Here is a 144,179-nt window from a genome sequence, read left to right as displayed (position 1 = left end):
ATAACATCACCATCAAGTTCCGTTACCCCCTTCCTCTCGTCCCAGCTGCCCTGGAACATCTCCGTGGTGCCACTGTGTTCATGAAGTTGGACCTCCGCAGCGCTTACAACCTCATCCGGATACGTGAGGGGGACGAGTGGAAGACCGCCTTTGTCACGCCCACTGGTCACTATGAGTACTTAGTGATGCCCTATGGACTCGCCAACGCCCCCTCCGTATTCCAGGACTTCATCCACGAGGTGCTCCGGGAGTGTCTCCACAGGTTCGTGCTAGTATATATAGATGACATCTTGATCTACTCCCGGAGCATGGCCGACCATCGCCGTCACGTTGCGGAGGTCCTACAACGCCTGAGGAACTACCAGATCTACCTCAAGGCCGAGAAGTGCTCATTCCACCAGCCCATTGTGCAGTTCCTCGGGTACAACATAGATCACAGTGGCATCCGGATGGATGAGAGGAAGGTGGAAGCCATCCGGTCTTGGCCAACTCCCACCTCCGTGAAGGAACTACAACGCTTCCTGGGTTTCGCAAACTTCTATCGACGCTTCATACAAAACTACAGCTCCATCACCAGTCCCCTCACCAGCCTGCTCCGCAACAAGCCCAAGTCTCTGTCCTGGACCCCATCCGCCACCCAAGCCTTCCAGACCCTAAAGGACACCTTCACGACAGCTCCCCTCCTGGTCCATCCTGATCCCGAGCTTCCCTTCGTCGTGGAGGTGGACGCCTCTACCACCGGGGTGGGTGGGGTCCTTTCTCAGCAGCAGGGGAACCCCAGCCGTCTCCATCCATGTGCCTTCTTCTCCCGCAAGCTCAGCCCGGCGGAGGTTAACTATGACATCGGCAACCGAGAGCTCCTTGCCATCAAGCTCGCACTGGAGGAGTGGAGGCACTGGCTAGAGGGTTCAAAACATCCGTTCCTGGTCCTGACTGACCATAAGAACCTGGGGTATCTCCGAGAGGCAAGACGACTCAAACCCCGACAGGCTCGCTGGGCACTCTTCTTCACGAGGTTTGACTTCCACATTTCCTACCGGCCAGGGGCCAAGAACATCAAGGCGGATGCCCTTTCCTGCATCCACGGCCCAGAGGAACGTTCCGAGGAAGAAGAGGAACCCATTCTCCCCACGAAGCTCCTCCTCAGTCCCATCACATGGTCAGAAGAGACCCTGCCCTCTACCAATGCCTCCACCAACGTGCCGCCGGGCTGTCCTCCGGGCTTGCAATACATCACTCGAGCACAACGCATCCCTCTGATTCACTCCTCACATACATCACTGGGCACTGGTCACCCTGGGGTCTCGCTGTCGCTGCTACGCCAGCACTTCTGGTGGCCACACATGCCAGCTGATGTCAGAAGGTACGTGAGGGGATGCCGGGAATGCGCCATGGCCAAAAGCCCTCGACACCTGCCAGCTGGGAAACTCCTGCCTCTGCCCGTTCCCAACCGTCCGTGGTCACACCTAGGGGTGGATTTCATCACAGACCTGCCCAATTCAGAGAACTGTACATGTATCCTCGTAGTGGTCGATCGCTTCTCGAAGTCCTGCCGGCTGCTCCCACTTCGAGGACTTCCCACAGCCCTAGAGACCGCGGAAGCCATGTTTAACCACGTCTTCCAGTATTATAGCATTCCCGAAGATATCGTATCTGACAGAGGTCCTCAATTCATTTCTAAGGTATGGAAGGCCTTCTTTGCACTCCTAGGTGTGACCGTCAGCCTCACGTCCGGATACCATCCTCAGACGAACGGGCAGACGGAAAGAAAGATCCAGGAGATTGGCCGTTTCCTCCGTACCTTCTGTCACGGCCACCAGGACTCCTGGAACCAGTTCCTAGGATGGGCCGAGTACGCACAGAACTCACTTCGACAATCCACCACCGGCCTGACACCTTTCCAGTGCGTACTCGGCTATGAACCGCCCCTCTTCCCAGGGTCTGGGACTCAGCCCATCACCAACTTCAACGGGCACTCTGCAGACCGATCCGACGCTCCGACATTCCAGGTGGGGCAGAAGGTCTGGCTGTCCACCCGGGACATCAGACTGCGTCTGCAGTGCAAGAAGTTGAGTCCCAGGTTCATTGGCCCCTTCGAGATCCTGCAGCAGATCAATCCGGTGACGTATAGACTCCAACTACCACCTCAGTACCGGATTCACCCCACTTTCCACGTGTCTCTCCTGAAACCTCACTACCCCTCTGTTTCTGTTTCCCCAGAGCCTGGCGATACTCCGGAGCCTCCCCCTCCACTTCTAGTTGATGACGGCGCAGCATATCAGGTCCAGGACATCTTGGACTCCCGGCGTCGTGGTGGTCAACTACAGTACCTGGTAGACTGGGAGGGGTACGGCCCTGAAGAAAGATCGTGGGTACCCAGGCATGACATCCTCGATCCGAATCTACTAGAGACATTCCACGCTACCCGCCCTGATTGACCGGCACCACGGCGTCGGGGTCCTCGGCCCTCAGGAGATGGCCGTGGAGGGGGGGGGGGTAATGTTACATGCACGCCAGGCTCCACCTCCTCACTACCACAACGATCCCTGTCACCTGAATACTGAGCACACACACCTGCACGTCATCATCACTGCAATCACCACCCTGCACTTAAGCACCACGCTCACACTCAGTCACTGTCCGGTATCGTTTGCACATGACCCTACATGCTTGCTTCCTCGGACTCACCTGACTACTTACCTGATCCCCAACGAACCCTGAGTGTCTCCTCGTTTCGTCCTGTCTCCTGGTCCTCGTCTCCTTCGATCCATTGTTCCTGTGTTCAAGATCCCAAGACGTATTGTATTACCAACCATTCCAGCATCACCAAATACTCTCACTCAGACTCTCACCGCACCTGCTCACTTCCTGGTTCCGAAATAAACTCTGCTTCCACCTGCCTCTGTTATCCGTGTCTACTCTGTTTGTAACAATATTATTATAATGTAAAACATCTGTTTTATATGTGAATATAGTAAAGTGTGATTTATTCCTGTGATCAAAGCTGAATTTATTATCATTACTCCAGTCTTCAGTGTCACATGATCCTTCAGAATTCATTTTGATATGAGGATTTGATGCTCAAGAAACATTTATGATTATTATCAATGGTGAAAACAGTTGTGTACAATATTTGTTTGATTTTTTGAAAGCTTTCTATTTCAGAGAAATGCTGTTCTTTTGAACCTCCTATTCATCAAAGAATCCAGGGGAAAAGTGAGCATATTCAGCATAAGAGTCTACTATTTTTTATTTAAGTACATATCCCAGTCTGAACTGTAGTACAGTAAGGCTTTGAATATTAACACCTGACCACTCCTGTGGGTTTGCTACTGTTACAATTAAAAACCGTATAAGGGTAAAACCATTACAGCCAGACATGATGAAAGCAACACAGCTACAACTACTAAAATTGATACTGGATGTGCGAATTATCAAGAATTGACAATAGTCAATCATATTGGTGGCACCGAGGGGCCCCCAAATAAAATTCTGCTTAGGGCCCCATGGGGGCTTGGGCCGGCCCTGTCTGGAAGCATCTCTTTTAGTAGCTTAATCGGTATAGGGTTGACTTGATGATTTAACAAGTTTAAATGATTGTCGTACACCTTCCTCTTGAATCCAAGCTGTGTCAACAAGCAGTTATTTAGTAGTGGTGCTCAATCATGCCAGTCAGGGAGTGTTCGGTTACAGTAATTGTAAAAGTTATCAATAATTAAAGAGTAATTGATTGGTTGGTTGTTTGACTTCCCTTACTGGTAGTTCTGAGGAAAATGCATTATAGTGCTGAAATCATCATGTGACTTATCAGATGACCAAGAAGGAAATTAGTGCTTTCCATGCTGCTATTCTATTCATGGGTCATGTAACAGTAAATCAGTATCAATCTTCCATGTCTGTGATGTTATATGATGTTTAATAATAGAATTTCAGTTTTTTCAGTTTTCAGAAAAACTGCTGTTTTAACTTCATTTTCAAGCCCAAACCTCTTACCCAAACTACTGCAAGAGGCAGTTTGTAAAAAGTTAGCAATAATAAACATACTTTGCAGACATTTTTAAAAGTACTTACTCTGCTCAGTTATACAGTTCAATAAGTACAAATAAGCACAAGTCAACCTGCAATACCAAACAAGACCAAAGGGAGATGCCAAAGGACTGCATATAACTATATATATACACATTAAGAATTAATACACACACCAAAATACAAATGAAAAAAAAAAAAAAATTTAATGTGTGGAAATTTAGCGATCTGAAGGTGGGTCGATGTCATCAGTGAGCAGTTCCTGTCAGAACAAGTAGTCATGTCTATGTTTGGAGCTTCTGATATTCATGTGTACATAAACACCACTGATCCTCATAAACTTCTCCAAAACCCTTCTTCGGCAAGCATCCATTATAAAACACTCCCAGTACATTCATTTTGACAGCAAAATGCAGTCCAATGGCATGACGGAACGGCGGGTGACGTCATCAACCAGGAAACTATAAAGCACCCCTGAACCAAACAGTTAGCTTCTGTGTCTTCAGCAAGCTCTCTATGTGAATCATTTTCAGTTTGGTGTTTTTTGTCTGTCTTTAGTTTCTGCTAGGCAGGAGTTTTCACCACACACACACAAAAAGTACACAAAGAAATGGTGAGCAGATAACTGTTCAGAAAGTGTGTTCATCCCTGCCCTCGTTTTATTATGGGTAGAGATACACTCTCTATGTGCATTGTTTGTATGGGAGTGCAGCACGCTCAGGCAGCTTTCGAGCTTGTGAGCATTGTGAGCGTTTACTGATGAGAACGCTCTTCGTCCTCGCCACTCGGGTCCCGCTTCTGCCGAGGCAGAGCGATGGCTTCAGTCGTGGGGATCCCAAATGGATTTGCCTTCACCTGCGGGGTCCAGTGCCTCTATCCGGGGTTTGGAAGCACATATGGCTAGTTCTGAGGAATTAGATGTTGTTAGTGTCGCTCCAGGAGATATTAAACACTTGCCACTTCAATCTTCTGCAAGTGAGTAGCTTTTGGGGGTTTTAACTTTTAACTTTAACTTTTGTTTCCATGTTAAGTCTAGATTGGCCTAGTCAAAGAAAAAGTCAATTAGACGAACACTTCCTGCCTGCCAGAAATACACAACCTCCATGTTGGGGCTTGCCGTTTTTAAAAAAACGGTCTTATACAGAATTTTCAGCCCTCAAACATCTATATATAGCAATGTAGTAGGGCAGAAAAAGTATCAGAGGAGGGTACTCATAACACTGCAGGAGGGGTTTAAAACAGTCAAGCCTGCCGGTTCCTGCCGGTTCGCTGTTTCAGGGCACTGGGCTTGCTATTCAAAATACACCAGAGGCCAGTCTCGAGAGAATGGTACTCTCAGTAGATTTTCTGGCTGAGTGGAAACGAAATATATACCAAATATATTGGGTCCTGCAGACAGTAGAAAAGGGGTATGCCATTTAGTTCAGGTCTCGTCCACCCCGATTCAGTAGGGTCCTGCCCACAGTGGTTGGCCCAGAGCAGGCTCTGGTCATTTCACAAAAAGTAATAATGAGTGGTCGCTCGGCTCGAGGTCTATGGCAGGACCATTAGCTCTCTTGGCACATCAATTGCCTAGAAATGATGGCGGTGTTTCTGTCTCTGAAACACTTCCTCCCAGACCTCAGGGGCCATCATGTGCTTGTTCGGACCGACAACTGCTTTCAATCAGGGCAGATTATATCCCAGGGCACCTGAATCAGGAAGCAGACATCCTGTCGAGGCAGGGGCCGAGGGGAGAACTTCAGCAGAGCGGAAGTAGATCTCTTCGCTTCTCTTGAAACATCTCATTGTCGTCTGTAGTTCTCACTAACTTATCCAGCTCCTCTGAGACTGGAAGAGGCTACCCCTGTACGCCTTTCCTCTGATTGCTCTGCTTGCGGGAGTTCTGGAGAGAGTTCCCTGGGATGGGGCCTGTCTGTTGTTAGTAGTGACGGTTATTGAGACCATCCTCCACTCCAGAGCTCCCTCCACAAGGAAGCAGAGATTATTCACTTCAAGGAGTGGGAATCACCAGTTGGACCCAGTTAACTGCCCGGTGGGTGCAGTGCTGGACTTCCTGCAGGAAAGATTATCCGCAGGGTTATCCTCTCCACAATAAAGGTGTATGGGGTGTCCTTAGCTGCTTACCACACTCCTTTGCGTGGTGTATCATTGGGGAGACACCCTCTGGTTACTCGTTTCCTTCGTGGCACTTTGAGGTTAAGACCTGAAGCTCACACGAGGGTGCCGGCCTGGGACTTGGCCATTGTGTTACAATTCTTTTTGGAGGCTCCCTTCGAACCTATTGAAGAAGTTCCTGAGAAAATTATTTCTGCTTGCTATCTCGTCTCTCAAAATAATTTTTGAGACATTCAAGCTTTCTCGGTTTGACCCTTGTGCTTGGAATTTGCACCTGGCATGGTTAAGGCCTTCATTCACCCTGGGCCGGGTTATATTCCTAAGGTTCCTACTAATGTTGTAAGACCAATTGTACTGCAAGCCTTCTGTCCTTCTCCCTTTCAGACGTCAGACCAGGAGAAACTGAATCTGCTCTGCCCTGTAAGGGTCTTAGATGCTTATTTCCACAAAGCTGTCCTGTGGAGAAAGTCTGAACAAATGTTAATTTGCTTTAGGTCACCTAGGAAAGGGTACCATGCATCTAAGTGGGTGGTCGCGGCCATCTCACTTGCTTACGAGTCGGCCGGTCAGCCTTCACCTTTGGCTGTACGAGCCCATTTGACTAGGAGTATGTCTGCTTGAAAAGCGTTACTGTCAGGAGTTTCTCTCCAAGGGGTTTGTGATGCAGCAGGCTGGTCTTCGCCGCATACTTTTGTGAGGTTCAATGAACTTGACCTCAGCTCCATGCCAGGGGCACAGGTGCTCGCTTCCTAGTGTGTGCTATGTTTCACACGGACGGGCATTTGCTTCTATGGTGACGTGGATATAGCATTCCCACAGCGGTGATGCATCGCGAGTTCCCTTGAAAGGGAACGTCTCGGTTACGTATGTAACCTTATTTCCCTGAAGTAGGAACAAGACGCTGCGTCGCTCTGCCATGCTCCCAGCATGCCCGTGATTGACTTGCTTCAGGCTTTTCAGAAGCTAACTGTTTTTTCAGGGGTGCTTTATAGTTTCCTGGTCGATGATGTCACCCGCCTATGGCATTCCGTCACGCCATTGGACTGATTAGATATGTGCTTCACAATGCAAGTGACTCAGTGTTGTGACTCTTCAGGGAACTAAGGTTACGTACGTAACCAAGACGTTTTCTTTATCCAATTGAAAGATGTAGTTTGCTTATCCTGTGTCCATGAAGCGGTTGGGTGTTTTGAACTAAACGTCTTGAGCTGCCGCTACGAGAGCGGTGTTTTTTTGTTTTAGTTTATTTTTTTATTGATATAATTTATATTTTATTATTTAACGTATTAATAATAAAATGAATAAATTATATTAATATATTTAAATTAATTTTAAGTTATCTCGCGCCCCCCCACCCCCTTTTTTATTTCAATCCTGCTACCAATTCTGACATTTTATAAATGTTGTCTATCTTGATGATCAGTGCTAGAAAATAATAAAATAATTTAGTGTTTTAACGTTTTAAACTGTATTTGTATGTTCATTTTAGAAGCAGAGTTAAAAATGGCAAACCTCAGAAAATAGTGGGGTTTATTAGTTCAGCTGTGTAATAATTAATTATGACATTATTGTGTTTAAATGTTCAGCTCTGTTTGAGATAGTTTGCCCGGTGTTGTCAGTTCATGTATGTGTTGTATGCTACACGGTTCTTGTATTATCGACTGTTATTATTTTTATCAATTTACCTCAATGTGTAGGGCACTCTTTTAAATTCAGATATGCCGAGCTGAATCAGTTAAAGGTACACTATGTAATCTTCCAAACTGTGTTTTTGTATTATCCCAAATCACTACGGTATTTACGTAATACCTGATTCTGTTCTTTAGACAAAGCTGAAGCTGAAGGAATGGGGGATGGATAAGGAAACAAGAGTGTCATGGAGAGTTCAGCCAAATGGAAATGTGTTTTCACGTGTTTGAAAACAAAATATGAGTTATACAATTGTAAGTTGATTTATCAATTTATTGGGATTTGCAAGAAATTATGGACTTTCTTCTCTCTTCAGATTTTCATTTTTAAATTCACTTGGTTTGAGGGTGCAACAGAGTTCTGGTTTAATTTTTTTTTATAATTCTATAAATTCAACAGTATGCATAAAAAGTATATTGGTGTATGATTATGATATATTGTAAACTCTTTCAACAATCTTAAAATATGACTTAATCCCTTTTTTTATTATTATTATAAATAAGTTTTAATAAGTATTATATATAAGTTTTATTTCGGTACAGCTTTGATTTAATTTCATTGTGGGGTGTCATTCTGTTTTCTAATAAAAGTCACTTTGATTTTCTTGTAACAAATCAAACTTTTAAGTTAGAAAATGTACTGTATAGATATATTAATAAAGATTAAGAACATTTGTTTAATACATTTTTTTCTTTAATATCTGTTCTAATAAAATGACTTCTAATGAGTAACATTTCCTGTATGTATAATCACTACAGCACCTTTAATACCAAGTCCCTTTGTAGATATGCATGCATACCACACACATAGAAACACATACAGCTGCAATCAAAATTATTTAACCCCCTGGAGACTGTAATCATTTACAAATGTTAGCTTTTCTAAAGATAAAGAGTCTTTAGAAAAATGTAATCTGTAACAATTTATTGGTAAATTAAAAGTGCTAATGTCGGTGCTAAGGAGGTGCTGTCGCGAGGAGGATCAGTTCCGGGAACCAGGTCCAGTTGGACCAATATGGCAGAACTAACAAGTGGTCGCCGAGCTGTCCGTACAGGGGCAGAGGCATCCGTGAAAACCACAGCATGCCTGGACACTTGTTCTAAGGGAATTCCAGCCTGTAAAAACGAAGGGTCCGACCACCGGCTGAAGGTTTGGCGACAGTGCGGGGTAATGTGTAGAAATGCCGCTCTGCCACAGCCATCTCGGGACTCCTCCATAAAGCCAGTGTTGAAGCGCTCTCATATGGAGCAGCCCAAGCGGCGTTACTGTGGCTGCCATATGCCCCAGGAGCCTCTGAAAGAGTTTCAGTGGGGCCGCTGTCCTGCCTCTGAACAAATGCAGGCAGTTCAACACCGACTGGACGCACTCCTCCGTGAGGCTCCGTCTGGCTGAGGTGCCTGGACACCATGTCCCTGTGTTCACACAACTGCTCTCGCTTATATCAGCCAGTCGTCAAGGTAATTGAGGATGCGTCTTCATATCGGCTGGAGAGACCAGCTCGATCGCGTCCTTCGCTAATAGGACTTCGATCTCTTTCTGCAAGATAGGTGCATCGCAGCTCCGCACAGAAGTTAACATTCACAGTTAACATCCCCGTATACACACTCCATGTTTTATAAAAATTCAATTTACAATGCCAATTTTTTTTCCCTACCGTCTTGAAGAGAAAGTTGTGGAACTTTCATGTAGAGAACATGCTAATGACATGTAAGGCATGTAATGAGAGAAGCCTTTCACTGTGTAAAGAGTTGCAAAAACAAAGCCTTGACGTTCACATAAGAGTTCACACTGGAGAGAAGCCTTTCACCTGCCCTGAGTGTGGGAGGTGTAAGTGTAAGAGTTTCACTCTTAAAGAAGACCTTAACATTCACATAAGGCTTCACAATGGAGAGAAGCCTTTCACGTGTCTTCAGTATGAAAATAATTTTTACGTATAAAGGAGAGCTGAAACATCATTTGCAAACTCATTCTGGAATTTTTTTTAATGTTCTTCAGTGTTTCAAGAGGTTTACAAAATAGAGAAGTTTAAATAATCACTTGCACATTAATTGAGGAAGACGATTACATTTTGAACATTGACTTACTGATGCACCTAAAAAGGTATGCAGATGTGAGACCATGTTTGTGTTCAATGCGTGCAAAGAGTTTTAACCCTCTGGAGTCTGAGATGTTTTGGGGCCCTTCAGAAGTTTTGACATGCTCTGACATTTGTGCTTTTTTCAGTTGCTTATATACATATAAATGGAAAGTGTAATTACACTGTATTCAGCACAAACTGGGCTACCATAATATGTGAGCAACATGTATGTACATGCTTGTATTTTTGAGAAAATAATGTTTATGCATGGTTTTTGAAATCAACCTAAACATTTTTGTTTTAAAATTAAGGCCTCAAAACACAATAGATATGTGTCCACAATACTTTCGACTAATAGGTGTTGTTGCCTTGAGTTTTTGCTTCAAACTGATGTGAGAATCATTGAGCCTACTCATTCACATAAAACAATATATTAATTTACATTTTGTAAGACACTTTTTCATAACAAAGGCGTGAACGATAATGAATAATGCTGGGTATCACACCTGAGAGACAAAAGACCCGCATAATGACCAGCACAATGAATGAACTTCAGGTATGTGACTGAGAGAGCAACAGGACAAAGGAAATATATTTTGTTGTAGTTTATTTAGAATGTAGTCAACAAAGGCACATTACAAAGTCCTATTATATTTTAAATTATCAAAAGATTTGACTACACTGCAAAAATGCTCTTCTTATTTAGTATTTTTTCTTGTTTCCAGTCCAAATATCTAAAAATCCTTAAATCAAGATTAATATACTAAATAAGTAAAATTTTCTGGGGGGGGGGGGGGGGGGGGTCAAAATGAAGTGAGTTTTTGCTTAAAACAAGCTAAATTATCTGCCAATGGGGTAAGAAAACCAGAAACAAGAAACAAGATTTCAATCAGAAACAAGATTATTTTTCTCACCCCATTGGCATATCATTTTGCTTGTTTTAAGCAAAAACTCACTTCATTTTGATTTTATTTTCAGCAAAACAAGAAAAAATATCTTATGTCATTTTACTTATCTAGTAAATGCATCTTGATTTAAGAATGTTTAGATATTTAGACTAGAAACAATTCAAAAATACTAATGCTGTCATCACACCAAATGCGAATAGAGCGTCAAATCACGTGTACCGCGTCTAGTTGGACGCTTGAACATTTTGAATCCATTCGTGCGTCCACAGCGAATTGGACGCGCGTATAAATCGAGCGTTTGAAGTGAAATAGATGCGCATTCAAGGCGCTCCAGGAGAAATGTCATAAAACACCACTCTGCCTCTTTTCATTTTCATTAATAGCCACACAAATGTGGTCCAGGCAACTCCTACATTATCTTCACTGCATGTAAAATAATAAAGTTATGAAACCTCTCTTTGCCCTCAGTCAAAATGGTTTATTTATAAATAAACCACAGATTTGAGCTTTAAACAACTACATTCTCACCTGAAAAAGTCTAAAAACTACATTTTGTGACACAATAGTAGTATTTTTAAATTATGCAGGGTTTCTCATCACGTCACTTTACCACGTGACAGCAGCAAGCAGGCTCCTGAATGGCTAAAGCGGCGCAAATTGACGACAAAGATAAAAAAAATTAAACTCAGGCGTCAGACGCGAATCCGCTTCAAAGGCGTGAATGCACTAAAAGCACCATTCGCGCGTATCGCGCAGGACGCTCAATTGGCGTCATTCGCGCGAAACGCGTCCATCGCCTTTCCATTGACTTAACACTGAAATCACTCGCTCGACGCTCTATTCGCGTTTGGTGTGAACGCAGCATTAGAAGAGCATTTTTTGCAGTGTACTAGTTTTATTTTTTTGAAAGAAGACACTGAACACAATTCAGTATTCAGTAAATACAAATAACTGAATAATTAGTAATTATGAATGTTATAAGTAAAATATTTAGGATTTAAAACAACATAATGCAATGCAATTATGATTTCAAAGAGTGTAAGGTGAATTCAGGTTGATTGGGACACTTTTTTCCCAGTCATTTCAGTGGCAAAAAATTTCTCATTTGATTTTGTAAACGATCAGATATACACAATACTCAAATATCATTTCGAGTTTCGGTTCATTTATGAGACATGCGTACAATGCATGATCGTGCCAGCACTAAGGCTATTGTCTGCTATATTTGATTCTTATTAAATAAGAAGCAAATATATTAAAAACATTGATTAAAATTAAGATACAATTTATACAAAATGAAATTCACTTTAAAGAAAGGCTTTCTACAAAACAAAACTCCAAAATCATTTCTGACAAACTCCATGTCTTCTGATACATTGTGCATCAAATGATGTGTCCTTTATTATTTGTGGTGTTCACATTTGCTAATACTGTAAAAGGTTTGGTTCCGGTGGCGCTGCTCTGCTGGCTACACGGACTCTGTAGCGTGCACTTTGACTTTCCTGATACTGATTTAATTGTTTGTGGTTGTGTGGTTGAATGGACTTTTAAGCACGTTACTACTTTTTAAAGTTCTAAGCTCCTGGAAATGGTGAAACGCAAGGTAGATCAAAGACTATTGCTCATTTGGATCCTGGTTCTGGTCTTGGCAACCATCATCTGCCACACTCTTCCGACCATGCCATGTGATGGCGGACGCCAATCACTTACACCAGGAACGCTCTCCTGCTGCTTCGGCCCTCTGTACCATCTATGGCCTCGGACCTGCTTGGTTTACCACCTGACGTGAGAAGATAGTCGGCCAAACGACGGCAGAGGAGAAGAGGACAAAGAGGCGGCATCCGATTGCGTCTTCGGCGTCGTGGAAATAGACCTCCTTTGCCTGGTATAATTATGAGCAACGTAAGATCCTTACAGAACAAAATTGAGGAACTGCGGTTAAATTCCAAAGTCTGCTTTGAGTACAGAGAAGCAGGTCTGATTGTGCTCTCAGAAACATGGCTGCATCCAGAACTGCTTTGTTTAAGCTTAAGGCCGTTCTATCTACCCAGAGAGTTTGGTAATATCATCCTATGTGGGGTTTATGTTCCACCCTCTGGCAACGCAGTAAGAGCAGCGGAGCATGTTAATGATTGTGTTCAACAACAACTTTTACGCTCACCCAATGCACCTGTGTTCATATTAGGTGACTTCAACCATTGTAAATTGGAACTGTCACTACCTGGATTTGAACAATATGTTAAGTGTGGCACAAGAGATAACAAAATCCTATAATAAATGATAAATGTTATGGGAATATTAAAAAGGCTTATACTGCTAAACCAAGGCCCCCATTAGCGAGCTCTGACCACAATACAGTGTATTTAGTTTTAAAAAGTTTGAAACCAGTCACCAAAGAGGTTCTTGTGTGGTCTGAAAATAATATTGAATCCCTGAAGGGTTGTTTTTCTATGCACTGTTTGGGATGTTTTTAATAGCACTGACCTTGATGAAACAACTAAAGAAATAACCAATTATGTAAACCTTTGTACGGACAATGTAGTTACTAAAAAGCAAGTTGTCATCTATCCAAATAATAAAGTTTATATTACTAAAGAGATAAAGCATTGTATTAATAGGAAAAAAGCTGCGTTTAGAAATGGTGACCGTGTTGAATTAAAATCCGTGCAGAAAGAACTGAATCAGTTACTAAGAGCCGCTAGGAAAAAACAAAAAAAATATTCTAGAAGAGAATTTCAATCAACCTAACACTAAAAGGATGTGGAATTTGATAAAAAACATAACCAATATGCATCCGGCGCGGAAAATGTTCCTCTCGAGTGATGACACACAAAAAGCAGATGATTTGAACGGTTTCTTCTTAAGATTTGATCCTCAAAATTACGATCAAGAATGTAGTAAGGAACTGAGTTCTATATCGACCACTGATTTAGGGGATAACAGGTTGTTGATTGATGGTGGTTACGTTAAATCGCTATTTAAACAAATATGCCCAAAGAAATCCGTTGGACCTGATGGCATTTCGTCCTTTTTATTAAAAGTCTGTGCAGGGGAATTATCTCCAGTATGGTGCCCGAAATTTCAAAGATCGATTGATTCCGGGGTAGTCCCGGAAATCTGGAAAAAGTCCATTATAATTCCTGTGCCAAAAATAGCCCGTCCTGTCGAGAATAATGATTTTAGACCAATTGCCCTTACGTCAGTGGTGATGAAATGTCTTGAGAAATGTATGGTGTCAATGTTAAGAGAAAATGTTCATAGTCACCTAGATTCACTTCAATTTGCTTATAAGAAAGGAAAAGGAACAGGTGATGCTATTAACAGTTTGATGCATTTGGTTTTAAATCACCTAGAGGATTCAGATGCTTATGCACGAGTGCTTTTTATCGATTTTAGTTCAGCTTTTAATACTATACAACCACATGTCTTAATTAAAAAGTTAAAGCAGTTAGATGTAAATCCCACGATTATACAGTGGTATCACTCCTTTTTAACAAATAGAACTCAGAGAGTAAAAGTATATACAAGTTTATCACAAGTAAAATACAGTAGCACTGGTGTTCGTCAGGGCTGTGTTAGTTCACCAGTTCTTTTTACATTATACACTAATGAGTGCTCAAGTAAGCACCCACAGAACTATATTCTAAAGTAATTTTAAGCGTGTTGAAAAAACAAGACTCTTGTTCTACCTATTATTCTGAGATTAATTATTTTGTTGATTGGTGTGACGCAACTTTTAAAAAAAAAATTAACACTAAGAAAACAGAGGAAATTATTTTTGATCCTAAGGGAATCGGGGAATATATGCCTGTATCTGTTCATAATCATGAAATCAATCAAGTGCAATCTTACAAGTATTTAGGTGTGTACATAGACAAATCTCTTATGTGGGACACGCATGTTGACTGGGTGTGTAAAAGACTTCACCAAAGATTGTATTTTTTACGAAGACTGCGTTTTTATGGTGTCGATAAGAAAATCATGTTTCTCTTTTACCAGTCTGTATTAGAAAGTGTTATCAGATATGGCTTGTCTTCTTGGTTTGGTAATCTCTCTGTAAAATCTAAATCAAAGATAATGTATATCGTTCGAACTGTGATGAAAGTGATTGGACTGAAAGACTATCCCAGTATTCAGTCCAACATTATCCATCTGCAATACCGGAGGCTGCACTTTCAGGACCGCATTTCTAGGACCGCATTTCCAGGACCCTATTTTTTTGTGACAGCACCACCTACTGAATCGGAGAACCGCAATCCCAGGAACGCATTTCCAGGACCCTAGTTTTGGAGATCCGAAACAAGTGCCACCATGGCAGTATTTTAACCCTTTTTTTTTTTTTTTTTTTTTTTTTTTTTTAGGTTTTTAAAGGTTTATTACACCCAAATACTGCTTTATTTATTGCAATTAAATCTGGTTTCTAGGAATGTTGAGTAATTATTGAGTCCAAGTTGTATAATTTAATAACTCATCAAGTAAAATAAACAAGGAATGGTATAGCCTTTTCAGTCAATCACATTTTCAAGTACAGAGTACACAAGGATGACTCTAGGGGTAGATTTATGATTGTATATATTTTATAAAATAATATATTGCAACAGTTGAATTTGAACACACACAAAAACAAATTTGTTCATGACGTGAACCATATAGGAAGAACTTCATGGACAACGTCTTCGCTGACTCCTAAGAGAGAGAAAGATAGAGAAGTTAATGAAATAAGGAACTTGTTCAACTCTCTAATTTTTAATTTCAAATTTTAAAGATCTTAGTCACCACAGAGCACACACATTATATACAATACAAAATTATATCAATCTTCATTCCAAATAATGTTCATATTACTGTTATTGCATACTGTTCAAAGATTTGGGTGAACAGGTTCTTGAAACATTCATGTCAATACAGCTGATGCTGATGCTCCCCCCTCTTTTCAACAAGTTCATTTTATATAAATAAATAGACATCAATTAGGGCTAAGTCTAGGACTTCTACTTCTGCCTGCCCTGAGCTGTGTCCTTGAAAGCACGTCATATAGAGTACAGTACACAGTACATGACACAATCTAACACGTGGTATTTTAACAGTCAATTATTATGATGGCCTCTGTTATGCCTGACTACAAAAACGTCATATGTCTCAATCAACATAAAACCATGTCAAAATGAAGAGACATACTCATAACATGTCATGTATTGTGTGGTAACGTTAAACAGGCTGACTGTGAGCACGTGACTGCTAAAACATTATGATTATTTTAACTTACTTAAAATGAAGAAAAAACAATCAACGAGTAACTAACAAGGTTTCACAACGAACGTAATACAGTTGTCTTAAGACACAATTGTGCTGTCACTAGGTCAACACAAGCTTTCATGCAAGTTTAGTTAAACGGATGTGCTAACAATTCATTTACAGCACTATCTAATATACGTATGATAGCTATGCATTCAAGACTATTTAGCAAATCACGATCACTACGGCTATGTTAACTTTACAATGAAATGCATCACGATTGTTTTTAATGTTAAAATAAAAACTGATTCACATGTGATACTCACAATCTGATCATCATCCATCTTTGCTTGTCCTCTAATTCGCTAGGTGGCGTTGTCAATAAAAACCTAGGGTCCTAGAAATGCGGTCCTAGGACTGCGTTCCTGAAAATGCAGCCTCCGGTTGTGCAGGCAGATGCTACTCATTCAGTCTCTGTACCAGCAATGCACTCTAAATGAGGCAAAAAAGATTTTAAGTGATCCATTACATATACTTCATCCCTGTTATGATCTCTTACCCTCTGGAAGAAGGTATAGAGTTCTCCGCTATAAACGGAACAGGTTTAAAAATTATTTTGTGCCCGTATCAATTAGATTGTTGAATATGGATAAGTGATGCTCTAGCTATTTTTCATGTGTATGGTATGTATTGTGTGAATGAATTATGGTGTACAATTTTTATAATGTATCATGAATGTTTTTTATAATGAATGTCTATGGTGTAAAATCTTATAATGTATCAGGTTCAACTCAATGCTGGCTATGAAGTCCATCTCAAATTTCCCTTCATTGGACAATAAAGTATATTTCATATTTCATTTCAAAAGCTTTATTGATGTGACTCTAGGCTATTTTACAATAGCCTAAACACATCATAATCTGTCCAAAACAGGCCAAATAAATCTTGTCTAAACAGTATTGCGTGTATGACATTTTATGTTGCAGCAGGATTTATATTTAAACGGTCTTTACAATCAGCTTCTGAATCCGTTGCTCTTAGAAATGAACAGCTGAGCAAATGAACAAATGAGGTAAATCATTCCAGGATCAACACGTCTCAAAACGATGTAGCAGAAGTATAGCACTACTTGATGTGTTTATTTGAATTGATGTGTGAGCGTTGACGCATGGATAGTCAGTATTTGAATCTCTAAAGAACGTGCGCTCCGTGTGTTTGGTCGTCTTTGACAGAGAGGCTGCAGATCGCGCATCGTGTTTGTTTTCTTTATTTTGCAAAAAGCACAACAATTAGTTTTTTTTGTGACTGTACACAAAAAAACTTAACAGATTATAATGATGTATAACACTTGCCTGAATTATAAAAAATGACTGATAAGAAAAAAGCGAGTCGATCGCGCTGGCGCGACGGCCGGCTCGAGGGGGTTAAATTGCTTGGCGATTTAGAATGGCACCAGAAAGTATGTCTTTGTGAGTAATTTTGTAAGTAATTTTGCATGTATAGAGGCATAACTCATATATTTGATTCAGTTTAGTACATCCTAATCAACTTAATGCCTGTTGAATGCTTGAATCTGATTGGTTAACAAACATTATAAGGTGTGCAATTATTTTCAAGGAAAAGCACAGCTAAAGAAGCTCTACCAGAAAGACTCGGGAGTAGAGACCTGCACCCGCGGGACCCAGCACAACGGAGTGCGGCGCGGGACAATATTTGATGGGTGAATGCGGATACGGGCGGCAAGATAATATTGTGTGCGGGTTGTGGGAAAATAAAATTATTTGCGGGACTCCCACAAAGTGGAAATATCTAACAAAATAAAATAACTAGAAACAAATAAACCTTTATTTATAATAAAATAAAATAAAAACGATTTACAGGCGCATAGTCGGAAGCTAACTCTCGCATGGTTCATAGGCACGGAACAGCCCAGCCTACCACACAGCGGCAAAATGTCTGCACCGCATGACTCAGGTGAATCGCTTAGTGCTACGGATATTAGTAAGTTATTAAAGAAAGGAACATGCAAAACTACAAAACCAAACAAAGGTGATTTTTGAAAATGTTTTTCAGTTGTATGCGACAGCGATGGAAAGCACCTTCCTTTTGCAAGCTGTGACAAATGCAGCAAAATACTCACAGACAGCAGGCACAAGTCTGGAACTTCAGGTCTGAAGCGTCATGTGTGCACCGTTTTGAAAGGCCAAACTTCCCTGACATTTATGGCAAGTCAGTCGAAAGTGTCAAGTGCACTAAAAGATGTAACAACAGAAGATGTTGACTTTGTTTGTACTGACATAAGACCTTATGACACCGTCTTTGGCCAGGGATTCATTAAACTAGCACAGCACCTCGTTGACACAGCAGCCAAGATTGGAAAGTTCGATGTGAAGGAAATGTTGCCTCATCCGACATTGTCACAAAATCTGAGTGGAAGGGCACAAACACTAAGGAGAGCTGTTGTTGATGACATGACAGATACAATTGCGAAATATGGTTGCGCAGTGACTACTGACATCTGGACCGAAAACTATCGGAAAACCTTGTCTATTTGGTCTATTTTGTTATTGAGGAATAAGGATATTTTTTTGTTTAATGTTTGAAGGAATTGCTAAAAGCAAAAAAAGCAGTATTAGGCCCTAGGCTACTTTTCCTTTGAACATGAAATAAATCCAGGTTTATTATTATTATATAATTTATTAGGCTATACTATAGCCTAATTAGTATAGGTATATATTTTTTTATTAACATTTCTTACTCTTTTTTTTTTTACTGTATTTCTATGTTCTAAGTTCCTTGTTCGTGTTCATCCATTTAATCAAACGCAAATAAAACGAAACATTTGTTTAGTTTTCTTTTTTTTTATTTATATTTAACAGGGGAGCAAGTGAAAAAATAACAGAGTAGCAGGCAGAATATGCAATGTATTTAAAAAAAATAATACTTATACGTTTACCCACAGGATTTTGCGGGCGGGAGCGGGACGAAACTTGATTGTTTGCGGGCGGGAGCGGGAGAAAATAATATATATTTTTGCGGAGGGTGGGAGGGGGACAAAATCTTGCGGGAAAAATCCATCCAGCGCAGGTCTCTACTCGGGAGGTCAAATTAAGTCAATGAAGTAACAAATTTATTAACAGACCGGCAAGTATTGTATTTAGAGTTTCTTTGGCGTAGGCCCCGTCTGTAGCTCTCGTCTCGAGGGTAACGGACTCTGCATTATCCAGCCTGGAGATGAGGGCAGGGGCATATCCGACCCCCTGGGAGGTATAGGCGGGGACCAACCTGGTGGGGAGGATGGAGGTAAATGTTGGTGTCAGCATCTGCGAACTCAGACATGTGTAAGTACCGATCTTTTATACTCCGAGCATTTAGGGCATGATTGGTTAGGTCTGATTGTAATAAGCATTGAATCTTCCTGGCAGATCTTACGCTAGAGCTTTCATTTCCAGGCAGGTCTTGACCGCATTACAGTTCTCCACGACTTACCTCCTATTGGGTATAGCCTTCGCTCCAACCCTTGCTGCAGGAAGAAGCACGGTCCTGATCGAGCAAGTCCAGTGGTCTTATCGGTGAGAAGAACACCACTCAACAAACAGGTTCCATTTCAAGGCCTAAGTGTGTCTTGTATATTCCATACCTCCTGGGGTACAATGAAGTAGGGGCTGTGAACCTTGCGTTCACAGGGCTCGAAATTAACTTTTTTACTTGGTAACACTGGTGCTCCCAACTTCAAAAAGTTAGAAGCACCACAACTAAAATATGTATATATTATATTATATAATGTTAAATGTGTGTGTGTGTGTGTGTGTGTGTGTGTGTGTGTGTGTGTGTGTGTCATGGGCAAATAAATTGGTCAGTCAATTGTCAGAATAAAAAAGTTGCTTGTCTGGAAAAAATAGTATGTTTGTGTTATAAATATAATTTATTCTGAAGCAATATTCTTACCAGTGTTCTATCATAGCCTATTTAAATCTGCATATTTGTGATATTTACCCTGAGGGCTTTTTTTACCTTTTAAAGGTCCCATGGCATGGCATTTTTCTATTATTTTAAAATGTTTCCTGAGGTGTACTTATATTGTAATATGATTTTTACATCATAAAATGTCATAATTTAGAAATAAAAGGCATTTTTTCTATACTGCTGTTTGCCCTGTGACTGAATGCCCTGTTTCAAGAGGCGTGTCTGCTGTGAGACTTCAGTAAAAACGCTCACTGTTGTGATTGGCTGACATCTTTGCATTTGAAATGAGCGGAGGGGGCGTGGTTTAACGAGGTCTACAAGGCACGAGCTGCTGCCAGGGAAACGGATGGACCTGAGTTTACTTCACATCAGTTCTCAGCACATCTCAGTTCAGTGAACTGTTGTAGTTACTAAAATATACTTCAGGTTATTAGTTTATTTCTAGTCGGAGGGGCTGTCACTCATGTCAGAAAGTTAGTAACTTTAGTAAATTATGGATCAGCGCTGACTCGAGACCCGAACCGTTTAGAACGATTCAGTCCGATTTGGTGAACTGGTTCGGTTCACTAAAAAGAACCGATTCAAAAGAATGATTCGTTCGCGAACCGGACATCACGGAGACGGAGCAATTGCTAACAAAGTTATTTATAGTAGCTACTGATTTGTGAGAGCGCTGTCTGTCAGCGCGAGTTTATTGTGTTTGTATCTGAGAGTTCTGAATAAACACAAGTCCCAGTCACGCCGAGTCCGTCTTCATCATTATTCTACCAACTTTGTAACACATGCAATGTACCATTACAGCGAGATGAACGAGTTAGTAAGTGTTGATTATAGCATTATTTTTAGATATGTTCCAATCATATGAAAAGCGTCAGTGACGCGCATTGAGTATACAGCGCAAACAAAGACACAACAGCAGTAATCGAATGTAATCCAGTTTATTGTGGGGATAGCTGGCTAGCCTAGCCCAGATACGCTCACGCTTACCCCCCTTCTGCTTAATCTCGCGCCGCGTTTGGTGCCTCCGCTGTGGGCCAGATGCAGTACTGGGGGTCGGTGATGTTGAAGGCCGACCAGTCAGTGCAGCCCGAGCTTCGGCGTGAGTGAGGTTTATCTCTAAAGATGTGACTCTGCGTGAGTGAGGTTTATCTCTAAAGATGTGACTCTGCTGATGTTGAGCAGAAACTCACGACTGTATGTAGAACAGATAGACGCGACGAGGACGTACAAAAACACTGACTCACAAAATAGTAAACACCGTTCTGTCGGGAGAGAGAGAAGCCGCAGTGTGTGCACAAATAATAAATAATTAGCTACACATAAGAAATCACTGATCACAGATCAGAAGGAACTGAAAAAAGACTTCTGTTTTCATTTGTACATCCAAACACTGAGAAACTGCCAGCATTCACTCGTTCACAAGCCATGATCTCTCGAGCGTTTGCATGGGCGTGCCAAATTCTCTGGGCGGAGGAAAGGGAGGTAACCGTTCCTGTGTGGACGTCAAAACAGGAGACTTCAGGATTGGCTAGTATGGCCTGTCATTTTCTCGAAGGCAGAGAAAGACAGCCAGAACTCGGTTTTACACCGATCAACATTTCTATCCACTTGGGGACAATATTCAGGCTAGAGGAACTCATATTAATGTTGAAATACCTCATAAAATCAAAATTTCATGCCATGGGACCTTTAAAAAGGGCATTTTTCCCCTAATCTTATTAAATGTATGCTTCATCTTTCATTTTAAATTAGATCAATAAATTAAATTAGAATAATAATACACTATAGGTCTTTTGCCAATCAAATTAAATAATTTACACTGAAAAATTACAATTGCATCGAATAACGTTATGAGATTGTTTTAAATGTATTTTTAAAATACAAATAAGAAATGTTTAAAACAATAATACTTTAAACATGAAACTAAACCGTCTTAATGAGTAAGTCATTCATTAATGGAACAGTGTTTCTGTGTCCTCTCCGTGGTCTGTTCTTGCTCAACGTCATAAATCAATGCAGATTTTGTTAAAAAAATTGAAGTTAATTTATTAATTTCAATTACAAAACCAGTTCTCATGAACAACTCAATAGCACGAGCACGGAAGTCCAACTAACGAATATATTACAATTATGACACGATAAGAGGGTTATATCGATCACTAAAAGAGGAACCAAAGGAAACAAACATATATTAGGAATTTATTATCTTTCTTTTCGGACACACTGCGAGCTGACACTTGAATGGGGGTTTATAGGATGTGGAAATGAATGGGTCTTTATCATAGCTGAAGTGAACGACGATTCGATTGCAAATAGACAAACAAGCAAGCATATATTAGTTCTGTGAAACAAAACCAAACCAATGTTACTCGCCTATAGAGAAGAAATAAAGCAACCTCGGTGTCCGATTGCAGGCCTTGATATTTACACGGGTCCTACTTCTTGCCTGATCATAAGCCTTCTTTTGTTCCACAGACATTTTCCACTTTTGTTTTTTATCTGCCATCTCCCGTCACTCGGCTAATGTGTGCCCGTCCTGTGTGTCGTGTCTTTTGAATAATGACGTGCACTGAGCAATCACTTCTCCCCATCATTAGTAGACACGCCCCTTACTGCTGATTGGCTACAAGTTTGTTTTGGTATTTGGCCCGAGACACTTTTCTAAAGCATTTTTGAAATAAAGCTTTCCCCACCTTTAAGTATTCTACAAATACTCTATGTATTTAAAAAAGTACAAAAGTACTCTTCAGGTGGTCACGGAACAGCATCTGATGTCACTGTTTTTGTCATGGACATTTAAAGATAGATGAGTGACCTCCCCAAATGAGGTTACTGGGAGTGCCCCATTTGGTGAGCTCCTCTCCTCTTGTCTGCATTTTTATCCACTGCCACATACTTAACACTTAATAATTATAAAGTTGCTCTAATACATGTTCTCTTCTCTACTTTGAGCATAAATACGTAGGCCTTATCAAATAAGTAATAAAATGTAGAGTGATATATGATTTAACTACTTCTGCACACACATATATAACTCTGCAACGCTCTAACACTCACAGTACTACTGAGTAAATACTACAAAACATCATACAAATGTTGTATTCATTGCATTATAATCAAAATACATATGTAGCGGTTACATCAATGCCCATATAAGGCCTTTCCAGGAAATAAACAAAATAATAAAGCATTATACTGTAGCAAATTAGCTAAAGGGGGAAATATTAATAATGAATCATAACTCTTTACAATTATTCATAAATATTTGGATCAGTTAATCAAATTAACGATGCAGCAGAATTAATATTACAATATATTAACCTGTTCATCCAGTGACACAAGTTTTGGCTAGTTATTTTTCATTGTCACAGAAAAAAAATTCTTTCTTAGCATGTACAGCGTTTAGAGTGTGTAGCAAGATCAGGAATCGATCAGGTGATATTAATCTACATGCAGAATCAGAACCAGGGAACTCGTATGTATTGTACCCACATTTTTGTTAACTAAATCACGTTAATTAAAACACATAACTAATCTAACCAAACACATACACACAAATCACACATACATGGGAAATGGAAAAGTGAAAGTGATGTAACCAGAACAGGACAGAGTAATGAAGTTATGAATAGATATGAAGTTATAAAGTTATGAATCATTTAACCACATGAAATAACGTCTCGGTTACGTATGGTAACCCTCGTTCCCTGAAGGAGGGAATGGAGACGTACGTCGAACGTACCGACGAATTGGGATCACTTCTGGGAGCCCCTATCAGCTTCGAGCTATATAGAACCGGCCAATGAACAATTGGCGTGCGAGATTTGCATCTTGCGCTCCACCCCGCACCGCGGGTATAAACAGGAATCGAGAGCGAATGCACGCTGTTTTTCACTGAGGAGCCGAACTTGGTGACTCGGCCCTGCAGTGATGGTACAGAAACTGTGGTGACGGGACGTACGTCTCCGTTCCCTCCTTCAGGGAACGAGGGTTACCATACGTAACCGAGACGTTCCCTTTCAGTCGGTACGTCGAACGTACCGACGAATTGGGATCCCTTTGGAAAACACCATAGTTGCTACCACTTCCAGCGCCCAGCGATGAGCCCCTCAGACCCCGATCTGATGCGGGCGGGGAAATTCACACAGGGAGAGTCAAAGCTGCTGTTCCGCAAGACCCACTCAGCTGACTGTATTGGATAACGCTGGGAAAGCGTGCCTGTGAAGGCCGCTGTGGAAGCCACATCATGCCCGGAGGGAGTTACCATGTGGAGAATACACGTATGGGCTGGCCATGGGCAGCACAACATACGGAAGTCCCAGGGGTGGCCCCGGCCATTCAGAGGCGGGGGAACAACACCTTAGTGCGACGGCAGAGAGTACTCTGCCAAGGGAAAGACACGGGCTCGCCGTAGGGAGCCGTACCGTGGAAGAATACACATATGGGACCGCCGTGGGGGTCACAACATATGGAACCCAGCCTAACACAAGTTCCACCAATGCATACGAGTGTTAGACCTGGCGTCGAACGCTCCGCCACGTCCGACTGCCGCGGGTTGCGGAGGACTCAACAGGGTTCGCCGTTCTGGGGAACTCGACTGGAGCAGATAAGCGCACGTATCCGTACCATGAGGGAGGGAATGGCGCAGCAAGCCGACACTAGAACCGGCACTTCTGTGTTACTGACTATGGGAAGTGAGCACACAGGAAGATACCGGCTCTACACGGAGGCTATAAAATCTAGCGAACGTGTTAGGTGTCGCCCAGCCCGCAGCTCTACAAATATCTGTCAGCGAGGCGCCACGAGCCAGCGCCCAGGAAGAAGCAACACCCCTAGTGGAGTGGGCTCTTAACCCGAGCAGGCAGGGCATGTCTTGGGACTCATAAGCCAAGACGATGGCACCACTATCCAGTGGGCCATCCTCTGCTTGGAGACAGCCTTTCCCTTCTGCTGTCCTCCGTAACAGACGAAGAGCTGCTCTGAGGTCCTGAAGCTTTGCGTTCTGTCCACGTAAGTCCGGAGACCACGGACTGGGCTGGGTCTGCCTCCTCCGAAGGCAGCGCTTGCAGGCTCACCACTTGGTCCCAGAAGGGAGTAGTGGGAACCTTGGGCACGTATCCAGGCCGGGGTCTCATGATCACATGAGAGTTACCAGGCCCAAATTCCAGGCACGATTCGTCGACCGAAATTCCCCTACCCTCTTAATGGAGGCCAACGCAGTCAGGAGTATTGTCTTTAACGACAAGATTTTCAACTCAGCTGACTGCAAAGGCTCAAAGGGTGCTCTCTGTAGTGCAGTTAGCACCAGAGTTAAGTGTTGAGGGTGGAGGGAGACAGCCTTCGCTCCAACCCATCTTGTAGAAAGGAAAGCACAGACCTGATCGAACATCTTCGGGGGTCTTCTCGGCGAGAAGAGCACCAATCGACGAACAGGTTCCACTTCAACACATAGAGGCGCCTCGTAGAGGGGGCTCTAGCGGAAGTGATGTTGTCAACTACCGCTTGTGGTAGGTCACCTAGAACCTCCGCGTCCCGTCCAGGGACCAGACATGGAGTTTCCAGAGGTCTGGACGCGGGTTCCATAGGGTGCCCCGTCTCTGAGTCAGGAGGTCCTTCCTCAGAGGAATGGGCCAAGGAGGTGCTGTCGCTAGGAGCACTAGTTCCGGGAACCAAGTCCGGTTGGGCCAATACGGAGCGACCAACAGGACCTGCTCCTCGTCCTCCCTGACCTTGCACAGTGTTTGCGCAAGAAGGTTCACTGGGGGAAACGCATATTTGCGTTGGCCCCGGGGCCAGCTGTGAGCCAGGGCATCCGACCCGAGGGTCCCCTCGGTCAAGGAATAAAACCAGTGACAGTGGGTCGTCTCTGGGGAGGCAAACAGGTCTACCTGTGCGGCCCCGAAACGACTCCAGATCAGCTGGACCACCTGGGGATGGAGTCAGCACTCTCCCGGAAGCACCGGCTGACGTGACAGCTCGTCAGCTGCACGATTGAGCAGGCCCGGAATGTGAATGGCACGAAGCGACCTCAGATGCTTCTGACTCCAGAAAAGGAGATGGCGGGCGAGTTGTGACATGCGACGGGAGCGTAGACCACCCTGTTTGTTGATGTACGCTACGGCCGCAGTGTTGTCCGTACGGACCAGAACGTGCTTGCCTCTGAGCGGAACTTTGAAGCGGCTGAGTGCAAGACGAACTGCTAACAACTCGAGGCAATTGATATGGCATTGCAGTTGAGGCCCCGTCCACAGACCCGAAACTGCAAGCCCGTTGTACGTGGCACCCCAGCCTGTGGATGAGGCATCCGTGGAGACAACGGAGTGCCTGGACACTTGTTCTAGGGGAACTCCCGCCCGTAGAAACGAAGGGTCCGACCAGGGGCTGAAGGTTTGGCGGCACCTCGGAGTCACTTGGACGCGGACGGTTCCGCTGTGCTACGCCCATCTCGGGACTCGGTCGTGTAGCCAGCGTTGAAGCGGTCTCATATGAAGCAATCCCAGCGGCGTTGCGGATGCCATATGCCCCAGGAGCCTCTGAAAATGTTTCAGTGGTGCCGCTGTCCTGCCTCTGAACGAATTCAGGCAGTTCAACACTGACTGGACGTGCTCCTCGGTGAGGTGCGCTGTCATGGCGACCGAGTCTATCTCCATACCGAGAAAAGAGATCCTGTGTGTTGGACAGAGTTTGCTCTTCTCCCAGTTGACCCGAAGTCCCAACTGGCTGAGGTGACTGAGCACCTTGTCCCTGTGTTCGCTCAACTGCTCTCGCGACTGGGCAAGGATCAGCCAGTCGTCGAGGTAGTTGAGAATGCGAACACCCTGCTCTCTCATGGGAGCAATGGCCGCCTCCGTAACCTTCGTAAAGACGCGGGGCGACAGGGACAGGCCGAAGGGTAATACGCGGTACTGATATGCCCGTCCCTCGAACGCGAAGCGCAGAAAGGGCCGGTGTTGAGGGAGAATCGAGACATGAAAGTACACATCCTTCAGGTCGATCGCTGCAAACCAATCTTGGGGACGGATGCACCTGAAGATGCGCTTCTGCGTTAGCATCCTGAACGGCAGCCTGTGAAGGGACCGGTTCAGGAATCGCAGGTCCAAGATCGGTCGTAACCCGCCGCCTTTCTTGGGTACAATGAAGTACGGGCTGTAGAACCCGGACCTCATATCGGCTGGAGGGACCGGCTCTATCGCGTCCTTCGCCAATAGGACTGCGATCTCCGCCCTGAGCACGGGGGCGTTCGCCTCCACTACTGTCGTGAAGTGAACGCCCCTGAACTTGGGGGGACGCCGGGCAAACTGAATCGCATAGCCGGATCGGATGGTACGGAGGAGCCACCGAGACGGGCTGGGAAGCGCTAGCCAGGCTCCCAGACTCCGAACTAGGGGGACCAACGGCACCACCGACGTACCCTCAGCGGGGCAGCGAGGCGGAACGCAGGGATCCGGCTCGGATGGCATGGGAGCGGCCCGAAGCGGGATCTGAGTGTGCTGTGCAACACTTACCTGCATCCGCGGAGGGGACGTGCGAGTGTGGGGAGGCCGCTTGAGTGCGTCCCCACACCCGGCGTCCCCTGCTGGCAAAGGGAGAGGCACCTGAGGGTGGCGAGGCATGGAAGCGTCGACCACCGCCAAGCGCGCTCTCTTGGCACCTAGAGATATTGGAAACTGCTCTTTTATTGAAGTTTTGGGTGCCGCTGGCGCTGGGGCCAGCGGCGGAACAGAAATCAAACAAAAGATTCTCCCCTGGCCCTCCTCCGGGGGAGGGAGTGGTGCTGCAGCCATCTCCCGTAGAGCAGTTTCCTCCATCTCTGGGCGGCCCGTCTCAGGGTCGCTTACAACGACGCTTGCCACCTGGCTTGGCAGCGGCCTGAGCGGGCTGGACATCCTTCCCACGGCCGGGGCAGGATATGCTTGATGGCCTCCGTCTGCTTCTGGGCGGCCGAGAACTGCTGGGCAAAGCTTTCGACCGAGTCGCCGAACAACCCGGCCGACGAGATGGGGGAGTCCAGGAACCGATACTTGTCGGTCTCCCTCATGTCAGCCAGGTTGAGCCAGAGATGACGCTCCTGGACCACAAGCGTGGACATCGCCTGACCGATGGAACGGGCAGTGACTTTCGTCGCCCGGAGGGCGAGGTCCGTCGCCGTTCGGAGCTCCCGTTCGGAGCTCTGGATCAGGTCTACAATCGTGCATGTCAAGGAGTGCCTAGGCCTGGTGGACCTGAAGCAATGCCATGGCATGCAGGGCGGACGGCAGCCTGTCCGCAAGCCTTGTAAGCCTTCCCAGTCAGACTGGAGGAGAACTTACAGGCTCGGGACGGGAGACGCGGGTCACCACGCCAGTTAGAGGCGGTCGCCGGATCCACTGGCGGGATCCCCGCGTACCCCTTGGCTGGTCCGCCGTCGAGGGTAGTGAGGGGGGAGGAGTCACTCGACCGGTTTCTGGCAGAAAAAGGTGCCGTCCACGACCTTGTGAGCTCCTCATGCACCTCCGGGAAGAATGGTGTCGGGGCGGGACGCTGAGAACCAGCGCGAGCCGCCCCGAGGAACCAATCATCCAGCCTAGAGGGTTCGGGACACGGTGGAGGGTTCCACATGAGCCCTACCCTTTCGGCGGCCCGGGCAAGCATAGCAGTCATCTCGGGGTCTGGTGCAGCCGTTGCCACTCTCCCAGAGGGAGGCAGTACGGCTGAACCTTCATCCTCCGAGGAATGAAACTCCCCCTCCGATGCAGCGATCGACATCTGCTCGTCTGTCGGAGCTCCAAAAGTCACCACTGGCCGCCTGTGGGAGGGGCCAGCGGTTTCTCTCGGAAGCTCTACCGGTTGCGGAACCGAGGGAATAGGGGCCTGCGGAGTTTCTCTCGGCGGGTTTGCCCTAAACGTGATCCTCAGATCACCCTGGCCATCCAAAGAAGTAGCACTAGATCGTGGGATGGGTAAGGAGACTCCGCCTCCCCGAAGGTAGGAGAGTCTCGATCTTAGTTCCGCAGTGGGAACACAAACTATCCACAAACGCCGCCTCAGCGTGCTGTTTGCCCAAACATGTAAGACAGCGATTGTGACCGTCAGTATGCTTCAGCATACCAAGACATTTTGGACAATTTCATGCTCCCAACTTTGTGGGAACAGTTTGGGGATGGCCCCTTCCTGTTCCAACATGATTGTGCACCAGTGCACAAAGCAAGGTCCATGAAGACATGGATGAGCGAGTTTGGTGTGGAGGAACTTGAACTAGGTGGGCCAACTCCATATTAAATCTTACGGATTAAGAATAGGATGTCATTAAAATTCATGTTTTGTCAAAAAAAATTGACAATATAGGGTATAATAATCACAATCATTTAGAGCATCAAAATACAAATTCGTAGATGCCAAACATGGTATAGGTGAGGTTACATTAACTGTTGGTTCTATCATAAAGCATGCATAAAACAAAATACAATGCAAGAGACACTATACAAGATAATAATCATACACACAATGTCCTGGGATGCAAGTTCCTTCATAGAAGGTTTCCTATTAATGAATGTGGAAGAGTCCCTTTTATGGGTATTATGTGTGTTTCAATAGAGGAATTAAAGTGAGAAATGACTCTTTCACATTCTTTTTGGTCGTAAAACCATGGTAACCAGAGACTTGGTTCTATTATTTTGGGGGGTTGTCACAGGCACCATGGCACATAGTTTTGTGGTTGGTGAGGAGTTTTAAAGATTATTTGTTAAATATAACAAATACTTGTGTCTGATTTGTCTCAGTCATTACAATACTTAATATATTTGCTAAATACGTCAACCAATGAGGCAGATTCATTATATTGGAGTTAGATAAATAACTGAATGCAAGCCATCCTTCAACAGCTTTTTGTTCCAATTATTGGTTCAAAATAGCAGCGCAAGCTTCAAGCCTTATATTTGCCTACTCAACTATTCTGCTACATACTCAAAAGTATCTACTTTTTCTTCACAAAAAGTGTACATACTTTTAGGGCTGTAGTATAAGTAGGCAATTGGGATGCAGTATTAAAAACTTAGGCAAAAAAAAAACTGATCCAGACATGACAACCAAGGGTTAATTTATTGGCAGTAATGACCATAAAGTCAGAATCATAGTTTCTGTAACTTTGGTTTGCTGACTAGGCAGTTTCACTTATTTACAAAAAATCCTTCTTCACATGACAGGTTTTAATAACAGAATAAGCATATTTTAACATATATAAAACATATAACTTGCAGTGCCAAAAATGTAAACATGAGATATTATGGCTTTAGGTGAGGGTTTAACATTGTTATAGGACCGAACACACAATATAAATGGAAATAACTGTCTGTATAGCATTAACAAATAACTTCTAAAGGATTATCGGGACCAACTTATGCATTTATAATATACATATACATAATATACAATCCCATTATACGAGACTAATTCATTCTACCACAACCAAAGTTTCATATAAAATCAACTCAGATCATTAGTTTGGGTTGCTTATACTGCTACCCTCACTGTCTGAGGCATCCATATGTGCAGATTATAATACTGTTATTGTGGTTATGATAGATTGTTTATTATTGAGAGTATTCACATTAATCATCATTAAGGATAAATAGAAAAAAAGTCACTGACTGCCTAACATTAAGCCCACATAGTGGAAAATATATCGCGTAACAGTGCACACTGACAATAACCATTGTTTATAAAAGTATCAGGTAATAATAACAATCATTTTCATAATAATAAATAGAATAGAAAACAAATGTATTAGAAATATTCACTCTCATACAACATATTTAATTCCTAAAGCCATAAACAATTGCAGTATTAGCAGCAAAACCCATGTGGTCCCGGGATACATGAACCCTAAAATACACTAAAAATGTATGCATTTGGGGGGAAATATTAAAACATTAATTTTTAATAAGACACTAAAATAATATTACCTCTAGATACAAATACAATCCTAAATTTTAGCTACATAATTTCTCTCAAATGTATTTGCTTTTGTAGCTATTTCTTTATATATTTATTCTTTTAGTTAATTTTTGTACGATTCTCTTCCATATTAAGGATTTTTTTATTAAATTTTAATCTACATCATAATTTCGGTGACAGATTTAGTGAGTCTGTAGACCAATTTATATATTTGTTTGTTATTTAAAAGAACCCACTCATAAAAGCCATTTGTTTGCTGGTTTTGCTGTTGGTTTGTTGTTGTGTGCATTACAGCGATGACAACGCAATATAAATTTTGAGGCATCCCGTCTTTCTCTCTCATAACATTCAATTCAGACTTTGAACTCGCAGCTGTAGATTCAGCAGCAGCAACACAGAAAACAGTCAGATATTTTAAAATCGTGTTCTGCATCAGCAGAGGAATATGCTCATAAACTGTAAACAAATAGGTACAAAAATGAAAAAATGAATATGTATTCTAATGAAGCATGATCATACTATCATATATTAATACCTCATTTATACTGCAGCATAAAGACAATTAGGTATATTTGAGAAGCCCACTGTGTTTGGAAACGTATAATCAGGAAAATTAAAGGAAAACTGATAGTCTTTATGCTGTCTATTCTGTATATTGTGTTTTTAAAAATATATATATATATATTTAGTGGAACTAGACTTTGTGCAATGACACTGATACACTTTAACACTAGTGGCAAAACCATTTGAGAGCCTTGAAAAGCATGACAGAGGCTTTCAAAGTTATGACAAGTAATACGTTTGGCTTCCAGACAACATCAGATGTGTGCAACCCTTGCCTTGACACGCACATAACAAAAATCCATCTTCTCAAACACTATCTGCCGCCATCTCTCTTGATTCAGAAACCTCATTGCAATAGCGGATCTCTTGGTATGAAAACTGAAGCTCCTCTAGGAGTTAAAATTCATTGTCCAGGCTCTACAGGAAGGCGGCTTTCATAGAGACTCAAGGCATGATGCACAAATTCATATTGTTCCTCAGTCTGGATCATACCACCTCTGTGGAAAAAGACACCACATGATTACAGGCAAGTCTACAACTACCACAAGAAAGAAAAGAAAAATCTAAATTTTATGTCAGGTACATTACTATATGTCAGAGTTATGTCTGTTTTGTTTGTACTTCTGTTTGATTTAGTTTAATTGTCATTTTCTAATTTGTCACCGCCACACTACATTTCCCATGATCCCTCCTGGCTCCCACCTGCACACATTCCCCAATCATAGACACCTGCCATCATTCACCTTCATCAGCTCCATCTCACTTAAGATTTCAGTTCCTGTCAGTTCTCTGTCTGGTGGTGTTTGTGTATAGTGCACACTTGTAAGTTTAATACTACTGCTTTCATTTGTTTTACTCAAGTAAACTTCTTTAGTTGCATTTCATCATCCTTGTCTTCATCCCATGACATACTGATAATTGACATTTTATTGTGAGTTGCTACTGAAAGAAAAGGTCCTTTTTATGACTTTTTTTCTGTACAGTGATATCACAGATTTGATATTACATATCAGACTATAGGTAGACTATATTTTTGTTTTAAAAATTCTATCTTGTTGTAATCTTACATTGTGACAAAGATTACATGCACATTATTTTCTGATATAGGTCCATAGTCTGGTAAAGCTTTTATTCCAAAAAGACATTTACATGTTGGTGTCGTAGTTCACAGGTCTGTGTGTTTATTCTGGGGCCTGTTTCAATAAGGAGGTTCAAACAAGTCTAAGTTTAAACTTGAACTCTGAGTTGACTTACCCTGAGATGGGAAACTCTGAGTTTTGGGTTTCAGAACAGCTGAATTGAGCTAGTTCAATCACATAGCTTAAATACTGTTTTCACATAATTAAATGTTCTCTAATCCAACCTGTTACATTTGTTAATTTGTTAATTAATGAAATTAACATTTGACTTCTACTCAGGCCAGCCAACAACACAGAAGGCAGAGGCTCGCACAACACCAGCACCACTGACAGATGAAGAGGAGAAGGAGGAAGAATATTAAAATCAAACAGGGAAAATAATAAAGTATTTGTAGGAAATAAAGATGGTCATAAAAATTGTGAATAATTAGTGTTTATTTAACAGCTGTGGTGGTGGTTACGGCATATATCTCGGACTACCCTTCCATTCTAACATCCTTCCATTCCATACAGTAATCCGTTTTTAGAAAGTGTGATAATGGGAATATGCGTGTCAATGCATCCAACCACTGGAAATCCTAAAGGAAATTCGAATTATTAGGTTACTTATAGATATTTATCAAGTGAACGTCAGGATCCTGTATAAAAGCACATGCCATGTTTGTCACTTTGGCGGTGTCCTCATGATGAAATATGACCAATGAATGAATGAATGTACCTACCCTGCAAATAATGCTTTTCTTACTTTGTATTTTGTCAGGTTGTTTGCAGTCAAAATATGTAAAGATTCTTAAGGAACTAATTTAAGTGCATTTTTCTTATTTTGCAAATGATCTGCCAGTGGAGGAAGAAAAATAATCTTGTTTCTGTTTGCATTAGGATTATTTTTCTTACCCAAGTGGCAGATAATTTTACCTGTTTTAAGTAAAATGCACTTACTTTAATTTATATTTTTTTAGATATTGTGCTTGAAATGAGACAAATACTCAGTAAGAAAAGCATTTGTGCAGCGTGAATTAACGAATTAAGTATTTAAACACCGCTGATGCTTTAAAAAGGGGGAGGAGGTACCGAAATAAACTCTGGGTTTACCAAAGAAAACCTGGGGGGTATTCCAGAAAGCAGGTTATGTGACATACCCAGGTATGTTTAAGGGTAAGTTAGCGGATAACCTCAACTTTCGGTTCCAAAAACGGAGGTAACTTTCAGGGTATGTAGGAGCAGGTTATGTTCCAGTTAGTTTTCTTAAGAGGTATTCAGATGTGTTTTATATAATTAATATAGTTGTTAATATGACCAAATTTGTTTCAGTTATATAATATACAATATTATAATTAATATTAATTAAAAAATAAGTTTAAATGTTAATGCAATTCAAATATATTTATTATTTATTTTATTGTCATCTCACACATGGATCTGCATTCAGTTAATTAGCATCAAACAAACAATATAAACCTTATTTTCAGTGAATAAAGATTACTTATTAAAAGAAAACATGGAAAAAATGATTGCATAACCACCAAATAGGTGGCGATGTGCACTAAGAAGGAAGGCACGCTTTTTCTTAGTGTCTGTTTCCATGGTCAATCATCGATTCGTCACTCTGTTGAGAATGTCTTGTGTGTTAACCGGGATCATACTCTGAGTTGGCTGAACTTTTCTCACTGCTCCAGGCCAGGGGGGTATTCCAGAAAGCAGGTTATGTGACATACCTGGGTATGTTTAAGGGTAAGTAAGCGGATAACCTCAATTTTCAGTTCCAAAAACAGAGGTAACTTTCAGGGTATGAAAGTAGCCATAGCAGCTCACTCTCTGAACATAACCTGCTCCGGAGCAGCTCATGTTCCAGGGTTTGTTTGCTTAAGAGGTATTCAGTTGGTGGTAGGTTAACCTGGCTTTCTCTAAAACCTTCCACCTCCCCCAGCTTATATCTGCTACAGGATTTATGTATGTCTATTTATGCAGCAGCAGCATAATTTACGTGCTCACAGCAGGGTGCCTGTGTATCTATTCGCAGTAGCAAGTCCATACTTGCTCTGCAGCACTGCAGATCTAGTCCGCCAAGACCAATTTAACATTAACATTGAATAGTTTTAGCATGTTATTGAATATGGGAGAGTTGTCATAATATTTCAATTGCAAAACAGTCAGAAAATCTTGATTGCAAAACAGTGAAACAGTTGTACCTGTCTGTCCTAAGTTGGCACACAATTCCCAGCACATCCACAACTCCCTCCAGCTCCAACTGACGACAACCAATTGTTGTAGCCATGAAACACCCCGTCCGACCAATTCCAGCACTACAAAAGTTCAAAGGTAAGTTAAATGGTTTTCAAGCACTTTTTTGTTTGTACTGTGACTGGAGGTCACACTGGAGTTTTTCACTATAATACATGAAAAATATTTTATATACAGTAGGGCTGGGTAAAAAAAATATAGATTTCTCGATTTTAATCGATTCTCATTTTTACGAACCAAACCGTTGATGAATGAACGGATTATTGTAGCGAGCCTCCCATCCAATAAATCGCAATAAGCTTTGTGCTTTGTTATTTTTTATATGAAACAAAGGCTCAGATTTCAAATTACATCCATTTTATTACGAAATTTTTAAAAATAAATACCGTTCTGGTGCTCTGCAATATGGCGTGACAGATTGCTGTAGCACCTCAGTACAATAGAAGAGGCAGAACTGATCATCTCTTCCGCTTTAAAACCAGTTACAGCGCGAAATAAACATGAATGAACATCTAAAGGTATGTTAAAAGATAGAGTACAACTTACTGAAATCTGTATCATGTCACATGTGGAAAGACGTCAATAAAACGGCTTGTAATCAATCTCAAGTAACGTTACATTTACCTTGTGACCATATTCAGTAACCATAAACTCGTTAGTCAGCTAGAAAAATTTACTCTAGAAATTTGGCTAAATATATGCACCATATTACATATTCATTATAATTTTAATGTTCTTCAGTATTTAATGCATGTTTGAATAAATCCGCCAAGTTTTTATGCCAATATTTAAATGTTTTTTTCAAGAATGAATTGGAGTAGAACTATGATTATGTAATTGTAAAGTTAGTATTATAACTTTATTATTATAACTTTATATTATATGTTTTAAGTGTTTGTAAACTAATCAGTTTATTTTAACCTTCAATATTATAGTAAGCTTATGTAGTACCAACTGACTCTCATAGTTTACAGCATTAGTTAAGAGATTTTTTTTTCATGAGAAAATTTGCCATGTATTGTACCTGGTATATATCCAAAATAATCTATATGTGAATCGGAATCAAAATTGAATCGCAAGCTTGTGAATCGAACTCTAATCGAACCTTGAAATTTGTGTCAATACCCAGCCATAATATACAATACATAATTAGGAGTGCATCCACCGGTAAGACACGTTTTTAATGTTTTGCTGATAAGCTCCTGTACCTGCAGTGTACAATAACTGGCCCACAGGATGTAAAGCCCCTCCTGTCCTGCTCAACATCATTAACTAACTGCAGCAGGGTTCCAGCACTCTCAGGGGTCTTATGGTCCGGCCATGAGGTATACCAGTAGTGCTGCACTTTACGACTCTGGCCTCCATGCTGAGGGAACAAAAATATATGATCCATTAGAGTATCTGACAATAGTATTTCTTTTGGATTATTTCTTTTTCTTATAATGCAAATACCTTTAGTATAAGGGAGCGGATTATATAGTGGTCACATTCCTTCACATTATTAACGAAGACCTCCACCTTCCCATAGATCCCCCTCTTCTCAGGCCAGTACAGAACACATTTCTGGAATAGTAAAACAAACTCTTTGCACTTGCACAGTCTATTTAGTCATACTAAGAGCATTATATTTTTTATTTATTTGAAATTACTTCATTTTTCTCTTTCAATTTAGTAATCATGACAATGACAGAGCAGTCCTCTTGCCAGGCCATTTGCCAGAAGTCATTCACCGTGTTGATCATTGGACCCTGAGTGGCAATGAAAGCCCTCTCATCTCCAAGATAGCCCTGGATAAAAAAAAAGTGCTGAACTTAAAAAGATATAATGACATAATGGAGGTGAACTGTAAGTATGAAGCACCATCAGAGGCAAGATAGAGCAGCAAGACTCTTCGATACTTTGAGATCAAATTAACCTTTCTTGTTATAATGTTTACTTTATCATTTCTGATGGTAGATGTAAGTGATGTTACCTCATTAAGGACATTAAGAGGCTATTTGGCATAGGCTATTGAAGAAATTGTGAGTGTCACTGAAAACTCACTCGTATGTAGTTGGCGTTAATGTAACTGCTCAGGGGGTCGTTTGAGTTCTTAGTCTTCAGAATAACCCTGGAATGTGGATCTGAAATGAAATGTGAATTTTGTGAACATTTCTGTTGAATTCTAATTGATTCAGTATACTGGACACTAGTGCACAACACAATGACATTTATAAAGGAAACATGCAGTGCATCCATAAAGTATTCACAGCGCTTTACTTCTTCCACATTTTGTTATATTACAGCCTCATTCCAAAATTGATTAAATCATTTTTTTTCCACAAAATTCTACAAACAATACCCATAATGACAACGTGAAAGAAGTTTGTTTGAAATCTTTGCAAATTTATTAAAAAAAATTAACACAAGTACATAAGTATTCACAGCCTTTTGATAACACTCAAAATTGAGCTCAGGTGCATACTGTTTCCACTGATCATCCTTGAGATGTTTCTACAACTTGATTGGAGTCCACCTGTTGTAAATTCAGTTGATTGGACATGATTTGGAAAGGCACACACCTGTCTATATAAGGTCCCACAGTTAACAGTTCACGTCAGAGCACAAACCAAGCCATGAAGTTCAAGGAATTGTCTGTAGACCTCTGAGACAGGATTGTATCGAGGCATATGATCTGGGGAAGGGTACAGAAAACAATCTGCAGCGTTGAAGGTCCCAATGAGCACAGTGGCCTTCATCATCTGTAAGTGAAGAGAAAAAGAAGTTTGGAACCACCAGGACCCATTCTAGAGCTGGCTGCCCGGCCAAACTGAGCAATCGAGGAAGAAGGGAGGTGACCAAGAACCCAATGGTCACTCTGACAGAGCCTCCAGTGTTTCTCCAGTGTTTATGTGTGGAGGGAGGAGAACCTTCCAGAAGAACAACCATCTCTGCATCACTCCACCAATCAGGCCTGTATGGTAGAGTGGCCAAACAGAAGCCACTCCTCAGTACAAGGCACATGACAGCCCACCTGGAGTTTGCCAAAAGGCACCTGAAGGACTCTCAGACCATGAGAAACAAAATTCTCTGGTCTGGTGAAACAAAGATTGAACTCTTTGGCCTGAATGGCAAGCGCCATGTCTGGAGGAAACCAGGCACCGCTCCTGGCCAATACTCTCTACAGTGAAGCATGGTCGTGGCAGCATCATGCTGTGTGGATGTTTTTCATCGCTCTGGACCTCAGACTGGGGCGAAGGTTCATCTTCCAACAGGACAACGACCCTAAGCACATAGTCAAGATAACAAAGGAGTGGCTACTTGACAACTCTGTGAATGTGGCTGTGGTTCCCCATCCAACCTTATGGAGCTTGAGAGGTCCTGCAAAGAAGAATGGGAGATACTGCGGAAAAATGTATATGCCAAGCTTGTAGCATATACTCAAAAATAATTGAGGCTGTATTTGGTGCCAAAGGTTGTGAATACTTGATATACATGATTATTCATATATATCTATATTATTTTCTTTTTTTTTTTTCTTTTTTGCATTTCGGCTGTTGTTTATCTGAAATCAGTTCAGTGTTGATTAGGGTTGGGAATCGTGAGAAATTTTCCGGTTCCGGTTCTGGTTCCGGTTCCGCCTAACGATTCCGGTTCCGATTCCGGTTCCGATTCCGGTTCCATTAAAATTATTAAACAAATAGTGGTAAAGGAAAAAGGCACAATACGCAACTCAAACAATCCATTTTGTGTATATTACTTGCTCTAAAATTAATTTACAGGTTGAAAATGTCAAAAAAAGTCCTGTACTGTACATATATTACAGTATTAATTAAGCCATTCTTGCAACACTTTTTTTTTTCTGAAATGGTCTTATTACATTTTATCTCTCTGTCTCTGAATAAAACCAAGTTATAAATTATATTTATTAGTTATATTTATTAATTAGTTGTATATTCATTTAATAGTAATTCAGTTATTCAGTGAACTTGTAAATAATAAATTGCAATTCAGCATTACAAAGGTAATTGTGCCTAAACGCTTACCTAAACCATGGTGACTCCATGGTTGACAAAGCCAAGCGGCAGGCAACGTAATTAATATTCATGATGAGGTGAGCCAGGGTTGCCAGGTTTTCACAACAAAACCCGCACAATTGCTACTCAAAACTAGCCCAAAACAAGCCCAATCGCGTTTCAGGGGGGCTTCTCCGATTCTGGTAATTTTCAAAAATCAGTTTCGATTCTGCATAAGAACCGGTTCTCGGTTCCCAAGCCTAGTGTTGATTCAGTTCCGTTGTAAAGATCACAATTTATTAAATTAGTTCATTTAATCTACACTGCAAAAAATGCCTTTCTTACTTAGTATTAGTCTTGTTTTCAGTCCAAATATCTAAAATCTAAATGCTTCTTACATTAAGAAGCATTTACTAGACAAGCAAAAGTTTTTGTCTTGTTTTGGGGGAAAATAACTCAAAATTAAGGCGAACTCAAGAGTTTTTGCTTAAAATAAGCAAAATAATCTGCCAATGGGGTAAGCAAAATAATCTTAATTCAAACAGAAAACAAGATTATTTTGCTTATTTTAAGCAAAAACTCTCTTAATTTTGAGTTATTTTTCCCCAAAATAAGACAAAAAAGCGCCCGACGTCATCGCATTTTTTCCCCCTTGTCCAATCGAATTAATGGAGAGGGCCTTCCGTTGTGGTGACGGTTATCTTGATTAGACTGACAGCACAGCTGTCGGGACTGAGTGGAGGGCGTGCACCTGAGACCCGCAGTGGCCAGAGGAGAACTGGCACCCCGACTGAGCCTGGTTTCTCCCAAGGTTTATTTTTCTCCATTAGGTCACCTAATGGGGTTTTGGTTTCCTTGCCACTGTTGCCTCTGGCTTGGCGTGCTCAGTTGGGGACACTAAATTTTTCAACTAAACATCGAAATAAATCTAATTAATAAACTAAATTAACCATTTAAACTAAATTACTGATCGAATTATTGATCTAAAGCCCACACTGTCACTGTATGATAATTGAAATGAACTGATGACATCAGCGTTTTTTCCAGAATGGCTATACAGCTGAATAAAATTATGCTGCATTATTTTCCTGTTTAACACTGTAAAGCTGCTTTGAAACAATCTACATTGTTAAAAGCGCTATATAAATAAAGTTGACTTGACTTGACTTGACAGATTGATTGACAGCTGTCTGACTCGCGAGTCGCAAAGATGGAGAATGACTGGAGTGACGCCAGTAGCTTTGCAACAGAGCGGTCATTCTCCCCCACCTTCACATGAAGTGGAGGAGGGTGAATTGTCTGTAGACACAGACCCGGAGCCTTATCAATGCGAGCCGCTGGCTCAAACTGCGTTAACTCCTGATGCCGACGATGCTAACGAAGCAGCAGCGCAAGAAAGAATGAGACCACTGACCTAATCTATGAACAGTCAAATCCTTATACTGAATGCCACTAAAAATACATCAGATACATTAAAACTTTATGCCTAAATGTCAAAACATTTACTCGAATCAATGAACAGCATTAATAAAGCCCCAGTCTTGCAGATCATTAACTAAAAAAAGTTAGTTACCCTTTAAAAAACGTCAACCAAAAAAGGCAGTGCGCGGTGCGCCTCGCGTTTTCAAACCTTAAAAAATGCGTTCTGTGTGATCGGGGCCTGAAAGTATACTTCCTTATTAAGTATGTGTAACGACCACAAAAGTATTGTATTTGTGTTATAAGAATATTCAGAATTATTGTCTGTTACTTTAACACAAGTTATTGTATTTTATTTTGGGGAAAAAATATCCCAAGGGGTTTCATTTTAATGTGATTTTCCTTCTTCAAAGTGAATTGTGTAATGTGTGCTCCGGGCCAGCAGGGTTTAGCTGCCTGAGTTGTGGGTTTCTCATTACTGCAGAGAGCTCGAACCTGACACACTGTCTCCTCGTTTCTCTCCTGTTTTACAGGTGGGTAAATGAACAAAAACACCTCAGAACTAGAATTTAGCCATGCAGAAATGTGTTTGGGATAGGAGTGGACTGTTTTGATGAAGTGATTTTCGTTGGGGTCTGTTTCTGATTTAGTTGGTAACGAGTTTGAAACGATAGGGCAAAGCCCGGCAGAGTAACTGCCTACGGACAATGCACACATTACGTTAGGGTGCAAGTCAGTTAAACACACACTTTCCCACGTGCATATGCACACAAAGATATTTTATGAGCTTGTAATTTTAACAAGTATTGTTTAAGCTCACTGTATGTTAACTCCCCACCATGTGTTGACAATGTTTTCTTTTTGCTCAATGAGTTTAGACAAGAATGGTTACAGTTAAAAATTAGATTTGAAGTTACACTTTGAGCACTTTATTAGTTCTGAGCATGATTTGCAGTACTGTATTGATGTGATACTGATAAAATACTGTGAATGGAAGTTTTCTAAGTAATTCTAAAAATAGCTGGTGAATATTACCATTGTCTTTACAGTTTATTTTGATAAATAGTGTAAAATACAAGCAGGAAGAGTGAGCGAACAGGCATTTGGTACTTAGATTCATTTTATTATGGATTTTTTATTGACATGGATACTGAAATTCATTGTAATGTTAAAAAGACGCTGAATATGTAATGTGTGGAACATAAAATGACTCTTAACAATAGAGATGTATTTGCTGAAGAAATTTCTTAAATAAATTACTGCAGAGAGCTCGAACCTGACACACTGTCTCCTTGTTTCTCTCCTGTTTTACAGGAGTCAATCTGTTCACCACGGTGCCGTTGCCACGGTACCCGTTACATATACTTATACACTTGAACTTTTCGTAAGGGTGGTTTTAAAGCTACTGTTATTACATTTTTTGCCTTCAAACATATTTAAAAGCACATATGTAAATCAGAGAAATAAAAATTTTGTGTCCCCGTACCCCCCTAACTAGCTCAAATTTGGGACCTCATTTAGGATCTCTGTGATTTTATAAAACCCTGCCTACGGCCCTGTAAGCTGCCTTAATAAACCATAATACATTAGTGCTCTTCTCAGCTATGTACCTTTTATAGAGTATATTGGGATAAAATATACTTAGTGATGTAAAAATAGAAAATGTGTAAAGTGTTCTTTCTGACCTAACTACAAGCAGTCAAATTTAAAGGGCTCTACATCACATAATGTCCCTGAGACATTAACAAGCCACCATTCCACTGTCAACATACTGCAGATAGTTCACTGACTCAAGCCTAAAACCTTACAAATCACTTTCACCACAAACCCTCTTATGTTCACACCTGCAAACTTGTCGCTTTTCGGCGACAATCGCCGTTTTCTTGGTCAATTGGGTCATTTACAACCCCAAATCAGAAAAAGTTGGGACAGTATGGAAAACGCAAAAAAAAAAAAGAAGTGATTTCTAAATTTACTTTGACTTGTATTTCATTGCAGACAATATTAACACAAAATATTTCATGTTTTGTCTGGTCAACTTCATGTCATTTGTAAATATGCATCGTTTCCTGTCATTCAGACCTGCAACACATTTCAAAAGAAGTTGGGACAGGAGCAATTTAGGACTAGTAATGAGGTAAAATGGTTAAATAATTATGTGATTTGAAACAGCTGATGTCAACAGGTGATTGTAATTATGATTTGGTACAAAAGCAGCATCCAAGAAAGGTCTAATCCTTTAGGAGCAAAGATGGGCAGAGGATCGGCAGTTTGCCAACAAATACGTGAGAAAATTATTGAAATGTTTAAAAAACAATGTTCCTCAAAGAAAGATAGGAAGAGATTTGGATATTTCACATTCAACAGTGCATAACATAATTAAAAGATTCAAGGAATCTGGAGGAATTTCAGTGCGTAAAGGACAAGGGCGCAAGCCTAAGCTAAACAACCGTGGTCTCCGATCCCTCAGGCGGCACTGCATCAAGAATCGTCATTCATCTATAAGCGATATCACCACATGGGCTCAGGACTACTTTGGCAAACCTTTGTCAAGTACCACAATACGTAGTTACATCCACAAATGCCAGTTAAAACTGTACTGCTCCAAAAGGAAGCCCTATGTTAACAGTGTCCAGAAGCGCCGTCGACTTCTCTGGGCTCGGAGGCATCTGGGATGGACCATCACACAGTGGAAACGTGTACTGTGGTCAGATGAATCAGTATTTAAGGTATTTTTTGGGAGGAATGGACGCCGTGTGCTCCGGACCAAGGAAGAAAAGGATCATCCAGACTGTTACCAGCAACAAGTCCAAAAGCCAGGGTCTGTCATGGTATGGGGTTGTGTCAGTACCCTTGGCAAAGGTAACTTGCACTTCTGTGAAGGCACCATTAATGCTGAAAAGTACATAGAGATTTTGGAGCATAATATGCTGCCTTCAAGAAGACATCTTTTCCAGGGACATCCATGCATATTTCAACAAGACAATGCAAAACCACATTCTGCACACATTACAAAGTCCTGGCTGCGGAGGAAGAGGGTACGGGTACTTGACTGGTCTGCCTGCAGTCCCGACCTGTCTCCAAAAGAGAATGTGTGGTGCATTTTGAAGCGAAAAATGCGCCAACGAAGACCCCGTACTGTTGCCCACCTTAAGACTTGTTTGCAGGAAGAATGGGACAAAATTACACCTGAAACACTTCATCACTTGTACCCCTTTTCCACCAAAGCAGAGCCAGAGCTAGATCGGAGCCAGAGCCTAGTTTCAAATCGGTTCTTTGTGTTTCCACACACAAAGCCCCAGCTCCGAGCCAGGAAAAGTGGTTCTTAAGTAGCACCAAAACATTGCTGGGCTAGAACAGGGCTAGAAGTAAGAACCGATTACGTCAGGCGCAGGCGGCGGGGTCAACAAGACGAACACAAACTGGAGATCCACCATTTTTTAAATAGCAGCTAATGGAGCTAACAGCTGCTGCTCGTTTGTAATCTCCTTCTATACAAATTACGGCGAACTACATGAATGCGTTGGATTCGCTGTGTTTGCGTTGTGTTTTGATGCCAATGTAGGATCGTAAAGCCATGTGAATCAATAGTAACGCAATGTTTGCATTGTTGATGGAAGGCTTGTTCGCAGCGGTGCTGTGCAGAGACCGATCGCCGTATGATAACGAGTCCAGCGAGAGCATACGACTCCTTATGCTTTTGATTCACTCATGCGTTTTTTTTTAATATCATATGTGGATCGGTCTGCGCAGTGACGATGCATCTCGAACAAGCCTGGTGTGTGTGTTTCCCGCAAGCCTGGTGTGTTTGTGTTTCCCGCTGCCCAGGGTTGCCAGGTTTTCACAACAAACCCGCCCAAGCCCAATCGCGTTCCAGGGGGGGATTCCCCAGTAAAAATCACATTTGGGGGTAAAATATGTGTTTTTTGGCATGGTTGCCTACTAAAATACTCGCATTCCCGGGGCTAAATATCACATAATTGGGGTCGCTTCATCCCGCGGACATGAAAAAACAGCCTGCGGCAAAACCACATACTTGGCAACATTGCCGCTGCCTCGCTAGCGTTGCTGAGAGAGATGAGACGTATACAGTGACGTAAGGCCTGGCTCTGTTGTGGCTCTCAGCCCGTGGAAAAGCAAACCGGTTCTTAGAAGGCTCCTCAGTCGAACCAACTATGAACTGGGACTAGCTCTGGCTCTGAATTAGCTCTAGCACTGCCTTGGTGGAAAAGGGGTATGGGTGTTTCTAAACGTCTTTTAAGTGTTGTGAAAAGGAATGGCAACATTACAAAGTGGTAAATGCTTTACTGTCCCAACTTTTTTTTAAATGTGTTGCAGGTCTGAATGACAGGAAAGGATGCATATTTACAAATGACATGAATTTGACCAGACAAAACATGAAATATTTTTTTTTCATATTGTCTGCAATGAAATACAAGTCAAAGTAAATTTAGAAAGCACTTATTTTTTTTTGCGTTTTCCATACTGTCCCAACTTTTTCTGATTTGGGATTGTACATGAATCGCGTAGAACCGCAGAATTGTTTTTTTTTGGGGGGGGGGGGGGGGGTAACTTTACGTTCGGTGCACGCGTGTTTCCGGGTGCAATCTTTAACAGTTCACAGTCGGCTTGTTTTAAGCGCGGAACACACTTCAATCCGAGTTCCCACACGAACATATTAAGTATTCAGTCCATTTTATCACGGAATTCAAACGATAAATGCCGTTTTGACGCTCTATGTGGCGTGACTGATCACAGTTCAAGCGGCCGCGCGATGCGCACGCGTTCATCTATGAAGGCGATCGATCATCTCTTACTAAAGAATAAACATGAATGACCATCTGAAGGTATGCTGAGGATACATTACAACTTACTGTCATGTATATATGGGGTGTAATCACTCGGTCATTGTTTCAACGGCGGAAAGACATCAATATAACTGCTTGTAAACTAAACGTCATGTAACGTTAGCATCACATTTACCTCAGGCAGTCATTCAGTGTCCACAGAATTTTATTCACTAGAGAAATCAACCCTTTCACTAAATATATGCATTATATTAGCCGTTATATTCATTATATTTTACTTAACCTGTTAGTGAGAAAAAACTATTTTATAATTAGATTTAGAAGTTAATGCAAAATTAACCTTATGTGAAGTTGACATGTTTGCGTACTATGTTATTTGAGTGTTGATTATTATACCTAAAAATAAAAAGCAACTGAATTTAGGCTAATAGTTTGGGCTCTGTTGTTAACCTTTAATATTAATGTGTAAGTAAGGGCTCCCTATATAGTTTACAGCATTATCTTCAATAAACTTTTAGATATAATTTAATTCAGTCAAGGACAGACACTTTTTTTCTTCTTCAGTAAACCACTGTTAAATATAAAAAATAAATAAAAAGCAATTTTGTAAAACTGCTGTACCGAACTCGTACCGAACCGTGACTTCAAAACCGAGGTACGTACCGAACCGTCAGTCTTGTGTACCGTTACACCCCTACTGTCAGTCTTTAATTTTTTGTGTCATGCGTCACAACACTTCCTTGAGTTCCAGGCGTTTCCGTGTAGTAAATAAAATCATTTTTAAAATATTAAATGTCACGTTCAGAAATGTGTCATTTGCATATTAACCCCCCAACCAGTCTGATTTCATATTTTGAGAGTTCTATTTATACAGCATGTACCCTAAACTTTACAATCTGATTGTAAATTCACATGTGCATGTGCATCTATTCCATTCAGAAACTAAGAAAGTCATAGCAAGAATGTCACCGGACAACTAACTAAGTGCATTATGGCTGCTTTTTAAGCTAATATGTCTCTTTCACTGTCCAGTTCGTATGATTTATAAAAATTTGCACTTAGCAAATATTTCCCTATTAAATTGATTATTTAATTTGGATCAAAATGTCATTTTGATCGAACTTGGTTGTATCGATCAATGAGTTTGCATGTAAATATAGCACTTAGTGTTGCCACAGTATTTCAGTAGTTGATACCAATACCATGCCATGACTCAACTCAAATAATAACACAATGAAATGTTATTAAGTGGAAATTCAGATACTAACTTGGCAAAATGGTCTTGTATCTATTTTTTGATCCATGATTTGGGATATCCAGTTCTTTCTGATCCACAAAGTTCATGGGAATTTCCTGTGGATAAAAAAGTTACACACAGCTGATTACGATGGAAATGGTCAACACCATTACATAAAGATGTAACATAAAACATCCACTAAATCCTACATCTGTTATGCTCAGTTTTCACACAGAGGGGATGAACCAAGGGCGGGACTGAGCGGAGGGCGTGCACCTGAGACCCGCAGTGACGGATTGATTGACAGCTGTCTGACTCGTGAGTCGCAAAAATGGAGAATGACTGGACACCAGAAGCTTTGCAACAGAGCGGTCATTCTCCCCCACCTTCACATGAAGTGGAGGAGGGTGAATTGTCTGTAGACACAGACCCGGAGTCTTATCAATGTGAGCCGCTGGCTCAAACTGCGTTAACTCCCGATGCCGACGATGCTAGCGAAGCACCCTGCGTGACTCGCTCTCCCCACAGAAAGAGGTTCCCCCCGTCCATTTCTCCCATCCAGACTGTTATTAGCCCTGTTAGCACAGTTATTAACAGCAATATTTTGTCTATGTACGCCATTGCCCAAACTCACCTCATGTAAACAAAGGAGATAGCGGCACACAATCTGACGTCAAACAAAGGAGAAATCAGCGCACACTACAACGTCACAAGCCAAAATCTCTGGTTTCATCGGCAATATGACAACACTGTAACCGGAGTTTCTGAAAATCTTCACCCTGGCAAGAGACCTGATACTACGCTTGTGTGTGAACGAACGGCCAAAGAAAAAGGTTTTGAAACTACCCATGTTCATGTTATCTAGTTAGTTACCACTAGTTTGTCAACTTGGTTAATTAGATCCCACCTGTCTGTATTCAGTTTGTTATCTTGTCTATTTAAGCCCCTCAGTTCTTTCAGTTGTTTGCCTGCTGGTGTTTGTAGGACACATTGTTACATTATACCTTCTTGGATTTGTACCTTTGTTTTATTAAAGTAAATAGCCTTATTTGTATGCTATCTTCCATGTCGTCATCTTTTGTGGAGCAACACGTGACAAGGAAATACACCTTAACTGAACCCCAATTGTGTGTAATTCCCATGACTCATAAAAGTCAAGTTGAATCACATTAATGGTATTTATTAGTAGTGCACTGGTATGTCACTTACGACAAATTCTGCGTGTAGCTTCTGGGTGTTCAATGTGATGTCACAAAGCTGTTGCCGTGAGAGGACCCGACTGGCAGACTGCAGGTATTCCTGAGTCACACGCTCTCGTGGGGTCACAACCCCACAACTCAAAGGCTCCACCGAACCCAAAGCACTCATATCCAGCACCAGAGAGACATTTGATCCTCGTCTGCAAGAGACAAAGAAATTACAGCAATATTTGAGAAAAAAAAACAAACAAAACACAGTCAGGTAATTGTGGTAAATCTACGTTCTCCTACTGGGAAAAGTCAGCATGTTAAAGTCTGATGTTGTGTATTCTGTAACAACACACTAAAACACACATATAGCAACAGTTTAGCAACATTAAGGCCCAATCCCATTTCTACCCCTTAGCCCTTCTCTTTACCCTACCCCTTCGTTTTTGCGCGTTCACGTGAAGGGGTAGGGGTGTCTCGATTCTTTTTTGGCTGGAGTGGTAGGGGTAAGGGGAAGGGCCAGATAGCCCTTCAAACGAAGATTTTTCAGGACCACACTTCGAACGAAGGGGTATGAGGAGTTTCCCTCCACCGACTACCGTGCTGCATAGAATGTGTGTGTGTTGCCACTTGGGATCGATCACTTGCGTGTCGCCTGGCTGCCGTTTTCTCCGTAGCTTGCTAAACGCACTATTTGGGTGATTTGAACACATATTAATAATAGTTTAAAAATATATATCTGGTCATCCTTCATAACGCAGTCGATATTTACATCACATATCGTCTGTAAACGCTCGCGTTACCAAGGCAACGACTGACTTGACGTATAACTTATGAACATTATCGCAGCACCACAGTGGATAACGAAACCATATCCGTACTGTTTGGTCCACTGGAAAAGCGGCTTCACCAGTCTTGTATGTTCTGTATCATTCTGTATCATCTTAGGAAACTCTGTCTCGTTTTGAACTGAAACTTTTTGCTGGCATGGTCTGAAGTTGATATTAGTCACATTTGGCGAAAATCGGTCCATCACTCAAAGAAAAGTTTAAGAAAATAGGTTTTCAAAGTAAATCAAAAAGTTTGGCCATCTATGAGATAATTGTGGATTGATAAATTATATGAATGAGTGATGAAATTAAATTAATGAGTGCCAATGACACATACCATGTTTCGTAATTATACTTTGTGTCTTTTAAATACATTATTTTATGTCAAAATTTGAAACGACTGATGCCCAAAATGGCCGCCATGGGAAAATTGGGTATCGATCAACTTGGTATGCCAAACTGAATCTAATGATTCCAGGTTGATTTTAGGTAAAACTATTTAGAAGTTATAAGAAAGTGATTTTTCATGTTTCTTGACTGAGCATAGTCTGAAAATGATCTTAAATTTTTTGTGAAAATCAGGCAATCAGTCTAGGAGTTTCCAGAAAATTACATCCCACTAAACCCCATTTCACATTTTACTCACCCTCATGTAATTCCAAACCAATAAGACCTTCGTTCATCTTCGGAACACAAATTAAGATGTTTTTGATCAAATCTGAGAGCTTTCTGACCCCCCCATAGACAACAACGTCATTACCACTTTCAAGGCCCAGAACGGTAGTAAAAACACATTTAAAATAGTCCATGTGACTACAGTGGTTCAACCTTAATTTTATCAAGAATCAAGAATACTTTTTGTGAGCCAAAAAAACTAAAAAAATAACGACTTTATTCAACAATTTCTTTTCTTCCTTGTCAGTCTCGACACCACATGTTTTGCTGACGCAGGAGACGGCCAGTACTGAGTTGGCGTTCTGATGTAGAACCCGAAAAGCGCTGAACCATGTTTACAACATGAACAGAGTCGAGACTGACATGGAAGAGAAGAAATTGCTGAATAAAGTCATTATTTTGCTGGGGTTTTTTGACACGGTCAGAAATCTCTTGGATTTTATCAAAAATACATTCAATTGTGTTCCGAAGAAGAATGAATGTTTTATGGGTTTGGAACAATTTGAGGGCGAGTAGTAACAGAATTTAAATTTTTTGGTGAATTGAAAATTGCTGCAGCATTAATTTACTGTCTAAACGACTATGTTTTTTTTTATTTGCCATTTGTAATTAGACATTGTTGCTATTGAACTTTTATATTTAGTAAAACAGTGGAACAATAGAACTCAAAAGAAAAATTTTCACTGACCTACTAAATATTTGTTAACATTTTTTTTTTTTTTTAAGATTTTTTTATTATGATAGGACAGTAGGTAGACAGGAAGCGAAGTGGGAGAGAGAGGGGGGGGGGATCGGGAAAGGTCCACGCGCCGGAACTTGAACTCGGGTCGCCCGAAGCGCAACAGCACTATATGTCAGTGCACTGCCCACGAGGCTATTGGTGCCGACAATATTTGTTAACATTTAGATGTTTCCTCAATTTCAAATTTCCAAATTTGTCAATTACCTCACTAAAATCTAGTTGCTTGACAAGACAGAATTCCATTTTGCACATTTGCGTCTGGTTACATCACATACGAATGAATGGCATTTGCCAAAAACAAAATAAAACTTGCCACAATGTTTTGCCGTGATAAGAGCAGATTTTTCTAAAATTACTTTTTTGTGTTTACAGAAAAAAAACTGAATGTGGGTTTGAAACAACATGAGGGTGAGTGAACAAGTACATTATTCCTTTTGACTGTATTATTCCTTTATATCAAAGAGTCTTTAATGCACAAAATAAGTCTTACCGCTCCTGCAGGCCTCCAACAGGCTTCATCCTAAAGGGTGAATGTGTGGAGGACACACTGGGTTTGAGTTCAGCCACAGAGTGGCTGGGTGGGCACTGTGGCTCTGACGTCGTCCCACTGGAAAGAGTTTGAAGGATGCTGACGTTACAGGATGGGGAGCTTGTGCTGCTGGTAGAATGGGTGGAACTGGTTTTGGACGTCTGGTTGGCCTGGACCATGCTGTTCTTGATGGTCAGAGGAGGCTGAGCACCATGAACAGGGATGGGTGCCAGCTGGACGTCCCGGGTGGGCGGGGATGGGTCTTTAAGCTGCTGATCCAAGAATTCCTTCTCCTTTATTCTGTAAAGCACCTGAGGAAAGGAAATATTACTTTATAATAATATGTTACTTGCCGATATTATAGTTATAGGTTGAATCTCACAAAAAAAAAACTCATCCAGGTCACCCCAACACTAAATGATTTATGTCCTTCCCTTTAATGATGATTACTAATAATGTAATAATGTTTTTTCAGCAAAAAAGCAGTACAACATACACTATATTGCCAAAAGTTTTGTGACGCCTGCCTATACATGCACATGAACTTTAATGACATCCCATTCTTAATCCGTCGGGTTTAATATGGAGTCGGCCCAGCTATAACAGCTTCAACTCTTCTAAGAAGGCTTTCCACAAGATTTAGGAGTGTGTTTATGGGAATTTTCGACCATTCTTCCAGAAGCGCATCGTGAGGTCAAGCACTGATGTTGGACGAGAAGGACTGGATCACAGTCTCCGCTCTAATTCATCCCAAAGGTGTTCTATCGGGTTGAGGTTAGGATGACCTGTGCAGGCCAGTCAAGTTCCTCCACACCAAACTCACTCATCCAGGTCTTTATGGACCTTGCTTTGTGCACTGGTATGCAGTCATCTTGGAACAGGAAGGGGCCATCCCCAAACTGTTCCCCCAAAGTTGGGAGCATCAAATTGTCCAATTGCCAAAGTGTTTTGGTATGCTGAAGCATTAAGAGTTCCTTTCACTGGAACTAAGGGGCCAAGCCCCCAACCCCTGAGAAAAAACCTACAACACAGTCCCTCCTCCACCAAACTTTATACTTGGCACAATGCAGTCAGGAAAGTTTGGAGGTCTGTAGCTATTGACTCTGCAGAAAGTTGGCGACTTCTGCGCACTGTGCGCCACAGCATGCGCTGACCCCGCTCTGTAATTTTATGTGGCCTGATTTTATGAGTTGCTGTTGTTCCCAATTGCTTACACTTTGTTATAATACCACTAACAGTTGACCATGGACTACTTAGTAGTGAGGACATTTCACGAATTAATTCACTGAGCTCCTGAGAGCGGCCTTTTTCCCCCAAATGTTTGTAGAAGCAGTCTGCATGCCTAGGTGCTTGATTTTATACACCTGTGGCCATGGAAGTGATTGGAACACCTGAATTCAATGATTTGGAGGGGTGTCCCAATACTTTTGGCAATATAGTGTGTACCAAGAAGAAGAGTAACAAGAAAATCAAAATAGACTGTGGGCAGTAGATCATTTTCCTATTTAGCATCCAACACTAGACACTTGTCTTTAACACATAACACACTATCACATTTTTATAATTCACATCTGTTAAAGGATTGTTAGGCTGCATAAAATGGCCTGTGCTAATATTAATCTGTCTCGTTCTTATCCTGAGGTTACCGTAGTCAACCATATCCGGTCTGTATCCAGATCAGATGGTGAACCTGCACCTAGACACGACCACAACAGCCCTGAATGTCAGTGGAGACCAGACTAGACAGCCATTGGCACAGATCCTTAGCAAAGACAATGAAAACCAGACAAGTGCCCTGCACAAACCCTATGACCAGCTTCCACTCCCCCTCTCTCCATATGTTGCCGTGATCATCAAGCAGAAGGACTGGATGAAATATTATGAATGATATCAATCTACAATCTGATTTGTGATGCAGCCTGGAATCATAATGACTCCATGTTCATTCGTCTGGCCAGAAGAGACCCGACTGAAGGCCTGTACACACAGGGACGAATATCGCTCGCGCTTATCGCCAGTGTTTTTTTAGATGTTTTTCTGAGCGTATTAAGTGTTCACACCCAAGCGATTTTCACTGACGATGTGCCGAGTGAACGTGCAAATTCAGTAGATGGCGCTGCGGCACTTTACGCTTCTGACACTCGCTTGTCACGCAGAAGAAGAAGAGAGACAGTGGCAGACTAAATATTTACGGAAGCCTCCGATCAGGAGTAACATTAAAAGATAGAATAGCAGGCAGACTGAACTGCATCAATAAGCTCTTGTTTTACATTACAGACTTTGGGTGCGTCTCAATCAGCTCCCTAGTTCAGTGGCCTGACTACTGAACCAGGCAGCTGATTGAGACACACCCTTCAATTCTTTACACGTATATGATAATGCTGACATACAGGCCTACATGTGCTTACATTTTAAGAGAGAAAACATGTGAATGGATTAACGTTATATGTTAGCCGTCCAAAACAGCGCGCCGCTGTGTGCATCTGTTCCATAGGTCCGTGTTGTGCATGTCAAATAAAACCAGTCATAATCAATAAATGTAATATCTTAATTTTGTTTCAGTATTATTTTTTTTATTGATCCCTAATTTAGTTTCAAATAGCCTTTCTTGATGTTATTTATATATAAAAGCACTTATGTTATTCACGATTAAGTATTGTATTTAATGGGAACTTATTTTTATCATTAGGTACGTGAGGCAAAAGTAGTTAAGAATGAAGAATAAACTGAAATTCACGGCATTTCAACAACTTGATAAAATTATTTCCCATTTGCTTTCCCCCTCTGGCATCCTGGCCCACATCAACTGTCCATCATGTTGAAATAGTAAGGTTTTAAAAGTCCGGTTTAAAATTATTTTATAGATGCCAATGCAACAGCCGCTCTAGCGCCCTCCTGGTTGCCTGCCAAAATGGCGGAGTTTAGGCTGCGTGACGTCAACCTCCAGAGCTCTATTGTCTTTTTAAAGCTTCTTTACAGCAAAATTTCAATCTGATTGAAAATTGCACATTGGTGAACTCATCGAAAAACTCTAAACACATTCATGGAATAAGATGGGAGTTGAGTTAAGATCAAATCCCTGTTACTGTAGTACCAATGCACAATGTTCACATGAAGATGCAGGACACACTGGCATATAAATGTGCATATATACTGCAGCTTTTGCAGAAGAGATGTTTTCAGGTTTGTCAGGTCTGCAAACACCTATTAATTAAACTTAACATAATGGGTCAGTTTTTGTATTATTATATTTTAAAAATCTATTTTATTATTATATCTAGGCATTTGCAAGGAAGGTTGTAATTTAGCTTTATTTTCTACATTCAATCTAAACAACTTACAAGATACAGTGCAAGATTTGTCCATAAAAATTCACTCAATACGTTCACATATTGTCAGGGGTTGCAGTAGAGCAGGGGTGTCCAAACTCTGTCCTGGAGGGCCACTGTCCTGCATAGTTTAGCTCCAACTTGCCTCAACACAACAGTAAGATTTTGATTAGCTGGTTCAGCTGTGTTTAATTGGGGTTGGAGCTAAACTTTGCAGGACAGTGGCCCTCCAGGAGCAGGATTGGGCACCCATGCAGTAGTGAAATCCTCAGAGAAAGAAGTGTGATGAACAAACTAACTTTTTATAAACACTAGAAGCACTTAGGGTGACCACCCGTCCCGCTTTGCGTTGTACCGCACAGCATTTTCACCCCTTGTCCCGCACGTCGCATATTGAGAAAATGTCCCGCATTTTCATCAGTCTGTTGGTTTATAATTATCATATTAAGAAAACATGCATGCGTCCTTTTGCCTTTTTAAGAAAGCATTTCATTTTATTTTATTTTTGCGGCATCGTTTTTCACCTAGACATATTTAACAGCGCAAATACAACAGCCGTTTTTAAAATCCTATCCAATGGTTGAAAAGAAAGGAGTAAACACGGTCACTAGTAGGTTGAAACGACTGTCAATCAAAATGTTGAGCGGTGATTCGTTCCATGTAGAAAACGAATGGATAATTCGGTAAATTGGTTATATTCTTAATATATAATATAATATATAAGACTGGCAATGAACTAATTTCCTGTTGCTTTATATTTTATTTGTTCACTATTGGACTTGGTCATATCTGATGCCTGCTGCCTTTGGGCTCAGTGATGTTGAATTTAAATGACATGTAAAATACATTGTGATGTAATGGTGTTTTCTGGAAGGGACTAAAGAACAAAGTATTCTTATCATCTGAAAGGCAGAATACATATGTTTTTATTAAGTTAGATAGACATTGTGTAACAGTTTCAGGTTATGTTTTAGTGTTGGTAACATGTCCCACATTGTCCCACACAAACTTAGTAATTGTCCCACATTTGGTTTGTTTGATGGTGGTCACCCTAGAAGCACTATACACTTACGTTATCGCAAGACAAAGAACAGAGACAAACTAAGGACTCAAATACACAAGGGTGATCATTAACAGAAGAGGGAACAGGTATGTAATTCAATAACATCCATAGAAACTAACAGTGAATGTTTTCTGATTTAAGTTTAAATTGACTCAATTTAAATTGAATAACCCTATAAGAATTTTGGTTAATATTTTTTTTTCTTCTATGTCATAATTTAAAGTGTCTCTTAAACTGAATACCTTCAGTCAGTTTCAAATCTTGAGAAATTAACTGAGCTATTATAATCTTCATTAAACTCTGCATCACATTAAAACGTATGCAGTCCATTTAAAGATTAAAGTAAATACAACATTGCTTGGAGGGCCATAATTTAATTCAAAGTCATCTCCTTTCTTGTGGTTTTAAAAGTATATTTTTTTTTTTACATTTTTTTACTTTTACATCTATTTTAGCAATGCCTCTGGGTCAGTAATTATTAAAATAGGAGTGAAAATGTTTTTTTCTCACCATAAAATAAATGTCTTCACATCTGTAAACAGGAATTCCCAGGTTTTCCACCAGAGGTCTCTGATCATCATAATGAGCTATGTGGCATGGTTTTAGCTGACTTCAAACAAATGAACTTTACCTTTGTACCAACAACACTTTTATTTCCGTTTTTTTCTCCCCCGGACACCAATGTGGTTTTGGAATTGTCTAATGAAACTTGCAAAAGTTTTTACAAGGGCAAAAATGTTAGCGTATTTATAATATTTTGATCTTTCACAATATAAGTACAAATATATAGTTGGAAGGGGTTTGAAAACTCCTCCTGTCCAAGTATTTACAGAATCACAATGCTATAATAATGCTTCAGCAGTCCCTGTCATTGTGAGCTCACAGCTTAACGTGGTAATTATTCCTTAAGCTCTTCAGTCCGTCAGTGCAAGTGAGTGCGGGTGCTCTGAGGACATGCTATGATGTCATCACCAGACTTAAGACAGACTTAAAACATTAAGAGCAAACATCGACCAATCAGAGGGCGGAGTCAGGTGTGACCAAGATGGCAGTGCTGATCCTTTTAAAGTGCTGAACCACCAGAGGAAACCATGCGACTTCCTCTGCCACAATACATCCGTTTTGCAATGACTCTTTCTGTATCATATCCTGTGTCTCTGCTTCTGTTCAGGTCTTTTTCACTATTGCTCACTATATATCAAAACCCAAGGAGTGCCTTCAGTGTGTACAGACTTGAACGATCTCAGATTTAATGTCAATGACCGTTGGTGTTTATTTCACAAGGGTGTTTGCTGAGACAAGCATGAATCAGGAAGTATTTGAACTGTTCCAAGTCAATAAAGTCAATTCAATTCATTATTCAATATTCAAACCAGTAGGACAGAAAAATCACAAATGAGATATCTTTAATATCTTATTTCTTTCTCCAAAACAGCACTGAGACGGAATGGAGAGCAAATGGAAACTTTAACCAAGGTTTCCTGCTTCTCAGATGTTTCTCCTGATAAAGACCCCAGCAATCTCACATCGTATCTACTTTTAATAACAGGAGAGATCAAACTTGACGAGATATCAGAAGATCTTAATTCAAACTTAAACATTTCTCATTGAGCTGTCACTTCAAGTGTTATCAACCTACTATATGACAACTGTCTACTCATTTTAATCTCTTTCTATTTCTATGAAGGTATCTTAGGAGAATCTTCTGAGACAAAGTTTAAAAAATCAATAAAATATTTCTGAGAACTCCATTACGTTTCCTGAGATGATAAAGAGTATTTCATTAATCTTCCCACAAGGCATCGTATCCTATTCAATTCAACTGTATGGTAGAAGACTGAGAGATACGTACCATTAAACAGGTGAAGATGATGATGAATATTGTGAGGCAAATAACCAGCACGTAGAAGCCGTCTTTACCCCAGATGCTGTTCTTCTCATGGTGGTCTTTGAAAACATTCTTCTGTTCAAAAACAGAAACAAAAGTACTTCAACAGTGTCCAGACCCAACAATGTCAAACCTCATCTGATCTGCATGCTACATCGGGTGTGAGTTTTGAGAGCCATAACATGCATTCATACTGTGACTGAGTAAAAGTGATACAAGGATCAACAAGTGCGATCTTAAGGAAGACATTGAGCTAGACAGAGGCTGACTCCACCCCTAAATCTGCCCACGCACACACACACACACACTGAATGAAATGTCCTGCAACACACATGCACCTGTACTTGGGTAGTTGACAGCAGGGTCCTGAGAGGTGACATGCTATATTCAACTTTAAAATATTTTCAACGTTATCTTTCTTGTTGTTTTATAATAATAATGATCTCATATTAATTGAGAGATTACATGAAACAACTCTGTACTTATAAATGCACTTGTCATAGTGCAAAAAAGCTAAACATGGTGAATAATCAGTACAGTAATTATATAAATAATAAATTATTTATTATATCATTATAAAAACAATAATGCATTACAAAACATCATCAATATCAAATATGATGCTGTTCCAAAGGTCAAGTGAACTTGTATGTATCAAAGGTCTACATAACGTGAAGGTAAATAGAAAAGTCAATTAAAAACTATAAATGCAACCTTACACTTGCAGGTACTTTGATGCTATAAAAAATACATTTATATAGCATTGGCTTCAAAGATGACCTTGTTCCTGTGAAGGTCCTCCTTTGAAGGTCATTATTAATATAGTTATTATTATTTTATTTTTTTATTGGATTTTAATATAATATAAGTTTAGGTTTAATATAACTTAAAAAACTTCAATTAAGTTATGGGGATTCAGATGTTGAAAAGAAAAGAGATTGGGACTCCTGGGTAATGAAGAGGAAAGAAATGTAAGGGTCAAATCATGTAGAAATAGCACCTTAACACTTTAATGAGTTGAAGCATAACTTTAAATCATATTTAATATTGCAAATAATACAATAACATATACTTTTCTTTAAAATAATGAATTTATTTATTATCTTTTGGCGTTGTTGGGAACTATTTTCCTCCTCGAAGCAGAGACCAGGAGACTTGGATATTTCTTCAGCAGGATTCTTTATTGAGAACTTGCGCTGTCTTTCGGCTGTGGTCGTCAAGTCTCTCAAACAGTATAAAACACACCCAAAACATTACCGTGTCATCAGTCCTAATTCAATCAGCATAACAGTGTCGTTCAAATGCATTGATGCTAATCCAATCACTCTGACAGTATTGCTCTAAGCTTGTCATGCTAAATGGTCAGGAAGTGCATAAAGACAACAGACTAATGTCTCAAACACCTAGGCTGTACCTCAAACTGTAAAACACTATGTATTTCAAACATATACTTAAATTTGTAATCTTACAGCGTTTAAAACCTACTGTCAAAATTTACTAAATACATGCAGTGAAGAATTAGCGCTGGAGAGGCATGGACATGGTTGCATATGCCTGATTTATTAAGGTTTGCACTCATCAATTTACTGGTGTTTGCGCCATTATCTTAAAGGTGCCGTTTTTCGTGTTTTTTTGAAGCTTTGATTGTGTTTACAGTGTGCAATATAACATGTGTTCATGTTTCGCGTGTAAAAAAACACAGTATTTTTCACACAATTTACTTATCTGTATACCGCTGTTTTCACTGTCCTAAAAACGGCCTGAGAATTTCCTCGTTCTATGAAGTCCCCCCTTCAGAAACACGTAACGAGTTCTGATTGTGCCAGCGGTTCCTGTGTTGTGATTCGACAGCAGCATAGCGCACGTTGCCCGGAAATGTCACGCCTCTTACCATAACGGATATGCATGCGCTCAATGATCTCTAAGTACAGCGTCCCTGGGAAAGCCAAACAAAGGTGATTTGACTTTGGGATGAAAATAACAGCGTCTCGACGACATGGCAACAAACACACTATACAAACGCAACACTTACTCTTCTCCACGCGGGAGCAACAAGACCACGCCCCCTTTTCTGCGTATTCTTGTGGGCGGAGGTTAGTCAACAAACTGTTCTACTGACGTAATTAAAGCAGGATGTACAGGGATGTAGTCCAAACCGGCCGTTCGCTGTAGGGTTTGAAAGGGAACTTCTGTACCAAATAGTATACTCATTCCACAGAAAAAAATGATAAAAATCCAATTAAAATCAATGGATCTGTGATGATTTCACTACTAGTTGGCGATCAACAAGAACCAACGAGAACCTCTATAGAATTTTAAGCTACTCTCAAAATTATGAAAAACATGCCGGATATTTAGCATCATGGCACACTTATGATCTTAGTAATTTGAATGAGTTTGGAACAACCAACAAACGGTAACCAACGGACTTCGAAGCTGCTCATCATTGTCTGTGGTATGTGACAGGTCTGCCCCAGCATTTTGGGAAAAGAACGGTAGGCCTAATATGGATATTGTAATGGTAATTAACTGAAAGGACCACGCCAGTCTTCAAACAAGTATATTTCTGTTGATTCCTCATCCCAAACGTATCCCTGTAGCAGCAGCAGAATTCATTCTCTACTAGTTTACTTCGCTAGCTTTAGCCGTTTTAGCTAATTTCTGTGGTTTTCTTTAAACGGCCATAACTCCTCAAAGGAATGGGGTATTTCTTTTTTTAAGTACGTCTACGACTGCTCCCTGCCGGTCAGCCGCTTCAGGGGTTCGGAACGAGGCTCGGTTGACACCAGAGACCAACCTCGAGAGGCTGGTTCCCTTAACAGATTATCTCGGTGGATGGTTATGCCTTCCGAATATATCTGCTTGGGCCCTGCGACTGTAGAAAAGGGATACAGACTGCAGTTCGGTTACCCTCCCCTGAAGTTCAACAGGTTGGTCTGGACTGCAGTGGTCCCAGAGCAGGTTCGGGTAAGGGAACAGGAAGTTGTCGAAAAAATGTTGACCAAAATGTTGACCAAATGTGATGAAGACGAGCCCACCAGCTCGCCTTCGGGGAAAAATGTGAGTCCGTAAAGGGATGTAAAAATGATGGTGCACTCGCAAAAGCACTTCGTGCAAGGTGGAATTTATTTACAGTGTCAGAGAGGTTCGTCCACAGTGAAGAATATGTACAAGTGTCCAAAAAAATGCCAAAACAAACAGAAATAAATAAATAAATAAATAAAAATGTTTACAATCCAAACAGGTATCCACAGTATACGACACCTCAGATTTTCTTTTTATGTTCTACAGAAGAAAAAAAAGAATGGCATATTCATCTGGAACGGCATGGGGGTAAGTAAATGATGAGAGAATTTAAATTTTTGGGTGGAGTACCCCATTAAGTAGCTTAAAGGGATAGTTCACCCAAAAATGAAAATTAGCCCATGATTTACTCACCCTCAAGTCATCCTAGGTGTATATGACATTCTTCTTTCAGACGAATAAAATCGGAGTTATATTACAAAAGTCCAGGCTAATCCAAGCATTAGAATTTGATTAATAGTTGCTCTGTTTTTGAAGTCCATAAAAAGTGCATCTGCCCATCAAATAACATGCTCCACGCGGCTCTGGGGTGTTAATAAAGGCCTTCTGAAGCGAATCAATGCGTTTGTGTAAGAAACATTTTTATTTAAAAAAAAAAAAATTCATATTTAAAACTTTATAAAGTAAACTTTCAACCGACCGCCTTCCCTGTTCAATTTATGGAAAAATTGTTGAAAGTTCCCCTGCCGATCGAAAGACATTCGCGACCAGGTACGCTCGTCATGACGTCACGTACGCATCTTGAGTTTCCCTTTCAACATTCAACACTTTTCCACGGAAGGCAGTTGGCCGAATGTTTATTTGGTTAAGTTTTGAATATGGATATTTTTCTTACACAAACGCGTCGATTCGTTTTAGAAGGCCTTTATTAACCCCCCGGAGCCGCGGGGAGCACGTTATTTGACGGACAGATGCACTTTTTATGGACTTCAAAAACAGGGCAACTATTCAAATCAAATTACCATAATCAAATTCTAATGCTTGGATTAGCCTGGACTTATGTAATATAACTCCGATTTTATTCGTCTGAAAGAAGAATGTCATATACACCTAGGATGACTTAGAGGGTGAGTAAATTATGGGCTAATTTAATTTTTTTTTTATTTAACTTCACTTAAACTATCCCTTTAAGTGAATCAGCCTTTGTGAGATTCCACTATCCCTTTATTTTCTGCAACAGTTTCAGAGAACTGAAGAGAGTGCGGAGTAGAAGAGAGAGAATTGTCTCCACTCGTGTCAGTTTAGAATGTGAATGGATGAACATCCACTAACAGCTCTTTATCTCTTAATTATTTGGCAGAAAATGTATCCTTTCGCGACCCAACAATAGTTTGCTCTGCTCTTGACAGGTTGCAATATTCAAATGAGCTGCTGCATCTGTGTTTTTTTATTTGTGTGTTGTCAGTAGATCACCCACAGAACTTTCCACTCCCATCTGCACTTTTATTGGACTGTGGCATAACCCTGATTTTATGAAGATCTTGCTGCTGTTTCACTGGTAATTTGCTGCCAGTAGGAAGATTTCTCTGGCCACCCCCAGATGCAAAAGTGCAAATTTAATACAGAAATGTTAAAAAAAAAAAGGCTAATTCTCTCTCTCCTCCATTATTAGTTTCTTTACTGTACTGTCCAAAAAATATGGCCATTAAATATCTTTAAAATCCAACATACCTATAATTATGTTTTAGTTCCAATGTGAACAAAAATATCAGGAATTCCAAAACTAGTCAGAGGACAATGGTGCATACCCTCTGTACCCTGTTCAGATGTTCAATGTATATTTTCTTTTGTAGGAGGGAACAGCAAAACCGACATTGGTGCAGAGAGAAGTGCCCTTGACAAGGCAACCATGGAAACAATATATGGTAAGTCAAACCTTGGTGAAAGGAAATTTTACTAGAAAATTTCAGTTAAAATATAGCTGATTTTTGTCTCTTGCAGTGGCAGTCAAGAAGAGTCCAAAAAGGCTTTGGGTATTGCAGTCAATTCTAAAATTGGGGAATGGAGACAATAGAGATAATTTTTTTTTATGTATTGTAATATTGTTATTTTTTATGAAAATTATTTTCAGGGTGTGGTGTAGAGAAGCACATGATGCAGAAGTAGAAACGGAAACAGTCTTTAATAAATACACAACAGAAACACTCAAGAGATCACAGGAGATAACTTAAACACAACCACATTAACATAGACATAGACATTTATATTGACAATACCAGACAGTGAACAGAAAAAAACTTGGGGCTTTAAATACACAAACAGGGTAATCAAGGTAAAACAGAATAGGTGTAGTGCTAATTAATAACCAAGGAATCTAACTAGGAACTCAGGAACACAGTGAAAACGAAACCAAAACTGACTACACTTAACAATTGTGAAGTATGTTCCTTGCTGATTTTTATTCAAATGTTCTCACATTTTACATTCAACAAATAAAGTTCCTTTTCGGAAGTGAACTCGCACTGCGTCTTAGGACGCTATGGGGAAGAGCATGACCGGTGTCTGAAGCACGTGTCTAAACATGACAATAACATTTGCCGGACGACAGTCTATGATATCACTACCGATGCGAACAGAGACCAGAGACCATTTCGCGGGGAGGTTCTCTGCTCTAACAGTCTGTTCTATCACTAATGTGTGAAGTGTAATTCTGAGGAATTAGATGCAGAGAGAGTTTAGGCAGGTGTTATTATTAGATCTGCCCCCTCCGCTGAGTATCTCTGGAATTTGTCCGGAAGCGGTTTTTCAATCTAGTTTGCAGAACCCTCCCCCTGATTTGGGTCTTGAAGTCGGGTCCTCTAGTCACTGGGATAAGCTCTTTCAATCTCGAGAACCCAACAAGAAGTGTTTTTTTTAGCCCCAGTTCACGAACCCTTGATCCTTCAAATCCTTATTTGTAAGATATTTGTTTCTGAGTTGTCACAGCTAGCATTCAGCTGGCTCCTCTTGATGGCAATGTCTTCATGGTTGAGTGAAAGTGGACTCCTTAATAGTAGGATTCCTGACTTCCTATGAGAGGGCTCGGTTGCTACCAGGAAAGCTCAGAGCTCTTCTGGTCTCTGGACCCGTACAGGAAGTGGTCTGTTTGCCTTGGGCGAACCCCTCATGTTGTGCGGCACCTCTGAGAGTGCTGGTGTCGAGAGACCAAATCCTACTACAAGTTTTAAAATGGTTGTAGCTAGCCTTAGCTGTTAACTCCTATTGGTCATGTAGGATGAGCATGGATTAGAACCTTCCTGGTTATGGGCAAGGTCCTCCACTCCCTGAAATTAGCTCGTTCTGACTTTAATATCATTCTGCTATAGACAGTGACATTGAGTGGTATGGCTCTCTGTGAGTCTCCTTGGTAAAACTGTCTATAAGGTGGAATGTTGTTAAGCCTCCTTTTGCTCTAGAGAGTTGTCATGCTGAGGCCTCCGCTCCTTAGAGCTCCACTTGGATAGCAGTATCAAGTTGTAGAGCTCTTGTTGTGCTGTCTTGGTAAGCGGCCCTTAGTGTAGAACGTAGTTAGGCCTCCGCTCATTTTAAAAAATCGTCCTGCTGAAGTCTGCATTCTTAGAGCTTGTTCTGGGTGTCTCCTTGGTGGAACCACTCTTAGGGAAGCGTTGTTAGGTTTCCTCCCGATTTAGAGAGTCGCCATGTGAGACCTCCGCTCCCTAGTGTTCTGCATAAGATAATATGACCAAGTCGCATGGCTCCCTGTGAGAAGTAGTTAAAGGGGTTAGTTTACCCAAAAATGAAAATTATGTCATTAATGACTCACCCTCATGTCGTTCCACACCCGTAAGATCTCTGTTCATCTTCGGAACACAGTTTAAGATATTTTAGATTTAGTCCGAGAGCTTTCTGTCCCTCCATTGAAAATGTATGTATGGTATACTGTCCATGTCCAGAAAGGTAATAAAAACATCATCAAAGTAGTCCATGTGACATCAGTGGGTTAGTTAGAATTTTTTGAAGCATCAAAAATACATTTTGGCCCAAAAATAAGGAATGTCACGCTGAAGCCTCCTCTCTCAGAGCTCCATTTAGTCAGTGGACTAGGTTGTAGGCTCTTTTTTCAGCCTTCCTGGTTAACTGTTTTCAAGGTGGGCATTGCTAGGCTTCCTCTTATTCTAGAGAGTCATTCGACTGAGGCCTCAATCCCCAGAGCTCAGCTTGGATAGCAGTGTTGAGTAGTCATGCCCTTTTTTGAGCCTCCTTGGTAACTAGTCCTTAGCATAGAACGTAGAAGGCCTCCTCTATCTTTAGAGAGTCATCCTGCTGAGGCCTCTGTTCTTAGAGCTCCCCTTGGTTAGTATATCAGGTCATTGGCTCTCTGCAAGCATCCTTGATGATATTTTTGTGAAAAGAAAATATCATCAAATACACCCCTGACGAGTGGAGGGCTCAGGAGAACCACTCTCAAAACAAAAGGAGACCTAGCAAAACTATTGCTAGGTCTCCTTTTGTTTTGAGAGTGGTTCTCCTGAGACCTCCACTCGTCAGGGGTATAGTGTCCCCTGAAGTGATTCCTTATCCTTGGCCATATTCCCTTGAAGCTATTCGGAAGAATACCAGGCCCTGAGCTCTGCCCACGGGGTATGCAGCCAGGGTTTCTGGCCCTAGGGAATAGAGTCACGACAGCCGCTGGTGTGTACCTTCTGGAGCAGGGAACTGTGACTCCGGACCTAGCTCTGTGTCTAACTCTGAAGTCATTGACTTTATGTAGGCTGTTATGGCATTCATTCCTTCAGAACGGCAGAGTGGGCACTTGTTTCTCATAGCATCCTGGGACACAGTGCGAGTTCCCATTTGAAAGGGAATGTCTCAGGTTACGAATGTAACCATGGTTCCCCGAGAAGGGGAAAGAGACACTAGGTCTTGTTACCATGCTTCAGGTATGTCTGCCCACATCTCCTTCAAATAACGAAGTTGTTGACGTGTGCTACAGGCACCCTTTTATACTCTGGTAACACTGGTAGTCACATCTCATGCCGAGTTCAGATTGCACGATTTTCAAACTGGTCGGATCACTGCTCTTTTCGCACTGCATGACTATCTTGGGTAGCATTCAGTCACTGCTGTGTTCACACTGCACGATGGATCGGCGACAGGAGGTTTCACACTGCATGACTTTACAATAGGAAGAATCACCGACAACTCTTTGTATGTTTGTATGTACACCAAATGTAGCGCAAACTACATTTTGCAGCCAAACACACATGAGATGTGACAAGTAAACAACGCGAGATCACGCATGCGTCAGACTGGAGTTCTCGCACGAGACTGGAATTATTATTAAAAATGATAAACTGCAGAAAGCGCTGATTTGCAGCGAAAATGAAAAAAATAAAAACGATCATGGTGGAGAAAATGGTTGGGGAGACACAGGGAGCAAGGATTGTGTTCTGCAAAGAGAGTCTGAGGTATATAAATTATTTTGAAATGTGCTACTGTTGCGACTGGTCAAGCAAATGTTTGTGTTTTGTTTCTGTTTGATAGAATTGTAAATATATCTATTAAAATACTGATATTCTGGTCTATAACTCCTCCCTGAACCTCCCGCTGCCTTGTATCTTGCTCTCTCATTGGCTGTAGGTCATCGCCGATGTATTTTTCAGTCAAAACTCATTTCACACAGCAGAAGTTTGAATCGCATGCCAAATATTTAGCATGCCAAATATCTCACAGGTGTCGGCGACTCGTCTACGATTCTCTCAGATCGCGTCTTTGATAATTCACACTGCGTGATTGTCACTCACATGCACGAGCACTGACACTGCATGAAAAGTGGGATTTTCGACCCCGTAAACGCCTGTATACTCCCGGAAATCTCCCTAATTTTCGGCAGTTTTCGACAATTTAGAGGCAGCGAACGTCGCGTTCGTCTGTGCCACAAATTGTCGTAAACGAACCATGACGTAGGTGGAGAGCCCCCCTGCTGAGAGACCGCGCGGAGGTGCGACGCCTCTAATTAGCATATGAATAGCAGCGAAACCAGAGAGTCAACGGCCAGACTTGAATTTACTCACTCACTATTGGCTGAAGCCACTACATTTAAAAAAGAAAAATCCCTAATGATTGGTTGGCAGATCACTGCAAACCAATCATTATTGGTCCCCCTGGCTCATTATAAATGTAAACCCCAATAATAATAATAAATATATAATTTATGTTGTAATAATTTGTTTTATATTAATGTTATTGTGCTATGAAGTATTCATACCATCAAGGAATATATGGGAAAATTATACGGACCGTGCCGTTTATTCAAAGAAAGAGCTTCATTTATAAGCATACAGCTGTTCATTCAAAGAAAGGGCTTCATTTATAAAACACAGCTGTTTATTCAACGAAAGAGCTTTATTGTTAAACACACAACTATGTACAGTGCAGCAGTAATGTCTCGTAATGTAATGTAAAGTTTGTCGAGCTCCAGGCTGCGAGAGGGCGGTGGCCGCACAATCCATCCAGACACCCCGTCAACAAAGCCGTCTTCCTCGTCAAACATGAGTTCAATGGTCGCGCACTCCCAAATGTCCACCTCATCCAGCACACTCTCGCTTCCAGCAACTGTAATACAATCCATAAAGACAATAAGCAACCTGAAAAATACTCACATTGACAAAAAACGGATCTAATATAATAAATCTTACCCTTTTTCTTCTTGATCGACTCCGAGCTAAACTTCACAGTTTCCGCCTGCTATGTAAGTTCAGGTTGTTTGTATCTGAAGCTCCGGCGTGTCGATTCATAATACGTCTTACAGGCAGCTGGAAAACAATTACATGAGACTGGTATTAATAAAAACAGTCACGGTAAAATTAAACAAGGAATGAGAAACACATTACAAGTTACTTACACACAATGTCGTCGTGTTCAGCGGTTAAATCTGGACTCGCGGAAATCGCTCCAAGCAGATAAGAGCTCACGGCTTCGTTATGAGGCGAGGATAGTCTGTGAAAACAAAATGTGCAGTTTTAAGCTCGGATCTATTAACGCATACATTTCCTTATACAGCTGAATAAAAGCATATTCTTTAAATCGTAACGTTACATTACCCATGCTGTGGTTCATAGCGCCTGCAGTTTGCCTCAGAGTTGTGAAGACGAAGACAGCCTCCTGAAAATTAGTCGAAAAAGTTTGTCGCGTCCATGTAGAGATTGAGTTGAAGACGGTGTCCTGTCATTGTTGATCACGAAAAAGGAAAGCAGCAAAAAACATAGGAAATGTAAAAAAACTAAAAAGTTTAAAGCTCGTCTTCTACGCGTCATGGCCATGACCTCGACCTCGCACGTCATTGGACTAGGGCTCTAATATGGAACGCGCCCGGGGCCAAATCTCTTTATACGAAACTTTATACTCTTTATGACTTATGACCGTTTCAACACGCCCTGTTTCCGCGTCAACGCAGCAATTTTTCTTTTGTATGTGTAGACACGCACATTCTGGTCGTGTAACAGGCATACACGCACAGTCGACGCACAGTTTTTTAACATGTTAAGAAGACACATTTGAACGTGTTTCTTAACGCGTACATTCTGTACATGTTGAAGTGTAATATTTTTTTTTTTTAAAGCAGACTTACCTTTAGATGTAGCCTAGGCTACGTATATTAATATAAGATATCAATGAATTGCTTAACTGACTACTGTGCTAGAGTAAAGTAGCCTAATGTTACAATGTATATTAAGTAAATGCTTAATATTATACAATTATTATAATTTATCTATATGGGTTATTGTTTGTTTTTTAAAGTTAGGCTAAATATAATTTCTAAAAGTATAGGCTAATTTACACAGCACATATTTATAACTGAAAACACACACACACACAACTTTATTCACTTTCACATAATAATGTTTTTGTAATTTGGTGTTTAGTTTGTTGTATAGTTTGTTTATACTGTTCTGTCTCTGTTTTGTTTCCAGGAACATCTGATGAGTGCTATAATAAAATGACTTCATTATATTTAAAATATGTTTTGATATTCATTTTATTTATATTATTAATATTTTATTTACCCATAAACGTGTCTTTAGGAAGCCATAAGTCATAGAGACAAGAATAACTTTTGCCATTTAAATGCCACATTCATTTACTGAGGACCCATACAGCCAATGATCATGTGTGAAAACACTTATACATAAATTGATCACTTAGAAATCAAAACTAAGGTTTGAGAAAGAAAGAATATGCATACAACAAAATATATTGTTTCATAGCAGCTTCAGTAACAAGTTCAAAACAAATTCTGCTGTAAACCGGCTCTAACAAGCCAATATAGTGTCAATATTCAGCTTAAGTGACTTCAGTGTTGATTCAGTTCAGTTGATCTCAGTTCAACTGTAAAATTCCTCAGTTGTGCATATTTGTGTGTAGTTAGATATATGCAAAAACAACATTTTTGGAAGAGTTAAAATAGTTTTGCACAAAGTGTTGCTTTTGCAAGAGATGTCTGATGTTTTGTGTGTTTTGTGTGTAGAGTTACAAGAAATGGAGCCATATTTTCAGAAATTGTGTGTAAGCAATTAGATAAAACTGTAAATGAATACAGTTTATTTTAGTTCAGGACTCATAGTCCAGGTGTTAGTAATCTGTGCTTAATCTTTGTTCCAGGCAACAATTTTTTAACTCACGATTAACTAGATTAAGGCCTACTCTTGGCATAATTTAAACCCTGTCCAGGAAACCACCTTTTGAAAATCTGCATTGATAATTCATAAAATGTGGTGTGAGCTCAATTTAAATGACAATAACAGAAAAACACAATCTGACTTAACTATAAACACACAAACTTGTACTTTTCACATTTATGATTAATAGCCATTTAAAAAATCATTCACAGTGCAGGGTGGAAACATTTATTTTGGTATGTAAACTGTATGCTTTACTTGATTTATTTGTGTGCTTTGGTTCATTGTCTTGTTGCATCACATAACCTCTCTAAAGGTTGAAGACATGAACTGCTGTCCTGTAATTTTTTTTTTTTTACATAACATTGGTTATTGCTAATGACATACAGAGTAATTAATCTACACTGTGAGCCCGGACAAGTTGAATCTACTTAAAAAATTGGAGCAAACTGGTTGGCCTAAAAATTTAGTAATGTGAACTAAAACGAGTACATTTAACTTAAATTTAAGTTAACATTTTAACTTAAACTTTAAACTTGTTTTAGTCAAAAAAATTCAGAACCTAGATAAAACTCCCCCTGCTGCTACTCTGATTTGCATTTGTGTAGCTCACAGCATGTTCATTTACATGATAAAGCCTCCCCTAGAATTAAGGGGAGGGGGGGTCATGGGGGGACAACTGCCAAGCAAGGCCCACGTCAATTTCCGACAATTTACGGTAGTTTTCGGTGTTGCCTGCAAATTGCCGTGCACAGTCGTAAACCTGAAGTTTCACGGCAATCTACAGTGCCACATACTGACGAAAACCCCACTTTTCATGCAGTGTGATTTGCCTATGATTTGGGGCATTTGTCGGCGATTTCGCAAAACCTGTCGGCGAGTTAATATCGGGGATAAAATCGGGCAGTGTGAACTCGGCAATAGGCTGTCATGCTTCAGACACCGGTCATGCTGGAGGCGTTCCCCATAGAGTCCTAGGACGCAGTGTCTTGTTCCATGGTTACATTCATAATCAAGAAAAAATCCTAGATGTTTTTCTTCAAATGCGACATGTGAATGTATTTTTTTAGATTGAAATATGGAGGGCAAAATTCATTTTTAAATGTTGTTTTATATATATATATATTCAAAAATATACAATAAAAGGCCAACAATATATTTATTTATTTATTTTTAAATATATTTAAGCAATACATATTTTTAAATATATATTTGAACAAATATAATTTTTTTTGCCATATGGGATGTTCACAGCAGCTTGTCTGTGTATCTATTAGCAGCAGCAACTCCATGCTCGGCAACAATGTTACATTGTAATAACATTGTCATAACCATTAACATACTGAAACTATACCAAGAGTTGTAATGACTAAACTGTACGTTTTGTAGTTTTACAGCTGACTGTAACTTCATACTAGAGCTGTTAGGCCACAAACCTCAGTGGACGCCTCGGTGGTTGCAAACGGCCCAGAGCTGTGGTGAAGGGTGTTGATGTTGAGCAATTGGATCATTTCCTCATGGGCCAAGGGTTCTGATACTCCAACAGATGACACATACAGTTCTATGTCATCATTTTCCTCCTAAAAACATGAAGAATGGTGTATGAAGAATATCCTTTATAAGACATTTAGAATCAACAGAACAGTTTTAAAGCTCATGTAAAAATATATAATACACAATGAATTTATATGATACTCTTAATAACATGGTGATTTTAAATAATGGTCATATTTTCCAAAAAACATGATCAACTGGATATATATCTGCCTAGAATTTCAGCTAAACTAACAAGACTTCACAATAAGTGTGTTACCAGACTGCATATCTACACAGGTCTACAGAAATTGACCAGGATTGATTGGGGATGCTGCCCTCTGGTGGTGGAAACCGAAGCTACAGCCTCAGAACTTTCTAATAGAGGAACACTGACATCAAAGATCAGAAAAAAAACTTTAAAAACAAAATCTTTCATTGGCTGTCTCTCCCAAACCACAATGGGAACTGAGACAGGAAGAGCAGGTGCAACCGTGTGATGCAATGAAAGAGTAAACGTTTGCATCACTTTAAAGGCCTATATCACAAGGAATCACATTTTCCTTGATCTTTTGAGAAAAGATTATTGTACAGTTAAAACAATGAAATACTCTAACTTTCAGAAGTCAGAACTTCCTCCTCAGTTAAAAAGAGCTTTTACTGAAACAAATATTTATTCTGAACTTCTGCAGCTTTCTGATGTCAGACAGAACATCAACACATGATCTCATTTATATACATCAAAAAAGCCTACTGAGTAATAACTGTGTCAGTATTCGTAACAGCAGAATAGCTATCAAAGTAAAATTTGGATTCAGTGTAAACAAGCACAACAGAAAAAGCAGATTGATTATTTGTAAGGGTGAGAGAGAGGGTATAAAACGGTCATGAAAAAATAAATAAAATATATGTTAATGAATGATCACTGTGTTAGGCATAAAAACAGAAAAATCTCGTAATCACTTGAGTGAATTTCTTACGTGAATTTATGAGAGAAAACTTTTTTTTTCTGCTGTTGGTCGGAACTGTACCACAGTACCACAGGCACCAAAGTAATTCAGGTAATTCAGTCCTGTGGTGTGAGCTTGTCCTTATGCTGCCTTCACATGCTATTAGAATTATCGTAAACACGAGTTTCCTAGTTAACAATTGCATGCATCTGATGTCGTGTTTACCACTGGGAAGTTCCAAAATAATTTTGATACCCAAATTCCCAAGATGGGCTTGCTATAAACTTTAAACATGGTGGCGGGGAGAACTACTGCTGTGTCAGGTATGATTTATTATTTTTTTCGCCAAAACAGCTAGATCGTCTTATTTTGTCATTAATGTGCATATTTACATACTGAATACGAGTAATTAGCAGCGAAATTAGCCTGCATTTGACCGAAATTACAGAAATCTGGATAGCATCGTTTTCATTTTTGGGTGCACTAACCCTTTAAAAGCTGAGCAATGTGTCTGTAGGGTTCTCTGATGATCAATAATAGTAATGATGTTAAGATAATGTTAAGATCTTTAACCAATATTTTAAGCATATGCAGAATTATCTACCATTAATCATAAACTAAATCCTATAAAATCCTCTGCTTCAGTCTATTGCAGATATAGATATTCGTATAACTAGGGTTGCAGACGCACAGGCAACATTTGAATGTTCACAAAGTGCGTTCACGACCGGTTTTGACAGTTGGAAAACGTATAGCGGCCCATAGAAACAGTCGCTAATGAGGCATCTACTTATACATATCTATGGACAGAAGCACATAGGGTTCAGTGGCGCTCATCAGCACCATGCCGTCGGGGAGTTTGAAAAGAGTCTCAGCCCAAGATCGGATTTTTTTTTGCATGAGAAATTGGACACGTGGTGTGAGTGCGTGTGAAAACGGGCAAAACCGTGTCACACGGCGAAAGCATGAGAGTTGGCATCTCTGGAAATGTAGTGGAGTAAAAGTAAAAGTTGACAGAAATATAAAAACTCAAGTAAAGTACAGATTCACCCCAAAAATACTCAAGTACTGTAACAAAGTATTATTATTATTCGTTTCATTACACCATTGTACACCATTGTAGTCACATGACTCCGCCCTGTCCAGTCAGTGGCAAGGAAGCAACACAGAGGCGAACTCAAACACTCAACAACAGAAAGTCAACCACACCAAGGTCAACACACGCAGACAGCGTCCTCACGAAAGTTTGTCAATTATATGTGTTTAAAGGCTTGCCAGTTTGAACCATAGACTGTAAAAAAATATGGACGATGTGTCTTCACTACCTTACACTGAAGAAAAGTGAAGCCGCCAATGTCCGAATATGGCGCTGATATCTTGCGCAGATTTGGGACCGAGTCTGCACAGTAGAGAGCAGGAAGTAGAGCCGCAATATCAAAAGCCCGTCCACTCTCGCAGATGCAGAACAATTAATTATGTAGTGTGAAATAAACAGTTACGGAAATGTAGAAATGAAAGCGAAAACTCCAATCTCCTCCTGAAAACAGTATATTGGTGCCTCAGTGACTACTTCACTATGAGAAGCTGTCAATCATGACGTCACAAATCCCCCCCCCCCCCCCACCCCACCCCACCCCTTTTTTAAGCATCAAATAAAACCAAACTTATTTAAAAAACATCACTTGAAATGAAATCACCGTTATAAAAACTGCCTAAAATGACAGAAGCCATCTTTGGGAAAAAATAATTTGAAGTGTAATTTGATTGTTTAGTTTGTCTCGTGTCCATTAAAATACATGGAGGGGCGGGGGTTATGAGCTATACTGGGACCAACCACCTGGGGACGATCGACGTTTTGGCTTCAGTTTTCAACACGAGTGTGGCAGGCTTGGTTTGAACATTCAATAACATCACTATGGAAAACATGGCACTTCAGTGTAAATATTGAGCCTGTTGATGTCACCAACCCTGGAGGAATGTGTTTAGTCGCCCGCTGGCCGTTTGCTGTAGTTCTTAGAAACTGATTTCTTTAAAAGCAAATATCTCCCTTTGCTTTAAACTTTGAACGTTGTAACTTTGCAGATGTTGTTTATGCTCAAGCAGCAACATTACACGTTAGCTAAAGTTAGAATAGTGAAATCGTGGTTTACCACCCCTTTAAAGACTGGGTGCACCCAAAACCTTCTTTTCGCTCTTTTAAAGAAAATGAAAAGCTTGTCTTTACTGGATAATGAAGTGTCCATGTTTTCTTAGCTGTCGCTGCAAATGTTTTGGAATGTTGGAGCTCTGAAACGTCACTGATGTGAATGGGTTTGACGCGAACTATTCGCACACAAAATATTCGCTTTTTCGTTACACATCCGGTGTGAAAGGGCCTTTATACTGCAGATGTCCTCTTCTAACGAGATGAATGAATTGATTCAGCGCAATGCTCACAGTGCATGGGAAGTGTACATCGGTTGTACACTCATTTTTGATGTGCATTATGGGAGTGAATAAGTGAACTCAATAATTTCCGCTATGGGTTTGGACACCACTACAAATGGATGTATTCTCAAATCGTGCACTATGTAAATGTATAGGGGCGATTTTGGACACAGCCAAGAGTTATGCTATGTACAAAGTAGGGATGCACCGAAATGAAAATTCTTGGCCGAAACCGAAAACCGAAAAAGAGGAAACCAAGGCCGAAAACCGAAAACCGAAACACCGAAATAAATTATGCCAATTATTAGTACCATTGCATTTATGGTTATGACTGTTTACTAACTTTACTAAAATCAAGGCATTGTAATTGCATAAATTAATATTAAAGTTTCAAAGAATAAATCAATTACAAATTATGCCAATATTTATTAAGCACATTGCAACAATGCACAGTATAAAATAAAATTCAAACTAAAATGTTTAACTTGACCCCACTCATTTGTGCATTAAATAATAATGTACAGGCCTACAGAAAGATTTTAAAATTAAATGTTCTCTCATAAAAACAAAGTACATTTAGGTCTAGTGCATTTTAAATTTTTCTCTGTAGGACTACTACAAGAAAGTGCATTCAGAACAAGTGCAACTGCTTAAAGATAAAACTATTTTCTCTGTAGGCCTTCAACATAATAGTGTATCAAAGCAAAGACTGCCATAGCCCATATGTTAACTGTAGAATAGGGGTGTAACGGTACACAAAACTGACGGTTCGGTACAGCAGTTTTACAAAATGACTTTTTATTTCTTTTTATTGGTTTACTGGAAAAAAAAAGTATCTGTTCTTAAATGAATTAAATTATAACTAAAAGTGTATTGAAGATATTGCTGTAAACTATATAGGGAGCCCTTACTTGCACATTAATATTAAAGGTTAACAACAGAGCCCAAACTATTAGCCTAAATTCAGTTGCTATTTATTTTTAGGTCTAATAATCAACACTCAAATAACATAGTACGCAAACATGCAAACTTCACATAAGGCAGTTTTTGCAATAACTAATAATCTAATAATAAAATTGTTTTTTCTCCAATTCGTTGTTGAAATATAATCATTTATACACAGTGTCTGTCATTTTCATGACAGGTTTATTTAAACATACAGGAAATAATCAAGATATCATTAACAGGTTAAGTAGAATATAATGAATATAACGGCTAATATAGGTCATATATTTAGTGAAAGAGTTGATTTACTCTAGTGAATAAAATTCTGTGGACACTGAATGACTGCCTGAGGTAAATGTGATGCTAAAGTTGCATGACATTGTTTAGGCTAGTTTACAAGCAGTTATATTGACGTCTTTTCGCTGTTGAAACACTGATTGAGCGATTACACCACATATGATACGTGACAGTAAGTGTTAATGTATCCTCAACATACCTTAGATGTTCATTCATGTTTATTCTTAAGGAAGAGATGATCGATCGCGCTCACAGATGATCGCGTTCACGCGCGCGCGTGCCGCGGCTTGAACTGTGATGTGATCAGTGATGCCACATTAAAGAGCGTCAAAACGGCATTTATCGTTTGAATTTCGTGATACATGTTGATCGGTGTTTGTGTGGGAACTCACAGTGAAGTCTGTTCCTCTTCTCATCGAGAACATGAGCTCTGGCTGTCAGTGCTTGTACATGGAGCTGACGTGGGTGTTTCTCAAATATACTGCTTCAGACAAGCACGTGCAGGTCGCGGTTTCTGTTTGCGTCATCACAACATTTCGGCCGTGTTGTTTCGGTGATAAAAGTATTTCGGCCGAAAACCGAAAATGCACTTTTGGGCCATTTTCGGCCGAAAATTTCCGGTGGCCGAATATTCGGTGCATCCCTAGTACAAAGGCTATGTACAGGTACAAGCCCTAATGTGGAACAAACTGAAAGTCCACATAACAAGCACAGAAAACAGGGCATTCATGACATAAGCAGGGACGATGTTGATTTCATGTTGACTTTAATTACCACCCACACTGAAGTAGTTCTCAAACCTGCATTAATTTTGACAGGCAAATTGCAATGACCTTTTGTGTACTAAGCACATCCCATATTAAGCTTCACCGGCATTAAAGTAAATAAATATATAAATGTGTGACTCTCACAGGCAGTGCTGTGCGCTGAAGTGGTGATATATGCGAGCTGTGATTGATTTTTTTGGACACCTCGTGGGAGTGGGGAAGCTTCCAGAGGTCTCGCATCAGGTGCATTAGTGTAATTGGCTCCGAGGGTGAAAGAGTTCATCTCACTCCACCATAAAACACATCCTCCTCACTGTAATACTCACATATACACATCATTCAAGCTGGTACATATAGACAGTTGCCAAATGTTTAGTGCCAAACTCGATGTCAAACCTATTCATCTTTATGAGAGGTGTTGCTACGGAAAGTATATCTTATACTGTTACCCATATCCCTAAACTACCATATAAAATAAAACGCCTCAAATCATGCAACCAAACAGAAGTGTGTTGTTACTTTAAAGTTCAAATGAAATTGTAGATCCTATTCTGAAAAATTCACGCTTGAATATGTTTACACCCTGTGGTGAAAATCAAGTTGTTTATATGTCTATGTGGTGTTTTTAATATGCTTTATGCAACGGTTATTTCTAGTCCTTGATTCTGATTTGTCAATACCTGCGTTTTATTCACGTATCACTGCTTTTATATATAGCATTTTCCTTCAGGTCAGTCCTAGTTCATAATAAAAATTAGTTTGAATGTCTGCTGTGATATCTTGTCCTTTTAACAGTTAAGGGGTTTTCCTGTGCCTGACACTGCTAGTCAAAGCATTTGTCAGTTGTGTCTTGTTCCGTGTTCACAAAAAGTTTCAGTCCTTTCAATATAAAAGTCTTCACTACTGACTGACTCCTTAGCAACATTGCTGGCATGTTACCTGGCTACATCTGGTTACATGTTTTGATCCTGTCAGTAACATGCTTGTTTCAGCGATTAAAGGAACACTCCACCGTTTTTAGAAATAGGGCTTATTCAACTTATTTCCTACATTTAGAAATGTGGGCAAATGCATTTTTGTCTCAGTGCATGCATTGTTTTAGTTTGGCAAGGTCGCCGCTAGCTTAGCTTAGCATAATGAATGGAATCCTATGTTGCCAGCTAGCATGTCCCGAGTAAAAGGGATAACAATATTTTTTTAAAAACACCTAATTACTTCTTGTGGCCTGCGTATTCACAATGAGTACAAATAGCGATGCAGATTAAGACTAGGCGATTTCCTAGGCAGATATTGACTTGGGACTATATTATGGGGAAGCACAGGCAAAGCACTGCTACTTGGGCGCAGAGATATCACGCAACACATGAAATCCTACAACTTCCGTCAAGGCGTCAACATACCGGCGTGAATAGTAGCTGGCTATTTTTCATACAGTACATGAATGACGATGAACATGGCTGATTTTGTGAGAGACGAAGAGGGTTACTTCTTAGACAGTCAAGATCCAGAACCATACCTCTATGAACCAGAGTTTTCAGAAGAGGAGCTACGCCTGTGTGCTTTGGAAATAGAACGACAGGAGGAGGAGGTTGCGATCGCTCAACAGCCGGAGGACGTGAGGATGAGAGCCAACACGAACTGGTGGTGTGAGTGTGGTGGAAAATGTCACTCTATGCCGACTGAAATAGAGTGTCTGTGCTGTGGCGAGTGGGACAAGTTACTGCCATCGATGACCAGGCTCAAAGCGTCAGATCAAGATGAGCGTGCCCGCTGTCGTGTCACAGCTACCGAGGATTTCACGGCGTTGATCCATCCTGCAGTACTCAATTTTTTTTCCAGTGTGATAAAGTGAACTGGAAAAAACGCCCCATGCCGGATGGACCCAATGGACAGCTGTCCACGGAGTAAGTGATCATTTTAAACATGACGCATGCAATGCAATATGCAGGCAATTACCATGTTAGCTGTAACTGTAGCTGTAACTTCTCAAAATAAACAATCCAAAAGATAAGACACTCGGTGCAGGTCACGGCGGTATGTTATACTTTTTTTCCCGTCTTTTGTCGCATTGCACGCCGGTATGTTGACGGAAGTTTGGGGATTTCATGTGTTGCGTGATATCTCTGCACCCAAGTAGCAGTGCTTCGCCTGTGCTTCACCCTAATATAGTCCCAAGTTAATATCTGCCTAGGAAATCGCCTAATCTTAATCTGCATTGCTATTTGTATTCTTTGTGAATACGCAGGCCACAAGAAGTAATTAGGTGGTGTTTTTTTTTTTGGATCACTTTTATCTGGGACATGCTAGCTGGCAACATAGGATTCCATTCATTATGCTAAGCTAAGCTAGCGGCGAGCGACCCTGCCAAACTAAAACAATGCATGCACTGAGACAAAATTGCATTTGCCCACTTATATAAATGTAGGAAAGATGTTGAATAAGCCCTATTTCTAAAAACGGTGGAGTGTTCCTTTAAGACACACAGATTTAACTTCGGAAAAAAGTATGAATACTTGCAGTACTGGCATTGTATCAATGATCAATACATAAAAATATCGATAGGCTACCAAATGTTTTTTATTACTAATTTATCATGAAAACTTCTAATTAAACCTTAAGAGTGGGGAAATAAACTGACAGATGTAATTACATGCAGGTAATTTTTAAAACGTTAGTACACAATAAGTACACAATAAGTGCATTGTATCAAATTATTAATTCAAATGTACATAGTAGTTAAGGCCACCTAATATAATTATATATTTTATAGTAAATGATAATATAATTTGCACTTAAAATCTCAAAGTAACAAAAAAATCTCACCATTGTGACCGTGTGGTGGGCAGATACGGGCTTGTTCTCCACATGGTCGATGTTTTGCAGGAAGTTGATGTCTGAATGCCTCTGTGGAGCTCTTTGGAAATGGGATTCTAGAAACGCTGCCGGCATCAGCTTGGCCACCCGACCACGGGACTGGGTCTGAAGCAATTTCCCATGAAATCCCAAAGCCTTTCCCTGGCTGAGGACACCCATGTGCTGGTACACAGGGTTAGTCATTCCGTTAGCTATGCGCCGATGCGGTCTCTGATACATTTCATCGTCCTCAGTGATGCCCACTGAAACAAGAGTTTCACATCATAGCTGTTACTATATAATGACTGTATAACTGTACAGTCATCCAGTCATTATACTAACATTTAAATCAATCATTTGATACAATGTACATACATGTTTTTACATTGTACTTACATTTAAAAAATTACCTGCATGTAATTACATCTGTAATTAATTTATGTAGTTACATTTATAATTACACTGTTGACACTTCCCTTACACCTAACCTTACCCTTACCACCACGCCTGTCCCTAACTACGGGTAACCGTATCCCACAAAATCAGCAAAAGTGTTTTGCAGTACAATATGAACACGATACTGAACTTTTTTTCCCCACCAATTTCAATCCAGGGCCACAAAAGTACATTTGGTTACACTTTATTTTAAGGTGTCAGTCTAATTATATATTTAAGTACTAAGTAATATTAATTAACTACATGTACTTACTATAGGGTTAGGGTAGGATTGTGGTTTGGTTGAGGGTTAGTTGTAATTATGCATCATTTACTGTTATTACTATGGTAAATACATGTAACATATGTAACAAGGACACTGTAAAATAAAGAGTTAACGTACATTTTATAATATACCGGTAGATATTATAATATATGCATATTGAAAAAAAAAACATTTATTGGCTTGTATTGTAAATATGTACATGAAAACACCAGTGAAATCTGACTTAGCCGGGTGTAAGACAGTAAAATATCTAGTGATCATGCGTAACAATATTGATGTTCAATACAAACATGAAACTTGGACCACTTGGAGGCAAGAAAATGAAAAACCTGAGAACTCAATTAAAATAAATTGCATTCACTCTTAAAAATAAAGGTTCTTTATCAGCATCTTTGGTTCTATTGTCCTATTATAAATATCCTAAGATGACAATAAATGCGACTAGGACATTTTATTTAGTCTAGCATTGATAGCTCTATATTCCTTTTGGGATAATTCACTCCAAAATGTAACGTTTGTATTCATTCACTAATCATCATGATTTCCAAAGTAGCTTGCCCTTCTTTCTTAATGAATATCAGGGACACTCTTTTCAGTATAATAACAATGAAAGTGAACAGGTCCGTCAAGCAACAAAATGACAAAAAAAGCACTAGAGAGGAAGATTAGTGAATAACTTATATTGTGATCTGTTCCTCACACAAAGCTATTTTCATATGACTTCAGAACACTTGAAATATCTCTCTATCTATCTATCTATCTATCTATCTATCTATCTATCTATCTATCTATCTATCTATATATATATATATATATATATATATATATATATATATATATATATATATATATATATATATATATATATATATTGTTGATGGTTACAGCTTTATGATGTAACTGGATGAACAGTGTGATAAAAGACAATTATTGCTAATGATCAAGTATGATTTTAAGTGCTAAAAAGTAGTATTTAATCCTGTTATGAGAAGCATAACCTTAAGTGTACCATATGCAACATCAATTGTAATATTGTATGAGCATGCACAGGCGCAATACATCTAATAATGGACATAGCAATAGGCTACTGTACAAAATGAATAGTGATGAATATATCCGTTATCTGCTACTGTACCTGATCTGAGCTTCAGAATGTGCATGGGTACAATATTATTATTTATTTCAGCATTGACTAGAAATGTTGAATAAATAATCATTTCCCTGTCTAATAAAGGTTCGCACATTTCACTTTGTTCCATGATAAACTGGTTTTATTTACCCCTTCTAGCCTTCAAATAATCCAATTGTCCATAGGATATTATTTAACACACACCATGCATTTGACAAAAAACCCCGCAGAATTCACACTTACAGTAGCAAATGAGGACATAATTATAACCAGAAATAAAACAAACACCGATATCGATATTGTTTTTAGCCTCACCTGTGACGTGAAATCCCATCAATAAAGAAATAACGACTAATGCCGCGTTGACGAACATGATTCTTCTCGTTTTTATTAAAAATACATTATGGCTTTATGAATGTCAGTCGAGGCTGCAGTGTCTCTATGGTTAAGACACTGAAACGAGGGCTGTTTGATACAGTAATTCCGCATCTGCTGTGGATCACACACCCTGATGTCTCTGTTTCTCTAGCGATGAGAGGATTCATTTAGCGAGTCGATTCGTTTGATTGATTCATTTCATTGAACAGATTCATATCTGATAGACTGTTACGTCTGGTCTGGTCCATACAAAATCGTAAATAGTCTTTTAAATAGTAATCGTTTAAACGTGTTGTGTACATAGTCAAATACAACAGTAAAATGAGAATATATGAAAGCTCGTGGAGCGATCGAGGAATTATGATTTTCTTTGATGAAAATCATGATGTTTGTCTTCTGTTTGTGATGTTTAATGCTACGTTGTTTAGGATACAAGGACCCAACTCACCTCCCAAACTAAATTCTTGTAGTCCAATGATTCAAAAATCTCAACCAGTTCAAAAGAATGATTAATTCGTGAATTAAAATTATCAGGAGAAAACCAGTTAACAGCATGCCAACATTTTCTACTAATAAACAAACATCTGCAGATTGATTGTGCATCGAAGTAGCCTAGTAGTAGTAGTTGTTGTAGTAGTAGTAGTAGTAGCAGTAGTAGGCTATTGAAAACGAATAATAGGCTACAAAATAAAAATAAAATAAAAATTATATATATATATCCAGGCAACTTTCAGGCAATGTCGCAACTCATAATGTAATGGTACATAATGTAATAAGTATTACATTATTATTGTAATAAAATGTTTAAATGTTATTATTTTCTCAAAATGTAACATTTTTAGCTCAAAATGAAAATAAGAATTTTCACATTATGAGAAATGTATTACGACTCACCAAAACATTGTCATATTGTCAAAATTGTAATAGGTTTTAAAACATAAAAACACATTATTATTCATTTACATTACAATTAGGTAAAACATCTAAATGCAATCTTAAACTAGCTGCAAAATGCAACAGATTTAAATATGCATGCAATTATTATATTATATTATATTATATTATATTATATTATATTATATTATATTATATTATATTATATTATATTATATTATATTATATTATATTATATTATATTAAAGTCTGTTTTTGGTGAGTTTATAATGTAATACATTTCTCATAATGTAAAAATTGCTATTACATTATGTGCTCAATATTTTATTACATTTTGAGAGAATTATTAAATTATGAACATTGTATTTAAAAAATAATGTTATTACATTATGTGCAGTGTTTACATTATGTGCAGTTATTACATTATGAGTTGCTACAGGCAAGGTTTTGTCTAGCCAACTTGGACATTGTTTACTCAGTCAAGTCAAAAAGACTTGATTCTATCAGATGTTTAATCCCATGGCACAGAAGAGAGAGAGAGAGAGAGAGAGAGAGAGAGAGAGAGAGAGAGAGAGAGAGAGAGAGAGAGAGAGAGAGAGAGAGAGAGAGAGAGAGAGAGAGCAACAACTTAAAAGCGATGTAAAGCAATATTGTATGGCCTTTGATTGTCAGCATCTCTTTGTGCGAAACCTGCTTTTATAGAGCACACTTGATCAAGAAAGGACCGTCAGAGAAAGTCACATGGCCCTCTTCATTCAGAACTCAGTCTAGCATTCATGAAATATGTTACAATAACAACAACCATGCAGGACACTGGCTGTCTACAATATCATGTTTTGCTTAGTGACTCCTTAATGAATGAGCATTTTCTAATATTTTCACTGTTCCTGCATTTCTACAACGATGATGCTCATCCTCAAGCACATCATCTTCAACAAACCATAGATCCTCAATGTTTTACTCAAGCTCTTATAAGAGGAGACCATGTAGGATGTTATTTTATTCTGTTCTCCATTCAGATCTGCCAAGTCAGTCTGCTGCGTCGTCTTGGCAAACATTTAGCTCGCTGCTGTTGCCATGGCAATCTGATGTCTGACATTCACCATGCAGCAAAAAGCATCCCTGCCAAAATGCATCGCCCAAAATAGATCTGATGTATTTTATGCGATTAGTTGGAACTGCACTCCTGCAGTTCAATCCATCTTGGATCTGTAATTTCTAAGACCATTAGAAGCAGACCCAATACAAAGACCAAGAAGCAGCTTATATGTAAAGATATTTAATATTTAAAATGTTTTTTTTTTTAATAATAATTCATTTAAATTAGATTTCGAATCTGTTTAAATAGTTTTTAACTCGTGACACGACTCTTTCATTTTGATTCATATTTTGATACATTGCATGCTAAACAAAACACAATAAATAATAATAATAATAATAATAATAATAATAATAATACATTTTATTTATAAAGCACTTTACATATTAAAGAAAATCTCAGTGTGCTACAAAGGGAGGAACAAATAAAATAAAGCAGTTAGAGCAATTAAGAATTAAGTTAAAATCAGCTTCCAACTAAAATTAACACAAAAATGTAAACACTAAAAAACTATTTAAAACATTGTAAGGCTTTCTAAACAGGTATGTTTTTAGTCCCTTTTTAAAAGCATCAGTCGTTTGTGGAGCCCTCAGGTGTTCAAAAGGCCACATAATAGGCCTAGTTTACTTTTGACAGTAGATCAATTTATAAGAACACAAGCCGTAACGCATATAAGCATTTGTCCTTTTTATGCAATATGTCACTAGTGAATTATATGGAATCTGCTGCTTTTAAAAGTCATATGACTTTCTAGCAACAACTGTCAGGTTCTGACTACAAAAATCAATCAGTTGATAGAATGGAAAGAAAACCAACACTAAATGGGAGGGGATTAACGGTCCGGATGCTGTCTCTGATTGGTCAGATACGACGTGTTTATTATAACTCACATAATTGTATATCTATTCTCTTTCCCCCGGTTTCACAGACCAGGCTAGTCGCAGACTAAAATGCATGTTTGAGCTGTATTAACTGAAAGCAACTTGCACTGGCATATTTTATATGTTGTCTCAAGATGCACACCAGTAATGTTTTTTTTTTTCCTAAGGCGCGTTTATAAAGCTACTTAAATATCCTACTCCTGGCTTAATCCTAACCCTGGCCTTCGTTTTAATTTAAATTCATAATTGTTGTTGTTCATGAGTAAATTGTTGCTGTCGCGTGATCACTGTTACGTTTTTCTGCGTTGAATCAGGATTGACGAATCACAGGCGGACTTGGCTTTTGGCAAAACATTTTATGGAGAATATTGAAACTTGAAACAGATTAACACGTGAATTTTAGATTTTATTTTTAAAATAACATATATAAAATGATTATACATTTTAGCAAAGAAATGTCTGCAGGAAGACATAAAACGCCTTTGGATATGAATGCGATTCTATGCGTGAATTGTCTCTCTGGGCCACCGCGCGCCCCCTGCAGGTATAGTCTGCGAGTGCCTCATAGGAAACAGAGCAGCGGCCATGTGGATCACCTGACCACCTCTCCTTCACGTTAGAGAGCGGAACGCCATTAGACTGATGGCAGAGCTTCACCAGGAGTGAATCAGTGTTTAATAGTGGAATCAGTGCGAAGACTTTATGCGAAGCGCAGATCGGTGGCCCTTTGTTTGTGTTGCTGTCATCTGTGGATCTCTATGGCTGCTGTGATCGGCTAGGGGCTCGAACCAGGCTTTGTTTTTGCGTCCGGGAGAGAGTTTTGGGCATGGCGGCGGCTGGAGGGAAGACGTATTCGTTCAAGGTGGTGTTGCTGGGGGAGGGTTGCGTCGGCAAAACATCGCTGGTGCTGCGATACTGCGAGAACAAATTCAACGACAAACACATCACCACTCTTCAGGTGAGCGAATCAGCAGAACTACAGTCATCTGTCTGGGCGTTATTATATGAATGAGCCAGTCTTTACTCGTTTATTGTGCTTTAATCTGTAATATATATAATATATAGCGTATGTATTTGTTGTAATAAACGATTTGTTAGCTTGTTAAGTTGTTTTGCTCTCTGTTTACGTCTTTTTTTTGTTGGTTCCCCTATAGCAGTAGATTATGGGCCTATACAGTGATAGATTGTATCTACGTAATCGTATAACAATACAGTATGTATGCAGTTATACGAATTAAAATAATTATTTTATATAACAATATACTCTGTACAAGAAATGGCAGTGGTCGGTGGTCTACAGTGTGCCACGCGATAAACTTTAATTTTTAATCCAAAACACTATTGACTAATTTTCTATGTTATTACATGGAATTATTGTATTTTTTTTTAGAAAGAAAAGTCATTGGACATTTAACCCTGAATCTTGATGTGGCCACTAATTAATGTCCAAGTTGTTAATCAACTACCTGTATACAGGGGACACTTCTGGTCTTCCTAGTTTGTTCTTTTTCGCTTTTTCATAAGAAGAAAAACATTTTCAGTTCAGTTAACTGAACAATTGTGATATGTGTGTGCACATATTTGGTTATGATGGAAATGAGAAGACCGAATTGAAGATTGAAAACACTCATACATTTTCAAAAAACAAATGTAATTGCAGTTTAAATAACGACTTTCTATTTGAGTCTATTTTAAAATAATAGTAATAATAGTGATAGTAATACTAGTCATTTGTTCCTGTGATGTCAAGCTGAATTTACTTCAGTCTTCAGTGTCACATGATCCTTCAGAAATCATTCTAACATGCTAATGTGCTGCACAAGAAAAAATTCTTGTTATTATCAATGTTGAAATTTATGAAGTTTATTTTTGTGGAAAGCGTGATACTTTTTGTGAGGATTATTTGATAAACAGAAAGTCCAAAAGATTACTTTTCACGTTTACTTAAAAAATCAGTTTTTGATCAATTGAATGCATCCTTGCTGAATAAAAATATATAGAATGTCATTACAATCAAACAATAAATCTTATACTTGTACAAGTCTTGGGCTACAGGGTGAAATGGCTGCTGTAAATAGACTTGAATCTTCTGAATGAATACAAATTAATGCATGTATGCCTTTGTTTGCAGGCATCGTTCCTTACAAAGAAGCTCAACATCACAGGAAAGAGAGTAAATCTGGCTATATGGGTGAGTCACACATGTTCCTCACTATGGTTGTAGCATTTGTGTAACAGTCGATCTGAAATAAAATATGTATTTTGGAAAGACGGTACTGATCCATAGTCTGTGAGAATGAACAGCTCATACTCAATAGTTGATCATTCACAACCCATTTTACTTATCCAGTGAGGAAAAATGTAGGACAAGACTTAATTTTTTTCCTCAGATATTATTTTGATTGTGCTGATGAAAGTGGGTGTTTCATGATTCCTGAATGGCGCCCAGTGATTGGAGGGGATGTCAGCTGTAAAGGAACAATGTTTACATGTCTTAGCATGTTTGTTGAAATATATATTCTGATGAAAGATGACTTTCTTCCTAATAACATGCAGATGAATCATTCGCAATAACACCAGAAAGATGTGTTGAAAAAGTAAATGGAATCAGTTTGACTTTCAATTGTGTCTCGACTTCATGAGCCAAACACAATAACACTCAACTTGAGTGAGTCAAATTTGCGCTTTACTTCCAAGTTTCTGACAATAATTTTTCCAGTCAGTTGCGTATCGAATGCAAGATGCCTGCACAAACATTGCAAAAAGTAGTTTCAATGCGTAGTTCAGTCATGAAACTTCAGAGTATCTGATTGGGTCTTCCAAGTTGGCAACCAAAGTCTGTTCATATTGAATGTGTTTTTGTTTGTCACAGGATACAGCTGGTCAGGAGCGTTTTCATGCCCTTGGACCCATCTACTACCGAGATTCCAACGGCGCGCTATTGGTTTACGACGTCACAGATGAGGACTCGTTTCAAAAGGTAAATGTTTACAATAAATGATGACCAGAATTTAATAGGGGTGTGACGATACACTTATATCACGAGAAGAGACGGTACACGATATTGGGTTCATGAGACTCTGGGTTTCAAGAAATGGCTAAACAATGCAGGTGCATTTTGAAATGTTTTAAATATCAAGTAATCAGATAATATTTATCGTTAATAAAAATAAACCTAAGTGAACAATAGCCTTTAAAATGAATTAAAATACAGATAGTAATAACAATGAGGCAATAATAATTGGTTAAAATAATAAATTTTATAAATAATTTTATTGAACAAAACTGTTAAAATACATAATGTAATATACTAGGGCTGGGTATTGACACAAATTTCACAATTCAATTTGATTTCGATTCACAAGCTTTCGATTCAATGTTCGATTCAATTCAATTTAGATTATTTTAGATATATATCAGGTACAATACATGGCCAATTTTCTCAAGGAAAACAAATCTCTGAACTAATGTTGTAAACTATGGGAGTCATTTGGTACTACATTAGCCTACTAATAGTGAAGGTAAAAATTAACTGATTTGTATACAAACACTTCAATTACACTAAATGATTTTAGTTTTTTATAATAATAAAGTTATAATATTAACTTTACAATTATATAATCATAATTCTACTCCAATTAGTTTTTTTAATATAAACATTTGGCTGTCATAAAAACTTGCCAGATTTATTCATAGGCTACATGCATTAAATATTGAAGAACATTAAAAATGACAATCAATAGCCTATGTAATGGTGCATATAATTAGCAAAATGCTGTGCTGCCGGTTCTCTTGAGCTGAGCTGCGGCAGAGCGATCTCTGGCCACAGCGCCAAAGCGGTATTTATGCTTTTGAATTTCGTAAAAAATAGATGTAATCTGAAATCTGAGACTTTGTTTCATATCAATAGTAATAAAGCACAAAGATTATTGCGAGTTATTGGATGGGAGGTGCGCTACAATGTTTATTTCATTCATTAACTGAAAACAGGATGACTAATCGATTCTTGGGATTTAAGAATTGATATTGTTTTGTAAAAGTGAGAATCGATTAAAATCGAGAAATCAATATTTTTTACCCAGCCCTAAAATATACTATAAACCAGGGGTATTCAATTAAAGTTTCAAGAGGTCCTTTACATACATACATACATACATACATACATCTGGGCACCCGTAGTGCTTTGTAAAAGAAAAATCTTAAGCTGTCAAGATACTAGATCGTCATCAAAGATGAGGATATTGGGCCCTCAGAGCCAAAGGCGTCAGAATATATTTTCTATAAACAAAATTTGATAAGGTAAGATCAGATGTTTTATCAAGCTATTATTATTTTTACATTGAGATGCATATGTAAGGCAGAAGGCCATGTGACAGAAAAGATACTGTAAAACATGCAAAATTCAAAGCAAGGGTTTAAACTTTTATTTTGAAATTGCGATGAACAACAAATCACTCTGAAACCCACAGCGCATATATTTATTTAATTGAATCACAGCCTTTACGATTTCACAATAACACTATAAATTGGTTGCAATATATTGTGCAGCGGCGGCAGCCATAGTAAACGGTCTAACAATGTGGTCCATTGATTCTCGTCCGTGGAATGCGCCACTACTTTGCTGGTTAAACGACATGGTTTAATTGTGAACGAGAATTTTTAATCTGAGGAATCGTGACAGCCCTATCTTTATCGAATGTCACTTCAGTTCTTCTTTCTGAGGATGAGACATAAAGCACTGTAAAAGGTTTTGCTTTTGCTCCATGCTGAAATCGCTTTCACCACGACGAGAAATATTGTCACATTTTAATATCTCAAGATCTCTAATGTATTAAATCAATTTTACCATTCTACAAGGCATAGTAGTACTGGGTGATATTGTATTATTGGGTTCTATTATATAGTGTGTAGGGTAATATGGTAAATGTGTTTTTTAATGATTTGTTCTTGCTGTAAACTAACTAACATTTGTTTTCTTAACAGGTGAAGAATTGGGTAAAAGAATTAAGGAAAATGTTGGGGAATGAGATCTGTTTATGTATAGTAGGTGAGTAATATTAGGGTGATTTTGGTGGGAAATCTGCCAAATGGGTTAGATGTTACAGGCTTTCCCTAGTCATGGAAGATATGAGGGGATTTTAAAACGGTGATTGCCTGGGAACCTAAGAAATAGATAAAATCTTAAGATCATGGGAATATCTTAATTTTTCCAGTTGTGCTCAGCTCAAAGATATATCATCATCTTAATTGGAAAAGTCATAGGATTTCTTTGTTCTTAAAGAGTGGGAAAGATGATGGTAAATATGTTATTATTGATAGCTGAAAGCAATATCATATTCGAATGAACATTTAATAAAGATGCAATGGAACGCATGTTTGAAATGCTCCATAATCAAGACTTTTTTATCCATTCTACAATGTTGATGTAATATTTGTTATTTGCTGTAATCATTTGCTGTAAAGCATTTATTTTGACTGAAATCATATCTTTCTTTTTTTTAGGCAATAAAATTGACCTGGAAAAAGAGCGACACGTTTCAGTGGAGGAAGCAGAGGGGTATGTACATCTCTCATGTCTCTAATGTTTTTACTGCAGATAATGTGTTTTTTATTGAATCAGGATGTTTTAGTATGCCTTGTGGATATTAGATCATGTGAAGCAAACCTTAGATGCAAGGGACAAAAGTCAGTCTGTTTATCAACGTTGAAAATTTATTTTTACACTTGGATGTTCTGTAGCTTTATTTTTACTTAAATATAATCTTGCTAACATTTGGCTCTAACTATCAGCTATCAGCAGTGTTGGTTAATAAGTTAACAGATTTGGCTTGTAAAAGGATGTATGCTTTAAAGTGGCCTGAAACACAGTCATCATATAAAGCAAAATGAGTGTCTTTTTGCCTAAAGATATATTTATATATTTTGGTTTCGTGTATGTTATAAAAGTACACACAGTTTATATATTAATATCTCTTAGACTAAATATGGAATGTTACATTATTTGAGCAAGGATGTGTGACGTAGACTGGTCACATGATTAAGACAATCACATGAGATCAGTCCACACAAGATATGTGAAAGGAATGGAGCAGTAAATTGTGCTCTTCTGTGTTACATTTCAAAATATATTTTATTCAGCGGAACAAAGTTCACCTTAGAAATGTGGGAATGTCTTTTCCTAACCTGCTCTTATCCTGAACCTTCATTCCAAACATAGTTTTCTCAATAAGTGTTTTTGTCCTGTTCTCCAGTAAAAAGATCTAAACATCCACAAAACAAAACACTTTTATTTGAGAAGCAACATTATATTTTTTACTGATATCTGTCAGTATTAGGGACATTTTATTTATATCATCACAAAAACATTTTCTTACATCTAGGGCTATATGATAATGGTTAAACTGATAATATCATTTAATCAGGATTATTCTCATTTGAGAAATTTCAGAAGAGTTTATATACAGTATATACTATAATATAAGCAATGTCGCTTACGATTACGAGTGTGTATTGGGTTTATACAACAGTTCGACGGCACAAGTGTGTAAATAAATAACATCAACAGAGTGTCTTTTTAAACCCCCCCTTGTAATAGCATACAACACTGCTGTATACATTAAATGTAGATTAATCCTTGTGTGATTCTATCTTTGTATTTTGTTGTTTAAAAATAATGACAGCAGCAGATTTATTAGGCTGTCATTTTAAGAGTTAACATACGGACCCAATATTGTTACACGCGTTATTTCTCAATGTTTACATTCACTTAAGGCATAATCGACTGTGTTTACGGGTATACTTAGCAAGATAGCATTTCAACGTATTTTGTGTGTACGCTATTTCAGGCGCGTATCTGAAGCCCACAGTATACTTTGCTAATGTGCGTTCCACCCTGTCTCGGAGCGTGTGCACAGAAAGCCGCCTAGGGTACAGTATCTCTTTCACGGCTTAATACGCTTTTAATAGCACTGTTTAATATCAAGCACGTCCCGCAGTTTAGCAACAGTAGACTGCATTTTAAAACACTCTCATTTGGCTGATTTGGATGTCGAGTTTGGGCTTTTAGGGAGGAATAAAAGCACACCGCTGTGAAGGAAAGGAAGGTGCGCTGGACGGAATGTGGCAGCGGGACAATAAGCCGAAATCAAACAAATAGCGATTAATCACACAGCCCTACTTTCGTGTGGAACTACTTCATTCCGCCACAGAGTCAAATCTAAAATTTAGTTTAACAGTTGAACCTAAGCTTCCTTTACTAATTCTAAAACGATTAATCATGGATTAATCGTGTAGCCCTACTTACAAAGTGCTTTCTGAGAAATTATTTTGTTTATTTATTTTTTGTCCTTTTCCAGATATGCAGAATCAGTGGGTGCAAAACACTATCACACATCAGCCAAATTAAACAAAGGCATTGAGGAGCTGTTTCTGGACCTGTGTAAACGTACGTTACTTTTAGATGCTTTGTATGCTGTCAGTCTGTCTGTTTCCCATATCAGGGCCTGGGGGGGGGTAGAGTTATCTCACCTAAATGTTTGATCACTCAATGTATTTGTGTTTTTACAATTGATGCAATTATATGCTGAATCATATTATTAGGAAGATGTAGGCTTTCATGTTTTAATGTTCAAAAATCTTTATTTGCCACATATATACGTTATTTGCCACATATGTTGCAGCACCTCTCTTGAGTAACACTAGTTTAGTTCCTGTCTCTTTGAAGCCCTTCCTTCTGAAAAGTACAATGTGCTTTGATTTGTCGGCTGGACCAGTGTGTTGAGAGAGACCATTTGTGAGCAGGCGTCACAGTTACATTATTTGCAGCTGTGCGCACATTGTGGTGGCAGAAAAACAGTGGTAACAAGCGGAGGAAAATGGGCAAAATCCATGAAATAAGAGAGAAAATATCTTGTGCTTTGGATGTCAGAATCGGAATGCAAAAAATATGCACTTCATATTTATAGAATACTGTCATCGAAGACGTTCTGTGAAGCTAAACGCAGACATTTATGGTTGCAAGCCATACACTGGACTGATGAAACCTGTGTTGATTAGTCTACTATTAATGTAATATTCACATATGCAGTTCATAGGGGCATAATAGCTTTACAGTTACAGCATGAAATAATATTTAAACTCATGTTTTATATAGGTAACATTTAAACATAACATTTTAGGCCTATCTCACAGTGATTCTTTTTCTTGCAAGAGGAAAAAGTAAAAATTGTGACATATAAAATCGAAATTACCTTCTTTTTTTTGTTTAATTACGTGGCTTCCATCACGCAGTGAATTGTTGCACTGCTTCATGTTCGTCACCTGTATGAAATGTCGGGGGTGTGGCGGGTGCGTTATCTTTTCCCCATAACTAATTAATTAAATTAACATGTTAAATCAGACCTAATATATACATACACGCATCACAATTTTGGCTGATTTGGAAGTCAAGTTTGGGCTTTTAGGGAGGAATGAAAGCGCACCGTTGTGAAGGAAAGGAAAGTGCGCTTGATGGAATGTGGCAGCGGGACAATGTTCAAATGTTATTGTCTTTGCCAAAAAGGTAATCGACTCTTTAATTGAAAGGTGGGGTTTCCTTAAAGGGTTAGTTCACCCAAAAATGAAAATTAGCCCATGATTTACTCACCCTCAAGTCATCCTAGGTGTACATGACATTCTTCTTTCAGACGAATACAATCAGAGTTATATTAAAAAAGTCCTGGCTCTTCCAAGCTTTATAATGGAAGTGACTGTTGCTCTGTTTTTGAAGTCCATAAAAAAATGCATCTGTCCACCAAATGACGTGCTCAACACGGCTCCGGGGGTTTAATAACGGCCTTCTGAAGCGAATCGATGCGTTTGTGTAAGAGAAATATCCATATTTAAAACTTTATAAAGTTCTTGTGTCGGGCGATCGCCTTCCGTATTCAATTTATGGAAAAAGTGCCTCTGCCGATCATAGGCTTACGTTACCAGGTGCGGTCGTCAGATGTTGTGTACGCACCTTGAATTGCGAGAAGGCACTCTCAACACTTTTCCACGGAAGGCAATCGGCTGGAGCTTTACTTTATAAAGTTTTAAATATGGATATTTTTCTTACTCAAATGCATCGATTCGCTTCAGAAGGCCTTTATTAACCCCCCGGAGCCGTGTGGAGCATGTTATTTGACGGACAGATGCATTTTTTTACGGACTTCAAAAACAGAGCAACAGTCACTGCCATTTTAAAGCTTGGAAGAGCCAGGACTTTTTTAATATAACTCCGAATTTATTCGTCTGAAAGAAGAATGTCATATACACCTAGGATGACTTAAGGGTGAGTAAATCACGGGCTAATTTTCATTTTTGGGTGAACTATCCCTTGAAACTAAATGAATTGGAGTCCTGTGTTTGAACTCTAACCGGCAAGGGGTCACAAACCTATTGCATACTCCATAGGGATAATCCACCCAAAAATGAAAAGTCTCTCATCATTTGCTCACCTTCATGCTGTCCCAGTCATTAATTATGGTACTTATTGAGTGATATTAAAGTTTATTGACCCGAATAAGCCAATGTATATGACAAGGCATATAGTCTGAATGTATAGATGTATATTATGACGGTAACCCATACAAGCCCAGTGGATGAATCAGTGTCTTCTGAAGCAAAACAATTAGGTCTGTGTAAGAAAAAAAACAAAAACTTTTTTGACCATAAACCGTCACTTCCATTCAATTCGATAACTGGCGGTCCTCTGAGCTTCCGTGTTACTTCTCGCACAAACCTCAAAACACTCTTATGTCAGGCACTTGCATATTTATGTTTTATAGTTTATTACTTATCTGTCTTTAATTTGTGACGTTTTCACCGGCATCTGTAGGCATGATGGAGACGGCTCAGGCAGAGGAGAGGTCAAGGGGGAACGGCGCGAGTCAAACAAGCACAGCCCGGAGAGGCGTACAGATCGTTGATGACGAGCCGCAGACTGCCATGCCCGCCGGAGGCTGTTGTACATCCGGCTAAATACACTTTACACCCTTTTACCACACCTGGGACTGATAACGGCCTCTCTCGCCCTCTTCTGTGTAAGAACTGCCACTTCCCACAGCTACACTTATCTGCGATTGCGCGACAGCTCTGTCAAGTCATTGCTTTAACAGTTTATTCCTTATTGAAACGGTTGATTTATAACTCCACCCTTTTGACTTTAGGGGTGAAAAAAATGCCAGACTGACCTGTTCTGATGATTCACTTAGGCAAATTATTACAAATAGGTAGCAAACGATAACGCCCAATCTTATGAAACACACATGCACTGATACATTTCCCTAACAATCTGAGCTCTTTTTTTTTCTTTTGGCAAGGTGTTGTGCATGTAGAATCTTTAAAATCCTTATATTTTACGTCTAAGAAAAAAAAAGAAATTCTTTATTATTTAATAACTTATTTACAATTTCATCAAACATCTACATGTCCAAAGACCTTTGTACTTCTTGTGTCATTCTTATACAGTCTCATCCTCCTGTCATTCATATCTTCTGTATTTTTCTTAAAAAATGCAACATTAAAGTCCATCTAGAACATTTAAACTCCTTGTAGATTTTGTCTTTTCTCTTCAACTTGCAGATTTATTAAAATTTGAAAAATGGGGGGGGAAAAAAGAAAAAAAATATTTTGCTTGCTAAATTCTTTATAGAGAAAAATATCCAATAATGTGTACTTTACTTTTTCAAGCTATCAAATGCAGTCAGAAAAGTGTACAGATATTCAATATTAATGTTGTTTGAATGTAAAATGAATAACGGCTGTGGTATTTTTATTTTATTTTTTTGGTGTTTTTAATTGTTACTTTTACTATGTACAATTTTTTTTTTTTTTCAAGACCTGAACATTTGGACAGTTTTTGGAAGTACTAATAGTTATCACAACAACATCACCTGTAAACACTGAGGTGCAGCTGTGAGCCTTCTGTGCCTTTTAAATAAAAGTGTCTAGATTGACCCACCTATTGTCTCCTAGCATATATTATTAGTAAAAACATGTTTACTTAATTTCAAGGAGGTCTGCAAGTTATTTATATGCTGCAGTTTAATTTTACAGTCGCATGAAACATTGGTTAAGCATTGTGACTGGTGGAAGGCCACCAGAGGGCATAATTGAGTGGAATACTTTCTGCATGTCAAGAACCCTAAATAGAAGCTTTCACCTATGACGTGTTTGTCAATAAATGCCTGCCTACAAATTAAAAATCAACTTTGTTAGAAGTCTTCTCATTGACCCGAGTGACTCAAGTCTCTGATGGTCTTCAGCCAGTCAGAGAACCACGGTTATATGCGTAACCAATGTTCTGTTTTCTTGTGCATGACTGAGCGGAAGATGAATAACGAATCTTTCACTAGGTTCTGCAATGTGCATCACTAAAGGGCCATTCTGAACCTGCACAGAATTAATACCCCACCAAAAATGTATTCAAGACGTACATTAACAATTTATTCTGAACAAAAGCATACATGAGGTTATTGAACTTTCATTAGATACACAGTTTTATGCAAAGTTTTGGGCAACTTAATTTGGATATAATTTAGACCTTATCGACACATTTCAGTTCTGAAATAGCATTCATTGAATCAACAGAAACAATACAATGCGAGTCATAACAAAAATAAGACAAGTGCAAAAATGTGGGCACCCCAATGGAATTATCACATTAATATTTAGTAGAGCCCCCTTTTGCTGAAATAACAGCCTGTAGTCGCCACTGATAAGTCCCTGAATTCTGTCTGCAGGTATTTTGGACCTTTCTTCCTTGCACAATGTCTCCAGTTCAGTCAGGTTTGATGGTATCCGAGTGTGGACAGCCCGCTTCAAATCATTCCACAGATTTTCGATGATATTCAAGTCTGTGGACTGGGATGGCCATTCTAGAACATTGTAGTATCTGTGTCTGTGCATGAATTCCTTGGTAGATTTGGAACAATGCTTTGGATCATTGTCCTCCTGAAACAACCAACCCCGGTGTAACTTCACCCTCTTGACTGATTCTTGAACATTGTTCTTAAGAATCTGCTGATACTGGATGTAATCCATGCAACCCTCAACTTTAACAAGGTTTCCAGTACCTGCCACGCAGCCCCATAACATCATGGACCCTCCACCAAATTTTACAGTAGGGAGGTTCTTCTCCTGGAACGCTGTTCTTTTTCCGCCATACAAAGCACTTCTGGTTGTGACCAAATAACTCTATCTTAGTTTCATCTGTCCGCAGCACACTATTCCAAAATAATTCTGGCTTGTCCAAATGAGCCTTTGCATACCTCAAAGGACTGCTTGTTGGCAGTACGCAGAAAAGGCTTTTTTCACCCTTCAATTGAGCTGTTCCTTGTGCATAGTACGCTGGACTGTGAAACGATGTACAATGACACCATCAGCAGCAAGATGTTCTTGGAGTTCTTTGGAGGTGGTCTGTGGTTTGTCTGTGACCATTCTAACCATTCTTCGCCTTTGCCTTTCAGATATCTTTCTTGACCTGCCAAATCTTTCCTTCACAAGGACTGTTCCTGTGGCCCTCCATTTTCTAACTGTATTTATATTTATATTTATATTTGTACTATCTTAGTACAAACCACTTGATTGGTATTGGTTGATGACTTTTCTTCACAAGTGTGTTTGGTTGCTCAGCACTGTTGTAGAGGTGTTTGGTGTGGACACTACATTAAGTCTATAGAACTGTGAAAACGTAGACGTGAGCGAAGGACCGTTTCCTGCAGAGTTTAGCTCCAACCCTAATCAAAAACACCAGGAAAAATCGAACCAGTCTTTAGGATTACTGTAAAATGCCACCAGCTGTGTTTGATTAGAGTTGGAGCTAAACCCTGCAGGGCAGTGGCTCTCTAGGGCTGGAGTTGCCCAACTCTGCAGTAGAGTGACATTTCACTGTATCGGGCAGAGCTTTATGAGCAAAGAGCTCAAAATAACTTGTGTTATCCAATGAGCAAGTCTGTTCTTCGAGAAGGGAGAACCCTTGTAACTAAGGGTGGGACAAAATATCAATTGGCCAATATATCGTTTTCCTTCTCCATGCGATACGAGAATCGATATGCTGGTGCCAAATATCGTTATTTTAATTAATAAAATAAGGCGCTCTAAATAGATTTCCCTGCTCCCAGTGCCGCTACTTCATGGCTCCTCGAGGTGGTGCTCAATTCAAGAATTAGGGAAAGAGAACATAAGTTAACTAGCCTAAGAAAAAAAGTTTTTAATGGGATGGCGGACAGCAGCGTGAGTGAAATTATGTAGATGCCCCAGCCACATTTAAGTCCAAAGCCATGATGTATCATTATAAGATTGTCTAGCAATATATCGCAGAATTGCTGTACCGGGATATTATCGGTATCATGAGCCAACGTTCAGCAAAAATAAATAATGGGCAAGTAGTCCTTACAGGAAAAGGCCCCCAACGCATCCTGAGGTCTTCTTTGTGAAATGCCAGTAACAACACTGGTGCGTTAACATACTGACTCAACTTGAGTAAAAAAAGCCTTTGAGTCATCTGGACTCGAGTGGGGGGAAAAAACAATAACAGCGGCTGGTTCCAAATGATTGGAAATGGAGGAAACGTGTAAAGTAAACCACACGCCAGTTGTGAGCCAGTTTCCTTGGCCCGCTAGAACCATTTCTGACATTTCACTGACTGACTGTTCACAAATAGATGTCTAAATAATTCCAGAAATTCTAAATAATACGCCAGGGATTTAATGACTGCCACACTATCTGTGTTACCCTCTCATAGCATATTTCTGACGCCTTCCCATCAGCAGCATTGAAAGGTAGCTTACCCATCATGCCTTATGCCTGCAACAGACTGTGCGATTTCGGCAATCCTAAGATCATTACAAATCACACTGTACAGCATGGATCTGATAAACATGGGTACGACATGTAGACTGTACGATGTTGACATCTATTGACTCGTAGTTAGTATAGAAGAATAAAATATCGTCAGCATTCGCTAGTGGTAAACAGATAAAGCAAGATGAATCACACTCTGGCAACTGTGTTTTTTAATGTGCGCTGAAAAAAGAGGAGGAAGCATAAGGAGAATGAGAAATGAGAAATATGAATATTTTCATGGCCAGGGAAATGAGGCCAACTTGGCATGCCAATTTTGCAAATGGAGCTTGAGGTAAGAAGTTTTTAGTTTTAACGTCATGCCTGGTTGATCAATACACCATTTCATGTTGCATATTTATGGTCAGTGGACATGTCGTAGCAGCAAACACACTGTGAGATGATCATGCTGAATTTCTAACATTTTCAGTAAATTATCGTAGGTTATCTTTGGTCGCAAGACGGTGACAAGTGCGTCTTTGAACCTCTCTCACTCTACGAAGTAGGACCGTTTAGGAGCCACAGCCACGGACAGCCCAAAATCATACAATGTGTACTGGGCATAACATGATCACTGGAGAGAGAAGTACCTTGAACTGAAAGATTCCGCTTTTGAAATGGAAAACAAAGAAATTGTCAGTGATTGGAACATGGAAATGCACATCTTTTAAATCCACCTGAAAAGATAGAAAACGAATCTAAATAACTAATCTTATTTAAAAAATAAACTAATTTATGAGGTCAGGCACTGATGTTGGACAAGAAGGACTGGATCACAGTCTCCGCTCTAATTCACCCCAAAGGTGTTCTATCGGGTTGAGGTCAGAACTCTGTGCAGGCCAGTCAAATTCCTCCACACCAAACTCACTCATCCATGTCTTTATGGACCTTGCTTTTTGCACTGGTGCGCAGTCATGTTGGAACAGGAGGGGGCCATCCCCAAACTGTTCCCACAAAGTTAGGAGCATAAAATTGTCCAAAATGTCTTGGTATGCTGAAGCATTAAAAGTTCCTTTCACTAGACCTAAGGGGCCAAGCCCAACTCCCCACACCATAACCCCCCCTCCACCAAACGTTATACCTGACACAGTGCAGTCAGGCAAGTACCGTTCTCCTGACAAGTGTCAAACCCAGACTCATCATTCGGATTGCCAGACAGAGAAGCGTGACTCGTCACTCCAGAGAACACGTCTCCAATCTGCTCTAGGGTCCAGTGGTACACCACTGCATCCAACGCTTTGCATTGCACTTGGTGATATAAGGCTTGGATGCAGCTGCTCAGCCATTTTACGATTTTACATGGCCTACCACTTCGTGGCTGAGTTGCTGTTCTTCCCAATGTGCTTCCACTTAATACAACTAACAGTTGACCGTGGAATGTTTAGTAGTGAGGAAATTTCACGTATAGCACAGTTGGCAATCTATCACAGTCCCACGCTTGAATTCACTGAGCTCCTGAGAGCGACCCATTCTTTTCACAAATGTTTGTAGAAGCAGTCTGCATGCCTCTGTGCTGGATTTTATACACCTGTGGCCATGGAAGTGATTGAATTCAAAGATTTGGAGAAGTGTCCCAATACTAGGGACAATATAGTGTAACATGCTATAGAAACATAATAATGACTGCATTAATGATCCAATTATAGATTCTTAAGCATTTGTCTATTTAAATCCAAACAGTGACTATTTTTTTCCTTTGGCCAGGCAGTGTATTAAGCTATCGGTGCGTCTAGATGCCTTATTTGGACATCTTGTCTTAACGCTTCGTCGGAGGCCACAATTAAAGATACCACTGCTGGCTCAATTAGGGGCATTGGGCCCACGCCTAGTTGGTCCCAGTTCCTCCATTGCCGATAGCAAATGCAAAACACTTGATTAAAACACAACATCGAAACCTTGTTTAGAAGAAGTTATCTCAATCACACAATCTGGCTTCAACTACCTACTACTTCCACTGAGATTCTGAAGTGCGCATTCGATGGAAACTATCCCATGAGGTCACTGGAGAGGATTTATGAATGGCAGTGCAGCGACGCAACTGACACTGGTACTGTTGGTCATATGATAATGACAACATGGCGAATGTAGTATGTCCACATTTTGTTAGTTATTACAAATTGTTAGTTATTGCTAGTTAATACATTAAATAATGTTAACAAATGAGACCTAATTGTAAAGTGCTACCGATACTTCTTTAAAATCTGAACTAATAAATACAAATAAAATAAAAAAAATTACTTTTTCAAATAAAATAATGCAGTTTTCTAATAAATAAAAATAAACAAATTGTGGAGTTTGACAATGAACACACCGCAAAAAAACAGCTATACAGCAAAACATTGTGAGCAAATATGAAGAAACACATTTAGCCATATGGACACGTTACAATGTGCCCCACTGGGGCATGATGTCACTCTTCATTTCTGTTCTTTCAGGGTAAATCAAGAAAAAAGTAGATCTGTAATATTGAACCAAGACCACATACTCATACTGTATCAATAATATATTTAAAATAAACTTGGTAAAGCATTATTTCGCTCAAAATGACTTTTGTGGTTAACTATCTCAATTTCATAAGAAAGCGTAGGATATGCAGCAATCTTCATACCAGAAAGGGTCTCACAAAAGATCTGTCTTGTCCTCCAAAAGTACTGTGCATTTCAATTATTGCAAAAGATGAACCCATTATATAGTTTTCCCCAGTGTTTGGGTGTAATGCATTAAGTAATGAATTACTTTTAAAGTAAAGTAAGGGATTTTTCTTCTGATGTAATTACATGAAATACTCAATAGGCCTAGACTAGAGCAATTTTATATAAAAACAATAGTGGATTTAACATTAAAATGTTACATCTAATGATACAATTTATGCTTTTAATGTAACACTCTCCCTTTAAATACTTTGGTCAGTTCAATAATAATTTATGCAATTTTAAATGATTTATTTGAAAAATCAAAAGAGTGGTGAATTGTTGTATCATTCAACTGGTCGAGGTTGATTTGGGATTTAAAAAGTAATTAGTAATACTTTTTAGACATTAATCTGTTTTAGACATATTTTTGTAGTTAGTGCATTAATCTAATTACACGGTTGAAGATCTAATTAGCAAATTAATTACGTTTTTATGAAAATAATTAAATAGAAAAGAGAATAAAACAAGAACAACTAAATTATTAAATTAGTATAAATTACGTATCCCCACAGCAGCCGGGAGAGGACAAACGTCTCAGAAAAAAACGCGTGGGTGTAATGCGAACAAGTAGAAAATGTGTATTCTTAATTAAATAAATAAAAATAAGCAATGAAATACTTTGAAAAGTTTGTATGCAATTTTTCTTGTTTTGTAAACAATTTACTTTTTCAAGAAATTGCATGCAAACTTTTCAAAGTATTTCATTGCTTATTTTTATGTATTTAATTAAGAATACACATTTTCTACAAGTATGAAAACAAGACGTCTTGTTCGCATTTACACCCACGCGTTTTTTTTTTTTTTAGACATTTGTCCTCTCCCGGCTGCCGTGGGGATACGTCACAATGGAGGCCATAGGACGTCATAATTGTGGCCTCTGGTCGTCATCATCATATGCGTCTGGTAACAACACAGCACCGTGTTACATATATAAACTTAATTCACGATTGACAACGAGCTAATAAACGAGCGCGATTCTCTATATTTTGCATATATTTAGCGTTGTGCGGATTAATCCAGATGTGTATTAAGATCACAGCGCGGACTGCAGCACAGCAGCAGTTACTGGTGTGAAGCTGAGATGGTCTTCCTGAAATAAAAAAAAATGATGGATGGAAGTGAGAAGGTCGAATCTGATGATGTGGTGATCATTGTGGAGAATGAGGCGGAGAGTAAGCGTGATGATGAAGACCAGGGCAGTGTGAGGATGATGATGATGATGGCTCTGATGGACGTGTGTCCCGTGTGTAAGCTCAGCTTCAGCAGCAGAGAGCCGAAACTGCTGCCCTGCCTGCACTCCTTCTGTAAGAGATGTTTACCTGCTCACAACACTCCTGCCAGCACAGCCAGCAACGCCAAGCAGTGTAAGAGTTTGCTTTCACTTTTACTCATTCATCGAAATAATTCATCTTAAGATGGCAGTAACAGGAGAAGAGCTGCTATACAAACAAACAACCGAAGCTGATGTAAAAGTTCACGCTAGAACAAAGAAAATTCGATTCATACAAACGATCAAATGGTAGAAGAATGGCACTAAAAACATCAAAAATCATGGTTGACTTATAAAATATATGACCCTGGACCACAAAACCAGTCATAAATGTCTTCTTTTTTTTGTTGAGATTTATACATCCTCTGAAAGCTGAATAAATATTATATTAATTTCACATGCAAATGGTTTGTTAGGATAGGACAATATTTGGTCGCGATATAACTGTTTGAAAACCTGGAATCTGAGGGTGCAAAGAAATCTAAATATTTTAGCCTTTTAAACAATGCATATTGCTACTGATAATACAATTTTGATATATTTACAATAGGACATTTACAAAATATCTTCATGGAACGTGATCTTAATACTTAATATCCTAATGATGTTTGGCATAAAAGAAAAATCTAAAATTTTAACCCATAACAAATAAACCTGTGCAACTTCTGAGTGGTTTTGTTGTCCAGGGTCACAAGTACCTTGAATGCACAGTAATGCACTTTGAATAAGGTAGTTTGTCAAATGCGTAAATGTAATTAAACATACAAAACAGACTTGAATATATATAAGGTAAAATTACCCTAAAATTTTAGAAATTAGACATTTGGTCTGACTTCAGACAGTGCCGACGCCACATGACAGTGACGTATGGCATCAAAGTACCGCGAGAGCAGCTGGCTAATACAGCCGGTGCAGTTTCTCTAGAGCGGCTGCACGGACTCTGATGACGACTCAGCTGTTCCATGATTGGCTGGATTCACTGCATGACAGTGAACACGTGTTCCGTGTTTATTCTAAAACCTTCAGTTCCACTAATGCTCACAAATCAGTTTTTTTATAACGGTGAAACCTCTTTTCATGTAGTCGCGATGTTATATAGTCATGTTTATCAAAATAAAACTGATTAAAAACGTAGACACCACTTCATTGATAGTGTAGGCTTATGTTGAACTTTATTCTTACACAAACAGACGCTGTATTATGCAGTACATAAAGTATTGAATGAAAATTGTGTATTTGACAAATATTGCATTTTTTTAACTTCAGCTGTGGTAAAGTATGCAAACACAGCGCAAGTGTCACTGCGGGAAGCAGAAAGTGTACGACTTGTACAGCTCCTCCCCGCCTGCACGCGGCTACTCTCGCCGGTCGTTTGCATCCAGCCGCAGCCGAAATTCAGATATGGCTATAGGCATTTTGTTTCCAACACACACTGTAATCGGTAGACCCTTCACATCAGACTGGGCCACCTGACCAATCAGAGCAGAGTAGACCGATCACAACAGATTGGGCCGTGTGACCAATCAGAGCAGAGTCGACTAATCACAGAGTTTGAGATGGGTTTGAGATGTTTTCTCTTGTTTGGTGGGTGTGTCAAAAATGTCAGCCCAACCAGCAGCAAAATGTAGATAAACCACGCGGTATTAAAGAGAATTAGAGTAGAGTAAAATTAGAAGACGTGTGTCTTTTCATCCTGAAATGTGAGGCAAATGTTGGATCACAATAATTAGGAACCACAGTTTCCACAAATCCCTTCACTCGATTGGGATGTTCTCTTTTATTCTGGATGGCAAGGGCAGTGACTGTAACATAGAGCGTATTTTGTAGTATTAAACACATATTTATACAGATTTCATCAGGCTCCAAAAATTCTGCAAAAAGAACACAAAGAATGGCCTTCTCAGCTGCCATAGTTGCAACTCTTACGTCATCAGAACAGGGTGTCCAACGCACCACCGTTTCAGTTTAAAAATTTTGCAACATTTTGTTGGGGCTGAACGCAGCCCAGGCCATCTGACCAATGATAGTAGACCAATCACAACAGACAGCCATCTGGCCAATCAGAGCAGTGTAGACCAATCATGAAGACTGGGACATCTGACCAATGATAGCAGAGTAAACCAATCACAACAGACTGAGCCATGTTTTTTTAAATAGTTACTTTTTAATCGATCCAAAGAATCACACACTGTTTCTATAATTAATCGTGATTAATCACACCTACAGTAACAATCATAGATATATGGTGATGGTCATATGCCGTTTCCTCATTCATTTGGAGATTTAATAAGATGTAAGATGTTTTAAATATTTGTTTAATGGCATATATTTTTTACCAAGTAGCCTACTATGAATTAAGGCCAGTGAAGCGATACCAATATTGATAATGATGCCTCTAATAAAGGGATTTTTTTGTTATTATTTAATAATATATCCTCTTTTGTATACTGTGACATGTTGGTGAATATGTTTTCCTGCTCTTCTCTCTTGTTACATTAGTGAACATGATCCGTTGTCCAGTCTGTCAGCAGGAGTGTATGGATGTTGAGGTCTTGGATAATTTCTTTGTTAAGGATTCTGTGGAAGTGCCGAGCAGCACGATGGAAAAGAGCTGTCAGGTGTGTGTTTACATCCGTCAACGTTTATACTACACCAGTGTGGCGATGCTCCTTAAAATTACAATACTGATGCGGCATAACGTTTTTTTTTTTTTTTTTACTATTCAAGGCTGGTTGTGAAGAAATTCATGTGTATGTTTATTCATTCTAGTCTTGATATCTCAAATACAACTTGTTTCTGATAAATGAATTTGTTGGCATTGCTTCTTTTGCTCACAGCTCTGCATGAGTTGCGACGATAACACTGAAGCCAGCGGTTTCTGCGTGGAGTGTGTGGAGTTTCTGTGCGTCACCTGCATCGATGCTCATCAGCGTGTGAAGTTCACCAGAGATCACACGGTCCGGCAAATAACGGAAATGTCCTCAGGTTTGACCCTAAACATTTGTTATTTACATTTAGCCTGTGAGACCTGAGCAAGAGCTTGTATCTAATGCAATGACATTCAGACATTTTAAGTACACTGTAAAAAAATGCAGGTAATTTTAATGGTAAAAGTCTTAGACTCTAAAAGACCTAAACTGTATCAAATCTATCAGGGCATCTAATGTCATTTTACAGTAAAATACATGATAGTATGTATTTATTTAGATATACATTTTATTTAGAGTTTCATATTTTATGTTTTGTCATTTTCATGTTATAACTATCTGTTTCTTCTTAGTTTTTTGTTTCTTAGTGTTGGTTGTTGTGTATTACCATGATGGCGTTTTATATTTGAGTGCATGACACACACACACACACACACACACACACACACACACACACACACACACACACACACACACACACACACACACACACACACACACACACACACACACACACACACACACACACACACACACACACAGTGTTGTGAACTAGTATTTACCTTTTGGAAAAGCTACTTGTGATGTGCTTCTGCATGTGGTTTTCTCTTTACCACCTGTGTTTTTTTTAATCTTTGTCAGTGTATAATAAAGGTACAAAACTGCTTTCAGCACTTCAGTAGGTTGGTTGGCTATTTTAACATTAATATATCAGTTAATGAAATATGTTTTAATTTCCTGTATCTGTAAATCCTGAAATGTTGCCACCGTATTTTCCACTGTATTCTGGCAACCACAACTTTTTTTTAGAAGTATATACATAAGTGCAATGTGTGACGTAAGTGTCCAAATACTTTTTGGGGACACTCTACTGTTCATGGTCTTTTACAGAAACTAAACTTTACAAACCTGTAGGAGTCCATTTCTGAAGTTACACAAATTAACTTGTCTTCCTGTTCGTTCACAGAGGCGATGGGCGCTTCCACACAGAAGCCCGTCTTCTGCGACATTCACAGACAAGAGCCACTGAAGCTGTTCTGTGAAACCTGTGACCGCCTCACCTGCAGAGACTGTCAGCTGCTCAAACACAAGGACCATAAGTACGGCCCACATTCATGTCATGTGTAATTACTTTATAGCTGTAGTAAGAAATCATTCATGGAATACTTATGACACTAGTCTCATATTAACATGTATAATGTTTTAAAGGCAGAGGTCTTCAACCCTGCTCCTGAGGACCCGCTATCCTGATTTAGCACACATGCCTGGGATTTTTCAAGCGGTCCTGAAGACCTTGCTTAGCTGCTTCAGGTGTTTTTGAAGTTGGATTTAATGCTGCGTTCACGCCATGTCTTAAAGGCCCCCTGAAATCAAAATTGAATTTTTTTTAGCTTTTAGTATGACTATGTAGGCCTTAAGGTTAGGAATAAGCTGGTGTGTTCCAAAACAATGACAGAATTCACATTTAGGAGATATAAGGATTCAAAACTTGCAGTCTCTCACTTCCATTAAAATGGATCACAGATTTTGATTTTGAGAACTTCAGCTTCTCATCACATCTTCTGTCCAATCAAATGCTCTCTAGAATCTGAAGCGTCCCGCCCCCTGCACTATAAATAGATGTTGAAGCTGCGGCTGAAATCGGTCAGTTGTTCACACATTTTCTATTTTCTACATGGTGAATGGCACATAGCGCACTATATATGCAATAGGAAAGGATTCAGACAGTGTAAATATGCTCTCAGTTGAGGCGAATTAAGTCTGGTTTCACGTTAGTTTCACACGCACCGCTGCAGCACATACATACACAGACAGACACACACACACACACACATACCAACGGCTCTGGTATAGACTTGAGACACGAGAGCGCAGAGCGGATCATATGTGTGAGTCTGCGCAGACAACAAAACATATCGGACCCACATAAATTCTGCACAGAATGCTGTATTTCAAAGCGATATGGAGGAGATTATGGTGATATACAGTTAGAGATTAGAAGGAAACTGTGGCTTTACCAAACAGAAAGGCTCTAGTCAAACTGTGATATTAACAAAATGCTATTGGCTGTTTTAAAAAAGGGGAGGAGCTGTTTCAGGGGAAATTACGTCAGCAAATTAAATAATGCTGCGCGTTTCAAGGCACTTCAGTGGGCCTTTTAATTGCCATAGTCTCGAAATTACAACATGTGACATTGTATTCGGACCTGTTCACAAACTCAAACAGGGAGTAATGCATTATGACCCCACAATCAATCTCTCAGAAAACTCCCATCTTACAAGCTGTAATTACAAGCTCTACAATGATGTGAACTCTTTTGAAATATCGCAATAACTGTAATTTCAACATGGCGTGAACACACCTTATACTCTGCAGGATGGTGGATCCCCAGGAGCAGGGTTGAAGACCTCTGTTTAAAGGGATAGTTCACCAAAAAACTACAATTCTGTTAATTTACTTGTTCCAAACCTGTATGACTTCCTTTCAATCATGACAACTCTCATGGTGAATAGATTCAACCAGTATTTTATTAGCATAGAGCATGGAATGTACATAGGCTTGATTTTGGCGGATGAGATCTGCTACGCTGCTGCTGCTGCTGCTGAGCAAATACATAATGTTCAGCTTAGTCAAGATAACAACAAGGAAAGGCTGCTGCAGAATTATATAACCCCCTTTAGCAGATCTCTACAGGTGGCGCTGGGGAGGAGGTGGGATTATAGGAGTTCTCATATTGTGCGGTGTGCTGATAGCGGGTACGATACGGTATAAATAAAGCCACGTAAATGGGGAAGTACTTCTGATTGGCTGGTGTCGTAGAACTGAAAGAACCAATCAGCAATTAGAGTTTCATGACTGAACTTTATCTTTCTTCTGTCGAACACAAAATAAGATATTTTGAGAAATGTCTGTGATTTTTTTTGTCTTTACAATGGAGGTCAGTGCTCGGTTACCAACATTCTTCGGTATATCTTCCTTTGCGTTCCGCAGAAGAAAGTCATACAGGTTTAAAAATGAGTGTGAGTAAATGATGACAGAATTTTCATTTTTGGGGTTTTTGAAAGTCTTTAGGCTGTACTCCTGAAACAGTGTGCATTTTAATGATAGTGTTTTACCCTATAGATGTTTATTGCTTTAAAATGAATGCAAATATCGTTGACATCATCAGTATCAGTTATGTCTGAACACAGCAGCTAACACATGATTTTCCAATACAGTTACCAATTTCTAGAAGATGCATATAAGAACCACAAGCAACATCTGGAAAATATGACCTGCCAACTTCAAGAAAAGAAGAAAACTATAGAGGATGTATCTAGTACCATAAACAATGGGTATGTTTTATTTAATATTTAATCTTTTATATGTATTTACAACATTTAATGCCAGGGTTCCCTACTCTCATGAGAAACCTAGATTTCTAGTAACTTTAAAATTGTGATTTCCTCAATGGAATAACTGGAAATGTTATACAAGTTAATTTGAAAAGATCATGGACATTTCTGTAGTGCAGGGTTTCCTAACAGGGGTTCGTTTGTGAGGGAACCATAGTGGGTTTGTGAGATTATGAAAAGCTAATAATAAAATAGATTGTAACGTCGAAATAAATAAATGGGCCTGCACAATTTATCATAAATAAAACTGAAACAGTGATATATCTCATATCATGATTATCCAATCAAAGGGTGAGATTTATTTAAAGAAGTAAATAGTTGCGCTGCGTGTTTCGGAGTAAAGAGCGGCAATTTACATGCGTGCAGCTTATAACATGTTTTCAGCATGCATTTGGGAACGCTGTGTGCGCTATTTTTGCACTACTTTGTGTACATTCTCAAACTTTCCAAACATTCTCAAACTTTAAATAAAAAACATTTGACACGTTGAAAGATCGAGGGTTTGAGCATTTTCAAGTCAAGAATTTAAGACTAATATTTGTTGTAACGGTAACACTTGAGTATGGAGAACACATATTCACTATTAACTATGATTTTTGCCTCAATAAACTCCTAATTTATTGCGAATAAATAGTTAGTAAGGTAGTTTTTGTAGCATTTAAGTTTAGGTATTGGGTAGGATTAAGGGATGCAGAATACGGTCATACAGAGTAAGGCATTAATATGTGCTTTATAAGTACTAATACAATTAAACAACTAATATCCTAGTAATATGCATGCTAATAAGCAACTAGTTAATAGCAATAACTGAACCCTAAAATAAAGTGTTACCAATGTAACTTGTAGTGTTAATTGGTTCTTGTAAAGTGTGAACATCCTTAAAAGTAATGCCATTAGCAGTGGAGTCTTCGTTCTTTCTGTCTGGATGTCTCAGCAGTTGCAATATGAGATGTTTTCATATGAAATTAAATGTCATATCACAGTTCAAATCAGAATATATGACAAAATATAATTTAAAGAAAATCTAAATTAAATGCTTACCAAAAAAAATTTTTTATAAAAGCCGAAAGGATTAAATTATTGAAATATTAACATAAAATCTCAGGGTGTACTTCAAGTAAATTTACTTCAGGTTTGGCTGAAAAATGAATAGTGAATTCAGTTTTTCTAGTTGTGCTCAGTTAGAGATATTTCACTAGAAATGTTTCTGTTTGATTGAAAGTCATTGTTTGACTCATAAAAGTAGAAGTCATGAAAATTAATATGTCAAAAACTGGGAACCCTGTACACTAAGATGTATTATTTTAATGGTCTCTCCCCCCACCCCCCTGTTTTTGTCAGTCTTCAGCAAGTGGATGAAAATCGCAAGACTGTGGCCAATGAGATTAAAAAATCCATCTGCAATCTCATAATGGAGATCAACAGGAAGGGGAAGTTATTAGTCAATCAACTTGAGGTAGAGTCCAATATTACGTCATCATCAAGAGCAGTGCTTCCCAACTTGTGTGCTATTATGAGTTACGTACACCAGGGAAAAACAAATGCTACATAATTGACATAGCAATATTGGGTTAAAGGGTTAGTTCACCGAAGAATGAAAAGTCTGTCATTAATTACTCACCGTCATGTTGTTCCAAACCCGTAAGACCTTCGTTCATCTTCGGAACACAAATGAAGATCTTTTTGATGAAATCTGAGAGCTTTCTGTCCTTCCATAGACAGCTACGCAACTACCAATTTAATGCTTCAAAAAGTTTGAGAATGACGAGAATGAACCTCATTGGTTCTTGCTGAAGCTCAAACGTGCTGCATAACACGAGAATGAACCTCACTGGTCTTCGCACATCAAGTGAATATGCTTCAGCTTCCGTTTACCATAACTGATGTTGTGTAATAATTAAATAAGCATTCAAAAAACTTCCCTTGCAGCAAAACACATGCTATCAATATGATATACAATTTTGGGGAAAAAAATAGGGGTTGCCATTTGATGTCCAATGTCAATTCTGTGTGCTGGAGCAAAACCAGTTGAGAAGCATTGCTGTCCCATTTGATCGGTGTAGACAAGGGCCGAGTCTGAAATGGCCCCTAAACCCTCAATCACTATTCCCTACTTTAGTCCACTAGTGCACTCTATAACTTCCACTATGGTTTCGGACACCACTACAAATGGCTGTCCCCTCAAATAATGCCCTAAATGAGGGTATAGGGGGCGATTTCGGATTCAGCCCAGGATTCTTCAAATCTTGCCCTGGAGGGCCACTACCCTGCAGTTTTTTGCTCCAACCCTGATCAAACACACCTGAACAAGCTAATCAAGGTCTTCAGGATCACTTGAAAATCACAAGCTGGTGAGTTTGATCAGGGTTTGAGCTAAACTCTGCAAGACAGTGACCCTCCAGGACCAGATTTGAGGAACCCTGGTGGTGAAGACGATAGCTATGTTTCCATCCACCAATTTTGGGATCGTATAAAAAAAGCTGAATGGAAACGGCAAGATGTAGATACATTTTTAGAAAATGTATTTAATTGTGGCAGATACATTTTTATCTGATAAGAAGACATGCAGATAAACTATGATGGAAACACATTTACTGAATAAATCCCTCAATGCAAAACAAAAAACTCAACAGAGGATGCGATTGGGTAAAGTGTCATCAAAACACATTTATGTCAAACATTGATCGGTCTAGGTAACACAAGCATGTTTATTTAGGCCATCACAAAGGACCATGAAACCCTCCTGAAAAAGCAGCAACAGGATGTGTCGTCACTCTCCACACATCTCGAACATGTGATCAACTTCACAAAGTGGGCCACAGCCAGTAACAGTGGAACGGCCCTCCTGTACTGTAAGCGGTTGGTAAGTGTCTTTCTATTGTCAAGACGGCTATAAAGTGAAACGTGTAAAAATATTGCATCTCTTTTGTGTTTTTTTTATATTAATCTAAATTGAGTTTGAATGTCAATCTTGGTTATCTCAAATAATCACGTTAGCTCAAACGGTAACACTTTACAATAAGGTCTCATTTGTTAACCTTAGTTAATGGTGCAATAGGTGATTCTCTAAAGAAACATATTTTGTTATGCTGGTTGAAAGTCTCCTCATATCCTGATAGCAATCACTATGTTAAGCAGTCTAAATGTATTTTTAGAAATATATACAGTATATTGTCTGTGGAAGGCGTAGGACCATAAAATGTTTGTTCAATCATTGTATTTGGTCCGCATAAAATTATAGCATGTGTTCCCTATCAGTCAATGTGTGTTTGCATACCACTGTGCAACCTGTTCACGCAGACATCATACGTCATCAGCGCATTCATGTACGCTGGACTAAAGTTAGCATTTCCCAGATCACTTATTGCCCCTTTAATGTATTAACTACCATTAACTAACAATGGGCAAATCATTTGTTACAGTATTTATTAATTTTGTTAATGTTAGTTAAAAATACAGTTGTTCACGTTAGTTCACTAATGTTAACAAATACTTTTGATTAATAAGATGTTAAAATTAACATGAACTAAGATTAATAAAGGCTGTATAATTATTGTTAATTCTTAGTTCATGTTAACTAAAGTAGGTAACTAATGTTAACTAATGAAACCTTATTGTAAAGTGTTGCCGCTCAAATTATGTTGTGTAATAATTGTGACAGGCCTGGTCATCCTGCTGTTTGGCTGATGGTCTCTCACATTCTTTTCCCCCTCTTAGATAACATGTCAAATCCAGTACCTCATGCGAGCAAAGTGCAACATCTCGTACGTTCCCCAGAGCGTGGTTCGGTTCCAGTGTCGGTCTGCTTTTTGGGCCTCAAATGTGGATCTTGGTAAGACACTTACAGTACAGTAGGTATTCAATAACCATTCACAGCAAAAAAATTAATGAGATAAAAAAGAAATATTAAATAAAATGTATTTTGCTATACAAGTCTTCTGATGTGTTGTGATAAGGGCTGAACGATATGGAAAAAATGTCATATCTCGATTTTCATGCCAGATATCTCGATATCGATACAATACGATATGACTACGTGCTGGTGAAAACCAGAATCTGAATTAAAATGTGTTTGATTTAAGCCTACATTTCAAAAATTTGTGTCAGAAAATGTATTGTTTTTAAGCCTTTCGCACGTACGATCACACTGGTGTAATCAGTCTAGGCTGGTCCCTGGAGTGTATGATCAAGTGCATCACATGATCAACTGGCTATAGAGAGACAGAGACAGGCTATATATATATATTAGTGGTGTAACGGTTCGCGTATTCATACCGAACGGTTCACGGGGTGAGTTCCAAATGGAATCAGTATTCCCTATTTGATCATCCCTATGTGAGCAGGACACGCGTGTGCCGTGCCGTATGTAGCAGTTTGGAATGCACTTGGCAAAGGGAGCGGCGTAATTTCCTCATTATCTTCAGCTGGGATTTTCAAAAATTTTCGGCTTCAGTTTCGGTTTTCGGCCAAGTGCATACTAAATTTTCGGTTTCGGTCCAGAATTTTCATTTCGGTGCATCACTAATCTGCATAATTCGTTTCTTTTTTTTAGCCTAACTGTTGCAAATAAAAATATTTTTTTATTTTAAAGAGTTTATAAAAATATGCTTTGTAATAGGCTGCTGTATATAAAAAGTAATATAACTCTTAAAAATATGAATTATATATTTATTTATGCCGGCGCTGCGTTGTCACAGGAAAATCCCAGCTGAAGATAATGAGGAAATTACGCCGCTCCCTTTGCCAAGTGCATTCCAAACTGCTACATACGGCATGGCACACGCGTGTCCTGCTCACATAGGGATGATCAAATAGGGAATACTGATTCCATTTGGAACTCACCCCGTGAACCGTTCGGTACGAATACGCGAACCGTTACACCCCTAATATATATATATATATATATATATATATCACAGCTTTTCAGTGTTTTCAACCACATACTGTTTATTTTAGGTTTCAAACATATAAATTCACATAAGTACTAAAAAAACAATACATTTAATGTTTGTAAAATACACACTGATGTCTATGGAAGAGGTAATAATAATCCTTTCCATTATAATTCGACACGTTTTATTCATATCAGATACACATTGTGTAAGTAACTTCAATGTTTACTCTATTCTATTCCCAGTTCACCAGCCACTTACTTTTAAGTATTTCGGGAGAAGTGGATGAATTCACGTGTTGTAAACATAGAGGTTGTAAATCCAACAGATCCGATTCTCTGAACTGTGTCTGCGGCACAAACTAACACGGCAGCGCCCATCGCGCATACAGCTCAACTAACGCGATCATTATAAAGGTGTTTAAACAACAATATACTTCCACTTGCATGTATTTGACAATCGGAATATCAGATATTTCATGCCAGAGCTAACACATTTGTGAATATTCTGAATAAAAAAGGAAAAAATTACATGAAAGCAGATCATCATTCATTCTGCGCTGTTGCTGCTGCAGTGTGTCACGTGACAATCAATGACGCGTCACCATGTAAACGCCGCCCCCCCTCTCACAATATAGTTCCCATGTCCCTGGTAGTGTGTGCGGGCTGGCTTTAGCGGTGCATTCAAGGGCACTCTTAAAACTGATGTTTGTTGTGACTGCCAGAGTTGTATGCAGGGCGAGCGCGGAGAGGGGAAATCTATATCGTCTATATCGTTGCTTTTTTCGATAGTAATATCTTGAAAGTTCATATCTAGATATAGATACGATAACGATATATTGTTCAGCCCTAGTTGTGATATTGTAGCTCTGTGATAAACAGAGCGAATTTTGAGTTATTATTCACTGAAAATCTATCCTCACAATATTCAGATGCGTCTTCCAAGAACATAATTTTACATAATGATGCACAGAAATTTCGGCGACCTAAAATATTCAGTTTTTGAGGGCCAAAATCATTAACCAAAATGGTGATGTTTAATTAGTGCTTTGCCGGTGGCACGTTTCGATTTCAGTGTCTGTTGTTGCTAATCCACACAACAGGTAAACATGTCAGCAGTGTGGACACTAGGGTTGGGTTAACAATATTTACTTCTCCATTTTGATGAACCAAGATCGTTTAGTCTATGCTGTTTTTAGTTGATGCATAAGCAGAAGTTCTCTAAACATTATTTGTTGCGTACCTACCATCCAGTAATCGCAACTTTTGACAAATTCGCTCAATTTTAAAACAAATTCAACAAATTCAGTCATTTTGACACCTTTTAATGTGGCGTGACAGATCATTGTAGTAATAAATTGTAATCATTGTAAAGAAACATGAATGAACATCAGAGAGCATGTTGAAAGACACCGTAAAACTTACAACTGACAATGTACTGTGTCATCGCATTCATGATCAGGCGTATCGCTGTTGGAGCACTAGATAAAATCTGTCCAGAAAACCTTAAAATACGGTCCGGATATGAACTGTGATCAGTGTAGCTAAACTCATTGTGGCGTTTCGCGCAGAAACAGCTCCACACATTAAATATTGTTACAACCATATTTCCCATGTGCTGATGGTCAAACTCCTGCTCTGCCCGAATCATGGTGAAAATGCAAACAACACTTTTGTGCTACTGTGCTTACTTACGACATATGTATCCGAACCCAAACCTGAACAGGCAGAGGTGAAAAAACAGCACTGAGACTTGTGACATTTGAATTCTCCGCTGTAATTCGATCTCAAGCATAATACAGCACAAAGATTGGATTAAAAGACTTCATTCTCATGAATAATGCAGGGAAAAGCTCAGAAAATGACTTTGGTTCAGTTTTGCTTTTTAAACCGAAAAAAAAACCTAATTTGCCATTTTACCCTTTATAATAAACATAATGTTTTGTTGTTTTCATTGATGTGCAACCTGCTGTATCTGTTAACTCTTTTCCCTGCCAAACACAGAATTTTCCGTTATTTGTGAGAAAAAGCTTCCCGCCAAACACAGACTTTTCTGTGTTTTCACTGTTATACGCTAGGGGGTGCTCTTACGCATCTTCTGAATGAGTTTAGAATCTCCTGATCGAGAAACAGGCGAAGAAGACGCAGAAACGAGCAATCTCGGATGTAAGCAGATGCATATAGAAAATAACATGATTATCAACATTAAATATCATATAAATCAAAACTATCTAATGTTACTGAATGAAATGTCATCCCAGGACGAGCTATAGGACTGTGCAAGCAGAATATAGGACTGTGCTAGCAGAATACAAAATATTCTGGGGGCCGTTACATTTTTGTGAAAAATGATCAAAAACACTGGCACTGGCAAAAAAAACAAAACGTTGGCATGGAAAGAGTTCATATCTTAAAAAATGTATTGTATTATAGGGTTTCACAGGCTGGACAAAGACGTTGTGTAATTAATATGCACGCTCGCCACCAACTGGACAGGGGTAGGAATTACAGTTACAAATTACAATTGCGCACCCTTAGGCCCTGTTAACACCTGGTATTAAGATTTTGGTCGATTGGATCACAAGTAGACGAGGGAGACACATACCCACATAACCTGGTGTTTTAATCCATCTTTTTTGTCCACTTTCAACCATTTCTGTCCTGATTTCTTCGAGGGGAGGATCTATGGGCGGGTAAATGTATGGACTTTTTCAGATCTTTCGATCTAATGGACGAAAAAAGCTCACGCAGTTTACATATTAACATGCCCAGAGATGATGGAAAAACATGCAGAGAGCAGCAGCTTTGGTTTCTGCTTATACAGCCGCAAGAGCACGCTGAACGCTGTGAGTGCATGTTAGAAATCAGGAATGGTGAGAGAACAGTGCTTGGTATGTTCGTCTTCAAACCAAACTTGGCTCTCCAGCCGACAAAGTTTAAATCCCGTCTGGCTAGCGCATTTCCCATAATGCTTACTCATTAGGTCAGTAGGCGGTCTTTTGTGGCTGTTTGAACGCATTCACATTCATAGTGTCTACATTATTAAAGCAATCCAGTCCAATGCGTTTTCAACTACCTCTGGAAGTGGTCGAACGTGGACAAACTCGAAACGTTTTAGACCCCATTTACACTTGTATTTAGAGTCATACGCTTGTGATCCGATCGACCAAAATGCATCTTCATACCAGGTGTGAACAGTGCCATAGTGTAATCTGTCGAAATAATGGTCGACCTTCAGATTTTTTTAAATGAAATTCAGTCAGTGACGGAAAATATTTGGTTAATGCGACTACTAGTCCACAAAAGTGCAAGTGCACTCAAAAAGGTCCACTAAATAGTGTGCACGTGCTGAATGTGTCCATCTGCGCTCATTGTCTTTGGAGTGTACTTTGAGTGGCTTGCGTGTGTGAGAGAGTGAAATTCTTTCAAATGTACAGCTTCTTAAATAGAAATGTTTCTGTAACTTTTCCCAGGTTCTTTAGTTGTAGAGAAAACTCCAGTTCGTCATCCCAACGGTCCTCAGCCATTCCTTTTCCAGCAAATGAACCCAGGGCCCAGACCCGATGGTCTTCAGACAGGGTTTCCAAGCTCACCGTCCCAGCAGCAGCAGCAGCAGCAGCAGCAGCGGCAGAGCACACTGGCCCAGCTGCAGATGCAGGTGGAGAAACTCTCCCAGCAATCCAACCGCCACCAACCACCCAATCAATGGTCATGGTACCACGGTATGCGCTTACCAGGGCCGCCTCCACATAGACCCCTACAGGGTGGATCGCCATCTCAGACGTTACCTAGCATGCCTCAGCACGGGCGCAGATATAGCGCACGAAGCCCTCCACCTATGCTTCAGCCCTCTAGTCTACCTCCACAGGTGAAGTGTGACTTAATATAACAAGTTTACTGTAAATCATAGGACACATATGCTACTGGTTAAAAGTGGAATAATTTAATATTTTTGTCTCATGTGTAAGGGAAATTTAGCTCAATGGGAATTATTAATTAATTTATAGGGAATTTTGAAGGAATCCCTTATTTTACGGCCAAACAAATGAATCGTCCAGCGTTCATTGAACAGGCTGTAACTATCAGCTCTGCAGCAGATATCAATATCCAAACTATGGTGAAAACACCATTTATTATCAAGGTAACAAGGTCAGCAGTTTAAGACATTCAATTCATAAGCACATAACACATAAAACTAATATCAAACACATAAACACACGCACACACACATTCACGAGTTGCATTAAGAAAGAGAGAAAAGAATTGAGTTTCAAGAGAATTAAATTATGAAATCCCAAGTTTCTAGCAATTTATAAACATGATCTGAACGAACCATCAAACGAACCAACAGATTGTCTGATTTAGGTTCCTGCATGTTGATTTGGAGTTTTTATGGAATTCTGCTTTTTGATCAGTCTGAAAGAGTCATTTGTGTCTCGTTTGCCCTATATATTAGGGGTGTAACGGTACACATACTCGTTTCCGAATGCAATAACAGTTAACAGTCTGCTTGTTTTAAGCGCGGAACACACTTCAATCCTAGTTCCCACACAAACATATTAAGTATTCAGTCCATTTTATCACGAAATTCAAACGATAAATGTTTTCTAAATAAATTCAAACGTTTTGACGCTCTTTAATGTGGCGTGACTGATCACTATATGCGCGTCAGTTCAAGCGGCCACGCGATCGATCATCTCTTCCTAAAGAATAAACATGTATCCTCAACATACCTTCAGATGCTCATTCATTACAACTTACTGTCACCTATCATATGTGGTGTAATCGCTCAATCAGTGTTTCAACGCCGGAAAGACGTCAATATAACTGCTTGTAAACTAAACGTCATGTAACGTTAGCATCACATTTACTTCAGGCAGTCATTCAGTGTCCACAGAATTTTATTCACTAGATAAATCAACACTTTCACTAAATATAGGCACTATATTAGCCTATATATTCATTATATTCTACTTAACCTGTTAGTGATGTCTTTATTATTTAATGTATGGTTAAATAAACCTGTAAATGACAGACGCTGTGCATAAATGACTATATTTCAACAACGAATTGGAGAAAAAAAACTATTTTATAATTAGATTTAGAAGTTAATGCAAAAACTGCCTTATGTGAAGTTTACATGTTTGCGTTCTGTTATTTGAGTGTTGATTATTATACCTAAAAATAAATAGCAACTGAATTTAGGCTAAAAGTTTGGGCTCTGTTGTTAACCTTTAATATTAATGTGCAAGGAAGGGCTCCCTATATAGTTTACAGCAATAACTTCAATAAACTTTGTTTTAATTTAAGGACAGACAGAATTTTTTTCAGTAAACCACTGTTTAATAAAAATAAATAAAAAGCAATTTTGTAAAACTGCTGTACCGAACCCATACCGAACCGTGACTTCAAAACCGAGGTACATACCAAACCGTCACTTTTGTGTACCGTCAACCCCCCCCCCCCCCCCCCCCGCCCCCCCACTACATATGCTAACTAAAGCTGTATTATTTTGATCAAAAATACAGTAAAAAAAAAACAGGAATGTTGTCAAATATTATTGCATTTTAAAAGAATTGCTTTCTATTTGAATACATTTAAAAATGTAATTTATTCCTGTGATCAAAGCTGAATGCTCAGCATCATTACTCCAGCCTTCATTGTCACATGATGCTTCAGAAATCATTCTAATATGCTGATTTGATACTCAAGAAACATTTTCTTATTTTCTTCACTACCATTCAAAAGTTTTTGGGGTAAGAAATTATGAATACTTTTTTATTCATATTATAAATTAATACTTTTATTCGGTAAGGATGCATTAAATTGATCAAAAGTGACTTTACAAATTATTTATATTTCAAATAAATATTGAACTTTCTATTCATCAAATGTTCTTGCAAAAATGTTTTATTACTGTTTCCAACCAAAAAAAAAAAAAAACGTTTTATCATGTTAATGTCAAGCATCTTGTATAATATTAACTGCTGTTTTGTTTTTATTTTTATTGTATTTTTGTAACTGATGCTGGCATGGCATTAAAAAGCTATAGTACTATTACAGTTTCCGTGAAAATCTGTTTTCAACATTAGTAAGAACCATTAATAATAACTGAGCATAAATCAGCAATTAGAATGACTTGTGAAGGATCATGTGACACTGATAATTCAGCTTTGCCAAAACAGGAATAAATTACATTTGAAAATATATTCAAATAATAAATAGTACTTTTAAATTTTTGTAATATTTCACAATATTACTGTTCTGTTTTTTTTTAATCAAATAAATGCTGCCTTGGTGATATTAAAGAGACATTTAAAATTTCTTAATTATTCCAAACATTTGAACAGTACTGTATATGTTAATATACTGTTAATTTTTGAATGGAAAAACAGTTGTGTAACTCCGAACTTGCTGTTATTCTTTCTTTAAGACTCTGAGGGGACTCATAAACAATCCCACCTTCCCTCCTAAACCGATGGAGGTGCTGCCGAGAAACCGCTATCCGCACAGTGCTGCTCTTTCCAGTGGCGCTACACTTCCCTCTCCACACACACTTCATCAGGTGAGTGTGGCCATCATATTCCACGCATGTGCAATATTTAGTTCACAAGCTTTAAGAGAAACAGGGAAATATGTTTGTTTGTGTTATAAAAGATGCAGTTATACTGTAATTAAACAATTAATTCATTATTTGAAGAACAGTTAATCATCAGCCAAAATGTTGTGATATTGACAGCTGTAACCTTTGACATGTTTATTGTTTGTCAACCACCTATATACAGTAAAATGCAAAATTCTGTTTGTGCTTTTTAAGCAGAACATGCAGGCAACATCATACCTGAACAGGAGATGTGAACCCAGCACGCTGCTGTCTGCTCAAAGGCCCAGTTATCCACCCAGTCACCCCTCCACGCCAACAGAGCGAACTGGTATGCTTAATCGGCAAAAACACATGTCTGACATTGGTAACCACCTTGTCCTGCTTTCCTAGTTCATTATTCTGTTTGTTCTTTGTTATCAATTGCTTTGTGTTACAGTACTAACTGAGTATTGCCTTGATTTTATTGGACATTTTAGCACAAGGAAGACAGTTTACTCATATGTCCATCACCTCATCAGAACCAAAGACCAGGTAAATATTTTATTAATATTTTTCTGTTAATTGAAGGTTTTGAGTGCTTTTGAGTCATATTATTGTTCTCTTCTGCAATTAATCCGTTGAAGAATGCTCAGCATACAAAATATCAAATGTTATGGAAATGTTTGTGATATTTTCACAATGATTGATCTGCGTTTATCTCCATACTAAATTATAACCATCTGTAGACCCATTTCAAGGATGTAAATGAGAGGCGATGAAAGTGCATCATAGTGTAGAATAGATGGTGTTTTCATCATCGGACCAGTCTGGAAGATTTAATCACTCCCATTACAACTAATAAATCTGTTAACATTGTAAGCATTCATTATAATGGGAGTGATGTAAGGGTTACTTTTTAAAGCATGTAAAGAAATATTCTTAACTTAAGTAGCCAGCTAGACTCGCATATCAAACTAACAATTACTTGGAAAAAATACTATATATCCTACAATTGTTAGTACTGGATATGTACAGTACTAACAATTGTATGATATCTTTTTTCACTGCTGTAACTCATGTGCACACTTGTAGTAGGGATGTGTGATATTGACATATGCAGCATAAACTGCAGAATCGCAGCAGGAGTCAGATTTCACTTATCAAGTGATATGACTGACAGGACGATGACTGAAGATTTGGTGCGCAACAGATCCTGAGCATCATTGACAAATATTTCATCTTTAAAAATTAGCAATCACTACCGCCACTCCCTAGAGACACGTGAACGCGAATTCAAAAGTGAAAAGTGAGCATGCAAAAGCAATTTCAATACCCCCCGCATATTGATAGCAGCTCCCTGATGCCCGCTTATTATATATAATAGTTTGTGTTTATAAATGTATTTAAGATAAATATGTTTAAAATTTCATCTTAACGCTTTTATAAGGTCACCCAGGGTATGATATTTTTGCCTGTGAGTGTTTTCAGTTGTTCCTACATTAAAAAATAAAATACAATTTAGAAAAAAATTTTAGCACAAGTTATTGATGAATCATGATTTGTTTGCGAAAAGGTTTGTATGCAGATTTCACGCACGCATTTGTGTTTATGCACAGTTAGAGAAAGAGATCTATTGATTACGGCAGTCAGAAGCTTGTTATTAATTTTAAATAAAAACAAACGTTGCTAGATTAAATAATAGAAATGTTATTTCAAGTTTATAAAAATGATCCATTATTTACCTTGCTACTTCCTTCACAAAATGCACTTGTACTTTTTTTTTTTTTTTTTAAGTTCCGTATCCTGGAAGCGGGCAGAAGCCCCTCAGAGTGGCCCATCAAACCCCTCCACCAAGAGAAGGCGCAGGTCATCTCCAGGGCCGGTCATTGTCATCAAAGATGAACCAGAGGATGATGATGTTCATTTTGTAAGCTTTTACTCATTCTGCACCAGATCAGAGAAGGAATAAATCTGAACATCAGACTTGTATAATAATTTATTTATTTTGTGTGCTACTGTAGGTAAACACCAGTGCTAAAGCCAGTCTTCCAGACAGCACAGGGGTTCAGTCTCAAACTCCACAGCAGGGTGAGCAGCAATCAGAGAAAACCCCAGAAGCAGATGAAGACCCCAATGAGGACTGGTGCGCAGTGTGCCAGAACGGAGGAGAACTGCTCTGCTGTGACAAATGTCCCAAAGTCTTCCATCTTAGCTGCCATATCCCCACTCTGACTGCATCTCCAAGGTAACGGATGTATCAAACGCATCTAAAACAACCCCCACTGAATATAATACATTATTAAATTAAACTGATTAGATAATTAGTCTGTAGAGATTTCATATTTAATGGCCTGTTTTCACAGACATGGCTTAGATTAAGCCTCAGATCAGGTCTTCGTTCAATTAGGACATTTAAAGGGTAACTTCAGTGATTTAGAATTAGGCTTTGTATCAGTAGAAACCTGGTAGTATATTCAAATTATGGTACTTTCCCCCCTCCTATCCCCCTGAGACGAGAGAATTATGCATTTTATTTCTGGAAAAATTCCTCTGATGACGCAAATATCGTCATTTTGCGTCATCTGAGGATTTTTTTGGCCAGAGGCAAAGACTACAGCCACTAGATGGCGCTGTTCCGCATGTTATCAACCCGCCCATAGGGGAGAGATCTCACGCACAGAATGTAAGACACAGAGACGGCCGCACGGACAATCATAGTAACAAAGCGCGGTGCAGAGTAAAGTGAGTGTTTCAACTTTTCAACTTTTCCTGTGATAGTTTAGCTTCCATATGCTATCTGAAAAGTGCCAGACTGGCGCTTAACGTTACTTCAGCTCTTCGTGAGGAATGAAATCTGACACTGCTGCGTCTGTGCCGTGACTTTCGTTCGGCTCACTCACACTTTATTGAAAAGACACGTTCAGTTTTTAATTGTAGTGTTTATTCTCTAACTGAACGAAATGATTGTATTACTATGAAGATCAAAACGACGGTGTATGGAGTGGCCTCGTAGGGCAGCGAAGCAAGTGCATTCTGGGAGTTGTTGTCTTTCATCCACATGAGACAAAAATACATTTTCTGTCTTTTCTCAGTCTAGAAGGCACCAAATTAAAAAATAATTTCATATTTCTACTGCATAAATGACCCAGTTTAAATACAAAGCTTAATGCTACATCACTGAAGTTACCCTTTAAGTATCTTTTATAAACTCGACTTTACTGGTGTGCATCTTGAAACAAAACAACGGCACTGATATATTTTATATTGTCTTGTTTGTGAAACCGGGCATATTAATATATAATTAAGCAGATGTTCATCTAATCAGGTTTTAGAGTCATAACTATCCTTTTATAATTGAGTCTTTTATCTCATAAGCATGTGAATGTGTTGGTTTGTGTCCATCAAAAATATTCAAATTAGATAAAGGATTGTAATTTTGATAAGTCATTTTTTGTTGTTGTATTGTCCCGAAAAGGCATATACACTGCCCTGTTTGGATTTAATAAGGCAAATGCTTAAAGTGCCCCTATTATGGTTTTTCGATTATTCCCTTTCATGCAGTGTGTAATACAGCTGTTTGTGAATGTAAACGTTCTGCAAAGTTGTAAGGTCGAAAGTGCACGATGAATAAAGTTACTGTCTCCCAAAAGAAAGAATCGACTCTGAATCGCCAACACGAGTCGTTTTTGTTTCGAATCCCACTGCGTGACGGTTCTACGTCACTAGAAGCGGCATTCGCATAATACCCGCCTATGTTGTACGTTGTCCGCCCGCGAACGACTTGACACGCCCACAAACACGTAATTTTACTAACGACTGGTTCTCAAATCTCGGAGTTCAACACAGGATTCGCAAAAAAGCTTGCTCTTGAAAGATGGGTCAGTACCCAATTTATTTGCATCATTATCATAGTATTTTCTACCGGGTGTTATAAAAATATGTATAATGCAAAAATTTTTGTTTTAAATTTGGTAGTTTCCGGCTAACTAGCGTCATTACTGTCTTAGTGAAACAAAGCTGCTTTTCAGTAGTATTTCAGTATTACCTAAAACTCTAGGTGTCTATTAATGCAGATTGTCTGTCGTTCTTACTACTTTTGCCGCGTTTCCACCGAAATTACCCGGAACTATTTGTACCAGGAACTTTTTTCCCAGGAACTTTTTCTCCCCCAGACCTGCTACAATCTGCGTTTCCACCGCGGTCTAAAGTACCGGGGAGATTAGGCAAATTAGTCCGGTGACGTGGGAATGCGCGCGACTGCTTCTCCCTGTTACCGACGGACAGTAATCACTTTTGCGCGATACTGTCTGCAACAATAACAAGTGTAGGAGATGCAAGCAGCGCTGCTTTTGCTGATTATGTACACACATTACCAACACTGTTTATTTAAACGTGCACTTTCACCTGGTTTGACCATTTTAATGCAAAATGGGATGATGGGCAATCCAAAATCTGAATGTGTTGTAATAGCTCAATTCCAAAACAAAACATTTTCTATAAAAGGATAATGAGGTTTCAGTCATGACAGATGTGTGAAAAGTTAATTGAATGAAAACAATAGACTGAATTAAGCAGTTGAAAGATTAGGTACTAGACTGCAAGTATTTTATTTTTTATCACAATAACATATCTTAACATTCACAAAAAAAAAAATTCGCATGACTAGTATTACAATATACTTCATTAAATGCATAATTTTAGAGACTTCTTCCTCAAATTTGAAATGAAGCAGGACCACACTTATGGCTTCACTTAAGTTGTGGTTATAAGTTATTATACTACATTCACATAGTTATACATTTAAAAATATAATATTTGGGTTTTCTAGATATGTTTATGTGCATATTCAGAAAGACTTGCGAGCAGCAGCCCTTTTATTTGCTTCCTACACTATATGAATACAATTAGAATGTGGTTATATAGTTAGAATGTGGAAATTAAAGACACAGTGACATTTTACACATTTTACTTTATTTTAGACAGATTAGTTCTTACAAAATTAAAAGTGTGCAAAGACAAATAAATTACTAGAACAATAAAATGAAAATATAAAATGTGAAAACAACAATATAAAAAAAAAGTGTATTTTTCAGTAACCTTTCCAAGAGCTGTGCCAACATGTACAATATATAAAGTACAAATGTGGTAGTGCAAATGCTTCATTCAAGCGGCTGGTCATTGTGGCTACTTCTTGAACGACTGGACAAACTGTCCAAGAACAGACAGAAACCCGGTCTGAAAGTCCCTCTGCTTTCTTCCGCTTCTGACTGGTGGAATGCCAGCTCTTGCCTCCTCATCTCTCCTCGGCCTGGCTATCCAGTAACAGCTGAATATATTGGTCTTGCTGTTCTTGTCCATGCTGCAGGACGGCCCGGTTAGCCTCCCATGTCCCTCAGTGCATCAAAAAAGTCAGTCCTTTTTCCTTTTCCCTAAGTAGAAAACTTGCACAGAAACACATGGAAATTAATACACAAGGCAACCATGAAACAATAGAAACCATCAATTAATTATTTAAAGTGTTTTCACTACAAATAATGAACAATTGTTTGGCCAGCTTGAACAATGCCCAGTGTGCAAATTTTATCATGGGCAATTTAAGTTTACAATTAAAAACAACAAAACCATTAAGGATTACACATCAGTTTTTAAATACATACACATTTTTGTCAGCTTTATAACGTACTGGTGACCGCGGGGGAAACACGCTGGTCTCCGTTGCCTGCGATTCATCAGGGCCACTCGTTACGGCTGGAAAAGCACGTTGAAAAAAGTTACTGCAACGTGTTTAAACACTGCAACGAGTTTAATAGATGATACCAAGATGATATATTTACCTTCAACCCACTCGGATTCCTGGATGGTTTCCAACAACGCACTAGCCGAGTCTTTCGTTACCGCTGCCCTAGAAAAGGACGGTCTGTCCCAGCAACGCGTCCAGGCGGTCATAACACTTGTTGATACGCCGGTCGGAACCGCTCCGGTTGTTATGATCCTTTAATTTCTTGTAATCTTGTCTTAATTTCTTCAATTTCTCTCTGCACTGTTTTCCAGTGTGACTGGAACCGAGTCGATATCTTCAGGTAACGTTATACCTTTTCATTACGGGTCGCCGTTTCCAGTTCCCGCTGGATGTCCTCCTCCGCTTATATGCTCAATAAAGCCTGAACCTCGTCGTCGGTCCATCGGTCGAATTTATTGTTGAACTCCATTGTTGCAAAAAAAATATTTACTGAACGCAAAACCCACAGAACTCACCTCGCAAAAGACTTGTAAATATGGCGGTGGAAAAAAAAAATAGCTGCGAGAGCTCAACCAATCAGCATGTTCAGCGCCCAAGTCCCACCCCCGAAAGTTCGCGAACTTTTCAAAAGTCCCACCTCGCAAGCAGGGCCGTTTGGAGGGGGAAATATTTACCCGGAACTTCATTTAGACCCTGGTTCCTGCGGTCGAAACACACCGAGTTCCCCCCCAAAGTTCCTGGTTCCGGGGTAAAGTTCCTGCGGTGGAAACGCGGCATTTGAGTAAAGATAAAGGATGGAGCAAGATTTGTTTTGCAAACTTTAATGTTACATCAGTCATTCACGTTAGTGCTCGGCCATCATATGCACCGTTATTGATACAGGTAATACAGTTCCTGCATGTGCACCACAATAAATTAGAAATACACACACACGCATCGGTTTGTTGATGGACATACACTTGTTAATGCTGATGGTGAGGAATTACAGCTGCAACTAGGGGTGTAACAATACATTGATATAGAGCGATACATTGATCTAATGACTAACGATACGATGCCTTGATGCAACGTGTTAAAAACCAATACCTGTAGGCTATTTATATTTTTAAAAGGCACATTTGTTTTAACACTCTCCACATTTTCACACGGTGTCAGTCTCTGCATTATCGCCAATGCGTGCATTCTCGTTTAAATTAACAAAAATTTGCTTGTGAAAGACGCTCAGGACTGTCGATGAAACTGTCACTGTCCTGATCGGGCCAGTGCTGAATCTTCTCACAAGTTTATAATTTGCTTTTGTTTAAAGCCTTGCAAAAAGCAGCGTGCACTCATCTCACAAATAGGCCACTGAATTGCGGCTTCTTTTACTTATTTTTGTGCTTCAGTAGATAACGGTCTATGGTTTTGCATATAAGGTGAATAGAGTGCTATGAATCGTTCTTCATACTGAAATTTAAAACTGCTGAAAGCTAATGCTCAATAAACTGCTATGTTGCTTCACTTGAAGTTCAAGCGCGGATACGCTGTTGACAAAGGATGTCGGGAGCAGGCGGGCTATGTAAACCAAGTACACATGGGTTACCAACCGCTACCGTCTTTGATTCAGAAATGTACTCCCGCACCACAAGAAAACTGATCGGTTCCTGCTGGAGATCCGTGGGAATGCAGACCTCTACTTTGTGCCGCTCTGTATTGGAGCCTTTCATATTATAATACTTTAGCACAATGAAAGAATATTAATAGCATATCTTGTTCTGTCCTATATTTAATATGTTGTTGCTTCATTAAAAATCTTTATGCATTTAAAAGAAATGTCTTTTAATTGGATAGTACTTATATTTTCCCCTTGTTTCTCAGTTTTTTGACATTACACATTTTAGCACAGAAGCCTAAAATACTTTCTTGACTGTTGTCATGTCATTTAGATTACTGTGTGAATTTTCTATTTGTGGATGTCCCAATGAGGGTGCAGGATGTGAAATTTGCAGTTGTGAGTTAATAATAAAAATGTAACTCGTGTTGTAAAATAGGCACATAATATCGAAATATTGATCAATGTACCCCTGAATCGTATCATATCGCTGGCTATGAGAATCGATATTGTTTCGAATCGTGATGAACCGTCCGATTTACACCCCTAACTGCAACATCTCATAATAAACCTCAAACTGAGTAGCGCATCACTGAGCAACGTTCTGCTTAAGTCGTCCTTGCGATGGAGGTTCGGGTTAAATAACTAGTTCTTCCAATGTTTCATCATTGGACTCGCGCTGGGATTGATATGGTAAAATTGACCTCATTGTTGCTGGCTTCACAGCGTTTACAATCGCTCAGGTTTGAGGAAGCCTTGTGAGCAGAAGTACAGTTATGGTAATGGTCGTTTGTTTCCGACGTGCGCTGTAAGTGGTAGGCCAATCACAACAGACTGGGTCATCCAACGAGTCGTTTGAGAATCATTGAACACTTTGGTGATGTGCAGTGTATTTTATTAGAAAATAAAAAGTCTTTTGATGCATGTAAACCTTTTGTTGGACACCTCCAAAACAAAATTAGGAAACTTTAAAATAGCATACTAGGGGCACTTTAAGAGTCTATAACTGGATCATTCTTGCAGTGATTATTATGTTTCTAGCATATATGTTTCTAGTTATATGTTTGGCAACAGTTCTTGTAACCCTAATTGGAGTGTGTAGCTTTTCATTTTTACACATGACCTTAAATTCCTTGAAAGTCTTTGGGATGTGCTGGAGTAGACTTTACAGATGCTTGACTCTTGCATTGTCAATACAAGATCTTGACCAAAAAAAATTCTCATGATGGAAATAAAATCACAGCATTTATATCCATCAAGAGGTCCTCTGAAACATCCACTTCTCCCAGATCCACCTGTCAGAATCTGCTATGGGATTTACACTATATTGCCAAAAGTATTGGGACACCCCTCCAAATCATTGAATTCAGGTGTTCCAATCACTTCCATGGCCAAAGGTGTATAAAATCAAGCACCTAGGCATGCAGACTGCTTCTACAAACATTTGTGAAAGAATGGGTCGCTCTCAGGAGCTCAGTGAATTCAAGCATGGTACCGTGATAGGTTGCCACCTGTGCAATAAGTCCATTTGTAAAATTTCGTCACTACTAAATATTCGACGGTCAACTGTTAGTGGTATTATAACAAAATGGAAGCAATTGGGAACAACAGCAACTCGGCCACAAAGTGGTAGGCCACGTAAAATCACAGAGCGGGGTCAGCGCATGCGCAGAGGTTGCCAACTTTCTGCAGGGTCAATAGCTACAGACCTCCAAACTTTGTGTGGCCTTCAGCGTAGAGAGCTTCATGGAATGGGTTTCCATGGCCGAGCAGCTGCATACAAGGCTTACATCACCACGTGCAATGCAAAGTGTCGGTTGCAGTGATGCGGTGTAAAGTACACCGCCACTGGACTCTAGAGCAGTGGAGACGTATTCTCTGGTGTAACGAATTACCCTTATTTGTCTGGCAATCCAATTGGAGAGTCTGAGTTTGGCCGTTGCCAGGAGAACGGTACTTGCCTGACTGCATTGTGCCAAATGTAAAGTTTGGTGGAGGGGGGATTATTGTGTGGGGTTGTTTTTCAGGGGTTGGACTTGGCCCCTTAATTCCAGTGAAAGGAACTCTTAATGCCCCAGCATACCAAGACATTTTGGACAATTTCATGCTCCCAACTTTGTGGGAACAGTTTGGGGATGGCCCCTTCCATGACTGTGCACCAGTGCACAAAGCAAGGTCCATAAAGACATGGATTAGCGAGTTTGGTGTGGAGGAACTTGACTGGCTGACCTCAACCTGATAGAATACCTTTTGGGATGAATTAGAGCAGAGACTGCGAGCCAGGCCGCCTTGTCCAACATCACTGCCTGACCTCACAAATGCGCTTCTAGAAGAATTCCCATAAACGCACTCCTAAATCTTGTGGAAAGCCTTCCCAGAAGAGTTGAAGCTGTTATAGCTGCAAAGGGTGGGTCAAGTCTATATTAAACCAGCTACAGATTAAGAATGGGATGTAATTAAAGTTCATGTGCATGTAAAGGCAGGTGTCCCAAAACTTTTGGCAATATAGTGTATGAATGCCTTTTTTTATGCAGCATATATCTTACATGCTCACAGCAGTGTGTCTGTGTATCTAACGGCAGTAATAAGTCTATACTTGCTTTGTAGTAGCAGCAGTAGTGCAGCAGATCTATTCCGCCAAGCCCAAATACATTGTCTTATCCTTTAACATGCTAAAACTATTCAGAGAATTGTCATGATTGAAATATGTATATGTGTATCTTTAGTGGTGAGTGGTATTGTACATTCTGCCGTGACCTTGCCTCACCTGAAATGGAGTATAACGCCAATGGTAGCGGAGAATCGAACATTGTGAAGCAGGATCCGGATTCTGAGGCTTTCACTCCTGTGGATAGAAGAGTATGAACTACTTTCAATTCAGTTCTGCTTTATTTTTACAAAAAAGTTTTTTTTTTAAATTGTTTTACATTTTACTTTTATAATGGCTGTATTGATTTGTGTTCATGCAGAAGTGTGAGCGACTGCTGCTTCGTCTTTACTGCAATGAGCTCAGCACAGATTTTCAGGAGCCTATAACACCCTCGGTAAGATCATTCTTCTCACATAGCATTCTAGATACACTTGATTTTCATTTAGGAAACTGCAGAAAAAATAAAATAAATAAATAATAAAAAAAATAGTTTAAATACATGCCTGGGTCACCACACATTCAAAGAAGAAAATATTTTGCACATAGACAATTAAGCCTATTTTATGACACTTTTGCTTTTTTTTTTTTTGCATTGTGACATAATTTTCATAATTAAGCACATTTTAACATCAGAAATCTCAGTAGCCTTTTGTAACACAGAAATAAATACCTTCTTGTTACTGTACAATTTAATAATTTGTATTAGGTGTTTTTACATTACATTGTGGTAGTATTTTTCCACTGCATTCAATTTATGCTGATTTCATAAAAATAAATGTATTAAATATGTAAATCATTGTGTCTAGACCGGTATTGAGAATCAGACTTTTTAATTGTCATAATAAATGACAAATAATCACAATACCAAAATATAAAATTAATTTCCATCAAGCGGAATATAATTTCTTAGGTTTTTCTTCAGAATTTGGGGTGAAATGGCACGGACATGCTCACTAGGGTTTGAATCAAAGCTTTAGTTTTCCCATTTTAAAGATTAGTGCTGTTTTCTGTTCTGACCCTGGTTCACTCTTCAAATTTGCAGTCGATGCCAGAATACAGTGAGATAATAAAAATGCCAATGGACCTGTCTGTGATCAGAAGCAAACTGGACGGCAGCAGTTATAAGAGCACTGAGGACTTTGTTGCGGACGTCAGGTTGATTTTCAAAAACTGTGCAACTTTTCACAAGGTATGATGATTTGCAAGATGATAACATTATTTTCAAGATATGTCCACTAGAAACTTGATTGTGCATGGTGAAAACTAGGGGTATGACGATGCATGATATTGGGTTCACAAGAATGAGACGACAATAATTTTAAGAAGCACTATACTTAAAAATCAATTTAAGAATCTTTGATGACAGAATATGACTGGAAAAATAGTCTTGCAAATCAATGCAGGTGCATTTTACTTATCTAGGGCTGTCACTAACAATTATTTTGGTAATTGAGCAATTGGTCAATTATTTTGACAATTTATTTAGTAATGTTATTTATGGTAATAAAAACAGACCTAAGTAAATGCCCTTTAAAATGACTTAAAATACATATATAATGACGAGGCAATAGTAATTGGTTAGCATAATGTATCAAAAGCAAGTCATTTTATGGTTTTAGTAAACATAACTGTTGATTAATACATAATGTATAATACATAATATTATAATCAATGAACTTATGTACATTATGTATTATAACAAATGCCAGCAGCCTGGTGATTGTTGTTGTTACACTTTACAGAAGGGGTATTCAATTAAAATTCAGAGAGGTCTGGTCTCTATATTTCCTTCCCAGTAGAGGTCCGGACAATACTTTTTTGGAACATTCATACATTTCCAGTTATTACACTTCCGGGGCAGACGTAGTACTTTGTAAAATAATTTTTACCAATATTTACCAAAAAAAGTAAATATTTCTCCCAACTGGATATGAATATAAAAAGGGAAGATCATATGTTTTATCAGGCAAAGTGCACAATAAATAAATTTTTTGTCTCCCAAAAGAAAGAACTGACTCTGAACCGCCTATACGAGTCGTCTGTAATAAGAATCCCACTGCGTGATGGTTCTACGTCACTAGAAAAGACATTTGCATAATGTTGTACTGAAAATGAGTTGAGCAGAACATTTCTCAGTAATATGCAAGTCGTCCTTGCGATCGAGATTCGGGTTGAATAACTAGCTCTTCCAATGTTTCTTCATCTGATTTGCCGCCGTTTAGCTTCTGAAACGTGCTGTACATGGTAGACCAATCAGAGCAGAGTATCTTGCGGAAAGAATTTTTCGTTTGAGAATCATTGAAAAATGTGGTGAAGTGAAATGTATATTATGAGAAAATTAAAGTGTTTTTTTTTACCTTTGATGCATGAAAACCTGTTGTAGGAGACCTCCAAAACAAAATTAGGAGCCTTTAAAATAGCATAATAGGGGCAGTTTAATATATCGTGCAGCCTTAGAAAATGATCTAATAATGCGGTTCATGGATTCTCATCCATGGAATGCGCCACTACCAGTATTTAATTTAACCAGAATTTAATTGAGGAATCGTGACAGCCCTACAGTAATAATCTTGTAATGAATATCATAATTCATACTCAGAAAGGAGAATTGAACTGACATATAGTAAAAGAATATAATGCAAGCACTGTAAAAGGTTTTGCCACACCTCGATGAGAAATATGGTCACGTTTTAATATTGCAAGATCTTGTCACACCCTTTGTGAAAACTGAGAAATATGAATGGGTGTTTTTCAGTTTGGGGAACTTTTCTTTAGATGGTTTTAATTTTTTTTTGTTTTATACAAGTTAGATTGTAAAGAGCTTTAGATGTTTTGTGTGTATTTTGTCATTACCATCAAACCAAGTATTTTACCTTCCGAGTTTTCTTTGAGTAGCAATTAATAGTGAAACAAATCTTTTATTTTATTTTCTTAACCATATCTTCAAAGGGTTCATTACTACTCAGTACTAAGCTTTTCAACATGGCGTACATTGATGAACAGATGAATAGCACCTATGAATATCATTTTTTATAAGAAATGAAAGTCATTGTTGAAGTTAATTTATTGGATGTTTTGGCATAAAAGGGCAGTGTTTGAGAATTTAAATTCAGTAACAGTTATTTTCAGTTCAGTAAGTTTCAAAGGTTAATTGACTGCTAGTTAATTGTTGAGTGTTGAGGTGTTGTTAACCAAAACCCGCTTGAAGGTTGATCATGGCTATGATCAAATGTGATAAATGTTTTAAGTTTTTAAATAATCAAAAGTGCTTCTAATTGAAGAACACACGTTGACATCTAATGTTGTGTATTCATGCTGTTTGTAGGAAGACACTGAGATGGCCAGTGTGGGTGCTAATCTAGAGAATTTCTTTGAGGAACTGTTGAAGCGATTGTATCCAGACCGGACGTTTGCTGGCGTGAAAGAGGAGGGCATTGCTGCTTTGTGTCCAGACGAAGCAAGTCCCTTATCTAAGACGCCTCCACAAGACACTTCCCCAGCAGAGGAGGCTGCGAGACCCTCTGGTGAAGATCTCCCTCAGGGGGAACCGCACGCTAAAAACATTGAGGAGAAGCCAGAGAACTTAAGCTCTCCTGCAGGATCCAGTCCTGTAAATGCTGAAACGGACAGTAAAGCGACTAAAGAACCAATTTCCTGAAAGAATTTTCCTTGTTTTTCCTCTAAAGACTGGATGGTAACATGCACTTTTCTAGAGTGGGAAGTCTCTGGTTCAATTGCAATAATTATACTGTATATTTTAATTGTTTTAAGCATTTGGAAAATAAGCAATTCAACCACTAAAATGTATTATAACAATGCAGTGTGTAATATAGGCACAATAAATATCGGAAATATTGCCTATTAAATTTTCATTTTGTTGCTGTGCAGTAAGAAGAAATGAAAGATGATAAATTATATTCGATTTACTTTTAAATAGTTCTCAAATTTTAGTTCTTAAAATGTAGTTATTGTTTATTATGCTTTATTTTAAGGCGACATTACAGTGTAATTGCACAAATTAAGTATTGAGTAATATTAACTACATGTATTAAGGATAGGGTTAGTTACACATAATTTACTGTTATTACTAGTACGATAGTAAGTACATGTAAATACATAAGATAGTAAGTGTTACCATGTCAATAATCACAAAATGCCTATTGTTCAAGTGTCTTGGCTGATTAACTCAAAAGTTTTGCTATAATTAGGTACAAAGACAAAGAAACATTTGTTTAGAGCCTATTTTAGTGAGTTAGCGTGACTTATTCACAATATAGAACAGCCTCTTTTACCTAATTGCTTTTAAAAAATGGTTACCACACGAAGCAAATAATAAAGCCAAAAATATCAGTGTTACTAAAATCACTATATGTCATCATTCCGCTTGAAAAAAAAAGTCCCTGACATATTTCGTCACAAACACATACATCTGCTTAGCTCTAAGCATAAGCTGATAAAAACGTTTGTTATCTGTCTTTTAGTTTAATCAATTTCAACAGGCTACACTGTGCTGATATTAGACAAGGTTCCTTTTCGAAGTGAAACTCAACACTGCGTCTGGATCGATTCTGTGGGGAACATCGTCAGCATGTCTGAAATGTGTGTAAACGACAATTTTATATGACTCCTTGTTCTTGTCACTATGGCTAGTGCTGTTTGAATCAAGTACGGGCTACAGCAGGTCCTAGATGAGTGTGTTAAGAGTGGTGAGTTGACTCTTTAAGTAGGATATCTCCCTTTTAGGTGGCTCCCTTTTAGAAGGGCAGCAGTATTGAGTGTTGTATATGCTCCCCCTAGAGGTAGTGGTAGGCCAAGGTTGCAGTTTAAAGTGTTATTTCTGGGTCAGTATTCCCTATGAGCCGTGTCATGCAAGAGAAGTTGACATGACTAAACCTAGAGCTCTGCTGTTAGTGCAGAAGGGAGGAAGGCTGTAAGGGCCGGGATTTTCCTTGTCATAAAGCATAGGACTTTGATGAATACAGGTGTAAACGGGGTCCAAAACTTTTTGAGCTTGACCACTTTCGACCACTTCTGTGGGTAGTTGAAAATGCATTTGACCGGATTACTTTCGTAGTGTAGACGCTCATGTGGTTGAATATGTTTGAACAGCTCTAAAAGACTGAAACGTACTACCTCCACGGCTCCACCTACTGACCTAATGTGTAAACATTATGGGAAACGAGCTAGCCAGACAGGATTTAAGCTTTTGTCAGCTGGAGACCCAAATTTGGTTTGAAGACGAAAAACCAAGCACAATGTTCTCTCACCATTTCTAATTTCTAACATAAACTCACCGCGTTCAGCGTGGTCTTGTGTGCGTTCATATGTAAATTGTGCAAGCTTATTTTGTCCATTAGATCAAAAGATAAAAAAAACCCGCATATAATTACCCTCCCATAGACCCTCGCCTTGAAGAAATCAGGACAGAAGTGGTTGTAAGTGGACGAAAGAGACGGATTAAAACACCAGGTGTATATGGTTAGGTGTCTCCCTCGTCTATTTTTGATCTAATGGACCAAAAAGCATCTTTATACCAGGTGTAAACAGGGCCTTGTACTCACAGGTGCTCTGATAGTGAGGTCATGGACTATCGTCAGCCAATAAAATTGTTTACACGCATGCTTCAGACACCGGTTATGCTGATGAAGTTCCCAATAGCATCAATCCAGACGCAGTGTCTCGTTCCCCTTCTCACAGTCGTAACCTGAGGGGTTTTTTTTTGTTACACTCAGCAGTGTTTTCTGTAGCAGCAGGAATGTCATTCCAGTGTTTTCTTTGATTTAAGTTTGTCCTCCAGTAGCTCTGAAGTGAGTTTTTACACTTATGTCTACTCACGGACATAATTTCCCTCGATTCGAGAACTGCATCGGACAATCTCTGCGCCATGGTTCTGCGAAAGCAGTGATTTTGTGTAAATCTTGGAGGCGCCTGCTGCTTTACAAATTCTCGGCAACATTGTTGCTGGATAATTCACACCCATAGGATCTCTCTATATAATTGCAAGAGTATAAAAAAAAAAACAGGATTTTACAAAGCTGATCTAATCATGTAAATTATGATTAGCCAGTATGATTTGTGTCATTATGTGTGTTGGTATTAAGCATGTCAGACAGTTTTGCTCTTTTATATGTTAATGACATTAATTATGTGGCATTTACAAGGCAGTTCCATTTTATAAATGAGGCTCCAGGAAAAACTAAAAGGTTGATCATTCAGTTTAGACTTGCACGTAATGCTACATAACTGATGATGCCATATTTTTCACCTTTGGAGCTTCCTTAGAAGTCACAGAGAATTTTATTGAATACCGTCTTGGTTATTTTTTTAAAAGTGTGTGCTGCACACCCTGCCCTTTTTCATCACACCAGTCACCAGGGGCGGATCTACGGGTGGGCGTAGGCCACTGATCTATATAAACGACTGGATTGCTCGTTGCGTTCTAAACTGCCAGCAGGCGGTGAAGCCATCGGAAGTATTTGAGCGGCCGTCTTATGATTGCCTACCAACAGAGGGCATCCTTGACTTACAGCCAAAACATTGACCTAAAATCACCCAATTTGCATCGGATCAGTCACACATGAATAGTTTTTAAGATGTGCAAGTACGTTAACTACACATCTACACATAGTAACTAGGTGCCTTGCGGCCTCAGGCTAACTTGACGGGATCTCTGAGCTGCGGTGATCCCCAGAGGTCATTTTATGATCAACCACTGTCATAAAATAGAGCCTTATAATTTCATCATAATTTCACTTTACGACGCAGCAGTTGAATCTATTTGTAAACGTAGGAAAAACAATCAGGATTGGTTTGATGAAAATTCTGCACATATTTCCACCCTCCTTGAAAAAATGCACAATCCCCATAAAGCCTACCTTAATAATCCATCTTCTGGATCCCTTCAGAAAGTCTGGCATGAACAGCAACACAATGGACCTTGCGGCAACTACAGAATCAGTGGGGGATGTCTAAGGCTCAGCAGATTCAATCTTTTGCAGACAAGCATGAATATGCATAAGGCATTTTCAAACCTTATTAAACCAAAAGGCTTCAGTTGATCTTACAGTGCTGGAGGATCTACCAACTTTACCAAGCATACAGTCTTGATGTTCCACCTTCTTTTTCTGAAGTGTATGCTGAATGAATTGGAAAACAGCAAGTCCCCTGGACCTGATTGGATTCCTGGTGAGCTCTTTAATATTGTCACAATATATAAGAACAAGGGTGACCGAAATCTGTGAAAATAGAAGGGAGATGTCACTTCTTTCAGCTGCAGGCAAAGTTCTGGCAAAGGTCATGCTCCACGACTTGATAATATTATTTCAGAAAATCTGTTGCCAGAATTCCAAAGTGGATTCAGAGCAGGTCGAAGTACAGTGGACATGATATTTACCTCACACCAGCTGCAATAGAAATGTCGCGAACAACACAATAACTTGTTCATTGCTTTTGTGGATATTTTGATACTGTACATCCTTTTAAAGTTTACCACAATTTTACGACAGTTTCATGATGGGATGACTGCCAAAGTGACATTGGGTGGACTAGAATTTGCACACTTTGCAGTAGGCACTAGAGTAAGGCAGGGCTGTGTTGCTGCACCAGTCTTGTTTAACATCTTATTGTGTTACAATACTGCTGTATAAAGAAATGGAAGAAGAAAGTGAGGTAACAGTGGCTTATAGACTGGGTGGTTACCTCTTTAACATCAGGAGGTTCCAGACAGTCATAAAGTTTCAGTTGGTTCGCGTGCTGGAATTATGCAGTATGCGGATGATTGTGCCCTAGTCAAATCAAGTCAAGTCACCTTTTTTTATTTAACACTTTTTTACAATACAGATTTTAAAGCAGCTTTACAGTGGTAACAGGAAAATAATGCAACAAAATTGTATTCAGCTGGACAGCCGCTCTGAAAAAAACAGTGATGTCATCATCCAGCTCAGTTCTATTCTCATGTGGTGTCAATGCAATCAGTAATATAGATGAATATTTAGTGTCCCCAACTAGGCAAGCCAAAAGCCAAAGGCGACGGTGGCAAGGAACCAAAACTCCATCAGGTGACAGAATGGAGAAAAAAACCTTAGGAGAAACCAGGCTCAGTCAGGGTGTCAGTTGATTATTGATCATGATTGATTCAGGCAACATTACAGGTCAGAAGTCAGATTAGATTGGAACATTCAGAATATTTTTCCAGTTCCATCTGGTTAAAGATCGGAGACACTTCTTGTCAATCTCTGCAGACACTTCGGAGATGCGTTGTTGTCATGTCTAGGCGCAGATCCACCATGTGATCTGTATACGGCCCGGATCTAGCTGCCTACAGTAAACCTCGGGATAAACAACATATTAGCATAAGATACCATTCTTCTTATGATGTAACGAGTACATCAGGTGTTATGGGCAGTGTTCCCGGTTCCGGCTGACCTAGTTAACCCAAGCGGGCAAGGCACGTCTTGGGACTCATAAGCCAAGACGATGGCATCCACTATCCAGTGGGCCATCCTCTGCTTGGAGACAGCCTTTCCCTTCTGCTGTCCTCAGTAACAGATGAAGAGCTGCTCTGAGGTCCTGAAGCTTTGCGTTCTGTCCACGTAAGTCCGGAGAGCACGGACGGGACAGAGAAAAGCTAGGGCTGGGTCTGCCTCCTCCGAAGGCAGCGCTTGCAGGCTCACCACTTGGTCCCGGAAGGGAGTAGTGGGAACCTTGGGCACATATCCAGGCGACTCATGATCACATGAGAGTTACCGGGCCCGAATTCCAGGCACGATTCGTCGACCGAAAATGCCTGCAGGTCCCCTATCCTCTTGATGGAGACCAACGCAGTCAGGAGTATTGTCTTTAACGACAAAATTTTCAACTCAGCTGACTGCAGAGGCTCAAAGGGTTCTCTCTGTAGTGCAGTTAGCACCAGAGTTAAGTCCCAAGAGGGTATGGAGGGAGGACGAGGCGGATTTAATCTCCTCGCCCCCCTAAGGAACCTGACGACCAGATCGAGCTTACCTAGAGATTTTCCATCTACTAGCTCATGATTAGCGGCGATAGCGGCAACATAGACTTTGAGGGTGGAGGGAGACAGCCTTCGCTCCAACCCATCTTGTAGAAAGGCAAGCACAGATCCGATCGAACATCTTCGGGGGTCTTCTCGGCGAGATGAGCACCAATCGACGAACAGGTTTCACTTCAACGCATAGAGGCGCCTCGAAGAGGGGGCTCTAGCGGAAGTGATGGTGTCAACTACCGCTTGCGGTAGGTCACCTAGAACCTCCGTGTCCCGTCCAGGGACCAGACATGGAGTTTCCAGAGGTCTGGACACGGGTGCCATATGGCGCCCCGTCTCTGAGTCAGGAGGTCCTTCCTCAGAGGAATGGGCCAGGGAGGTGCTGTCGCAAGGAGCACTAGTTCCGGGAACCAAGTCCGGTTGGGCCAATATGGAGCGACCAACAGGTCTTGCTCCTCGTCCTCCCTGACTTTGCACAGTGTCTGCGCAAGAAGGCTCACTGGGGGAAACGCATACTTGCGTTCTTCCCAGGGCCAGCTGTGGGCCAGGGCCTCCGACCCGAGGGTTCCCTCGGTCAAGGAATAAAACCACTGACAGTGGGTCGTCTCTGGGGAGGCAAACAGGTCTACCTGTGCGGCCCCGAAACGACTCCAGATTAGCTGGACCGCCTGGGGATGGAGTCGCCATTCTCCCGGAAGCACCGGCTGACGTGACAGCTCGTCGGCTGCACGATTGAGCAGGCCCGGAATATGAATGGCACGAAGCAACCTCAGATGCTTCTGACTCCACAAGAGGAGATGGCGGGCGAGTTGTTACATGCGATGGGAGCGTAGACCACCCTGTTTGTTGATGTACGCTACGGCCGCAGTGTTGTCCGTTCGGACCAGAACGTGCTTGCCTCTGAGCGGCACATTGAAGCGGCTGAGTGCAAGACGAACTGCTAACAACTCGAGGCAATTGATATGCCATTGCAGTTGAGGCCCCGTCCACAGACCCGATACTGCAAGCCCGTTGTACGTGGCACCCCAACCCGTGGATGAGGCATCCGTGGAGACAACGGAGTGCCTGGACACTTGTTCTAGGGGAACTCCCGCCCGTAGAAACAAAGGGTCCGACCACGGGCCGAAGGTTTGGCGGCACCTCGGAGTCACTTGGACACGGAGGGATCCGCTGTGCCACGCCCATCTCGGGACTCGATCGTGTAGCCAGCGTTGAAGCGGTCTCATATGAAGCAATCCGAGCGGCGTTACTGTGGCTGCGGATGCCATATGCCCCAGGAGCCTCTGAAAATGTTTCAGTGGTACCGCTGTCCTGCCTTTGAACGAATTCAAGCAGTTCAACACTGACTGGACGCGCTCCTCGGTGAGGCGCGCTGTCATGGCGACCGAGTCTATCTCCATACCGAGAAAAGAGATCCTCTGTGTGGGACTGAGTTTGCTCTTCTCCCAGTTGACCCGAAGTCCCAACTGGCTGAGGTGACTGAGCACCTTGTCCCTGTGTTCGCACAACTGCTCTTGCGACTGGGCAAGGATCAGCCAGTCGTCGAGGTAGTTGAGGATGCGAACGCCATGCTCTCTCATGGGAGCAATGGCCGCCTCCGCAACCTTCGTAAAGACGCGGGGCGACAGGGACAGGCCGAAGGGCAAGACGCGGTACTGATATGCCCGTCCCTCGAACGCGAAGCGCAGAAAGGGCCAGTGTTGAGGGAGAATCGAGACATGAAAGTATGCGTCCTTCAGGTCGATCGCTGCAAACCAATCTCGGGGACGGATGCACCTGAAGATGCGCTTCTATGTTAGCATCCTGAACGGCAGCCTGTGAAGGGACCAGTTCAGGAATCGCAGGTCCAAGATCGGTTGTAACCCGCCGCCTTTCTTGGGTACAATGAAGTACGGGCTGTAGAACCCGGACCTCATATCGGCTTGAGGGACCGGCTCTATCGCGTCCTTCGCCAGTAGGACAGCGATCTCCGCCCTGAGCGCGGGGGCGTTCGCCTCCACTACAGCCGTGAAGTGAACGCCCCTGAACTTGGGGGGACGCCGGGCGAACTGAATCGCATAGCCGAGTCTGATGGTACAGAGGAGCCACCGAGACGGGCTGGGAAGCGCTAGCCAGACTCCCAGACTCCGAGCAAGGGGGATCAATGGCACTACAGACGTACCCGCAGCGGGGCAGCGAGGCGGAACGCAGGGATCCGGCTCGGACGGCATGGGAGCGGCCCGAAGCGGGATCTGAGTGTGCTGTGCAACACTTACCTGCATCCGCGGAGGGGACGTGCGAGTGTGGGGAGCCTGCTTGTGTGCGTCCCGACAGCCGGCGTCCCCTGCTGGCGAAGGGAAAGGTACTTGAGGGTGGCGAGGCATGGGAGCGTCGACCACCGCCAAGCCTGCTCTCTTGGCACCCAGAGATATTGGAAACTGCTCTTTTATTGAAGTTTTGGGAACAGACAAACAAAAGATTCTCCCCCGGCCCTCCTCTGGGGGAGGGAGTGGTGCTGCAGCCATCTCCCGAAGAGCAGTTTCCTCCATCTCTGGGCGGCCCGTCTCAGGGTTGCTTGCGACGACGCTTGGCAGCGGCCTGAGCGGGCTGGACATCCTTCCCACGGCCGGCCCCACGCCGTCGGCTGGTGTTAGGCTGCTGCGGTGCCTTGGCGGGGGCGGAGGCGGCGGCGGGTGGACGTCCTCGGTGACGAGTAGCCGGAGGCGGTGCCACCGGCGGTGGGGTGGAGGCAGCAGCGGACTGCCGGGGCAGGATGTGCTTAATCGCCTCCGTCTGCTTCTGGGCGGCCGAGAACTGTTGGGCGAAGCTCTCGACCGCGTCGCCGAATAACCCAGCTGATGAGATGGGGGAGTCCAGGAACCGATATTTATCGGTCTCCCTCATGGCAGCTAGGTTTAGCCAGAGATGACGCTCCTGGACCACAAGCGTGGACATCGCCTGACCAATGGCACGGGCGGTGACTTTCTTCGCCACGAGGGAGTCAGGCCTACCCTCGTGCATGTCAAGGAGTGCTTGGGCCTGGTGGACCTGAAGCAGTGCCATGCCATGCAAGGTGGACGCAGCCTGTCCGCAAGCCTTGTAAGCCTTTCCAGTCAGACCGGAAGAGAACTTACAGGCTCGGGACAGGAGACGTGGGTCACCGCGCCAGTTAGAGGCGGTCGCCGGACACAGTTGCATCGCGACGGCAAAGGGTAGTGAGGGGGGAGGAGTCACTCAGCCGGTTTCTGGCAGAAAAAGGTGCCGTCCACGATATCGTGAGCTCCTCATGCACCTCCGAGAAGAAAGGTGTCGGGGCAGGACGCTGAGAACCAGCGCGACCCGCCCCGAGGAACCAATCGTCCAACCTAGAGGGTTCGGGACACGGTGGAGGGTTCCACACGAGCCCAAACCTTTCGGCGGCCCGGGCAAGCATAGCAGCCATCTCGGGGTCCGGGGCAGCCGTTGCCACTCTCCCAGAGGGAGGTAGTACAGCTGACCCTTCATCCTCCGAGGACTGAAACTCCCCCTCCGATGCAGAGATCGACATCTGTTCGTCCGCTGGAGCTCCAAAAGTCACCACTGGTCTCCCGTGGGAGGGTCCTGCGGGTTCTCTTGGAGGCTCTACCGGCTGCGGAACTGAGGGATTAGGGGCCTGCGGAGATTTACTCGGCGGGTTTGCCCTAAACGTAATCCTCAGATCACCCTGGCCATCCAAAGAAGTAGGTCTACCCGGGTTAGGGGTAGAACTCGATCGTGGGATGGGTAAGGGGACTCCCCCAGCCCGGAGGTAGGAGAGTCTCGATCTTAGTTCCGAGATAGTCATGTTCCCGCAGTGGGAACATGAACTATCCACAAACGCCGCCTCAGCATGCTGTTTGCCCAAACGCGTGAGACAGCAATTGTGTACTAAATTGTGTACAGTGTACTAAACTAACTGTGGCAATCAGAGGTATTACAAGAGCGAACAGTAGAAATAGGCACTCAAATTTCTAGATTTTATTACTAGTTCCAAAAGCTAACGACTACGCCACCCAGAACTATACTCTGGGAAAGGCCCAAATGGGCACAGGTCCGATTTCTTAGTAAATGACCAAGAGGCATGGGTACCTTGTATAAAACTTGTACTTCTTTATTAAACAATAATTCATTAAAATTTGTCTCGTTCAATGACTCACATAACAGGGGACATTCCACGCAGCAGGCAACACCTACTGGAAAACAATGATCAAACAAAAGGAAAGAAACAAGAAAAGACATCACAACAAAAGAGCTGGGGCTTACCACTATGGCGGTAGGCTTGATACTGGGCTTCAAGAATGCCCGCAGTAATAATAATAACCACACGTGCCACAAACCACACTCAAAACCACTACACTTTTACTATAACAAAACCATGGTTGATTTTAGTACTGACCTGATCTAAATTTATTAACTGATGTTTATTTTGAAAATGTTTTTATGTTTATATTTGCATCTTACCAGTTATACCAGTGAATATACAGAATTAAAAAGATCATATAGACTAAAGTAGCCTACTGAACCTCATTAATAGGGTTGGGTACCGAAATCCGGTTCCAATATGGCACCGGTACTTATATAACCGGTATGTACCGGACCGAATCAGAACGCAGATTTCGGTTCCTCATTTCGGTGCCAAAATTCAAACGTGCTTTCGCGTGCTTTGGCTGCACCGAGCCAGAGACAGACGCTCAGCGCTCGTCACATCACAACTCATGACAACTATTCAGTGTTTTCAACCACATCATGTTTATTCCAGGTTTCAGACATTTAAGTGCTCATAAGTACTAGCAACAAAACACCCACTGATGTCTATGGAAGCGGCAATGACAATCCTTTCAGACGGTTATAATTTGACTAACGTTACATGTTTTATTCACATCAGATACATACATGCACATTATATAGTAACCATATAGTTTACTCTATTCTTCTTCCAGTTCACTGGTCACTTACTTTCATGTATTTCGTGAGACGAGAATTAACTCAAGTGTTGTAAATCCGACAGATCCGATTCTGAGGCATAAACTAACATGGCGCCGCCCATTGCGCTTTATAGATCAACTAACACACATTCACTCACACATTTGAACATCAGATAGTTCGTGACACAGTTAAGAAGTTTGTGAATATTTTGAATAAAACGAAAAAGCTAAATAAACCCGATACAGCTGAGCTGTCAGCGCTATTGCGGCTGCTGTGTGTCATGTGAGAAACATGACGCGTCGTCATGGAAACAATAAGGCGATGCGTTCTAAAATATTTAGCCGGAGAATATGATCATATTTCAAAATAAAGCTGAAGCTCGAAGCTGGTTTGTAGCAGAGCAAGAATACAAACGACTGCTGTTATTACTGTAACTGTTATTCAGAGTTATATTAGGCCTGTTGTAGTTGGGTTAGGTGGCTATTAGGTTTTACTGTGAATTTGTAAATAAGTAAATTATAATTTGTAAATAAGTAAATTGTGTTTTGTATTTATTTATATTCATACATTTAAGTATACATTAAACTTTTAATAAATGGTTCAATTTAAATAAAAAATAAATAAATAAAAAGCCATTTAATGTCATCCACCTCGTTTTGTGGCCTTTTTTTTTTTTTAAGTATCGGTTCAGGCACCGTTTAGGCACCGGAACCGTTTTAAAAGTATCGGTTTGGCACCGGAATCGAAAAAAACCCAAACGATACCCAACCCTACTCATTAATATACTTTGTTTCCATCAGACTGGCTCCCATCAACTTTTAAAACATGTACCTCAACAGAACAGTACATCACAGGAATTGTGTCTTCAGAAGAAGAGCTGAAACATCTCCTGGAAAGCCACAAGCGTGCATCTGGCACATTTTACACTGTTTGGTAATTTAACAGTCCATATGTTTACTGCATGTTTTTTCTCCTTCTGAGAAATATATCTATACCCGTTTCAGCCCCACTTTATATTAGGTGGCCTTAACTACTATGTACTTGCATAAAAAAATAAGTACAAAGTACTTGCTGTGTTTATATTGTATTGCAAAAAACTTTTGCTGATATTGAAGTGGGATATGGGTAGGCTTAGGAACAGGTGTGGTGGTATGGGTAAGTTTAAGGATAGGGTTAGGTGTAAGGGAAGGGTCAACAGTGTAATTACAAATGTAACTACAGAGTTTAATTACAGATGTAATTACATACAGGTATATTTAAAAATGTAAGTACAAGGTAAAGACATGTAATACACAATAAGTGCATTGTATCAAATGATTAATTAAAATGTTAGTACATAGTAGTTAAGGCCACCTAATATAAAGTGGGTCCCCTGTTTCTGTATTATGGAAATATCTTCATTTGCCATGATATGGGGAATTTGTCTAGTTTCACTACAGAAAACACATGAACACAAATACAGTATAACTCTGTTATAAA

The 144,179-nt window shown here is 39.7% G+C and overlaps 3 protein-coding genes across 4 annotated transcripts; 2 read left to right on the top strand and 1 right to left on the bottom strand.

Annotated features, from left to right (window-relative positions):
- Window positions 1-30,084: 30,084 nt before the first annotated feature.
- Window positions 30,085-80,454, bottom strand: ptprr (protein tyrosine phosphatase receptor type R). The gene is made up of 13 exons (XM_079818319.1): window positions 80,237-80,454; window positions 78,042-78,334; window positions 69,736-69,879; window positions 56,562-56,672; window positions 50,279-50,628; window positions 47,564-47,753; window positions 46,386-46,470; window positions 36,939-37,018; window positions 36,545-36,682; window positions 36,348-36,458; window positions 36,104-36,261; window positions 34,844-34,957; window positions 30,085-32,012 (listed from the first exon to the last, which is right to left on the bottom strand). The coding sequence occupies exons 1-13, from the start codon at window positions 80,292-80,294 to the stop codon at window positions 31,919-31,921; spliced, it is 1,926 nt and encodes a 641-aa protein (XP_079674445.1). The 5' UTR covers window positions 80,295-80,454; the 3' UTR covers window positions 30,085-31,918.
- A 3,286-nt stretch (window positions 80,455-83,740) lies between these two features.
- rab21 (RAB21, member RAS oncogene family) lies at window positions 83,741-94,158 on the top strand. The gene is made up of 7 exons (XM_079817931.1): window positions 83,741-84,131; window positions 85,305-85,364; window positions 86,046-86,153; window positions 88,157-88,220; window positions 88,676-88,730; window positions 90,529-90,617; window positions 93,033-94,158. Exons 1-7 carry the CDS (start codon window positions 84,000-84,002, stop codon window positions 93,173-93,175), a joined length of 651 nt encoding a protein of 216 aa, XP_079674057.1. The 5' UTR covers window positions 83,741-83,999; the 3' UTR covers window positions 93,176-94,158.
- A 6,405-nt stretch (window positions 94,159-100,563) lies between these two features.
- Window positions 100,564-133,137, top strand: trim24 (tripartite motif containing 24). Of its 2 annotated transcripts, none has more exons than XM_079816591.1 (18): window positions 100,564-101,096; window positions 103,502-103,620; window positions 103,840-103,987; window positions 104,897-105,029; window positions 107,148-107,264; window positions 108,666-108,780; window positions 110,041-110,187; window positions 111,042-111,156; window positions 115,689-116,083; window positions 118,649-118,780; window positions 119,036-119,147; window positions 119,296-119,350; window positions 120,593-120,725; window positions 120,820-121,043; window positions 128,856-128,988; window positions 129,099-129,173; window positions 129,822-129,968; window positions 132,105-133,137. In XM_079816591.1, the coding sequence occupies exons 1-18, from the start codon at window positions 100,838-100,840 to the stop codon at window positions 132,435-132,437; spliced, it is 2,892 nt and encodes a 963-aa protein (XP_079672717.1). In that variant the 5' UTR covers window positions 100,564-100,837; the 3' UTR covers window positions 132,438-133,137. The 2 variants fall into 2 exon arrangements, with proteins under 2 accessions (XP_079672717.1, XP_079672716.1); XM_079816590.1 differs by having other exon boundaries at window positions 119,033-119,147.
- The last annotated feature ends 11,042 nt before the right edge of the window (window positions 133,138-144,179 follow it).

Source organism: Gobio gobio, assembly GCF_949357685.1.
Source record: "Gobio gobio genome assembly, chromosome: 5".
In the NCBI taxonomy this organism is placed as follows: domain Eukaryota; kingdom Metazoa; phylum Chordata; class Actinopteri; order Cypriniformes; family Gobionidae; genus Gobio; species Gobio gobio.
Note: the sequence above shows the minus strand (reverse complement) of the source record. Positions and strands in the feature narration are given on the sequence as shown.

Bases quoted from the DNA above. Each gene is read 5' to 3' on its own strand.
- ptprr (XM_079818319.1), bottom strand. From the start codon at position 80,294: ATGTTCGTCAACGCGGCATTAGTCGTTATTTCTTTATTGATGGGATTT. The intron at 56,673-69,735 runs GTTTGTGGCCTA...GTTTTTGAACAG, and splicing joins CCACCGAGGCGTCCACTGAG to AAGAATGTTTTCAAAGACCA. The intron at 47,754-50,278 runs GTAAGACTTATT...TGTCTCTTGCAG, and splicing joins GTTGGAGGCCTGCAGGAGCG to ACGAGGATCAAATGTCTCTC.
- rab21 (XM_079817931.1), top strand. From the start codon at position 84,000: ATGGCGGCGGCTGGAGGGAAGACGTATTCGTTCAAGGTGGTGTTGCTG. The intron at 84,132-85,304 runs GTGAGCGAATCA...CTTTGTTTGCAG, and splicing joins AACACATCACCACTCTTCAG to GCATCGTTCCTTACAAAGAA. The intron at 90,618-93,032 runs GTACGTTACTTT...CGGCATCTGTAG, and splicing joins GTTTCTGGACCTGTGTAAAC to GCATGATGGAGACGGCTCAG.
- trim24 (XM_079816590.1), top strand. From the start codon at position 100,838: ATGATGGATGGAAGTGAGAAGGTCGAATCTGATGATGTGGTGATCATT. The intron at 118,781-119,032 runs GTGAGTGTGGCC...GTGCTTTTTAAG, and splicing joins CTCCACACACACTTCATCAG to CAGAACATGCAGGCAACATC. The intron at 121,044-128,855 runs GTAACGGATGTA...GTGTATCTTTAG, and splicing joins ACTCTGACTGCATCTCCAAG to TGGTGAGTGGTATTGTACAT.